This window comes from Mauremys mutica, chromosome 11 (genome assembly GCF_020497125.1).
Source record: "Mauremys mutica isolate MM-2020 ecotype Southern chromosome 11, ASM2049712v1, whole genome shotgun sequence".
Taxonomy (NCBI): Eukaryota; Metazoa; Chordata; order Testudines; family Geoemydidae; genus Mauremys; species Mauremys mutica.
Genome location: NC_059082.1, coordinates 18,894,009 through 19,003,095, shown reverse-complemented (window position 1 = coordinate 19,003,095; position 109,087 = coordinate 18,894,009). Strand labels below are relative to the sequence as shown.

At 40.9% G+C, this 109,087-nt stretch overlaps 1 protein-coding gene across 1 annotated transcript; it reads left to right on the top strand.

Annotated features, from left to right (window-relative positions):
• Positions 1 to 1,590: 1,590 nt before the first annotated feature.
• Positions 1,591 to 108,247, top strand: TRPM7 (transient receptor potential cation channel subfamily M member 7). The gene is made up of 40 exons (XM_044979877.1): positions 1,591 to 1,862; positions 33,947 to 34,026; positions 42,950 to 42,988; positions 51,057 to 51,255; positions 52,333 to 52,546; positions 53,054 to 53,178; positions 54,496 to 54,667; positions 57,271 to 57,445; positions 58,558 to 58,681; positions 59,366 to 59,438; positions 59,798 to 59,898; positions 60,662 to 60,796; positions 62,351 to 62,404; positions 64,945 to 65,085; positions 65,486 to 65,620; positions 66,234 to 66,514; positions 67,816 to 68,044; positions 69,322 to 69,477; positions 69,562 to 69,705; positions 70,684 to 70,812; positions 71,502 to 71,786; positions 73,390 to 73,564; positions 74,141 to 74,267; positions 79,538 to 79,722; positions 80,611 to 80,743; positions 81,811 to 82,943; positions 84,621 to 84,697; positions 86,352 to 86,411; positions 89,539 to 89,635; positions 90,293 to 90,363; positions 91,335 to 91,372; positions 92,623 to 92,648; positions 93,217 to 93,267; positions 93,362 to 93,427; positions 94,114 to 94,397; positions 94,725 to 94,807; positions 95,140 to 95,345; positions 95,972 to 96,023; positions 96,119 to 96,225; positions 106,740 to 108,247. Exons 1-40 carry the CDS (start codon positions 1,860 to 1,862, stop codon positions 106,868 to 106,870), a joined length of 6,096 nt encoding a protein of 2,031 aa, XP_044835812.1. The 5' UTR covers positions 1,591 to 1,859; the 3' UTR covers positions 106,871 to 108,247.
• Positions 108,248 to 109,087: the final 840 nt, after the last annotated feature.

The following is a 109,087-nucleotide window of genomic DNA, read 5'->3' as shown; positions in this document are numbered from 1 at the left end:
AGTGACCGGTTTTTATGGAGGCACCTGTATCAACACTGAGAAACACAGCAGTTAGGGCATGATTCTTTTGATGTACTGACCACTTCCTTGAGGTGCTAAACACCCTCATTTCCCAGCAACTTCAATAGAGTTGAGAACAGCTACTTTCTGCATGCCACTGATGCCTCAAGGGATCAGCCCTAAAACTTCTCACCCATTCCCCAAAGCCAGTACTGTTTTTGCATGAAAAATCTTAAAAAATGAGAGGCATTGTAGGCCCCCAGCAGGAACGGAGTTAAGCGACTTGCCTTTGAATAATATGGTTCCAGTTAAACTGGTTTCTAACAAACTTTGAAAGGGGCCTACTGTTGTCATGTTGAAGAACTGGCAAATCCCTGTGCTAGCTTTAAAAGCTTCTTTTTAGTTTTAAAATGCTTCTTTGAGACCCAGCTATGCTGTATTGGGTAAGTTAAGTTGCTAAGGCTGATGCAAGACATTTCCTCACTCCAGCAGTTGAAAGCAGTTGAGAGCTAGTTCTTGCTCCTGGGGAAACATGGGATCTGACATCTGATCTTTCCAGGAGCAGAGTAAGATACAAGCCTGCTGGACTGTCCCTGTAGGCTTTTTTCCCCCAATGAGAGAGCTCACTACAGCTGGCTTTAGGCACCTGCACTAACCAGGGGCACTTCTGAGTGTTGCAGGCCAAGCAATGTCAATTCTGTGGGATGGAACAGCTGATCTGTTAAATCTCTCATTCTGTTGAAGCAGCAAAGAATCCTGTGGCACCTTATAGACTAACAGACGTTTTGGAGCATGAGCTTTCGTGGGTGAATACCCACTTCGTTGGACAGAAGCTCATGCTCCAAAACATCTGTTAGTCTATAAGGTGCCACAGGATTCTTATTCTGTTATTCCTCATCCCATACACAGCAGCAAATAACTGTGCACGACACACTCAGATCAACATGCCACAATCAGATGCTGGGATCTGTCCTCTCTGCTGGAAAACCCCTCTTGGTAGTGAAGATAAGAGGTGGGCTACGATCCTCCACTTTATGCCAATTCGCTGTGACCCAAGGGCCACCGCAGCCCTTGAGTTGGGCAGAGGCGGCTGCCTGGGGACATCTCCAGCTGTCTCCGCGGCGCGCACAGAATAACCTTTTCCGTCTTGGAGCCGGGGCGCGTCTTTCAAATGACCCCCAGTCTAGTCCCACAGCCCGCGGTGCCCAGCGGAAATTAGCGACGTCGGCTGCGAGCGCCAGGGGAGTGAGTCACGCGGCAGGGCAGCCGCCCAGCGGCGCAGATTTGCTGCGGCAGCGTTTCCCTCATGGTGGGTCTTTGCCCCTCAGGTGACCCTGGCCCGAGCCGACCGTAGCCCTGCGGCCCGGGCACGGGGTGCAGTGCGGAGAGGAAGGGGCGAGCGCAGGGGCCGGGCAGGGGCGTAGGGGGCCGCGAAGAGACCCGCGGGTGGGGGGGGACCAGCGGCAGCTCTGGCGCAGAGAGGGAGGGAAGCCGGCGTCTCCCCCCCGCTCCGTGCGTCTCCCTCCCCCCGGGGGCGGTGCGCGCTGACGCGGCAGCGCTGCTGCCCTCGGCCTAGGGGAGTCGCACAATTATGAGAAGGAGCCGCCGGGCCAAGACCGCCACCGCCGCCGCCGCCAGCGTTGGGTCCCGGAGCAGAGCCGAGCTCGAGCCGCCCCGCTCTCCTCCTCGTCCCTGGAGCGCTGTCCTCTCCCGGCCCCTCCCTGCCCAGCGCCCCGCAGCCGCCGAGCTCAGCCCCGATAGATGGAGACAGGCCCCGCCACCGCCGAAGCACGAGCAGGAGCAGCCCGGCCCCAGGAGAGCCAGAGCCGGGGCCGAGACCCAGCCCGACCCTGAGGAGAATGGTGAGGGGCGGGGGGCTGGGCTTGTCCCGACTCGGCCCCGGGAACCGCGGCGGGCCCGCCGGCTTGGGGCGAACAGGTCCCCGCCGGCTTGGGGCGAACCGGTCCTAGCCGGCTGCTCCGAGCCCGAGCCGGCCAGGGCCGCTCCCGCCCGCCCCCTTGGCGGAGCGGGGCACGGGGCTAGCCCATGGCGCCCCCCCCCCCCCGCATGCTCCCGGGGCTGTTCAGCATGGGGGGAGGGGTAGTGACGCCTCACAACGCGCTGTCAGATGCGCGCTAGTGACACGGGGGGCGGGGAGCGGGCTCAGGTGTTTCCGCCGTGATGCGCCCGGGTGTCAGCTCGCCCCGCGGGGCGCACAGCTCTCCGAGAGGTGCCTGCACCTTCCCTGGAGCGGATGGTGTCTCCCTTAACCCTGCGCCCTCCAACAGAGCGAGTTTGGTGTCAGAATAACCCTCGGCTGGTTTTCAGTATTTGTGTTGTCTCGTTAGCCTCTCTCGGGACTAAGTAATCCAGGTGGCGTCATACTTTAGAGAGGCAAGAGCTTTGCCATTGCACAGTATTTTTCGGCATTTATCGTATGTAGGCTTGGAAGGCTTTTTGATTCTTACCAGTAAGCGTCAATTTCACCATACCCCCCCACAAACCAGTGAAACACATTTTCATCAATAGTAATCGAAAGAAAAATGCTGCTTGAGATCATCTTAGAGTTTGATTTGTATATTTTAACATGGGATGTTGACAGTTCGTGTTTGTAAAGGTTCTAAAGCTTTAACTTCTTAAATCTTAACATCTACTGTCAGTAAATAATTATTTTCTGCCTCCCCCCCGTTTGTTGCAACTGTGAAAACTTAAATAGCTATAAATTGAAAAAAATGCTTAAAACCCATCCATAATTTTGCAAATTTGAAACTTTTAATAAAAAATCTTAAACATAAACATTGATAATGTCTGGTAATTATAAAAAATGATTTCTGCCAAGCCTAATCACGTGTTCCTCTTGATATAAGCCAACATTGTATTATTGCTGCATACCATACTAAGAATATGAATCTTGGGTCTATCAATTCAACCCCCTTTCTCTTTTGCTTAAACTGCTTATTTTGGATCTTGTTTCTATTCAAGAATATTACTTCATTGTGACACACGATCTTTAATAATGTACCCCTTTAATCATTTGCCTAGTTAATCAGAATTATTTTGTACACAGCTATATCTTTCTGAGACTTAACCATTCTTCCATTTTAATTTTTCCTCCCTATTTAATTCTTACATGTCATAACTTTATGTAAATAATAAAAAATACAGGGCTCTATATTAGGACCTGCACTCTAGTAAGATATTGCTACTTACAGCTTTCTGGAAAGACTACACAATTTTAATTTTAAACTTTTGTTTTTAATTACTAATCGGTTAATTGCATAGCTGATACTTAGTTGATACAGTAATCCATCATGTGGAACTATTTCAAAAGCATTCCGAAAATCCAAATAGAGTATTAAATCTGTTGTTTACCACTATCTAGACCAATGTTTTTAATTTTAAAAAATGTTTTATGACATGACTTATTGTCTGAAACCATGTTGATTCTCACCTAGTATATTGTACATTTCTATACACAAATGTTATGCCTCTCTTCCTAGTACTTAGAAATTCTAGGACAGATGCTGAAAATTAGACTTTCTCCTTTTTAAATATTGGGACCTAGATTTGATGAGTTGAGAGATTGCATGACAAAGTTTCATCCTGTATTTGTTATTCCTGTTACATACTGTGACTGTACTGCAAATTGATCCTTAACTGTCACAGGTTTCTGGGTTGAATTAGCATTAGCTGACTTATTTATTTTGTGGCAGTGTAGTAGCTACATTATAGTATCTTGTACCTTCTGCTTTCGTTGGAGTTTGTCAAATCTTTCATTATATTCAGAAAAAATCATTTTACAAGTTAATTTGCACAGAATGTTTTATTAAAAAAATTATTTTGTGCTAAATTCAAGATGTTCTTAAACAGCCAAATCCTTTATAGAATATTTTAAATTTCTCAAGCGTTAATACTAGAAAAACTTAGTATGTATTTAGGCCCTGATCGTGAAAACACTTAAATCAGTGAGTAAGTTAGAAATCAATATGATTACTCTATGACGACAGTTATTCAATTGCTTAAATGTTTTCAGTTAAATTTGTTTCAGTTTGGGACACTTTCTAATCTGTTGTTTGGGGGGGGGAAGCTATTTTGTTGTATTAGTAGGCTTCGGGTTGGATGTTCATCTGCTCCTTTTATCTTCTGCTGTTCTTGTTTTCATAATTCTCATTAAACTGGAAACGTCTGAAGGCATTTTAAAATGTGACTTCTCATTCAGCAGGGAGATATGACAAAGTAGTGTAAGTGAAAATGTTTATTTTAAAATCTGACCATGTAATTCTCCTCCCTCTATGGATCTCTCCACTGGCTCTGTCTAGTCCAGCGGTCCCGAACGCGGTGCCAGTGGGCGCATCTAAATACGCCTGCATCTTGGCCAGCGGTCGAGCATCCGCCGAAAGAGGATGAGAGGCATCGCCGCCGAAATGCCGCTGAAATTCGGCGGCATTTCGGCGGATGCTCGACCGCCGCCATGGTCCTTTGTCTGGCGCCCACCAGGCGAAAAGGTTGGGGACCGCTGGTCTAGTCTATCACATTTCAGTTTAAGCTTCTTGTCCTGGTCTTTGAGGCTCTGCATAATTCCCTCTGTCTGCTTATCCAACTTTGTTTCTTATCATGTTGGCCCTGACTTCTCTGCTCCACTAATGATAACAAACCTGGATGCCCCATTCATCTGCTTCTCCCACAATCATCTCTACTGTTTTTTCTATGCCTTCCCTTCCTTAAACTGATGCAGTAGGCCCAAATCCGCATCCCTCTTCTCCTTCAGTGTCCTTCTTAAACCCACCTATATTGTAATGCTAACACAATTTGGCTTCTTGTGCTCCTCTAGTAGAGAGACTAGACACATAGATATAAAGAGAGAGGTGTTGAATCTTGTTATTTTCGTAGGCTACAGCTACACTAGAGCGCTTACAGCAGCACTGTTGTAAGCTCTCTAATGTAGCTGCTCTAAGCTGCTGGGAGGGAGCTTTTCTGTTGGCTTAGCTACTCCAGCCCCTCTGAGTGGCGGTAGCTGTCAATGTAAATTACGTCGCTGTGGGGGGTAGTTTATTCACACCGCTAAGTGACATACATTATGCTGACATAAGCTGCAGTGTAGACATAGCCTCAGTTAACAGACCTGGTCCTTTGGCTTGAGGAGTAGAGGTTTGTTTTTGGGTTACAACTAGCCTGTGGGTATTGAACCTGGGAGCTAACAGTATAAGGAGTTCATACGTACCCTTTTGTTGAGTAATTATGTACTCTTGTTGCTGTGTTTACTTTCTCTCTTTCCCCAGTCTCCTGTTTTGTGTTCCCTTCATTGTGTTGTCACTTTAGATTGTAAACTTTTTGTGGCAAAGACAGAGGATGCATCTTTCTTTGTGCTCAGTAAATAAACTAACACGGAATAATCCAATTCCACATTATTTAAAACGAATGTCCCACACCTATTTGTTTCACAGGGTAAGATTATTAATGGTTGTTTTATTTTAATAAAAACAAAAAACCATCAGCTTGATGACCATATTTGTTTGAAAACGTTGTACCTCTGTTGCAAATTGCACCTGTGGCTTGCTAAGAAGTGTGGTTTTTAAAAAAAACAAACCCTCTGTATATTCAGTTTGTTTACAATTTATAGGCAATTTGTGACAGCACTTTATATACAGTAGAACCTCAGAGTTACTTACACCTCGGGAATGGTGGTTGTTTGTAACTGAACAAAACATTATGGTTGTTCTTTCAAAAGTTTACACCTGAACATTGACTTAATATAGCTTTGAAACTCTATTATGCAGAGAAAAATGCTGCTTTCCCTTTATTTTTTTAGTACTTACATTTAACACAGTACTGTACTGTTTTTTGTCTCTGCTGCCTTATTGCGTATTTCTGGTTCCAAATGAGGTGTGTGGTCGACTTGTCAGTTTGAAACTCTGTTGCTCATAACTCTGAGGTTCTACTGTAGTTAGTTTTGTTTCTTTCTCCCTGATGGAAAGATATATATAGAAATAAAAAAATCAGTGGGAAGGAAGAACACTTAGACTCTGACTGTGTCCCTTTAAGCAATATTTGAATATAGTTTAGATTGTGACTACAAGATGCTGATACTAAATTTGAAAATTCAGTATTTAACAGAGAGGTTTGGTATTTGTGAATTCTGCTTTAAAATTTGAAAGCGGAAGGCAAGGAAATGATCCTTTAGTATATTTTACCCAAAAAAGGACATATTTTACTGATGGATTTATTTATTTTGAAATTTCTTCTTTGCTTCAGTGGTGTCTACTTTTATTATAGTATTTGCATGCTGTATTGATCTGGTGAAACATTAACTTTTTTTTTTTTTTTGGGCAAGTCTGAAGTAGAGTTAGTAATGCAAGTTGGCAGTAAAATAGTGTATGTTGTCCAGAATAACTTATTGTCTTTGAGATAATGTATCAAATTTCCAGTTTAAATAATTCTCTTCTAAGGGAGAGTTGAGCAGTGGAGTAGATATCTGCTTAAAATTACAAGAAAAGGTGTAGCTAATGCTACTTAGGAAAGCTGTCCTATTTTCTGGTCGACAGCAAGAAAACTAAACAAGACGCAATGCCGGAATATGTTTTTGCCAATCTTGCAGTGACCAGTGTTTGAAATAATTAAAAAAAAAACTTTCACTGTACACCATCTTTTTTTTTTTTTGGGTGGGGGCTTTGATTCGGCTTTTATATTTGTACCTCTCATGTATTAAAATAATTTGAAACATTATTGAATATTTAGTGTATTTAGAATAACGTGAATATTAAGTAATTTTGCAACTCTTTGCTTAGTAACATATTTCAGGATGGCACACATTTAAGTAGTTTGGGTATCTAGGTAGATGCTGAAGTATGTTAAAAATACTTATTTGCCTTAGGACTGCTGGTTCAAATTTAGGCAGCCAACTTTTGAGTAGATAAATTGAATATCAGGCAGCAAACTACATCTGTGCGTCTTGTTCCTTTACCACTGTAGACTTTTTCTCTGGCTTGGATGCCTGCAACTTTGCCTCCCCACAAGTCCATTCAAAATGTAACTGCTAAAATAATCTTCTTGGCTTGTTGCTGTGATGCTCCTCCTCTCAAGTCCTTTCATTGGCTACCCTCCTCCACTGTACCAAACATAAACTTCTCCTTTCTATCCAGCCTGTTGTGTTATGGCAAGGTTGACTCATAGTTTTGCTCTGCTAAAGATGCCAGCCTTGACCACCTATTTTTCTGACAAGCACTTATGCACTTAGTCTTAGCGTGCGCCTCATGAGCAGGGAAAATCTCCCAGTCAAAATCCAAGAACCTGCCACCTTAATCTGCTTCAGCTCCCTTCTAAAATTCACCTCTGCTGCAATACTACAGAAATTCAAATGAGGTAGCAACTGGGCAGATGGAAAGTTGTGATCACTGCTGCTGAATGGCTGAGAATTATGCACATCCTGTTGTATTTTTTACCTTGTCTCCATTGCGCCCCAGCTCAGCCCACTTGTTTGTCTCTTAGGGCTTGTCTACCCTAGCCCTCTAAATTGGAGATTTAGTGGGTCTGGTGAAGACGAGAGAAGTCATTAGAAGAATCCTCTTCTGTCAACTTCAGTACTCTACCTCCCTGAGAGGTGGAAGCTAAGTTGGCAGGAGAGCATCTCCCATCTACACAGCATGGTGTAGACACTGCGCTAGGTCAATGTAAGCTACATCGCTCCCCCCCTCCCCCCCGAGCGACACATTATTTTGATTTATAATTAGTTTGTGAAGTAAAAAGTTCTATATCGGGGTTCTCAAACTTCATTGCACTGCAACCCCTTTCTGACAACAAAAATTAATACACGACCCCAGGAGGGGGGACCAAAGCCTGACCCCCACTGTCTTTGGGGGTGGGAGGGGTAAAGCCAGTCTGGAAAGGGGATGAGGGGCAAAGCTGAAGTCCAAGGGTTTCAGCCCCAGGCAGAGGGCCTGTAACCTGAGCTCTGCCACCCAGGGCTGAAGCCCTTGAGCAGTGGGGCTCAGGCTTCAGCCCTGGGCTGTAACAAGTCTAAGCCAGCAAGTCTAAGTTCAAGTCCCGACCCACAGTTTGAGAACCGCTGTTCTATATAAATTAACAACGGTTTGGGTCTTTGTGTACGCTAGCCTTGCATTTATTTATTTGGAAGAGTGAATTTAGGCATAAACTGACAAGAAACTGATTATTTCCTGCTTATCAGTGTCTGTGCTTAATTCCTCCATCCCCCCAAATACAAACTGTTTTAAATAATGTTAAGGTAATAAATTGAAAAATCAAGGAATTTCTAAATATGACTCATGATTTTTGACTAACATCACTATGCAAAAATGTAAACCATAGGCATGGGTCTTACTGGTTTGTCACAGGAGCTTGGCATTATTATGTAGCTTTTATTTTAATCCCCTACCCCAGACTCTCGCATGAGGCTATAAAACGTGCATTATATACCAGATGGACCAGAATAGATGTTTCTCTCTTGACTAAATCTGTAATTGTGGTTGGAGAATCATACTTTATAGCTCAGATAAAACAAAGGGTTCACTTGGATTAGTTCCAGCATCCTGTGCACTTTAATTAGGTCACGTGCTACAATAGGTACAGTGTATATTCAAGGTGATTTTGCTATGGTTTATTCTCTCCCATCTTTTTAATGTTTAAACTGAATGTTTTTAAAACAGGTGTACAAAAAGGCCTCTACAATCTTAAAATGGCAGAACTGATTCTGTTGCCTACTCATTAGGAAAAAGCGGGTACTGGGTTTGGATATCAACAGAAATATACACACAAAATCGCTAGTTGATTTACTTTCTGGTTAACTTTGAAAAATACAGATGTTTATGAAGGTGCTGACATACTTCTAGTAGTGTGAATAGCACCTTTGTAGAACTAGTAGCATGCCTTCTTTGTTTAGGGGGTTGAATTCACTGCATGATCAGAGGGGTTTACACAGTTTTAAAGTGTGTGTTTGTAGATCTATTTCTATAGATCTACAGGAAAGCTTAACTTACTCAGGATCTTGGCATCCATGCTGAGCAGCCAGGTTCCATTATAAAATCCTATTTTATCCCCAAGACTGGTATGGCCTGTAAACTGCCAGTTTTACTCTGACAATGTTTCTGCAAAGTTTGACTTGTTTCAAGTCACTTAAAAAAATCCCTAATTTGAAAATGACTGACCTTTGTTTTAAAAAAGCTTACTACCCTTTCAAACTTTTTGCATACTCAAATGTTGTCAACTTGCACACTGTATATATGTGAAAAAAATAGGTTGTAGTTGTGGATAGTTTTGAGTCCAGTCCTGCTTCCATTGACTTAAATATGAGGTTTTCTTGTTTTATTTGATGTTGATTTCAGAAGGAAAAGGATTGGGCACAGTTTGTGAGCATGGTGCCCTCTGCTGATTGGCAACAGCATGAAAAAAGTATGGGTGCCAACATGGCTGATAGGTCTGTTAACTGTCTCAAGTAATGGAGGCCTATATTTATTGGAACTAGTGGTCCAGGGTTCCAGTTCCAGCTCTGAAAACTAGAATGCTTTCTTAAAATTTTGAGAATACTCTATTTACATTAATAATAATGTACTGAGATTAAAACACTTTTTAAAATATTTTTTAAATTATATTTGTCTACCTCTGTCTTCCCAGTGAAATCGCATTAAACTGTGACCTTTTATTCTAGGTAGCTTTTTCTGGTTTTTGCTGTTTTTATATACAAAAATATTAAAATTATTTAAGACACCGATACTATGTCAAAACTAGACAAGGTTTTCTGTGAATGAAACCAGTGGAGGAAAAAGTGTGTGTGTGTGTGCGCGCGCGTGCGCGTGTAACTTTTCTCATGTGAGTAAGTTTTCTCAGGGTGTAGGACCTAACATACATAAACTGCTGTAGTAGCAGTAACAGTTGCCTCTTGCATGTTACTGAAACTAAGTGTCAAATTATGAATTAGGTCTGGAAAAATTATACATTACTTGCGTGTTAATTTTATTTAGGGAATAATATCATTGAAATATGTACCAATATAATTTCAAAAGTTTTCCCTTAAAGACTAGATCATTTATAAGTCCTAAATCAGTGGTTCTCAAACTTTTGTACTGGTGACTCCTTTCACATAGCAAGCCTCTGAGTGTGACCCCCCACCCCTATAAATTAAAAACACTTTTTAATATATTTAACACTATTATAAATGCTAGAGGCAAAGCAGGGTTTGGGGTGGAGGCTGATAGCTTGCGACCCCCCCCCATATAATAACCTTGTGACCCCCTATGGGGTCCTGACCCCCAGTCTGAGAACCACTGTCCTAAATAAAGGACAAACTGATACCACTTGCTGCAATTTTAAAGTAGCCTGCCTTCTTTCTCTTTCGTTCTCTCTTTCTTTTCTAAGGGTAACATAACATCACATTCTTGGGATTTGTGACACAAGCAGGAATTTATTCATGTAAATTTCTTTTCAATTATAGCTATAGGTAGGATAACTGCGGTAATGCCTTTCTCCATGAACACTGCACAGTCGTGGTTTAATATGGTAAATATGCACTTTTTCACAGTAGAAAAGATATGTTCACCTAACTCAGTCAAAATGGCAAGTGTGATAGCTTGAATTTTATATCATGCAGTAGTTCTTCTTACCTTTCCCTGCCCAAATGGTTGGTTGTTTCCTCGGCTTCTAGATTTTCTTCAGTCACTCCTGTAATACTTCCATCTTGTTTGGTATTAATGCCAAAATACATCTAGAGGTGATGGAGGAACTTGCTGCTGCTCTCATTGTATAGTCTGCTTGTATGTGCTTGATGAATTTTTAAGATTTCTTGTATGCTTGACAGCTGAAATCCAAGATCTGCTTTTTTCTTCCTTTAAAAACAAATCATTGTGCAAAGACTACAAGGAGAGAATCGCTTCTTGTCAAATCTGCACTTCTTGAAAAACACAGGAATTTAAAACTGGAATTCTTGCCCTTATAAACAATAATCTCTGTAGCTGTCCTAATAGGAAACTTGTCCTTAGCTAGCTCTTGCTGTCTACAAAATGTCCAGACTTTGGACAAAAATATTTACACAACCTTTATAGATACAGCTATCATATATAAAATATGAATTCTTTATCCTTATTGACACTTTATCCTTAGTGTATAAAATTGGGTTTTGAACTGGAATTTGGCCATACAGCTACTCTGTTCAGCATTGGGAGCATTACTCTAATGTGGAGAGGATCTCCTGTTGCACAGATGCTCCTACTCCTCCCAAATGCTTCAGGCTTGGAGGGTGTGGCTAGAGGCAAGTGGGCATTGCAGAAGTGCATTGCATTAAACCCCAGTGCAGTTTTCAACTCTGTTAGGTCACCAGAGCAGCCCTTATTGTGCCAGAAGCAGTTTCACTCTCTCTAGCATAGCTAGTGCCTCCCTCACATAGAAAAGACATGATGAACTCTTTACCCTCTTATTCCCCTCTGATGTTCTATAATCAGCTTGTTTGGCTGGTCTACCTTTGTTGTTCTCGCTTCTCTTCCATTCCTCCTTAATATGCTTGGTGCCACCCTGTTTAATTTTTGACCTGACTATATTACATCTAATGGTGCCAGATGACCTGAATAGATCTCATGACTAAAAATTGTAGTGTGAATGGGACTAACTGTATTCCTGTATCCAACTCTGCGTGGGGGTGGGAGGGGAGTGGCAGCAGGGTGTATGTGTGTGGGGAGCTTTGATCCAAACTCTGTTCTGTTGACATACATCTCTCTAGAAAAATGTAGCTCTGGTAACTTTACAGTTCCTCTAAGTTTAAAAACCATACTCTATGTATATATTATGAAATGTCCAGGATGAATCTGTCAGTTTTTAAGTAAACATTCATAAAGTTTTTCAGTTGTAGATATCAAAACAGTCTGTTTTGTTCTGTGGAAGTCTTGTTTTTATATTTGTTCATTAAATCTCATTTGCTGCTGCCTTAGGAAACACACAGGTAAGTGAACATATACATAATACTCCATTGCATGCCTTTCTGAGAAGAGGATGGTAATAACATTAGTAATTTTAAAAGTGTGAAAGGGCTGTTGTTCTTATGACTATTCTTCTATGTCCTTTTCTTTAACAGATTGTCTAACTAATAAAGGCAGTAAGCTGATATTTTATGTCACATGAACTTCTTTTGAACAAGTACATAATGTGATATAATCAATGGGCCTATTAAATACATACACCTCTACCCCGATATATCCAAATTCGTGTTATATCAGGTCGCATTATAACGCAGTAAAGCAGTGCTCTGGGGAGGCAGGGCTGTGCACTCCGGTGGATCAAAGCAAGTTCGATATAACGCGGTTTCACCTATAAGGCGGTAAGATTTTTTTGGCTTCCGAGGACAGCGTTATATCAAGGTAGAGGTGTAGTGTGCAAGTTTGAAAACTACTTGGAAGAAGTACTTTTATGATACGGAGTTTTGTAAGATTTTTTTTTTTTCTCCCTTACTTGGTTACTCTCACTTTCTCCAATATTACTCCTGGGAGGATTCTGCATGACTGCGCACCTGTAGAAAATGCCCCCCCTGCAGAATTCCTGTGCTTCCCTGCAGAAAACAGCAGGGAAGCAAAGGGAAGCTGTGCGGGGGGCAGGGCCTGCTCCAGGCACAAGCATCCCAAGCTAGGTGCTTGGGGCAGCAATCTGCAAGGGGCAGCAGTCCGTGTGTTTTGTGCCCTCAAGCAGCGTGCCCAATTGCCACCGTGGACAGCGAGGGCAGTCCGTGTGCCGTTAGGGCAGCTCACGTGTTCCCGTGGTGGCAGCAATTCGGCGGCAGGTTCTATGTTCAGCTGTCCGCGGCGGCACAGCTTCTGTCTCCTGGCTGAAGACATAAGCTGCTGCCAAATTGCCGAAGCCGCGGAAACGCGCGTGCCGCCCTAACGGCACACGGACTGCCCCCGCCGTCAGGGGCAGCAATTTGGCGCGCTTCTTGGGGCGGCGAAAACAGTAGAGCCGGCCCTGGCTGGGGGATGACTATGGGTGCAGTTTGGAGGGAGGCAACCCTCCCCCCCACAAAACACAGGTGAGAGGGCACACAGGGTTACGTGCCACTGCCCCTCTCTCTGCCCCCCTCCCCCCCCCAATTTCTGCAAGTGCAGAGCTGCCCAGCTGAAGGAGCCTGCCTCTTGGCTCCACTGACTGCAGCTGAATGCCGCCTCCTTGGTCCCAGTGCTAGTTGTGCTCTCCTTCTGTGTGCTGGGAGCCTTCCTGTTTTCTGTGCAACAGTAAGTGCCTAGGGTGAGGCTGGGTAAGGGTGGGGAGGAAATGAGGGAAGTGGGGGTGAGAGGGTGGGGAAAAGGAAGAGAGTAGAATAGGGCAGGGGGGAGGGGAATGTGGGAGTGAGGGGAGGAGGATAGGGGATTCGCGTGGGAAAGGGGGGGAGCCCAGCATGCAGCATCCCATCGGCAGCAGCTGGGGGTCCCCAATTAACCAGGCCCGTCAAACTCTCACTCTGACGAGCCCCCCTCCTCTGACGAGCCCCCCCACAGCCCCACTCCATTGATCCCCAACCAGCTGTACCTGGACCCCCACCCCATCAAGCCCCAGCACCTGAACCTCCCCACTGAGCCCCTGCACACCCAGACCCCTCCTGCTCAGCCCCAACCACCTTCACCTGGATCCCCTACAGAGTCCCACTGCCCCTGCACCTGGAGCCCCCCAGCGAGCCCCTGTGCATACAGCTCTCCTACTGAGCCATCCATACCCAGGTTGCCCCACACAGAAATCTCTCACCCCACACCTAGATTCCCCCCACACTATGCCCCTCCTCACTTGGATCCTGCTGGGCTGAGCCTTCCCACCCACACCTAGTGCACCTGGCGCAGAGGGGATGGGCCCCAGGGTGTTTCTGGGGCAGGCCCAGCCCTTCCACTGTCAAGGTCAGGTCCAGCCTCACTGCCGAATCCCTGTACCAGGGAGGTGGGGGCTTCATGGTGATCTTCCACTTCAATGCAGTCAGTGGCCTGTGCTCCCCACTGCAATGCTGGAGCCACACTGACCAATAAAATTAGCAGAATTTTGCAGAATTTTAAAATACTGTGCACATAATTTTTTGGCGCAGAATTCCCTCAGGAGTAAATATTGAAGCCAGGTTTAGGGAGGGATGGAGAGGAATGTATTAAAATTAACTACTTAATTTTCAGCCCTTGAAAACTTTACCTGACACCTGTTAGCAAGTAGACTAATCATTAAGTCAAAGTTAAGGTACTTATACCATGTTGAAACTTTGGGCATGTCTGCATTACAAATTTAAGTTGACTTAAGTAACTTTGACATACTGCCACTGCTGTAATTAAATTGCTGGTGCATATCCATGCTACGTTCCTTATGTCTGCAGACTACATCCACATTAGCAACTCTTGCATCGACACAGAGAGCAGTGCACCATGGGTAGCTATTCCACTGTGCAAGGGGCCATCGTCTGCTGTGGTGTTCTGGGAAGGGTTTGCAATGCCTGATGGTGGTAGGCTCAGTGTCCCATGATACATGTCTGCCTGATTCTGCAGTATTGTGTTTTATGAGCTGAGACTTTGATGCTGGTGTCTGCCCTGCTGTGTGCCATGGACAGAAACAATTCAAGATTGCTGCTGGCATTCCTGGAACAGCTGCACATGGTGGACCGTCTGTTCTGGGCTTGAGAAACAAGGACTGAGTGGTGGGGTTGCATCATTATACAGGTATGGGATGACAAGCAGTGGCTGCAGAACTTTTGGACGTGCAAAGCCGCTTTCCTGGAACTGTGTGTGGCGCTCACCCCAGCTCTCTAGCTCAGGAACACTGAAACGAGAGCTGCATTAACAGTGGAGAAGTGAGTGGCGATCTCTGTTTGGAAGCTGGCAACGCCAGACTGCTACCGATCAGTCACAAATCAGTTTGGAGTGGGGAAATCCACCATGGGGGTTGCAGTGATACAAGTGAGCAGGACCATTAATTGCTTCCTGCTACCAAGGACTGTGACTCTGGGCCATGTGTGTGAAATAATGAATGGAGTGGAGCTATAGATGGCATGCCTGTTCCCATTTTGGCCCCAGACTGCCTTGTGATGGAGTATATTAACAGAATGGGCTACTTTTCTATGGCATTGCAAACGCTAGTGGATCACTGGGGTTGGTTCACTGACATCAATGCAGGCTGGTCAGGGAAAGTGCATGCCGCACGCATCTTTAGTATCGCAGGCCTGTACGGAAAGCTTAAAGCAAGGACTTTCTTTCCAGACCAGAGGTTACCATTGTGGATGTGGAAATGTCAATGGTGATCTGGGAAGGCTGGGTCTCCCCTTGTTCCTGTGGTTCCTGAAGCCTTACACCTGCCACCTTGACAGCAGCAAGGAGTGCTTCAACAACAGGCTCAGCAGGTGCAGAATGACTGTTGAATGTGCCCTTGGCTGCTAAAAGGGGCTCTGGCACTGTCTTCTCAGCAGGTTAGACCTCAGTGAGAAAAATATCCTCATGGTTATAGCTGCCTGCTGTGCCCTTCATATATATGAATCAAAGAGGGAGAAGTTTCTCCAGGGGTGGAGGTGGAGTGGCTGTCTGCTGCTTTTGAGCAGCCAGATACCTGGGCTGTAAGAGGGGCTCAACGGGGAGCTATTTGGATCAGGGAGCTTTGAAAGGAGCATTTTAACAATGGACCATAGTAATGTATGTTGTTATGTGTTTAGCCAGGGTTTTGGGTTTTGGTTTCTTTTGCAATATGTAGTAGTATGAACCTTGTAATGGTTTCCTTGTAATGGTTTCTTTGAACGTTTGCAGTAGTCACCATATGTTGGAGCATAATAAAGATTCATTCACTTTCCATAAGTTCATTTTTATTCCACACCCATGCAAACTTATTTATGTATTAGTAACATATTTTCCTGTCTGTATGAAGTTTATCTTTATAGGGGAAGGAACAGGAAATTCACATGCACATTTGCCAATGAGACTCTTAGAGCTGGGTGTATGTCCAGCGGTCATTGTGCGAATTGTCCCATGAGGTGGAGAGCCTGGGGTACTGCTCAGCCCCCTGAGGTACTGCTCAGCCCCCTGAGGAAATGAGGAATGTGGGGTGAGGGGGACTGTGGGAAGGTGCAGGAAGGCAGTTCTGTATTGGCTGCAGGGGGAGGCGGGCATGGATATGTTCACCCTTAGGTTCAATGAGGGACTACATGTCTGCTCCCTGGGCAGCGTTATCATCTGTTCCTGCCCATTTCCTATCCTGACTATCCCTCTGCAATTTCTCACTGATGCCTCCCTCCATGCTCTTTGCTCACAATCTGAAGCACCAGATGACAGCAGCACCTCCTTGAACATGTCTGCCTTACTCCTCCAGTTTCTTTTCCTTGTCCGAGTCAGGTACTCCACTGCTGTGTGGGAGACTATCAAGGGCACTCCTGCAGCTGCTAAAGAAACAAAAGACAGAGGTGTTTTTGTCAGTGCACTTACACTCTTGATCCAAATAAGTAACAAGCGCATCTTTCTCACTTTTCCTTGGCACTCCCATAGTGCAGTGGTAGCCCCTGGGCTGGGGAGGGGGTGAGTAGGGACAAAAGTGGGGGTAGCCATGGGGTATCAGTACCAGCACATAGGCCAGCTGCTGTACTTTTGTATGCTGCCAGGGCAGACAGTTGTCCAATACAGGCATAACTAGGGGCACCCCCAGAAATTTTTTCCATGGCATGCACCCCTGGGTGGGGGAGATGGGACGCCTGGGGTGTGTGTGTGTTGAGACCTGCCCACACGGGTAGGTGGAAGAGAGGACCAAGGGAGTATGGGTTGGATCCTGACCCCTGAGTTGGTTGCAAAGCAAGCCTGCTCCACACTCAGCTGCAGCTCCAGCCCCACATGGCTGTCTGGGCTCCGCTCCCTTCTCTGGGCATTGCAAACTGGCACAAGGGTCACAGCACCACTCAGGTTTGGCCCAGCCACTCCTCCATCATGATATGAAGGTGCTGACTGGGCCAGTTTTGAGTAAGTGGTGCTGCAACCCCATCCACCAGATTGCAATGCCACTCTCATAAATTTGGCCTGGCTGGCTCCCGCATTAGCGGGCCTTGTCAAATCTGAACGTTACTGCAACCCTGGCAATTACAACGCATGGAGCCGGGAGCCAACCCTAGCCAGCCCCGCTGCAGGATCTGCTGCTTCGGGTACCACTGGGAATGGCAGGCAAGATCTGTGGTAATCTGGGGTCCCTGAGTCAGAGTTTGTTCCAGGAGGTGTCAAGTTATTTTGTCTTTTTATTGCTATCTGTTTAGCAAGATGATAGTTTTATTTCTATACAACTGACAAAGAAACAGAGTTGAGAGAGAAATTATAAGTTCTTCAGAACTGCCTGAGCTCTTCACTTGTTTTTCTGTCTTCAGGAAGTGGATAGTCAGTTGGGATATTGGTTTTTAGTTAAACATGACTTCCATAAATATATATATATATATTTAATACGCAAGAATCTCCTTCCTGTGCTGGTCTGTCTTTATTTATGAGATATTTTAACTCTCCTGCCAGCCTAAGTTATTTTTTGTCCATTGGACTCAGCCTTTTAGCTGATCATGGCTCATTTGGTGAGTCAGGTGATCTCTCATTTCAGGAGAGTTACCTTTGAAAAGAGTTTTGTTTTCTCTGAGTGTGAAACTGGATATCCAGCTTGGGGATTTACAGTTCCGTAGCAGCCAGAAATAAAGGAGTGGATAAAAGTAGCACCAACAGGGATTCTCTTATTTTACTATAAATTAGTGCTAGTTGCTCCTAGATTTATATCAGCAGTCAGGAATTAATTCACCTACACTTTGCATTCTACCTGAATGGCAGTGCTATGAGGGGATTATGCATTACTTGAGGGGATTATGCATCACTTCCTATCACAGTACTTGACAGACTGCACAGTCAAAGTAGGGGTGTGCCTAGCAGCCATAGTCTTGGCTTGAGGATCAAATGAATGGCATTGAGCTACATGCAATATGGCATGTATTATATGGGTTTTATTGCTAGGGCTGTAAATTTACTTTTAAGGTAATGTCTGTTTTTAAGAGGAGAAGAGGACAATACAGTGCCTAAGACTTTCAAAATTATTTCTGAATGGGAAAGTTAATTTTAAAAGCAGATTTCAAACAGCTAATTGCAAGTCATGATAGCCATACAAATGCTTGTTTAGATAATCTTGTACCCAATCTCAATTATCCTTATGAGAAATCCAATAAAGAAGAAGAAAAATTGCCAGGGGTTTGTCCCCTTTAGAAACAGATGGTGGGATTTCAAAAGCACTTTAGTGAGTTAGGTGCCCACCTCCAGTTGCAAGCCAAATATTCATTGGCATATCTGTCATGGCCTATAATCAGCTGTTTTAGATGTGCTTTTAACGTTAAATCCTTTAGAATGTGCAGAGGTTTAGTAAATACACTTGAAAGAAAATAAGTGTAGTGTGCCATCTGAAACCGGAAATTAGGACCATGGGGATCTCTGGTAGCGCACTGTAAGCAGAGAACTGTTTAGCAGTTGCTGATATCAACTCTACTGTGAGAAATGTAGAACTTGGGTCATAGCAGATAAGTGGAGGAACTGAATCTAACTTGCAGTAACTTAGACATGAGCATCAGAGGATGAATATTAGGTATTTTACATTTATAGCTTCAGAAGTATTCAAATAGTGCTCTTGTGATAGGCATGCCAAACATTAATGACTTAATGATAACACGTTTCTATTTCCATTCCCTTGTTGACAGTTGTTAATCTGCTCAAGTCAGCAGACACCAAATTCCTCACTGTGGAGATAGAGAAGGCTTTTGTGACTTTTTAAAAAGGAAAGGAAATAAATCTGCAAATGGAACCCGCTGAGTCTAACTAAAGTTGGACTAAGTTAACTCCTACAACTTGCTCTTCTATTACTAGTGTTTCGACAGACCATGTCCATTATTAATTAGCACTGTAGACGTGAATGACATTCTACAAAACAAAAATGGAGTCCCTGTGGTAAAGAGTTTATACATTAAAACCTCAGTTCTACAAAGATTTAAGCATGTCCTTACCTTTGCCACTCACAGTGCGTAATGTGTAAAGTTAAGGACATGCTTAAATCTTTGCTGGATTGGGGCCAAAATTAAGACCAGGACAAGAGTAGACTGCAAGAACAGAGCACTGGGGTTAAGAGAAGATGAGGATGGAAATAGAAGATAATAGCAGTTGGGGTGAGGATGTAGGAAGTGTAGTGCCCATGTCATGAAGGTTACATAATTTTGAGGTTTTAGTTGAAACTTATGACTGAAAGCCTCATTGAACAGGTGGGTTTTGAAAAAGGACTTACGAGTGTAGAAGCATGGCAGACACAAGCAGGAAGGCTACTCAGGGAGTGATACAGTAAATGAAAGAGGGCACAGAGGAGGCAGTAGGAAATTAATATGAAGGGTATAGTCAAACAGATTGGGTTGAGCAAAAAGTACGGGAGTGTAGAGTTGAGAGGTAAGGATTATGGCTAAATAGATGGTAAAGTGTGACTACTGTTTATCAGGCAAAACTTACTTGTTTCATTGTTACATCATCCTCCCCTTTAATCTGTTTAATCAATTTTGTCACAAATGAAGATTGTGAGCTTTTTGGGGCAAGGAATGTGTGTTACTTTGTGTCTTTACAGTGCTTAGCACAATGGGTCTTGATCCCTGATCCTGGGCCTCTAGATATTACTATAATAATAAAGAATAAGACATGGAGAGCCTAGAAGTCATAAATGAGAGGCTTGAATTTGATCCAGGAGCCCTTATAAAATGAGCAAAAGAATTATTGTAAAGTCTGAATTTTTTTAACTTAATACTTTCTATTGGTAATCTGGAGATAAGAAATTGAGTGGTCAAAAACTTAATTTTTCCTTTTTTGCTTCCCCACCACTCCACTTTTACTATTGATGATCAAGGGTCTTGTGTGGCCTACGCTACCAAGTTAGGTCAAGGTAAGCCGCCTTGCATTGACTTAGTTGAGCACGTGTCTACACTTACATTTGTCACCCACCAACATACCGTGACCCGTTACGCCACTTCCCCGAGCTGCGTAACTTAGGTTGACCCTAGCAGTACTCCAACAGCTGTTCCACAATGCCCAACACTGACTGCTCTGGTCACAATTGTGAACTCCTCTGCTCAGAGGTCACAGAGGCCACCTAGCAGTTCTCCATTGTTGTGTGCCCAGGTGACCATGCTGATTACATGCTCCAGATGCTCTCCAGCTTGGAGTAGACAGGAGACATTGGATCTCCTGGACCTGCGGGGAAAAGAGGCTGTGCAAGCACAGCTGCAGACCAGCCATAGAAATGTGGATATCTATGAGTAGATTGCATAGGGGATGCAAGAGAAGGAATATGACAGGGAAACAACAGCAGTGCCGTGTGAAAGTGAAGCAACTGCATCAGGCACTTCAGAAGGCCAGGGAGGCCAACAGTTGATCCAGTGCTGAGGCACAGGCTTGCTGCTTTTATAAAGAGCTCCATTTTGTGGAAACCCCAGTACTACCCTTCAGACCACTGTGGATACCTCCAAGGAGCTTGAGTCACAGGCCCCTGGCATGAAGAGCAAGGATGAGGAGAAGGTGGAGGAGAATGGGGAAACGTGACCTGGGGGGCAGCGCGGGGGATCCTCTAATGCCACAATCTAGGACCTGTTTGAGATTCTGCCGTAGTCCAGTACATTCTGGTATTTGAGCATGGGTGAACCCAATGCAAGGGAAGAAACCTTGGGTAAGTGTGTAATTGTATTTCCCATTACACTGATGTATTGATGGCACCCCCAAGTTAACAGGACACACCCATTGACCTTTCATTTCATTGTTTGCTTTTTGTTCCTGTGTAGAGTTAGGCAAAGGGGGAGGGCATGTGGAGCAGTTTGTTTACATATACAGGAATGTCTCTTGAATCCTCCTGAGAGAGCTCTATGAAACTTTCATGGTGGTACTCTGCAATCTCTCCTGAAAGTTTCTAGGGATGGCAGCCTTATTTCTTCCTCCATGGTTGGATGCTTTCCCATGCCAGTCATTGATACCCTGTGCTCTGCAATGGTGTCTGCAGAAGTTAGCAGCATATGGTTCCAGGCAGCTTCAGGATGCCAGCAGCAGCTGGGCTCTCTTTACCTTTGTTACCTTCATAAGTGAGAGATGGGCTAAAATCCCACTGTCTGCAGAAAATGGTGCCGGTATTCAATGCCATTGCCCTATACTCATAGTTCATGCAACTGAACAGTTCCTTCCTCATTTTTCTCATCCCTGGCAGGCCATATTCACTAGTCCTGTGAGTGACACCATGCACGTGCACTCTGAAGCAGAAATGTCAATAAGCATGTCTTGTTTAAAATGTAGGGGAGCAAGGGAAGGGAGTTGTGAATCTTAACTGTAACTTTCTGTTGTGATTATACTGACAATGGTATCTCTGTGTGTTTTATCTGCTGCTGTTGCAGCCTTGCGAGGTTCAACACGCTAGGAATACCTGAGCCATCATTACTACTTCACAACATAGGCTGCAGAGCGCTTAGCAGTTCAGAAAGCACCCCCTTACTTGTTACTGTACAGTGTGACTCAGCTCATAGGATCAGTGACAAACAGTGTACTAATCATAAATATACAGCAAGCACCACAAAATTAATAGGTGCAGTGACAGTGTTATATTCATAATGTGCATCAAGCACCACACAATTCCTAACAGGTCCCAAAACAGCAGGTCCAGGTCGAGCACAGTACATCACAATGCATTACTGTGGCTCACTGTTTAAGTGGTCTTTTGAAGCCTCCCTGAACTATATAACTCCACGTTGAGCTCTTCTTATAGCATTTGTGTCTGGCTGTTGAAACTCAGCAGATAGCCGATCCACCTCTGCCCTCTGCTCTGGCGGCAACTTTTCCCCCTTTGCTTTACAGATGATATGTGGGACACAGCAGGCAGCTATAACCATTGGATCTCAGAGGGGGGAAAAAAAGCATCCCAATCTTGTGAATAAACGATGACAGCATCCCTTCAGTCTACCAAAAGCACATTCAGCTGTAATTCTGCACCTGCTGAACCAGTAGTTGAATCTTTTCTTGGTGCTGTCGAGGTGGCCAGTGTACAATTTCATGAGCCAGGGGAGCAAGGTTAGGCTAGGTCACTTTTAACAATTTTAACATTGCTGATGGTAATCCGCTGGTTGGGAAAGAGAGTCCCTGCTTGTAGCTTTCTGAACAGTCCTTTGTTCTTAAAGATGCAAGTGTCATGCACCTTCCCAGCCAAAATTGATGTTGGTGAAGTGTTCCAGGTGATCCTCCAACACTTGCATAACCATAGAAAATAACCTTTTCTGTTAATGTACTCTGTGGCAAAGCAGTCTGGTGTCAAAATAGGGATATGTCTGGCATCTATTGCTGCACTGCAATTAAGGAAACCCATTATGGCAAATCAATCTGTTCTGTCCAGCACATTGCTGAGAGTCTCAGTCCCATGTAGCAGGAGATTAACAGCCCTGAATGCTCGCATAATGATAGCCTCCACAGTGGATTTTCCAACTCCAAAATGACTTCCTACTGACTGGTAACAATCCAACGTTGCAACTTTCCACAGTTCAATTGCCACTCGCTTCTCCACTGTTGGTGCAGCTCTAATGATGGTGTCCCTATGCTGGAGGATTGGGGTGAGCTGAGCACACAGATCTAGGAATATGGTCTTTCACGTCTGAAAGTTTTTGCAGCCACCTTCTTGTCATCCCAAGCTTGCATTATGATGCAATCCCACCAGTCAGGGTTCATTTCTGGGACCCAGAAGCAGCACTCCAACATCTGCAGCCGCTCCATGAACACTGCCAACAACCTTGAATTGGTTCCAGCAATGTCCCACAGCAATTTGCTCTCCAAGAAATTGTCATGTTCCACGCTGATTTGTTTCTTCATACAACTCTGCAAATACTGAAGGAATGTGCATCCTGTGCCTGCAGTGCTTGTGATGAGAGTGCAGACCTGAGCAGGCTCCATAATTCTGACAGAAATGAAGGACAGTAAAGAAAGCTGTGTGGGTTTGTGGGATTTCTAAAAGAAGTTGTGAAAATTATGGGATATAGATTACATTAGGGGATGGAGAGTATTGCATGATGGGAATTTGACCCTTTGCTGCTTATCATTCCTGCATGACTTGTTTCTGTTGTACCATTCATTGCCAAAAATTCCCAAAATACAGTGTGTTGGATGGTGGTGGTTGCACTCTGGGATACCTGCACCATGCATTGACACATTCACTGCCGTGTGTATGCATAGTGTCGAAGCAAGGAGCAAAGTATGCATGCGCGCAAGTGATATACCAACTGCAGCTTCTTTATGCCGATTGTAACTTGTGTCGGCAAAAATTCATAGTGTAGACATGCCCTCTGAAATAAAAGGTAAAAACATAGCAAACAAAACTCAGTTTTAGGGAAGTCATTAGCCTTAGAGAAGCAATTCTGTAGCTGCTATCATTTAACTTGCTGAGAAATCTTAAAGGGCTCTTCATTTTTAATGAAGCTGTTAGTTACTATACTTAAGTTTTTGATCATTTAACCTTGACATTTTGGACTTTTTAAAAACAAAACAAAACAAAACACCCCCAAATTAATGGCCATTTTGGAATTTTGCTCATCCAACACTCGTCCTTCTGGAATCATCGAACAACTTACTTTGTGTGACCCCAGAAAGTCTTCACTCATAGTGTGAGCTCAATTATGAAAGCGATCTATAAACCTCTTTTAAAACTTTAGTTCCCTACAACTATTTAACGGGTCGCATACTCATTAAGATTAATATTGGGAGCATGACTCTTCTCACTATGGTGGAGCCATTGCAATGCCATAGTTAAGGTTGCATTCTGTTTTTAACTTCAAGTGGAAGTTCAGTCTCATAAATGAAAAATGCAGTGGATCTACCCCAGATCTGCACACAGTCTAAGTTAAACTTTTAATTTTGAGGAATATAAAAATAATAGCTGGGATAGTTTTAATTCTAGTCCAATTAAAAATTGGATCAAAAATTCACTGAGTCTGATTTTTCCCCCCCCTTCAATCTTAAACTACAAACTGTAAAACTTGTAAATAAAATTAATCACGTCATGTGTCACAACTAAGGCTGTCAAGCGATTAAAAAATTAATCGTGATTAATTGCGCTGTTAAACAATAATTGAATACCATTTATTTAAATATTTTGGATATTTTCTACATTTTCAAATATATTGATTTCTATTACAACACAGAATATAAAGTGAGCACTGTACACTTTGTATTTTTTTATTTACAAATATTTGCACTGTAAAAAAAATACTATTTTTCAATTCACCTAATAGAAGTACTGTAGTGCAATCTCTTTATCAGCAAAGTTGAACTTACAAATGTAGAATTATGTACAAAAAAACTCCTGCATTCAAATGTAAAACCTCAGGGCTTACAAGTCCAATCAGTCCTACTTGTTGTTCAGCCAATTGCTCATACAAACAAGTTTGTTTACATTTGCAAAAGATAATGTTGCCTGCTTCTTGTTTATAGTGTCATCTGAAAGTGAGAGCAAATCTTTGTAGCCAGCGTCACAAGATATTTAAATGCCAGATATGCTAAAGCTTCATATGTCCCTTCATGCTTCAACCACCATTCCAGGGCACATTGGTCCATGCTAATGATGGGTTCTGTTCGATCACAGTCCAAAGCAGGGCAGATCGAAGCATGTTAATTTTCATTATGTGAGTCAGGTGCCAACAGCAGAAGGTTGATTTTCTTTTTTGGTGGTTTGGGTTCTGCAGTTTCCGCATCGGAGTGTTGCTCTTTTCAGACTTCTGAAAACATGCGCTGTAGCTCATCCCTCTCAGATTTTGGAAGGCACTTCAGATTCTTAAACCTTGGGTCAAGTGCTATAGCTATCTTTAGAAATATCACATTGGTACCTTCTTTGCGTTTTTTCAGAGCTGCAGTGAAAGCGTTCTTAAAATGAACAACATGTGCTGGGTCATCATCCGAGACTGCTATAACATGAAATATATGGCAGAATGCAGGTAAAACAGAGCAGGGAACATACAATTCTCCCCCAAGTAGTTCAGTAACAAATTTAATAAACGCATTATTTTTTAATGAGTGCCATCATCATGGAAGCATGTCCTCGCATGTCCTTTGGAATGGTGGCCAAAGCATGAAAGGGCATACGAATGTGTAGCATATCTGGCACGTAAATATCTTGCAATACCCAGGGTTGTGAGTTCAATCCTTGAGGGATTCCATTTAGGGAACTGGGGTAAAAATCTATCTGGAGATTGGTCCTGCTTTGAGCAGGGGGTTGGACTAGGTGACCTCCTGAGGTCCCTTCCAACCCTGATATTCTATGAAATACCGGCTACAAAAGTGTGAAGCAAATGCCTATTCTCACTTTCAGGTGACATTGTAAACAAGAAGAGGGCAGCATTCTTTCCTGTAAATGCAAACAAACTTGTGTGTCTGAGCGATTGGCTGAGCAAGAAGTAGGACTGAGTGGACTTGTAGGCTCTGAAGTTTTACACTGTTTTTGAGTGCAGTTATGTAAGAAAAAAAATGTACATTTGTAAATTTCACTTTCATGATAGAGCTTGCACTACAGTACTTGTATGAGGTGAATTGAAAAATACTATTTCTCCATTTTTACAGTGCGAATATTTATATTTACTTGGGTTTCAATTACAACATAGAATACAATATACACCTCTACCCTGATTATAATGCCACCCAATATAACATGAATTTGGATATAACGCGGTAAAGCAGTGCTCCGGGGGGTGGGGCTGCGCGCTGTGGCGGATCAAATCAAGTTCAATATAACGTGGCTTCATCTATAACGCGGTAAGATTTTTTTGGCTCCCGAGGACAGCATTACCTCGAGGTAGAGGTGTATGTAAAAATGTAGAAAAACATCCAAAATATTTAATAAATTTCAGTTGGTATTCTATTTAACAGTGTGATTAAAACTGCGATTAATTGTGATTCATTTTTATCACAATTCTTTTAGTTAATCGCATGAGTTGACTGCGATTAATCGACAGCCCTAGTCACAACTGAATTTTATGCACTGTGATTAACTGGAGAATACTTTCCACAACAGCTACTTCAGCTCACTAATGTAGTAGCAGAAGATTTTTAAAATGGTTTAGGAGATGAATATAAAACTGCCTTCTGATGTATATTTCTTAAAGTCAAGTGGCTCTTGGGTATTTCATCAGAGAAAATGTTTGACAAAATAATGGTTACTTTTGTCAAAGGCCAGGATCTCTGTGAAACTGTTCATCACCAAATCTCCTGAACCGGCCTTAACAGTTTTCTGAAGAACAGGTTTGTCAACAAACCATTCACTGTTGCTTTGACAAAGATTCTTTTCTGTGTTTAAAGGAGCTGTTGTGATGTTGAAGATCCTGGTCTTGGTTAAATTGTTGATTTGGAGTGAGCTCTGCCTATGAATCAGTTGAACAGTAGAACAGGTTGAATATTTTCTTTTCTTTTTTTTCTTTCTTAAAATGACTTTTTAATGACAACACTGAAAAAAACCTAATTGTGAAAATTCTGTTTCAGGAGCAAGGCCGTTTTTTGATGGAAAATATTTTTTTTTGTGAAAAAACAGCTGCACTGGTCTGCTGATTCATGAGCAGAGGTCTTAAGCCAATTGTGTACAGTTTAATGAAGAACGGAGTCTTCAACATAGCAATAGCTTCTCTCATGCAGGACAGAATCTTCATTTGCTCCTGAACCAGTTGGGTTCTTGGATAAAAGTCTTGTCTAAACACGAAAGTGGCACCGGTTTAACTTAAAATGTGACACTTTTAAAAAAAAATGATTAAGTTTTAACGTAAAACTGGTACAATTTTCTTGTGTAGATGAGGCCAATGGTTCTGTTCTGTATAAAAGAAATAACTAGTAAAGAGTTGGGAAATTAAAAAAAAAAAAAAGCACATCACATCCTCATACAAAGCTAAAAAGCAAGGAAATTAAAAGTTAGGGCTGTCAACTTCAGTTTGATTTATTCCCTTCCACAGAGAGAGACACCTTAACACCAGCATAATCACCATACACTGCAGACCACAAACATAGCTCTACCCAAGTAGTGTTGGTAGGCTTCCAGCACCCCATTGCCAAACTTGCAAAACCTTGTAAACTTGTGCATGTTTGGATGGGACAGTGAGGGTGGAGGGGGAAGGAGTCTGGTCTGGTTTGTGGTAGAGGTGGGTGGACTTATTTTGGGTTAGGGGGCACTGGAAGGCTGGCATCCCTACTAGGGCAAAGTTCAGATTGTGGTATGTGATGGATGTGTGCTAGTAATGAGGTGTGTGCCTTTGGCAGAGGAAATGTACTGTTGGAAACCTTAACTTCATTTAAAGAACAAAGTATAAAGTGTAGAGCAAATTTAACTGACACATAACCCTGTGTGTGCGTACATACTCATTAAATGAAATTCACTGGTGCTGGAAATAACACAAATCAGTCATACTTCATGTGATCTTTCACCAGATATTGACTACAACCCATATTTTCAATATGGTCTAACAATTGTTTGAGTATGACTGTGAAAGATCCAGAGTTGCAGTATTCTGCTATTATCTCTATTCTTCACTTATTTCTGCCAATGTGCCTTCCTTCAAAATGTGATGCCCTTTGCTTCATTTCTATTATGAAATAAAACATAGGATCAGTTAACTGATTTTTATTTATTTTAACTGAATGATTTATGTACATGCATGGAGATTTTTCTATATTCTATCTATACGTGAATTATTTGTACTCTTTGCTGCTGACAGGTATATGTTTGTTCATCTGCATAGTACTTGTCTTCAGAATAAGGAAAAAGTGTTTAAAAGGTTGAGCCTTGATCAATGAAACAGTCAAATGAACCACATCTCTTAAAATAGAGACTTGAGCCAGTAGTGCTGAGTGTATATTACACATTTGTTTTTAGGTGAGTTAGTGAGGTATTTGTTATCTAATCATGCATAGTTGATATTTATTCAGGCAGTGAACCCCACCACTCTCTGGAAACGAAGTATAATGGTTTTACAGTATGGTTACACTGAAGCACTGTGTATAAATACAGTATCATATAATGATGGTGTCACTGGTTAACAGCTTTTTCTAGTATTAGACACATCCATTTGAATTGTAGGTATTTATAACAAGGTTTTGTCTGGTTTAATGACACTTTGAAAACTAATTTTTTTGGTGGGGCTTCTTGGACACTTGTGCTGTCCTTCAGCAGTAAATTTGGGGAGAGATTTTAAATATATCTTGTAAAGTAGCTGACTGACTTTTTGTCCTGTCTAAAAGCTGGTAGTTATAGAGGTATGCAGTTTAAAATTGCAATGAAAGCAAGTGAATTAAATGTCTGGTGGGGTTTGCTGGAGCCAAGACTTTTGAACAACTTTAGAAAATATATAGTATCAAACCTTCCTACCTTCCCTTTCTTCCTTCTAGCTACTTCCCTCCTCCACAGCTAAACAAACAAAACAAAACTCTAACTTTCTAACTCTTATAACATGACTAATGTGAAATAATGTTTTCCTTTTGGGATGGGTGGTGGTCCACAGTGTGAGATTTCTTTTCTTTTTTTTTTTTTTTTTTTAATAAAACGTAAAAGGTTTGAATTGTCCCTGGGAAGTAAAACTATCCTCCTAACAAACCAAATAAGTTGTCCCGTAATATAAAACTTTTTTGTTTAAAAATGGTTTCTCTTGTATTGTGACAGCCACATTGAACACTTTGTGGTTAACTTGGACTAAGGATGAGTTAGGCTACTTCTGCCAGACAACAGGATTTTTACTACCTTGTCCTTGGTACCTAAGTACTTAGAATACTGTTAAAGTTTTGTCTGGAATTTGCTGACAGTGTATGAAGTGTTTTCTTTTCTTTTTCTTTTCGTGAATAGAGGAGAGAAATACAATGTAAGACTAATAAGATGCTTTGTATGTCTGAACTGGCTGTTCATTTTTGTAATGAGGTTCATTGGATATAAATGGTGATGGGGAGATAGAGATTTATTCGGAATTTCTGCCTTTCGGCTATTGCTCCAGGAGTCTGGTGTACATGATGTGTTACAGTCAACTGGGCAGGGATCACGGTTTAGTCCCGTGATATAGCACATGTTTGGCTAATGAAAACTGCTTTCTTAGATCAGACAACATCTCGTAAATAGTGGAAATACGTGAGTATAGATAAAGTAGTAACTTGTGAACTGTAGTTATGGAGAGCCAAGCTACTGGATACTTTTAAAAAACACTCTGTACAGAACAGATACAGATCAGCTTGCAAATTCTTGGCCCCTGACCTGTCCATGACTTGACCTATATACTCACAGTTAATTCACACGATTAATTCAAAACAATTGCGATTAAAAAAATTAATCGTGATTAATCGCACTGATTAATTTCAATTGGTATTCTATTGTTTAATGTTTTTGGATGTTTTTCTACATGTTCAGATATATAAATTTCAATTACAACACAATACAAAGTGTACAGTGCTTACTTTATATTTTTGATTATCATTTTTACAGTGCAAATATTTGCAATCAAAAGAAATAGTATTTTTTCAATTCACCTCATACAAGTACTGTAGTGTAATCTCTTTATCATGAAAGTGCAACTTACGAATGTAGTTTGTTACATAACTGCACTCAAAAACAAAAAGTAAAACTTGAGAGCCTACAAGTCCACTCAATCCTACTTCTTGTTCAGCTAATCGCTGAGAGAAACAAGTGAGTTTACATTTGCAGGAGATAATGCTGCCTGCTTCTTGTTTACAATGTCACCTGAAAGTGAGAACAGGTGTTCGCATGGCACTATTGTAGCTGGCTTTGCAAGATATGTACATGCCAGATGCGCTAAAGATTCATGTGCCTCTTCATGCTTCAGCCATTGTTCCAGAGGAGAAACTTCCATGCTGGATAATGCTCGTTTGGAGAAAAAAAAAAATGTGTTGTTTAAATTTGTGACTGAACTCCTTGGGGGAGAATTGTATGTCTCCTGCTCTGTTTTACCCACATTCTGCATATATTTCATGTTATAGCAGTCTCGGATGATGACCCAGCACATGTTCGTTTTAAGAACACTTTCACTGCAAATTTGACAAAATTTAAAGAAGATGCCAATGTGAAATTTCTAAAGATAGCTACACCACTCGACCTAAGATTTAAGAATCTGAAGTGCCTTCCAAAATCTGAGAGGGACGAGGTACAGCGCATGTTTTCAGAAGTCTGAGAAGAGCAACACACTGATATGGAAACTATAGAACCCAAACCACCAAAAAAGAAAATCAGCCTTCTGCTGTTGGCATCTGACTCACATAATGAAAATGAACATGCTTCAGTCCACACTGCTTTGGATTCAAAGCCCTGAGGTTTTACATTGTTTTATTTTTGAATGCAGGGTTTTTTTGGTACATAATTCTACATTTGTAAGTTCAACTTCGCTGATAAAGAGATTGCACTACAGTACTTGTATTAGGTGAATTGGTGTTTATTTTTTTACAGTGCAAATATTTGTAATAAAAAAATACAAAGTGTACAGTACTCACTTTATATTCTGTGTTGTAAACGAAATCAATATATTTAAAAATGTAGAAAACATCCAAAAATATTTAAATGGTCTCCTATTATTGTTTAACAGAACGATTTATATATTTTTTTAATTGCTTGGTAGCCCTACTATATACCCCTGACTAAATCTTGGGCCGGGGGTGTGTGCTCAGGGGACGGCCCAGATGTTTGGGGAAGGGGAGGGTGGTCCAGGATCTCTGCTTGTGCTGGTTGGGGGCGGGGGTTTGCTGGGGCTGGCAGGCTCCCTATCCAGCAGCTCTGTGTGGCTCCTGCGGCTCCTAGGTGGAGGCCTGGTCAGATTGCTGCTTCTGCCCCGAGAGCTAGCTCCACAGCTCCCATTTGCCAGGAACCGTGGCCAATGGGAGCTGTGGGGGCAGTGCCTGTGGGCGGAGGCAGTATGCAGAGCCACCTGACCACACCTCTGTGTAGGAGCCGAGGGATGTTGCTGCTTCCAGGGAGCCCCCCAAGGTAAGCGCCGCCCTGAGCGCTCTCCCACACTCAAACCTCCTGCTGCTGCTGGGGGAGTGGGGCGCAGTGGCCTGGGACTGCCCCACCAGCGGCAAGTGTGGCTGGCCAAGAGGCTGCATGAGTTAGGCAGCCCCTGGGCCAGCTACACCATCCGCTGCAAAAGTCACAGAGGTCCCAGAAAGTCACGGAATCTGTGACTTCCAGGACCTCTGTGACAAACTGGCAGCCTTACTCGATAATAGTTTGTTAATGCAATTAGGTCTAGTCGTCTTTGAAACAGGACTAGATCAAAGAGCACTAATGAACTGTCAGTGTGTATCAAGGCACATGCAGAGTGCGGCAGGAGGGGGTGATGGCTCCATCTGGGGGAGTGGGCTCTGGGGTGGGGTTCGGGGGTTCAAGGTGTTGGAGGTGGCTGCGGGTTGAGGCAGGAGGTTGGGGTGCAGGGGGAGTGAGAGCTCTGTCTGGGGGTGGAGGCTTGGGGTGGGGCTTGGGATGAGGGGTTTGAGGGTACAGGAGGGGACTCCAGGTTTTGGGCAGTGGGTGGGGCGGGGGCTCGGGGTTGGGGTGTGGTCTTACCTCTGGGGGCTCCCGGTCAGCGGTGCAGCAGTGGGGCTAAAACAGGCTTCCTGCCTGTGCCGACTCTGTGTTCCTAGGCAGAGGCACAGCAGGCGGTTCTGCACACTGCTCCCACCCGCAGGCACAGACCCTGCAGCTCCCAATGGCTGCGGTTCCCAATGGGAGTGCGGAAACGGTGCTTGGGTTGGGGTCAGCGTGCAGAGCCCTGTGGCCCCCCCTGCCTAGGAGCCAGACCTGCTGGCCGCTTCCGAGGTGCAGCGCAGAGCCAGGATAGGAAGGGACTAACCTGCTTTGTCTCTGCAGCACCACTGACCGGACTTTGGTGCTGACCAGAGCTGCCAGGGTCCCTTTTCGACTGGGGGTTCTGGTCGAAAACCAGACACTTGTTCACCCTATATATAGTTAATTTATTTATACAGAAAACATATTTATGTTAAATATGTTTTATGTGCTTGACACTGGGAAGCATTTTCTATATTGAAAGTAGTAATTTACATTCATTCCAAAAATACGTAATCTCCAGTTTACTAAAAAATAAATGCACAGACTGCTTAATCCTCTAATGTTCTTGGGGAAGAATCTTTAACAATTTTGTTATAGTTTTATTTAAGAGTTTGAAAGCCTGCAGCAATATGTAACATCATTAGTAAATGAAAGTCAAGCAGAATAAACTGGAATCCAGCTGTGTACTTCAGAAAACTAGTAAACAAATAGCAACAAACAAAATTGTTGGTAGTCTTAAAATATATGGTCATATTAAACATATAATTTGCTGTATTGTGTAAACTTTTTTTATACAGATTACTTATTAATACTAATTTTTGTTAAGGAATCTTGTGGAATAGGAAAGCTTTTATGTGGAAAGTATTCCAGACATTTTGTTCACTAATTCTGAAGAATTCCATGTTGGCATGATGAAATATTGCTTTTTATCAATCAAGCAGGATATAGAGTTTGTCAAAAGTATGTTTTTTTTTCTCTCTGTTATAGTGTGGTAAATAAGAGTATTTATAGGTTCCATGCCCCAAACCCAGTAGGGACAGTCTCCTTTCAAATGTCCCCGCCTCCCACAGGTGTAACAAGCCCTGCACTCTGCCCAGGGCCTCCCCTCACGCTCTCAATGACTCTTCTTGAACTCCCCTCTCAGGAGTCTTATCAGGGCCAGTTGCTCCCTTGCCATCTGCCCTACCTCCTTTTGGAGGTCTCACTGCACCTCCCATAGTCCCTCTTGGGTTTCCCGGAGCCTGATTGGCTCCTCAGGGCAGCCCTTTCCCAGAGCTGGGTTTAACCCCTTCCAAAATGGAGTGGGGTGACCGCCCCACTACACACCTGTTTTTAAAAAAAACCACTTTTTTGCACTGACACTTTATAATAGAATAGATAAAACATTAGTGAAACAGGTGATATAAATTTCCAGATAGCTTCATGAAATAAATAGTGAATATTTTGTAACTTCAAAATACCACATAGCAACTATTTTGGTCACACTTTAGTGAACTATTTCAGAACGTTTGCTTGCATTTTCTTGCATCTCAATTTGCATATTTTGTGTGTGTGTGTGTGTGAGAGATTTAAAATGCATGCTATTGTTAAGTGCAAAGTACTCATGCCATCCGGAATATACAGTAAAGAGTTTCATGAAAATTCTGTGTAAGTGCACTTATCTGATTTTTCAAAAGTATAACCTATTCATTTTATGTAACCATTAAAATATAACAGTTTATAATCTTTTGTCTTTCTTTTGATGTTTCGTTAATGCAGTTTGATAGAGCTTTTAGCAACAGACAATAATTTAGGCCAAATTACCTGTAGTTGCAATCTGTTTTTCACTAGTGGATATTTCTTCTTTTGTTACATCATTTTATTTTTTTCATCATAAGTACCTGACTGTTGCAAAACTAACTTCAGAATGTAGTTAATCAAAACATTTAGACTTTTAAAAAGTGACTACTCTTTAAGGTGCCACTGGACTCCTTGTTGTTTTTGTGTATACAGACTAACACAGCTACCCCAATACATAAAAAGTGACTAGTGATTCTGGTTGCTTCAAATTTTAGGTGCGCAACATGAGGCACTTTAAAGAGCCTGATTTTCAGAGAGAAAGCTCTTATTTAAAATCAAACCTCTTCACATGGGCATTCAAAATAATTCTTGCTTTTGAATATCTTGGCCTTACAGTTTGTCCTTGCCAATACTGCAGATATATGCTTTCATCAATGAAAAATAGAAATATATTTAAATGGGGAATTATATTTCTTTAATGCCTACTTTTGGCTATTGTATCATACTGTTCTTTTTTGTTTTTTTTAAAGAATATTGACAGCGATTTATATGATAATTTTACAATATGATGATAATTCTTGTATAACTCTTGTTTTTACAGTCCCAGAAATCCTGGATAGAAAACACTTTCACCAAGAGGGAATGTGTGTATATTATACCAAGTTCAAAGGACCCTCACAGGTAACTAGAAATTTTATGCATGGCTTTCTTAGTACTTCTTAATTAAATTGGTATAAAATAGATTGGTACAGCAACTGCTGTTCTTAAAACATTCATGTAAACTTAATTTTTTTATCTATATAAAATGAAACTTTCTGCCTTTAGTTCACTCCTTAGTGCCTAAGCATCGCAACTGTGTCTGTAAGGCTTCTCTGACTTTATTGAAAGTCTCTAAACATACCACAGATGCCTATTCATTTGAGTATGTTGCCTCTTAATTTTTCTATTAGTCCCTGTAGTGGGCATAACTATCTACAGTGCTTCTTGTTGCACGTTTCTTTAGATCAGAAAGCAGTGTAAAGATGCACATCATACAGAGACTGGTAGAGGAAGGAAGACTGCGAGCCTGCAAGAAATACATTCCCTTTCATGCTGAAGAGTTGACATTAAGGAGATAGGGAGAAATAGATGTGAGAATGTGATGCAGAAAGAGATGAAGAATTCAATGGAAAGAGAAAAGAGAGAAAACCAAGAGAGCCAAAATTGGCAATGGCCATACAGACTCAAAGGTGGAGGAAAGTTGTGTTTTCAGAAAACTCGATTCTGATATCAGGATGTGGCATGTGATACTTCCTCTTCCCCCCCCCCGTCCACTCCATCCTCATCATTCAAAACCTTTGGGGGGAAAAAACCTCAATGAAAAAAGATGAGGAAAGGTCAGAAAAGGCATTGAAAATGGTTACAACTATGGAGGGCATTAAGTATGATGAAAATCTGCAAATATTAGTATTTTGCTTAGTAAGCATTGAGTAAGAAGAGACCTGACTTTAGGCATATGAAACAATACAGGGTGTAATAAAACTGATTAAATACTGCTTTTAACTTAGTCTTTCACAATACCCGAACAAGATGATGTGAAATTAAAATGTGCAGTCAACTTAGAAATATGACCTCTCAAGCATCTAGTTAGTTTGTGGATTTCACTGGTTCTAGAAGTCATTCAGATATAAATTAGCAGGATTCTACATGTTGTAGCATCTTGCTGATATATCTATATATTAAAAACCCACCTCCAATCACAAAAGAGATTAAATCTATTGTTACTTCGTTACATGGCAATTAAAAAAATTGCTAAAATTAGAAATACTAGTTGCAATTTAACTGCCTCTACAGCCCCAAGTAAGTGTTACACAGGTTCACATGACTTTTAGAATTAAGCTTCTGCTTTTCAGATCCATAAAGCTGCTAGTTCAAGTCCTGCACATAGAACACTTGTATAACTTTGCTAAATTCAGACTAATATTAGTTTCTTTTGAGAATTTGTTTCAGGCAGAATAAAGATCTGGTCTGAGCTCTGGTCTGTGAAATGTATCACAAATGATTCATTAAATTCCTTGAAACCATAGGACCCTGAGAAGGTTTTAGAATTTACTGCCACGATCCAATTGAAACACATGGAAAACTTGCAAATGCAAGCAGAGTAATTAGGAAGCTGTTAAAATTTCCAGAGCATTTCCCAGGGAACAAAGTAGTCTTTCAACACTTGTCTTTTTAAGTTTAATCCATTTGTAGCCTACAAATGAAGTTTCACATTTGGCCAATCCATTCCTTAGATTTTATCTTACTGTAGTTCCTCAAATATGCATGAAGGAATCAAATACAGAAGAGAAAAAAACATTTTTAGATGTTTTGCAGAATAATTTTGCTTAGTATAAGTTGTGATCTATAGTTAAAAACCTAATTTGGCAATTATCGAAATCTAGTTTCATATTAAATATCTAGAAGATTTATAACTTAATGTAGCTTCAAAAAAGGCTAAAATAACAACAATTTAAAGAGCTTGCTATGTGCTTTAATTTATTTTCAGCATAATTATAAAATGTGAATATGCAATATAATTTTATTGTAGATAATATATTTTTGTACAATTATACCAAAAATTATTATGGATTTGAATAATACAGATCAGTTAATTGTTTATGATGCAAGTTACAGAAAACTGTGATGCAATACAGAAGGGGAAAGTAAGAGGCAAAGACAAAGAGGAAAAGATGTGTAAAATGAGATTTGGAAGGAGATGGAATTAGAATTTTTGCATCTTTTCACAATGAATTATTTGCATTAATAGAACATCGTATAAGTTCATTAGGACTCAGCTTAGCCTTATGCACATGCAGGGCAAAATAACCTTCACCCCAAAGCAAAAAATCCTAACAAGACACAGGAATGAGAAGGATCAACTCTGAGGGGGAGATGGCACAGTATTTAAACTATGGAGTCAAAGAAAAAGACAGCATATTACCCCCTCTCCCCCACAAGAGTTGAAGAAAAATATAAAAGCTTCATACTGTCTAGTTTAAGACCCCAGTTTGCCAAGCATTTAAGCATGGATTTAACCTGAAACAGTGTGAATAATCCCATTGAAGTTAATGGTGATTAAAGACCATTATTTAACTTCAGTAGGACTATGCATGTGCTTAAGTACTTTGATGAATCAGGGAATAAAAATAATAATTTAGGCCATGTCTACACTACAGAGTTAAGTCGACTTAAGTTACATCAGTGATCATAAACCGGCGTAATTACATTGCTTGTGCATTTTCGCACAATGCTCCTTGTGTCGGTAGAACTTGTCCACAGGAGATGCTCTAGCACTGACAAAGAGAGTACACCTCTACCCCGATATAACGCTGTCCTCGGGAGCCAAAAAAATCTTACCGTGTTATAGGTGAAACCGCGTTATATCAAACTTGCTTTGATCCGCCAGAGTGCGCAGCCACCCCCCGCCCCCCGAGCACTGCTTTACCGCGTTATATTTGAATTTGTGTTATATCGGGTCGCGTTATATTGGGGTAGATGTGTATGTACCACTGGTAGCTATCCCCCCGTGCAAATCGCTTCCACCTCCCATTAGGAGTTCTAGGAATGTATCTCAGTGCATCATGGGGGCGAAATCACCGCCTCTCTGATGCAGTTTTCTCTATCCCATAATTCCAAGGACTTCTGACTGAATTTTTCACTGTTTTCAACTGGCCCTGTAAACCTTGTGCCCACCCTCTCTGCCTGAAAGCATGGATCTTGCACTGCTCACCAGTCTTTGATAAGTATTATGAACACAATGCAGCTGACCTTCAGTATTTCATAAATTGCTAATCTGAACAGGAATCTATGCTGTCTTAATCTTTCCCATATGAGGAAAGATTAAAGAGGCTAGGACTCTTCAGTTTGGAAAAGAGAAGACTAAGGGGGGACATGATAGAGGTATATAAAATCATGAGTGATGTTGAGAAAGTGGATAGGGAAAAGTTATTTACTTATTCCCATAATACAAGAACCAAATGAAATTAATAGGCAGCAGGTTTAAAACAAATAAAAGGAAGTTCTTCTTCACGCAGCGCACAGTCAACTTGTGGAACTCCTTACCTGAGGAGGTTGTGAAGGCTAGGACTATAACAATGTTTAAAAGGGGACTGGATAAATTCATGGTGGCTAAGTCCATAAATGGCTATTAGCCAGGATGGGTAAGAATGGTGTCCCTAGCCTCTGTTCGTCAGAGGATGGAGATGGATGGCAGGAGAGAGATCACTTGATCATTGCCTGTTAGATTCACTCCCTCAGGGGCACCTGGCATTGGCCACTGTCGGTAGACAGATACTGGGCTAGATGGACCTTTGGTCTGATCCGGTACAGCCTTTCTTATGTTCTTATGCTGCCTGCACTACTGTGTGCCATGGAAAGAAACAATTCAAGATTGATTTGGCATTTACAGAGCAGCAGCACAAGGTGAACCGTCCCTATTGGGCTAGGGAAATAAGCACTGAGTGGTGGGATCAGATTGTGATGCAGGTATGGGATGATGAGCAGTGGCTGCAGAACGTCCGTATGTGCAAAGCCACCTTCTTTGAACTGTATGTGGAGCTCACCCCTGCCCTCTGGTGCCAGATGGTGGAAAATGTGGTAGTGATTGCTGTGTGGAAGCGGGCAACTCCAGACTGCTACCGGTCAGTCATGAATCAGTTTGGAGTTGGGAAGTCCACCGCGGGTTGCAGTTATGCAAGTATGCAGGGCCATGAATCGCCTTCTGCTATGAAAGACTGTGACTCTGGGCAATGTGCAGGAAATAGTGAATGCTGTTGTGGCAATGGGATTCCCTAACTGCGGCAGGGCTATAGATGGCGCGCACATCCCAATTTTGGCCCCAAACCATCTTGCGACAGAGTTCATCAACAGAAAGGGCTACTTCTCTATGCTACTGCAGGCGCTGGTGCATCACCAGGGTCATGTCACTGACATCAACACAAGGTGGTCGGGGAAGTTGCGTGACACATGCATCTTCACGAACCCTGGCCTGTACAGAAAGCCGCAAGTAAGGACTTTCCAATAGAGGATGTGGAAATGTCCGTAGTGATCCTGGGAGACCCAACCTACCCCTTACTCCTGTGGTTCAAGAATCCATACACCCGAAACCTTGACAGCAACCAGGAGCACTTCGATAACAGGCTCAGCAGGTACAGAATGACCGTAGAATGTGCCTTTGGCAGATTAAAGGATTGCTGGCACTGCCTTTTTGGCAGGTTAGACCTCAGTGCACTGCATAACATTTATGAAGCCAGGAGAGAGAAGTTTCCCCAGGGGTGGAGTGATGAGGTGGATTGCCAGGTTCCTGATTTTGAGCAGCCAGACAGCAGGGTTACTAGAGGGACTCGATGGGGGCCTATTTGAATCAGGGAGGCTTTGAAGCAGCATTTTGACAATGAGCCCCAGTAATGTCTTTCTGTAATGAATTAAGCCAGGCATTGTTTACTTGCCACCTTGAATGACCCCTGTAATGATTTCTGCCTGAGCATTAATTGTAGTCTGCAAATGTGGCAGTTCCCACTGTCTGAATTTCTGTTGCAACCATCCTGTGTAAGTCACAAAGAAAGAATCACTGTATTTGTAAGACTCAATTTTTATTAAAGTTAATACACAGATTAATATTTCTTACAAGAGACCTGACAGTGAACAGCACTCACATGTAGCTGCTAGAGCCTCACTTCAGAAAGGCTAGCTGTCATTATGGAAAATGTCACTTGCAGTGGAGTGCAAGGGGTACTGCTATGGATCAGGAATGTGGGAGGAATGTGTGTGGAAAGTTTGGGGAGGGCAAGGAATACAGTTCTGTACGGGCTGCAGGAGGATATTCCTGGGGGAATTCTGCACCTAAAAATTCTGTGCACGATATTTTAAAAATCTGCAAAATTCCATGTTTTATTTGTCAAACTAATCCAATATAATCATGCTGGTTTCAGTTATTTTGGTGATTTATTTAAACTACAATACAATGGATGGAGAATGGAAGTGGGAAGCACTGGAGGAAATCCCCAACCCGCCTTGCCTTATAGTAATGTAGCTAGGTTTCACCCCTTATTTCTAATGATTAGTCAACAAATATATGCAGTCATATGCTCAGTGTTACATCATAGGCAAGTGAAGCTGGGGAATGAAACCCATAATTTATATTGGCTACTGACCATCTCCAGAAAGGTCAGTAGCAAACAGTTCATGGAGCATATTTTGATAGGAAATTTTTTCAGTCAAAAAATTTAGATCAGTTCTAATCACTAAAGTAATCTTAGCATTTATAAGGCCACATGTCCTTTTACATTGCCAGAGTTGTGTAAGGAGCCTTAAAAGTTTTACACCTGTTTTACTCTCCTGGAGGAATTCACTAAGACAATCGGAACAATTACTAAGCAGGCAAGCTGGTACATTTTGCTCTGAGGGGACAGAGGCTGCCCCAACTCTACCTCTTCAGAAACACCCCAAAGCCCTGCCCCTCCATGCCAAGCGTGCTGCAATAGTGAGCAAGAGGGACAGAGCTTCTCTCTCTCTCTCTCACACATGCATGACTGCCCATCACCATCTCATTTACGTCTCTTCCAGCTGCTCCAGGCGCCCGAACCAACCTGCCTGTGCTGTCAGGGAGGCGTACATGACCGCTCTTGTGCATTCCTTTTGCTTCCCATTAGAAGTAGTTTTTCTGCGGGGAAGCAAAGAAATCTGCGGGGGACATTAATTCTGTGCACGCTTAGTGATGCAGAATTCCCTCAGGAGTAAGTGGGAGTTGAGCACTCATATGTTCTGCCTGCAGAGCAATCAGGGACCTCAGGATCTCTGTTTGGTCCTCCATGAACTTTGTTACCCACTCTTGACTCTGTCTCCTCTCCTCTAGTTTCTCATTTGTCTATCTCCATGTTCTGTGCTTGCTATTGGTCTGATCTGATGATTGCAGCAATTCCCGAAACATGTCCTCCTTACTTTTCCTCATTTACCTCCTTATCTGATGGAGGTGCTCAGCTGGTTTGTAGGAGCTGGCCCTCAAGGGCACATCTGCAGAAGCAAAAGAAGCAATACGCAGAGTAATTATTGTATGTGCACTCAGTCTTAAATCATAAAAGTTACGTATACCTCTTTCTCACTTTCCCTTATTAAGCACGCAGCACGGTCAGAGCACTAAACATGGTGAGTTTGGCTTGGAGGATGTGCGGGGGAAGAAGGTGCAAGACAGGACAAAGGATCTGGGTGGTTTCAGAAGGGGATCAATACAAGTGTCCTGAGACATTATTCTGAATACTAGCACCGTTTTCCACGGGTGGGGGGCAATCGAAGCTGAAATCATACCATTGAGGGTAACTTAAGACGCAAGGGTACATCTCCTACATATGTGTCACTTCAGATCGGTACCATATGCTGCTCGCCTGAGTGATGCTTTGATTCCTCCAGAAGTAATTGCCGATTGGTGTGCGCCAAAATTTCCTACAACGGAGGAAGAAACAAAGCAGCTCTGCCAAGGCACCTTTGGCAGAGGATTGCTGAGTAGCTGCAGGAAAGTTTCCTAGAGCTCTCTATGGAGGATTCTTAGGAGATCTCGGTGTGCATTAACAAACTTTTCCACAGTGCCCCTATTATGTAGCTGCACAGGGAAATGCGAAGCAGAAGCAAATAGTACCTAGTGGTGTTAATTTTGATCCCTTCTCCCACATGCACCATGTAACAAAATAAGACACCTCTACCTCATGTAACCATGCATTATCAAAGAAAAATGAGTACTTACTGGAGCTCCCCTCTCCTGCTTCAGGCACGCCTTTGCCGGACTGCTTCTGGGACTGGCTAGACCCCTCTGGAGTCAGAAAGAGGTCCTGGCTTGCTACACCACCAAACGAGCCTGTTGCACATCCTCCAACAATTCACCCCCCTCATCCACCACTTTGTTCTCAGGGTTGACTCTGCTGGGCACTGCCTTCAGTCCCCCCTAAGTATCCACAGGGCTCTTGTCAGTGGAGGTGGGGGTCACCACTGAGGATAGCATATAGCTCCTTGTAGCAGTGGCATATTTTTGGTGCTACACCAGAGTGACGGTTGGCCTCCTTTGCCTTCTGGTAGCCTGTCTCAGCTCCGTTACCTTAGCACAGCACTGCAGCATGTCCCTTTTGTGCCCCTTCTCATCCATGCCATGAGCAATCTGCTTGTAGGTGTCAAAGTTTCTACAAGCCGCAACTGCACAGCCTCCTCTCCCCACAGATCCAGCAACTCTGGCGTACGCCACGTGGGAGCCCGTTTGCTGTGGAAAGCTGGCACGGTCAGCTGGGAAGATGTGATGTGAGCTGTCCAAGCTGAGTAAACAGGAAATGGAATTTCAAAAATTCCTAGGGCTTTAAAGGGAGAGGGGTGCATGCCTGTGTACCTGTCTACAGGGCAGCAGAATAGAAACTGCTTAGCAGAGCAGTCATGATGGGCATTTTAGAACACCTCCTAGAGGCCACTTAAGGAAACATAAGCAAGTGCAGCTTCTACACCAGGGGTGGGCAAACTTTTTGGCCCGAGGGCCACATCTGGGTGGAGAAATTGTATGCAGGGCATATGAATGCAAGACTGGGGCAAGGGGTTGGGGTATGGCAGGGGGTTGGGGTGCAGGAGGGGTGTGGCAGAGGGCTCAAGGCAGGGGATTAGGGGGCTCAGGGCAGAGGGTTGGGGTGCAGACTCTGGCCCTGCACTGCTTACCTCGAGCGGCTCCAGGGTGGCAGTGGAGTGCAGAGGGGCTAAGGCAAGCTCCCTGCCGGCCCCGGCCCCGGCCCCGGCCCCGTGCTGCTCCTGGAAGTGGCCAGCTGGTCCAGCAGTGGCACCTGGGGGTGGGGTGGGGCAGGAGGCTCCGCCGCCCTCACCTGTGGATACCACTCCCAAAGCTCCCATTGGCCACAGTTCCCTGTTCCGAGGCAATGGGAGCTGCAGGGGGCGATGCCTGCAGGCAAGGGCAGCGCACGGACCTCTCTGCCGCCTTCCATCCCCCAGGGGCTGCAGGGATGTGGTGCCAGCCGCTTTTGGGAGCGGTGCAGGCCCCAGGCAGGCAGGGAGCCTGCCTTAGTCCCGCTGCGCCACAGGGCTGGCAATCCCGTGGGCCGGATTGAAAGTTTTGCCCTCCCCTGGTCTACACCGACACTGTGTTGCTCTAACTTTGTTGCAAAAAGCTTTATGCGGCTTATCAAGGTGGTTTTATTATGTCAGCGTAGCAGGAGAGTTAAATCAGCAGAGGAGCATTGTTGTGTGTACACCTCGTCTGTTTTGTCAACGAAACTGTATAATGTAGACAAGGTCTCAGTTTGTTTATAATTGTTTCAATGAGTGCAGATAGAAACTTTTTGAATAGAAGTTGACCTTTGTAGCTTAACAAATAGATGTGGAGCATATATTTTTTTTGTGCTAACCATCCATGTGTTGCCATGCTTTCTATATTAATGTTAATCGGAGAAATAAATGAAGAAAAGTTTGAAACGTATATATTTGGTGAAAGGTTAAGTACACATTTTCTGTATCATTATAGATCTATTTTTTTGTTCAATAATCTTTGTTCTGTATACATATGAAGTGTACAAAAAATGTTAAACTTGTGTTTACTTCTTCATAGATGCCTTCCAGGATGTCAGATTTGTCAACAACTTGTCAGGTAAGCAACTCTTTATTTTTAGTGATAATTATTATGACTTTGGCTTGTTAAATATTTATTCAGAGCCTTATTGTAACATTTTAAAAAAGAATTTTAATATTACAAAATGACCAGCCAGCAAAAGACTAGAAATAGAAGATTGTGTAAAATATACAGAATTCTATGGAAGCTGTATGCAGTATGGATAGGGCCCTACCAAATTCGCGGCCATGAAAAATGCATCACGAACTGTGAAATCTGGCCTCCCTCCCGAAGTCTGGCGTTCTGTGTGCTTTTACCCTATACTACACAGATTTAACGGGGGAGACTAGCATTTCTTAAACTGGGGATCCTGACCCAATTTAAGGTCAGGTCGCAAGGTTATTTTAGGGGGGGGGGCGGAGTATTGCCACCCTTACTTCTGCATTGCTGCCATCAGAGGGGGGTGGCCGGAGAGTGACAGCTGCTGACTGAGGGCCCAGCTCTGAAGGCAGCAGTGCAGAAGTAAGGGTGGCAATGCCATACTATGTCATCTTTACTTTTATGCTGCTGCTGGTGGCGGCTCTGCCTTCTGAACTGGGCTCCCAGCCAGCAGCTGCCACTCTCCAGCTGCCCAGCTCTGAAAGCAGCGCCAACTCAGCAACAGTGCAGAAGTAAGGGTAGCAGTACTGCAGCCCCTCGTACCTTGTGAACCCCCTACAACTCCTTTTTGGGTCAGGACCCTTACAAATACAACACCATGAAATTTCAATTTTAAATAGCTGAAATCATGAAATTTAGTATTTTTAAAATCCTATGACCATGAAATTGACCAAAATGTAGCATGAATTTGGTAGGGCCCTCATTTTATTGTATAAAATTTCATTAAAAACATTATTAAGGTTGGAAAGTCAAACCCTCAATGGTTAGGGAATACCAGAATTAAAGCCACTGTATGCATATGCATTATGATGCAGTCTTTAATTACATGATCATATTTATTTATTTTTTCCCTTTCTCATTCAGTGTACACAATGGATTGTGCTCACTTTAGGAGCAGCTATTTGATATTTTGTTCAATCTTTGTTGCACAACATGTGGCCTCAACCCTCTTTACTACTGTATGTTGTTATATTGGAATTGGAAAAGGTTCAGAAAAGGGCAACAAAAATGATTAATGATATGAAACTGTTGCCATGTGAGTAGAGATTAATAAAACTGCGACTTTTCAGCTTGGAAAAGAGACAATTAAGGGGGGATATGATAGAGGTCTATAAAATCATGACTGGTGAGGAGAAAGTAAATAAGGAAGTGTTATTTACTCCTTCTCATAACACAAGAACTAGGGATCACCAAATGAAATTAATAGGCAGCAGGTTTAAAACAAACAAAAGGAAGTATTTTTTCATACACTGTACAGTCAACCTGTGGAACTCCTTGCCAGAGGATGTTGTGAAGGCCAAGACTATAACAGGGTTCAAAAAAGAACTAGATAAGTTCATGGAGGATAGGTCCATCAATGGCTATTAGCCAAGATGGACAGGAATGGTGTCCCTAGCCTCTGTTTTTCAAAAGCTGGGAATGGGCGACAGGGGATGGATCACTTGATGATTACCTGTTCTGTCATTCCCTGTTGGGCACCTGGCATTGGCCATTGTCGGAAGACAGGATACTGCGCTAGATGGATCTTTCGTCTGACTGAGTATGACTGTTCTTATGTTACAACATGCTATTCAAACCCTTCTCTGAAAACAGAATTATTAATTTCCTCATGGGCTCTTCTATGGTGCTCATCACTACAGTGTCTGAGTGCTTCAAGGGTGTTAATTTCTTTTTGCCACCCGCCTGTGAGGTCAGGTGGTGGTATTTCCATTTTCAGTGGGGACCTGAAGCACAGAGAACAAGGTGAAAAGCTTTCACTAATTCTTGGTGACAAAGTTGAGATGACTAGGACCTGAATTTTTTTTGTTTTGTTTTGTTCAGAGTACTTACCATTACATAGCATTGTACGTTGAAAGCAAAAATCCCTTTGGCTTCAGTTGCAGCTGTGAGTGTTCAGCACTTCCGCAGATTAGACCAGAGGGTATCAAATCAGGTACCCAGAAAATGAGGAACACACCATTAGTTGCCACCCATGAAAAGTTTTGTTCAAGCGACTTGAATAGCATCACATAAGAACACTGTGGAAGAGACAGGGATAGAATCTAGTTTGCCAGGGCAGCATTCAATTGCCTTAACCTTGAGGCCATCCTCTGTCTTCTTGCCATCTCCTGCCTCATTCAACTTCTGCCACAAATAAGGTAAGGGTCCTAAAGACAACAGTCTCTTTCATTACACAATCTGGTTCATTCCCAGAGCAGGTCTATCCTGTGCACTGAATGAGGCAGGGGTCGTGTGGGGAAAAAAAATAGTATGTGATTACATAATTAAAGACTCTATCGTAATGCATACATACAAGCAGAGCTGTCCCTTGGGTAGGCGAATCGGGGCAACTGCTCCAGGCCACGCGCTTTGGGAGGCCCTGCGGGCCGGTGTGATTGGCCAGCGTGGTTGGTCCCAGAGGAGACACATCTGTCACTTCTGCCCTGGACATCCCTAGGGATGGCCCTGCACACAAGGCAACCTTTATTTCTGGCATTTTCTAACTGTTGAATGCTTGACTTTGCAACCTTAACAATGTTCTTTTCACGTAGTTTTTTGTGTGTAATTGCATGGGTTTTGATAAAAATGAATTTAAAAAAAAAAAATTCCATGATGTGGTGGTATATTGAGACTGAAGTTTCATCAACAGGTTTGGAGCTTTTGGTTCCACAGCACAGAACTCTGCCATTTGAGTTAACATAGTAACGGAGAGCAGTAGTTGATTGTGGTTCTCTGCGGACGAGCACTAGAGGGGGATGAGACACACACTTTGCCATTGGGTTTCACAGATATTTCCTGACGGCAGAGGAATGCTGAGACTTAGGAGTTTGGGGTTCCGTTATTGGAAATGGCTGAGTCTTTTGGCTGAATCTTTCAGCTGGCATGTAAAATTTCAGTCCAAATGATTAATGTGGCAAAGATATAGGCAACTGGAAACAGGGTCTTATAATGGAAAGTGTTGGGCAACCTTAATAATGGGCAGCGCTACCAGCCCTACCTATAATACTTAGGTTTGATTATTTAAGTTACTTTTTCCTTTCTGGACACTGCTAGTCTGCTGGCTACTCTTAATGTGTTTTAGCTTCCAGTTCACTGCACTCTTTAGCTTTGAATAAGAGCCATCAGTATTTGACATAATTATGAATCATCTGTATAACTTTGCTCTGAATGTTATGGGAACTTTTGTCTTTGGAAAGCTAAAGAAAATAGGTGGGGAATTAGTACTAAGTGCCAAAATCTCTTGCCAGGTTTGATTACTTCAGCCTGACAGTCTTTTGATAGGAGTTACTCATCCAAAGGTTTTCCTATACTTTATCATTCTGCACTACAGACCTTAGAGTGGCACAGCTGTACCGCTGCAGCTGTGCCACTGTAAGGTCTCTAGTGTAGTGGCTCTATGCTGGCGAGAGAGAGCTCTCCTGCCAGCATAATTAAACCACCCCAAACGGTACCTATGTCAGGCCTGGTCTACACTAGGCGTTTAAATCGGTTTTAGGAGCCTAAAACCGATTTAACGCCACAACCGTCCACACTAGGAGGCACCTTATATCGATTTTAATGGCTCTTTAAATCGGTTTCTGTACTCCTGCCCGACGAGAGGAGTAGCGCTAATATCGGTATTAACATATCGGAATAGGGTTAGTGTGGCCGCAATCGACGGTATTGGCCTCCGGGAGCTAACCCACAGTGCACCACTGACCGCTCTGGACAGCATTCTCAACTCGGATGCACTGGCCAGGTAGACAGGAAAAGCCCCGCGAACTTTTGAAATTCATTTCCTGCTTCCCCAGCGTGGAGATCTCATCTCATCAGCACAGGTGACCACGCACAGCTCATCAGCACAGTTAACAATGCAGTCTCCTGAGAATCGAAAAAGAGCCCCAGCATGGACCGCTCGGGAGGTAATGGATCTGATCGCTATATGGGGAGATGATTCAGTGCTAACAGAACTGCGTTCCAAAAGACGAAATGAAAAAGTATTTGAAAGAATTTCTAAGGCTATGACGGATAAAGGCCACAGCAGGGACTCCGTGCAGTGCAGAGTGAAAGTTAAGGAGCTCAGACAAGCCTACCAGAAAACCAAAGAAGCAAACGGAAGGTCCGGGGCAGGTCGAAAAACATGCCGCTTCTATGCTGAGCTGCATGCAATTTTAGGGGGCTGCGCCACAAGTACCCCACCCCTGACCGTGGATTCCGAGGTGGGGGTTGTAATCTCTGCCATGTCTGAGGATTATGCAGACGGGGAAGATGAAGAGGAAGAAGAAGAGGAAGACCTCGCAGAGAGCACACAGCACTCCGTGAACCCCAGCAGCCAGGAGCTTTTTATCACCCTGACGGAATTACCCTGCTCCCAGCCCTCACAAGCAACTATTCCAGAGAATGACGCCCTGGAAGGGAGCTCTGGTGAGTGTACCTTTGCAAATAGCAAACAGTGTTTTTTAAGCAAGCCTTTTTTAATGATTGATTTGCTCAGAGGACTTGGGATGCATTCGCAGACAGTATAGTTACTTAGAAAAGTTTGTTAACATGTCCGGGGATTGAGAGGAAATCCTCCAGGGACATCTCGATGAAGCGCTCCTGTAGGTACTCCAGAAGCCTTTGCAGAAGGTTTCTGGGCAAGGCATCCTTGTTCCGCCCACCATGGTAGGACACTTTACCATGCCATGCATGTAGCAAGTAATCAGGTATCATTGCGTGGCAAAGCATCGCAGCGTATGGTCCCGGTGACTGCTGGCATTCAAGAAGCATCCGCTCTTTATCTTGTTCTGTTATCCTCAGCAAAGTGATATCGTTCAGGATAACCTGGTTAAAAATCAGGAATTTAAGTAAGGGGGGTGGCCATTTTTCTACTGGGTTCATGGAATGCAGCAGCTTAAAAAAAACACTTTCCTGCACGTAGCGAAGCGGGGGGAGGGGAGGAGTGAAATGCCAATGATCTTTTCTGTTTGGTCACCGGCGAGGCGATCTTCCCCAAGCTACCGGACAAGCAGTGGGTGGGGGGGAGGGGGAAGGTTGTTGATTAGCAGGGAGCTAGCGTGGTATTAGCCATGCGTTGGGGGGGGAGGGGTAAATCACTGAGACAGTGGCTTACCATGGCCGCATGCAAGCTGAATCCTGATGCCTGGACCTGTGTCTGAGATCTGTAACCCCAGAGATGCAAGCAGTCACTATGAAGATGAAAAATGCGACCTTGTAGGGAAATCACATGTGCTATGTAAGGTGAATAGTGCTTTTCACTGTGAAAGAGTATAACCATTGTTCTGTAAAATGTATCTTTCTAAATATTTATCTCCCTCATGCAGCTGCAAATTTTTCACGCGTCCCTCCTCCATCCCAAAGGCTAGCACAGATAAGGCGGAGGAAAAAGAAGACGCGAGATGAGATGTTCTCGGATATTATGGAAGTTACACGCAATGAAAGAGCTCATCTGAATGAGTGGAAGGACGTGGTTTCAAATTACAGGAAAGAGGCCAGTGAACGTGAGGACAGGAGGGACAACCGAGATGAGAGGTGGCGGCAGGAAGATCAGCGGTGGCGGGATGCAACTCTGGGGCTGCTGCGTGATCAAACTGACATGCTCCGGCGTCTTGTGGAGCTTCAGGAACGGCAGCAGGATCACAGAGTGCCGCTGCAGCCCCTGTATAACCACCCTCCCCCCTCACCATGTTCCTTAGCCTCCTCACCCAGACGTGTAAGAACGCGTGGGGGGAGGCTCCGTGCACCCGCCCACTCCACCCCCGTGGACAGCCCAACCAGAAGGATGCCGTTACTCTGAATTATTTTTTAATGGCCTTCTCCATCCCTCCTTTCCTCCTCCCAAAGCACACCCTTACTTCTCTCCCTCTTTTTATAATGAATCAATAAAGAATTCATGCTTTTTAAATGAGAGTGACTTTATTTGCATAAGTAAGCTGTACTCGAAGGGGGAGGGGGAGTTGCTTACAGGGACTGAGTCAATCAAGGGGGTTGGGTGTTCATCAACAAACACAGCAGTCACACTGTACCCTGGCCATTGATGAAGCTCGTTTTCAAAGCTTCTCTGATGCGCACCGCTTCCTGGTGTGCTCTTCTAATCTCCCTGGTGTCTGGCTGCGCGTAATCAGCGGCCAGGTGATTTGCCTCAGCCTCCCACCCCGCCATAAAGGTCTCCCCCTTACTCTCACAGAGATTGTGGAGAATACAGCAAGCAGCAATAACATAGGGGACATTGGTTTGGCTGAGGTCTGAGCGAGTCAGTAATGTGCGCCAGCGCGCCTTTAAACGGCCAAATGCACATTCCACCACCATTCTGCACTTGCTCAGCCTGTAATTGAACAGATCCTGACCACTGTCCAGGCTGCCTGTGTATGGCTTCATGAGCCATGGCATCAAGGGGTAGGCTGGGTCCCCCAGGATAACGACAGGCATTTCAACATCCCCAACTGTTATTTTCTGGTCTGGGAAGTAAGTCCCTTGCTGCAGCCGTTTAAACAGAGTAGTGCTTCTGAATACGCGAGCGTCATGAACCCTCCCTGGCCATCCCGCGTGGATGTTTGTGAAACGTCCCTTGTGATCCACCAGTGCTTGCAGCACCATTGAAAAGTACCCCTTCCGGTTTACGTACTGGGTGCCCTGGTGCTGCGGTGCCAAGATAGGGATATGGGTTCCATCTATCGCCCCCCCACAGTTAGGGAATCCCATTGCAGCAAAGCCATCCACTATGGCCTGCACGTTTCCCAGAGTCACAACCTTTCGTAGCAGCAGCTTAGTGATTGCTTTGGCTACTTGCATCACAGCAGCCCCCACAGTAGATTTTCCAACTCCAAATTGATTCCCGACTGACCGGTAGCTGTCTGGCGTTGCAAGCTTCCACAGGGCTATCGCCACTCGCTTCTCTACTGTGAGGGCTGCTCTCATCTTGGTATTATGGCGTTTCAGGGCAGGGGCAAGCAAGTCACAAAGTTCCATGAAAGTGCCCTTACGCATGCGAAAGTTTCGCAGCCACTGGGAATCGTCCCACACCTGCAACACAATGCGGTCCCACCAGTCAGTGCTTGTTTCCCGGGCCCAAAATCGGCGTTCAATGGATAGAATCTGCCCCATTACCATCAGGATCTCCAAAGCGCCGGGGCCCGCGGTTTGAGAGAATTCTGTGTCCACGTCCTCATCACTGTCATCGCCGCGCTGCCGTATCCGCCTCTTACTCGCCTCGGTTCGAAGGTCCTGGTTCAGCATATACTGCACGAGAGTGCGCGAGGTGTTTAAAACATCCACGATTGCGGTATGGAGCTGAGCAGGGTCCATGCTTGCTGTGCTATGGCGTCTGCACGGTTCACCAAGCAAAAAAGGCGCGAAACGGTTGTCTGCCGCTGTCAGGGAGGGAGGGAGGGGTGAGGCTGTACCCAGAACCACACGCGAAAATGATTTTTGCCCCATCAGGCACTGGGATCTCAACCCGGAAATGCCAAGGGGCGGGGGAGGCTGCGGGAACTATGGGATAGCTACGGGATAGCTACCCACAGTGCAACGCTCCAGAAATCGACGCTAGCCTCGGACCATGGACGCACACCACCGATTTAATGTGTTTAGTGTGGCCGCGCGCACTCGATTTTATAAAATCTGTTTTACAAAACCGGTTTATGCAAATTCGGAATAGTCCCGTAGTGTAGACGTACCTTCAGTGCTGTCCCACCGACATAGCGCTGTTCACAATGGCACTTATGTCGATGAAATGTTTGTTGGTTGGGAGGTGCTTTTTTCACACTCCGATCAACAAAAGTTTTACTGACAAACATGCTAATGTAGACATAACCCTAGAAAGGTGTAACTGAGGTTCAGATAGTTCATTTATAGGCGTGGACATTCTAACTTTTTCCCGCTAACTCTGCTGTAAAAAGATTTGTCCCCTTTAATTACTCCATGCCTCCAAGTACAATGAGATTAATGACTACAAATGTAAAAATAAAATGTAATATATAATCGTAAACAGGTGCTGCTGTGGTCGCTTGGTCAGGCAACATGCTTGCTTTACTGCAAGTCTTGCCATGAAATATACAGATGTCAAACTGGGTGAAAATTTTAATCAAGAAATAGAAGAATGGTCAGTGGAAAAACACACAGAACAGAGTTCAACTGATGCTTATGGTGTCATTAACTTTCAAGGTGGCTCTCATTCGTGCAGAGCAAAGGTATGTACAAAAGACTTTTTCCCCTTCCCTTGACCCATTGGCAAAGATGTTTGGATACTCCATTTAAATCTTGAAATGAAAGATTTGGCAAGAAGATGAAATGCCTATTCCTGTGTTGTGAGATAGTAGCCTCCCTACTATCAATAGGAGTCCTATTATCCCAAATTTTGACTTCTCTTCAGTCCAGTGGTGTTTTGCTAAATTTCTTCTGTTAATGCTTGTGCTGGATTGAAAGTCCATGGAGACTGAAGTACTCCATTTACCCACAGAAACAGCTACAGCGTGGATAACAGCACTGCAAGTTTCCCTCTCCCTGGCTTGCAATGTATCTCAACCCTGTCCTGGAGGAACCACTTCTAGGAGTGTAAAAAATAGTTCAGTCTCCATGTCCTTTTGTTATTTGGCACCTCTGCTGAGACTGCCAACTAATTAGTACCAATTGTGGTGATGGTGGTGTTAGTGTGGACCCCTGCCATCTGGGAACTAGTCTGAGTAAGGTTTCACTTCTGCCCATTTGCCCCCTCTTCCCTGTATGGCCTATGTTAGGGACATAGCATCATTCTTAACTCCATTACCCCCACCTCCTCTTTGGAGGACGTGGGCGTAATGGGTGGAGGGTGAGGGGGGAGAGAATGGTTGTATTTTTTTTTTTCACAGTTGGAATATCTTTTTACGTGGGATATACAGACAGAAAATACACTCAGCCTCAGCAATTGAACTGGTCATATTTTGGCAATATTATAGATTTTCATTAATATCCTCAAATTTAGAAATGCTCGTGAAATTGTCACAAAAGTTTTGTAGAACACAGTGTTATTGTGATGGGCCTACATATAACCTACCTATAGCTTTTGTAAATGCTTCAAAATCTTATTGCCATTGTCTACTTGAATTTTTTGAGAACCTGCAAATACTTGTACTGGGTCTTATAATCCATTGTTCATTAAGTATGACAGATTCATATTTTTCAGTATTCAGTAGTATTTCTTCTCATGGATCTTCCTTATCAATTATGTAATGGTTTATTATAGGAACTTACTAACCCTCACAACTTTTTTTTTTTTTTTTTGGTCTTAGTATGTGCGATTGTCATATGACACTAAGCCTGAAGCCATTCTACAACTTCTTCTTAAAGAATGGCAAATGGAGCTGCCCAGACTTGTTATCTCTGTACATGGGGGGATGCAGAAATTTGAACTTCATCCACGCATTAAACAATTGCTTGGCAAAGGTCTTATTAAAGCTGCAGTAACAACAGGTGCCTGGATTATAACTGGAGGAGTGAACACAGGTAAATAAATAAAGTATAAATTTTATATAATATAAATCTTCAAATAACAGTACAGACTCGTGCACAGTTTACCCACATTCTAGTTCTTAAATAAAGGTAAGCAGATTCCAGAATGACTGTCTAGTCGGAGGAACAAAACATTTGTATCTCTAAAATACTGTCTGAAGTTTGACTGACTTTCCAGTTAAACAAATGAATGTTTATGAATTTTATCTTGTGATATTATGTAATAATATAGAACATGTAAATTGTGCAAAAAGTGTATGTTGCTTCAAAATATGCAGTATTATAGTGCGACTTGTCAGTGTAGAAGACTGGCTGGCATATATGTTGTAAAGTTACTAGAAATTCTCAGTACTCTGTTACTGTTAATGTATGTTTTGTGCACAGTAGGTCTTCCTTTATGCTGTCAACTAAAGGAGTTCTCTAATCTTCACAGTAATTGGGGAGGTTAATGCTAATAAGGTGTATTTTCAATATACAGAATGTTTTCTTGTGTATGAACAGGTGTTGCAAAACATGTTGGTGATGCCCTGAGAGAACATGCTTCCAGATCATCTCGAAAGATTTGCACTATTGGGATAGCTCCATGGGGAGTGATTGAAAACAGAAATGACCTTGTTGGAAGAGATGTAAGAATGGGTTTATCCAGTTGAAATAACTTTTAACTGCATGATCTTTTGTATTTGTGTTTTCATAATCTGCTCAGGTTTGCGGTCTCGCTGTCTTTTATGATACTGGGATACTTTTATCTTTGCTCTGGGAGATATAGGGACATCTGTTGTGATTTACAGAGAAGTACTGCTGTAAGAAATTACAAAATGCTAATTCAATAGATTAGACTGTTGTACACTTGTATGGCCCCAAAGAGCAGGTTAGAGTAGCCACAGAATTTCCAGAAAACTTACGCTGTGATCTGAGAACAAGCATAAGAAATTATAATTCCATGGAAAAGTTTCCAAAAAGTTACAAAACCTGACAATACCATAGTGGGGAGATCTTCAAAAGTAGCAAAGAGAGATAAGAGCACAAGTCCCATGGAAAGTAAATGAAACGTGTCTTCCTAAACTCTTTAGGGGTTTTTTCAAGTATCTAGGGATTTAGGGTTGGACTCTCCATTCTTTTAATTAGGGAGCAAAGTGGACTTAAAGCAGTGGGAAGTGGCCATCCCTATCCATGTGGGGGAACTCTCTACCGGCAGAGGTGGCTCTTCTGCCTCTCGTGCTAGCTGCCCACCTCACACTTGGTACAGGATTCGGGGAGCAAGGTGGGGAATGGACACAGCAAAGCAGAGCACCCTTTTGCCTGATCCTCTCCCTGACATAGACTAGTTCCTTGCAGCTCTAGCTTGGACCAGGACCATGCAGCTCAGGATTCAGAGAGGGAGCCACTCCCTGATTAGAGCTCTCCACCCCCTCCCTTGCCTGAGTAGAGTTTTGGCAGGATGGAAAATGAGTTACGCAGAATGAAAGTTCTTTCTCCCCCTTCATAACTGCATAATCACCCTGCACTATTGTAACTTTAAGTGGAAAGTCAGACAATGTGTAAACTACTTTTTAAAATTGTCCTCCTACATCTTGAGACTCAACTCTAAAAATGATATTTCAATTTGTCTGCAGCTATAACACAGAGAGCTTGGTAGATGTCTTCATGGATTCAGGCATATACTTTTTGCTGTCTGTTTTGTTCTTTTCTGCAGTCAGGGTTTTAATTTGCTAGAGGCCTCCTCTCTATAGCACTTTAGAGAAGAATTATTGTGTTGTACAGTAACCCACTTTCCTGCAAGAATGCAGCCTATAGGCAGAGCTTCTGGGTGAAGACATGTGTGCTGGCAGGTATCTGCTGGCTTTCAGTGGTGTCCCTTTTACTTTTAACCAGACCAAATAGCTAAAATTGTGGTGATCAGTCTGGCACTTGGCAAATAATGCCTGTTGTATGTTGTTTTTTAGGTTGTTGCTCCATATCAAACTCTGTTAAACCCTCTAAGTAAACTAAATGTCCTAAATAATCTCCATTCCCATTTCATACTGGTGGATGATGGAACAGTTGGAAAGTATGGAGCAGAAGTTAACTTGCGAAGAGAACTGGAAAAAACTATCAATTTGCAGCGGATCCATGCAAGTAAGTGATCATAATGTCCTGGCAATGACTAACGTAGCTCTGTTCTATTAAAAAATATTGCATGCACACAAACTGTGGTTTAAAAAAACCCTCACATTTATTAAGGTTGTGAAGTGAAGCTCTCACAAGTTAGGAAATGTCAGAATCCAGGTTGCCTTACTACTGTAATGTCTCTTTCCTGCGGATTTTTTCCTGACCGCTCCGCTTTAAACTAAACCAACATAAAGTAGAACCTCAGTTACAAATACCTTGTGAATGGAGATTATTCATAACTCTGAAATGTTCATAACTCTGAACAAAACATTCTTTCAAAAGTTTACAACTGAACATTGACTTAATACAGCTTTGACACTTAACTATCCAGAAGAAAAATGCTGCTTTCCCTTTATTTTTAGTAGTTTACCTTTAACACAATACTGTACTGCATTTGCTTTTGCTTTTTCTCTGCTGCTGCCTGATTGTGTGCTTCTGGTTCCAAATGAGGTGTGTGGTTGACTGGTCAGTTTGAAACTCTGGTGTTCATAACTCTGAGGTTCTACTGTATTCATATAGTAAACATCCCAATAGCTAGGTCAACATACAATATTCATAAATCAAAATATTTCCAAATCTGTAACAAACTGCTAATTTTTGGTGTCTGGTTTGAGGCATTTAGGACTTGATTTTTTGGAATACATAACACAATCCCCACTGATTTCACTTGTAATTGTGAGTGCCCTGCCTCTGCAAATCAGACTGCAGAATCTCAAGTCATGCATCCAGAAAATTAGAAACACACCGTCACACACAAAGCCCATCTGTGCAAGAAAAGGCTGTTAGAAATGGCTGAAATACCCTCTTCTCTTCCCACCACCCTCATCATCATTCTGAGGTGAACACCTGACAGAGAACATTTTAGCCCGAACAGTTGAAGTTAGGCAAAGGTATAAGCAACTGCAAAAAAGGTTGCCCAACAATTCCCATTATAAGCCCCCAATAGGTGGTGCTGCTGCCAGTTCCATGTATAATGAAACACCTGAGGCTAAGCTCCCCTCTTTAACTTTTTCCTAAAAATGTATCCTACTTCACAGCCATTACTGTGTCTGATAAATTGATCTAACTGAACCAAAGTGGACACAAGATCCTCTCGAAGGAAACTTAAAGGTGCAAGCAAAACCGATATAACCAGTTTTAAACTATGCCCCCACACAGGAAAAGGCACCAGTTTAACAAAACTGTTTTTTAAACTGATATGAGTTAAACCTGTGTGTGTGTGTGTGTGTGTGTGTGTGTGTGTGTGTGTGTGTGTGTAAAATCAAGCCCTGAATTTAAGCCACTTTCCAGGAACCCAGTTGCCCATGCAAAATCCATGTCTTGGCCTTTCCGGACATCGCTTCAGCTGCTGCCTTGAACCCTGGGCACTGCTTATGGATTCTTATTGACCCTGCTGCAGCTAGGAGGCTTCTTTCATGGCCCTCTGGGGCTGGCACTAGCCACCCGCCAGTTCTAGAATTGGCAGTGTAGCATCACTAGATCAAGCCAGGATGTATCACTTCAGGCTTTGGAGTGACTAGGTCGTATGTCTTGCCCCACAAGTACTGGTAGCCCTCACTCATCTGATTATCCATCTCCTTTGAAGTTGATCATTTGTAGTTTCATGGTAGGCGATGACTGGAAAATTTGAATTAAGGGTCACTGCCATTTGGGGGAAGGAAGCCCAGGCATTTTGCACTGATCTGCACTCTCCTGTATTAGATTAACATAACGGTATCTGTCCTTTAAGAATATTTCTGTAGTTAGTGCCTCATAATTAAGGCTAAGATTTAGTTATGGGTATTTTTAGTAAAAGTCATGGACAGGTCATGGGCAATAAACAAAAATTCATGGCCCCTGACCTATCCATGACTTGTACTATAAATACTCCTGACTAAATCTTAGGTGCAGAAGTTATGGAGGTCTCGGAAAGTCATGTCATCTGTGACTTCCGTGACAGACTTGCAGCCCTACTCATAATCCTTCGTCACATGAAGACTGATCTGCACCATTGATGATGAAACCATTACTGATAAGAACGTACTTGAAGGCCCTGAAAATGTTGTTCTGGTTTTTGACATCTTTCCCTCTCTGAAGAATTCTAGACAGTTTTTACATCATGCCATATTCCTTATATATAATATAATGACAAAACAGCCCGTACTTTATTAAAAACATAGTGCCTGTATTCATGTTACTAATCTTTTAAAAATTAGCTTGTTACAAAATATGCAATGTGCTTTTGTGATGCAGAAAAGGATTATGCTTCATCTTCTAATCTTATTGTTTTAACAAGTGGTGTAAAATACTGTGAGGCAAGACTGTGGGCATTAATATGATGTGTTCATACACCGTGTAATTTGTTGGCTGTATATTCACATACAAATATCATAATGACCTCAACTGCTGTAGCAAAGCAATTTTATGTGAGATGTAGTAACTTTTTCATGTTACTTGTTGACCTGAAGTAAACTTGGAAAAGCTTGCATCACAGCATATTGGTAACGCTTAGATCAAAGAACATGAAATATTTTTTTAAAAGGAAGATTAATTTTGGCTTCAATACTTATTTGTTTTTTACCTTTTTGTAGGAATTGGCCAGGGTGTCCCTGTGGTAGCACTGATATTTGAAGGTGGTCCCAATGTTATCCTCACAGTTTTGGAATACCTTCAAGAAAGTCCTCCTGTGCCAGTAGTAGTATGTGAGGGAACTGGGAGAGCAGCAGACATACTGGCATATGTTCATAAGCAAACAGAAGAGGGAGGGTAAGCCTACATCTGATTAACACTTTGACTAATAGTGCTAGACTTGTTTGAGAGCACTTTCCATTAAAAAACTTGTGTAGGAGCCTCGTGTTCATGAAAGTCAGAGGTTACAAGCAATAACTTCAATCATGCATTCTGTCCAAACTTCCCACACAGCTGTACCAGTAAACCTCAATTCTGAGCTGCCATGCTGTTCCAATTTTGTAAATTGTGTGGTTCTTTTGTAATGCTTCCAAGGGGACAGTAGGATGAAGTGCCCAAACTCATTTTTGCTTGTGACTGAAATCAGAACTGACCCAGAATTCTCAGACACAAGACTAATGTAGTCCCACTATGTTACCAAGCTACCTGAAAATACCACTTGAAAGTATTTTAGCTGTCAGACCGTTTCATTTAACGAGCTGTATGTATAGTAAGAGCTTGACTGAAGAGAGAGAGGAAATGATTCTGTATAAACTGTTTGTTTTGAAAACAAATACCACCTTAAAAGTATTCTGATGGTGTGGGATGTGGCTGCCTACTTGTGAAGTGATGTTCCATACAGGAAACACAATGCATTTGTGTTCCATGAGCCTCACTGGCTTCCGGTTAGTTTTCAGGTATACATAAATGGGACCCTGCATATTTAATGCTTTTGTCAGAGACCGCCTTTCCTATTGTGATTCTGAGGCAGTAGAGATGAGCTGAGGTGCTAAAGCTAAGAGCCTGCTAGTTTTAATTGTGAAGAAGATAGGAGGCAGGACATACTCAGAGAGAGGGAGTTCGATTTTTGAGTTCACTTTGGTCCTGTTGATCTGCCAAAGCCCAGATTTTATCATCCGGCCATGCTACGCAGCCTAGCTGTTCTCTTAGGATTTTACTGGAGGTTATTGGGTGGTGGAGGTGCTCAGCTGGTTTCAGAGATTGTGGGGAAAGTCTTAGTTTGTATGGCCCTTAGGAAGAAGGGGGACTTACTTTAGTTTTGGACAATTGTTATAATTGTATTGGTAAAGCTCCTACCTGTACCCAGAGCTTTTGGATAGGAATGTTTTAGACCATTTGAAATATATTTATTGACTTGCTTACAGTTTATGTATAACAATATGGGCTTTTGGTTGTTTTTGTAATCTTAGAAATATTCCTGATGGAGCAGAACCTGAAATCATTTCAACCATCAAAAAAACATTTAACTTCGGTCAGAGTGAAGCAGTTCATCTGTTTCAGACGTTGTTGGAATGCATGAAAAAAAAAGAACTTGTAAGTAGATTTCAGCAAAGGAAGCCTTTTATTTTCAAGCATGTGCACTTGTAAGATCTAATTTTAGATTCTTCTCAGATTGTTTGTATCAATCAGGGTTTATCTTTATGGGATGGAATCTGAACAGCTAGGGAAGATAGAATGGTCCCAAATAAAAATCAAACTCCAATTTTCTTGTTCATTTTTCTTACCTTTGGTCAAGTGATTCTGCTTACTGTGATTACAGCTGATTATGTTATTTGGTCAGTGTTACGGTAAAATGTTTAGTCTTAGTGACCATGATTCAGGAAAGTATTCCCTAATCAGAAGGATAATTCAGCACATTCTTAATTTTAAGCACAAACATAAAGTCCCATTGAAGTCAATGGGATTTAGGCATTTTGCTTATGGGGTGGTGTTTTGAAAACTGCTTAACTTTTTTACTGAATAGGATGGGTTTAAGTACATATTTAAGTATTTTTCTGAATCAGGGCAAGTAGTAGCATCCCAGACTCTAATCCCAATCTTGTGTCAGTATTTAAACACATGAGCTAACAAAGTTCTCAAACTGATTTTAGATTTTTATATTCTTTATGGTGAAAGGCTTATCCCTTGAGCTACAAAATATAGAGGAGATACTGTTTTTAAAAGTGAAATTGAATACTTATTTCAGTATTATGCTGGTTTTTTTTTTAAATAAAACAGATTACCGTATTCCATATTGGGTCAGATGAACATCAAGATATTGATGTTGCAATACTTACAGCACTGCTAAAAGGTGAGGTTTTAAATTTAAGGGCATTTAATAACCCCAAAATGGCACGTTAGTGATATGAGGGAAAATGTAACAGTTTATATAGTACAGTGATATTAATGTATTTTTTGTTTAATTTTTTTCTAAAGTGAGTAATAGTTTTGTTACAGCTACTTACTTATGACATGGATATATGGTGTTAAATAATAAAAAATATATTATATATTTGTGTGTTTTCTTTGGGGTAAAAATATTTGTTTCAAACAATTTAGGGTGTCTTAATGTGTAATATCCCACCTTAAATTTTGAAAACTTCTGAAATAAGGATTCATTTTATGAGCAACTTAAAGTATAAATGAACATTCTTTGTTTGTTTGATTTAGGTACAAATGTTTCTGCATTTGACCAGCTTGTCCTTACACTGGCATGGGACCGAGTTGATATTGCCAAAAATCATGTTTTTGTTTATGGACAACAGTGGCTGGTATGTAAATATTCTAGATTAAACTTAGTGGTATTTTACAGGACAGAAGCTAAATTATTGCGAAGAATGAACTTTTTGATTGTGTAGAAATAGTAGAATACTGACATTTTTAGGAGAGCAATTTCTGGACATTTAGCTGCTATGTTAGCTACTTCGTTTTTTTACTTAAAAAAATAAATCCAATAATTTTAGATATGTGCTAAATGTTCCAAGTACCAGGGAAAAAAATTCAGTACAAAAGATTAAAACTTAACTCTCTTATTTATCAGGAGCTGTAACATCTAAAGATACCGCAACTCATTGGCTTCTTCTGCTTTCATATTACATGATCTTATAAAGCTCTTTAAAAAGAAGCCAGTGGAACAGATTCTTGTTGCTGTCAGTTGGAAGAAACATACATTGGGTATTAAACAGCAGCATTTTTCTTTTCTTGTCTGTGGCTTGTAAATTGGCTTGGGTACTAAGGTTCAGATTTTGGTTTTCCTTTTTCCATTAATAAAATAACTTTACAGTACTTTTCAGTGAAAGCACAGGGACATTGTTGGAACTAATGGCAGTTCTGACCTTGTTTGTTTTCGAAGCAACTTGCTAAAAGTTGTTAAATACCCTCTCACTATTTCCTTACTTTATTGCTGTATATAAATGAGGCTGTGTTTTAATTTAGTTCTGCTTGATAAGTAGAGGTACATTTATCTCAGTAATAGTCTTTGAATAAGTAATTGGTTTACCACCTTCTCCTCCCCTCCCCCCCCCCCCCCTTCAGGTTGGATCCCTGGAACAGGCTATGTTAGATGCCCTTGTGATGGATCGAGTTGCATTTGTGAAACTTCTTATTGAAAATGGAGTAAGCATGCACAAGTTCCTTACAATTCCCAGGCTGGAAGAGCTTTACAACACAGTAAGTTAAGGACAATTGTAGATAATGTTATATACTGTATTCAGTTTATAAAGTCACAGCTGTAAACTTGTCATAATTAGAAAAAATTGTAAAAATAGCTGGTAGAAAACTCCTGGTTTGTATACGTACTTATTTTTAAAGATTACCTAGAAACATTATTTTCATGGGCATTTATTCCAGTGGGTCTCAAACTTTTTTACTGGCAACCCCTTTCACACAGCAAGCCTCTGAGTGCAACCCCCTAATAAATTAAACACACACTTTAAGTTTGGGGTTTGGGGTGGAGGTTGACAGCTCACAACCCTCCATGTAATAATCTCGTGACCCCCTGAGGGGTCCCGACCCCCAGTTTGAGAACCCCTGATTTATTCCGTATTTTTAACTACTTCACTAGGAGATCATACAGAACAGTAGGTGCAACATATAAGCAAAGTTTTATGCTTTTTTGCAGTTAATGTGCTTTACATCTTCAGAGTGTTTTTACAAACAGTATGGTAACTATATGACAGTTACTTTTGGATCTTTCAAGGGAAATTAGAGGGTATAAATAATTTGAATTTTGTTTTAGAAAGCACAGAAATAATCTTTTTCTGTAAGTGAGAGGTGTGGTCTAGTGATTAAACCAAAAGATTAGGAACTAGGAGGCCAGGTTCTACACCCCATTCTGTAAATAATTTTGTTTTATTTTTTGGACAGATCAATTAATCTGTCTGTCTGTCCCCAGTTTCCTCATCTGTAAAATGTGAAAAATATTTATCTTTAGAAAGCACTCTCAAAGTAAAAGATACTATATAAAGGCAATATACTATGGCAAAATAAATGGTTAACGATTAATATTTTTTAAGTGTTTAAATATTTAATATATAGCATTTCACACTTTTAAGTGAATTGTATAGAGATGATTTCATACACTGCTGACATACAGCCGCTTCTGGGATGGAGCATGGCAAATGTTTTAACAGCAACGCTACACGGCTGTTTAGAAAATGAAGATTATTTTATCAAAGTAAAAACTACTTTTACTTAGTAACTTACCACATGACACATTCTTTACTCAGTTGTTTTCATTTTTAAATTCTGCAAACATGAATGGAATTGATTTCTGTGGTTTAAAAGAACTAAAAAGTAAAATGATACATAAAATTTAATGTGGTGTTCCATTCTGTTTGTGTGAGACGAGCTACAGTACATTGACCTGATGATACATACGCGCACACACACACTCACTCTCTCGCGCGCGCGCTCTCTCTCTCTCTCTCTCTCTCTCTCTCTCTCTCTCTCTCTCTCACGTCTGATCTCAGGGTTACAAGATCAGAAAGGAAAACCAGAAACAAAGGGGAAATGCTTAGCACGTAGTATTGCTAGATGGTGGAATATTTGTATCTGATGGTTGCTCACAGTTTAGAGAGAGAACGTCTTTCATTAAGGTCAATATGCAAATATCAAGTTTTTGCTTTTGCTTCCATGTTCTCATGTCAGTCTTGTGTATTTAAGATCACTTATAATTTAACTGTCCAAAATTCTGTGTTTTCTTTTCTTTGTGTGTGTGTAAAGAAACAAGGCCCAACTAACCCAACACTCTTTCACCTTGTTCGGGATGTCAAACAGGTATGCTTTAAATTTGTATCAAACAACTGTGAAATAAGATGTTTTGCTAGCAATTTAAGTCTTAGACTTTTAGGTTTATTTTAATATCAACAACAGTTAGCCAGTCCTAATTTTATTAATTAATATGAGTTTCTTAAACCCAGATTTTGAAAGAGCACCTCATACAGTTAGAGAATTGATTCTGAGAAGTAGATGATATTACTGTGGCCATACTAAAAGCATTTTCACAACAATTTTGGAAGGATGATCTGTGGTGATAAGTTAGTAGGTGTGTACCTATAATTTAAAGATCAAGGGTAAAATTTTCAAAATCACTTAAAGTAAAAATCAGTGGGATAATAAAATTTTAGTCCAAGCAAAACTCCAGATCCACAGGCCTTATGCCATGTGGTCATTGTAGTAAGACTTAAGACTCGCCTGCTGTTACAGCAGCAGTAGTGGCTGAAATGGTATCCTAGAGCTATATTCAAAGGAAAATGGATGAGGATCATACTAGTCAGCTACCTTCTTCAGCCATCTCCTTGTTTAAAAGAGTTTTGAGCCTGATGAAAGAGGAAACTGAAATAGGATTAGTTTTTTGTTCTGTAAGATTCTGTCCCAAAAGAGAAGATACTAGTACTACAAACTGTTAGTCAGCTTCCATTTGAAGTTAGCACCATCTTCAGAGAGTTTGGGGCAAAATAAGACTGACTGTTCCTTGTCTGTTACCCTTGGTATGTAGTACTTTTTAGTGTCCAATTTTTCTTCCCTCAGAGATTGAATTACACCAGTAGTTAAATAGGGCCCAGTCTTGTAAAATGTTTGGGAAGAACTCCATTGACCTCAGTAAGAGTTCTGCATGCAGAGTCACTGTGTATTGGACCAGTAGTAAAGCTAGTATCCAAGGAGCATGTTCTATTAGGCAGAGCTCCCATTCTTCTTGTCAGATGTGGAGCTTGCCACCGTCATTTGCAGCAGCCTCATCAGTGGAGTGCACTCCCTCAGACCACCATCAAATCTGGTCAGAGGGCAGTCATCAGTGATGTGTGACATTGTCTGTCTTTGGCCACAGCTGCATGTGGGATCTTCTTGTTGGCCCCAGGTATGAAGTCTGGCTGCACATTGACCCAGGTCTTTTGAAATCAGTACAGAAGAGTCCATGAGCAGCATGGAGATGAGTGTCTGATGTCAGCTGCAGTCCACTGGTTGGATCATTAGTTTCACAGAGAAATCTGGACAGGGTAGATGGGCCCACACTGGTGCCTGAACAACAAGTGTACTCTTGGATGGTCAAAGAAATCAAGTTTGCCCTCATCTTCTCAACCATTCTGGCCATAGTATCCTCATGACGAATATGTGGCGGAGTGACGTTGCTTAACACAGGGAGCCATGGTACTGGTGTGGGTCAAATCGTCCCAGTTACAATGCATATGGTTGAGTGTAATTGTGTGTCAGACAACTTGATGTGAGACGGATCAATCCAGACCAGAGCATTGTATTCTGCTACAGAGTAACAGAAGGCTAAAACAGATAATTGAAGCATTTGAGCATTTGCTCCCAGTGAAGTGCCAGCCAATCTGTTTGGAAGGTTGTTATGCTACCTCACCTTAGTCATAGTTGTGCTCAGATGGTTAGGATATGTGAGAGATCTATGTAGGGTTACTCCGAGGTAGACCGGATGGGATTTGTGTTTCAAGTGGCGTCCGTTGAGAAAGATATTCGGTTCTGGGACTGCTCTGGTGTTGTAAAGATGAAACATACTGAAAAGTGTCTTGGTCACACATGGAGGATAGGTCAATCAATGGCATCCCTAGCCTCTGTTTGCCAGAAGCTGGGATGGGCGATAGGATGGATCACTTGATTATTACTATTCTGTTCATTCCCTCTGAAGCACCTGGCTTTGGCCACTGTCTGAAGACAGGATACTGGGATAGATTGACCGTTGGTCTGACCCAGCATGACTGTTCTTATGTCCATGGTTGTAAATGCCAACCACTACAGTGTTTGGCCATCTTAATCAAGTCAGTGTTTAGGGCGTGTTCAAGTTCTGGCAACAACTTGGACACCTAAGGCAAATGCCATCTGGTATGTGAACTTGCAGGACTGGGTAAACAGAAGGTTGGTTGTGTACAGGTTGAAAAGTGTCGGGGCCATGTCATGTCATGTCTCATAGTCAGACAGCTTGAATTGTTGTGTGAAAGCAGCTGCTTGATTCTAAAAACGATCTTTCTAAAAAGAGTATTTTCTGTTTTGTCCTCCACAAAACCTTAGGTTTTCAGTTTTAAATTATTTTGGCTGTTTAAATGAAAAGAGGTTAATAGCACTTGAGTTACAAAACCAAAAAAACACATACAACCTCCAGATGGAAAATTACTGTACCTGACAAAGTAGAATCTACTCTGCTTTGAAATAGTTTAATATATTAAACCTCAAACAGTCTTTTAGAATAGAAGGCTTAACTCACTCGTTATCTAGAATTGACATACATGTGAAAGTGCTGTAAATAAGTTTAACTATGTTGTAATATATCTGCAAAGCTAAGAGCAGTTTTCTATTTCTAGGGAAACCTTCCTCCAGGATATAAAATCAACCTGATTGATGTAGGGCTTGTTATTGAATATTTGATGGGAGGAACCTACAGATGCACCTATACGCGAAAACGCTTTCGAGTCATATACAACAGTCTCAGTGGAAACAGTCGGGTATGTAGAGTTTGATAACGAGAAATTGCTTAAAATGCTTTACATTTAGGAAAACATGTTTTTAAAATGTCTAAACACAAACAACACTTGACTGCTTTGTGAAAATTATAGCCCAGTCTTGTAAATCTTTGTTACAGGACCAAATCCATTAAGGGAAATGGGACTAGCTGTGTGATTAAGAATTACTCATGTGAAAAATATTTTACTATTTAAGGCTTTTAGCTACCATGTGGAGATCAAATTTATAATCAATGATAAACCATTTCAGTTACATAATTTTTCTGTTAAATAGTCATGCATTCGGCTTTTTATAGCTGTCTCATATAGTGTTTTTATCCAAATGTTTTAAGAAACTTAAAAACATTTAGCATCTTTTTTTTTTTTTTCCCCAAACTTCCAGCGGTCTGGGCGTAATCCTTCAAATAATACTCCTCAACTGCGTAAAAGCCATGAGCCTTTTGGGAACAGGGCAGATAAAAAAGAGAAAATGCGACATAATCATTTCATCAAAACTGCACAGCCTTACAAACCAAAGGTATGTTTGTGTCATAAGATTTCACCATTTTTTGATTGTAAATTCTTCAAAGTAAGAACATGGGGTGAAATCCTGGCCCCAGTGAAATTAGTGGCAAAATATAGTCAATAGATCCGCTGACTTCATACTTTTATGTAAAACGCTTAGCACATTGCAAGGGGTATATAAATAATGCATTTATTTTATTTTAAATATCATTTATAAGCAGTGGTATTTAAGGGCGAAAAACTCATCCTTGGTGTAACATCACTGAACTCAGTTACAACAGAGATGAATATGACCCATTGAAACTACCTGCATTAGTAAAGTGAGCAGGATTTGACTCTAGGTTAGTAAAAAACTGTTATCAATGAGTTTCTTTATCCTACTTAGGAATCTTTTTGTTCATTGCTTCTTTGTCCAATAATTTGCAAAACATTTGGGCAATGTATCCCAGGTGTAAGCATGAATTAGCAAGATTTAACTTGAGTTTTAAAAGGAAATTCCAGCTGACTTACAAATATATTATGCAGCTAGAAATGGTGATTGGTGCTCTATCATTGTCAACAATACTTTAAATCTAAATTTGTTCTGATAAAATGTAATTTTCTAACCTTTCTTTTGTGTTTTTAAGATTGATACAAGTGCAGAAGAAGGAAAAAAGAAAAGAACCAAAGATGAAGTCGTGGACATTGATGATCCTGAAACTAGACGCTTTCCTTATCCTCTTAATGAACTCTTACTTTGGGCAGTGTTAATGAAAAGACAGAAAATGGCCCTTTTCTTCTGGCAGCATGGTGAAGAGTCCATGGCTAAAGCCTTAGTTGCCTGCAAGGTGTATCGTTCAATGGCACATGAGGCAAAACAAAGTGACCTTGTTGATGATACCTCAGAAGAACTGAAACAGTACTCCAAGTAATCTACTTTTTATCTTTGTTAAATTTTTTTTATAATCCTTCTTTTAACATTAGCAAAGTAGACATGAATAGAAAACATCTTTCCCCTTTCTGCTACTTGATTACTTAGCATGCTTGAAGAAAAGGGATCTTCTCAAAGTGATTAAATGTATATTATAATACAAGATGCATGTCATCACGTTTCTTATATTGCTATTGGCAAACCTGGTGTTTATATTAAAAGAACTTTGAGCACCTTGACAGATGTTTTAACCTAAACTCATTGTATTACATATGGAGTCTTCACACATTTTAAGGAAAGCCATATATACTGTGTGAATTCGTGTGCATTAGATAATGTAAGCACACCTATCAGCTGACAGGGCAGATTGAAATTCAAACAATGCCCAGTATAGCCCATCAAATTCATGTGAGCGCAAGAGGATCATATGGGATATAATCACTTGATCCAGGGATAACCATGACACTGGGTGCTCTATTCACCACTATGGGCTCCTCCTTGTGGCCCCAAATCAAGATTAGCTCCACTCACTCTAACTCCCCCTTCTGTATGCCCTGCCATCTGTCTCACTCACTGTGATTCAGGGTACTCAGGTTTTAATGACCTAGCTGGAAAGCCAAGCCACAAAGTCTTCCCCTTCTGGGATATCTAAGACTTTCCATACCGGTGTTCTAAGACAATCTTCTTGTGCATTGCCCTGATGGTACCACTTCCCCTGGTGGCTGATAGGGGAACCTAGGCCCTTCCACTAGTCTGGGTTCCAGTCCCGGGACCCTATACCTGGCTACTGTGGTCTGCTTTTCCTCAGACCCTACTGTCTTTCCCTCGACTCCTTACTACAGCTTCTTGCTCCTCCTCCTCCTCCTCTCTAGATGTCCCAGTTCAAACTTCCTCTTCCCAGGGAGTAACTGCAGACTACTGAACTCAGTAGCCTTGACTACACCTCCCTGCTCCCAAGGAGTGACTGCAGACTATCTTGCTGCACCCCCTTTTCTGCTGCCAACTTCTTATCTTTATTGTACCCCTGCTTGTTTCTTCTCAGCTGGGTACTATCATTCAGGGAATTATTTAGGCCACATCTGAGGGGAATTAGATGGTCTAACTGGTTAATTGGCCTCTTAACCTCATTAACCACTTCCAGGATGGTGTGAATTGAATACCCCATCACATATCCCAGTTGTTGCAGTGGAAGCAGGGAACTCCCCTCAAAATCCCTGATATTGTGTATGAAAGAAGAAATTCTCCAGAACCTAAAATTGGTAAGCCCATATTTTTTGTGTTTTTTCCCCTTTTTCTAGTGAGTTTGGACAACTCGCAGTTGAACTACTAGAACAGTCCTTCCGACAAGATGAAACCATGGCTATGAAGTTATTAACGTATGAGCTGAAGAACTGGAGTAATTCAACCTGTCTTAAGCTAGCAGTGTCTTCAAGACTCCGCCCATTCGTAGCTCATACGTGTACACAGATGTTGTTGTCTGATATGTGGATGGGAAGACTAAACATGAGGAAGAATTCATGGTACAAGGTAAACATCCTTACAATTCACCATTAGTGTTAATTCTGCTGGCATTCTTATTTATTGTGTTTATGCTGAAGTGGAAGAAAAGCATGTTGTATACAAAGTACTATTCCTATAAAACTTGTATCACTGTAACCCTTATTTACCTTAATAAATGTAGTGAAACTGTTCTACTGTAACTTTTTTAACTTAATCAAGTCTGGACATGTTATTATAAACTCTTCTTTTGATGCTCTATTATCTTTTTAAATAAGGTACAGAAATGTAGAAGGCAGAAAACAGGCAAGTAGCCCTTAATCAGAGGCATATGTAGATTACTGTGAATACTAATCCACTACTAAAAATATAGTGGTGAAAAAAATTAACAACAGAAAATCCACTGTAAGAATACAATTTCATATTCTTCTGCCTTCTACAGGCAGTAAGTAAAACTTGATGTAGAAATAAGCTTTTGCTTTCATTATGGAAGCCCAAGATGAACAAATGGAGGGCATACAGTGGAACACTGGCGCACAAATCTGCAGGATCAGTTGGTGTAAGTTTTCAGAACAGTGCACTAAAATAAGTCCTGCAGCTCTAATTAACAATTGCAAGAGTGCATATCTATTATGGACATGACACTGAAAATTTATTCCATTATTTGGAGTAACAAAGGGAAAATCACCCAAAAAGTGCAACTTTCATACAAAACCTCTGCAAGCATCATCATCTATGTGACCTACTAAAATCTTACATGCCAACTTATCTGTTGACCTCTCTTGCCTTGTAATGGACTAACTTCAATAAACAGTTATTTTATCTAGTACTTTTTATACATGTTTCAGACTTCATTATTTTTCTACCATGACTAGAAAAACTGACGCATGTATAGTTAAACATGCCTTGTCTCTAAGACCATAGCCATGTTCTTGCCAAAATTAGGGGGAAAAGAAATGACCTATGAATTCAGTTAAGCTGTTGCTCTCTGTTATTTAATCTTGGAATATTTAATCTTGTCCAGTGATGTTTAGTTTTGGAACCCACTGATTTATTTTTTTTCCCAAGAATTTCATGAAACATTCTTTATATGCTCACTCCTGGCCTGTAAGTTACATATATAAATAACAAAAAATCTTCTCTCTCCACCCCCATTTTTTTCCTACTAACTACCTGACAAGGACAATTTGGATTATAAAATTATATTTTTACAGGGGATAGTCTGGGTACCAGTATGTATGACACTTTAATATGCTAATGTTAAGTGGAAATACACTTTTAAAATTGCTCATCTTCAATTCTTGTAGGTGATACTGAGCATCTTACTACCCCCTGCCATACTAATGCTGGAATATAAAACCAAGGCAGAAATGTCCCATATTCCACAATCTCAAGATGCACACCAGATGACAATGGAAGACAGTGAAAACAACTTCCGGAATACAGCAGAAGAGATACCCATGGTAACATAAAACAAACAAACAAAACCTCAAAGAACAAAGAAGTATTTCTATACTTAAATTCATAACCTATCCTTTTTATGTTAGGAAGTATTTAAAGAAGTAAGGGTCTTGGATAGTACTGAAGGAAAACATGACATGGAGATGCCAACAAAACCTAAGCGACTTCCAATTACACGAAAGTTTTATGCATTCTATCATGCGCCAATTGTGAAGTTCTGGTTCAATACGGTGAGTTTTTGAAGAAAAGCTGTGTAAAATGACATGCTCAAGAACTCTTTTAAAAAATAGTCCATATTTTATGGCTGGTTCTTTGGCCAGCATACAGTTGTTACAAATAACACCAGAGTTGAACTGCTCTTGTCCTTCTAAAACTATCTTCCTAAGAAATGAGAATCACTGGAGTCTTAGGGCAGGTCTACACTAAGAATGGGGGTCGAACTAGGGTACGCAAATTCAGCTACGTGAATAGCGTAGCTGAATTCGAAGTACCCTAGTTCGAACTACGTACCCGTCCAGACGCCGCGGAACCGAACTCCGCGGCTCCAAGGTCGACTCTGCTAACTCCAGCTGCCGAGGTGGAGTACCGGAGTCGACCGCGGCGCTTCCGGAGTTCGAACTATCGCGTCTAGATCAGACGCGATAGTTCGAACTCCGAGAAGTCGAACTCACCGCGTCGACCCGCGCGGTAAGTGTAGACTAGGGCTTAGAATCTGGCTAGTGCATGCACAGTGTGCAAAATATATCATACTTGCACTACGGCCTGTTTGTCCTGATATGTCATTCTCCTGCAAGGTAACTCGGGATGGATACTTAGCACTCAGATTTCTTTTATTTTGATGTATTATTTTGCCTCATCCAGTTTAGCAGACCTTACATAATTGTTCATTAGTCTAACATATTTAGACGAAGTTATGTGTAATTCATTTTAGATAATTTACACAAATTTGTATTTGACATCCTAAATTATTCTACATTATTGTTACTTTTTTCTTTCGCTCTTGAGGGATGTATAAAGCCAATATACAATATTTTCCCCATTTATTGGCATTTACTACCCTTGTTCCTGTAAGCAAGTACAGTTATCCTACTTACTGTTTTGGTGCACACTGTATCCGATCAGATTATCAAAAATAATCTACACACACTTGAAAATAACTTTATATAGTTACACATCTTAACTTTTTTGCTTACTTGCTTTTTTTTTAGTTGGCATACTTAGGATTTCTGATGCTTTACACATTTGTAGTCCTTGTAAAAATGGAAGAAATACCATCAGTTCAAGAATGGATTGTTATAGCTTATATTTTTACGTCAGCTATTGAGAAGATTCGTGAGGTATGTTTGCAATCTCAGTTGTGTTCTAAATTACTTCACTAATGTCAAGTAGAGCGATATGCTTTAAATGATCTTTATCAAAAGATAATGTAAGTGATACAGATTGAAAGTATTGTAGTGCACTTATTATCTGCATTTCAAGCTATTTTATCCTATTAAAGGCATTATGAATATCTCCTTTTTATATAACAAATAATTTACTACAATAATCAAATCCCCTGTCACTCAAAAAAGGCTAATGGATTTGGATTTGGATGTGGTATATTTTAAGCAGTCATACTGAAGTACCATTAAAAATATGAAAATTAATGGTCTTTCAGCATTGGTCCTGAAACACATTTGTTCTGCAAGTGGTAACCTCAGAGCAGAGCTGAGATTTTAAAAAATGTGCATGGTATTGTGCATAGACTCTCAATAAAAGTACACACAAATGACCAGTTAGTCATCAAACTGATACATTTTAATGTGGAATTGTGTTTGTACATGCAGTTGTGGTAATCACATGTGTAAATCTAAAAATCTGGTCCTTAAATATTTGTATAGTGGAGTGTATCAATTTAACATGGAAGCATGCTCAAACATGCTGATAAAAAATTTTGTTTACTGATAAAATGTTCAAATGGTTCAATGGTCTTGATATGAGATAAATTTGCAGATACCTGTTTTCTTTTTTCTTTTTCTTAATGTAGATCTTTATGTCAGAGGCTGGGAAAATTAATCAGAAGATTAAAGTGTGGTTCAGTGATTACTTCAATATCAGTGATACAATTGCCATTGTTACTTTCTTCATTGGGTTTGCACTAAGATTTGGAGCAATAGGGAACTTTGGTGACAAAACTTACACAGAAAATTATGTTTTTGTTGCTGGAAGAATAACATACTGTCTAAATATTATATTTTGGTATGTGAGATTACTGGATATTCTAGCTGTAAATCAACAGGCTGGCCCTTATGTCATGATGATTGGCAAAATGGTAAGTTTTGTTTTATTGAAAACATACCTCTTTCTTTCACTGCATCCATTTTATAATTTTTTAAGAATCTATTTAGAAAAAGGCTACATTATACTGAGGTAATTTTCCACAAATCAAAATGTGCAAATGGGTTAATTAAGATATAATATCTGTTTACGGCTCCTCGGAACAATGGGGGATGAGAGTGGCTTCCCAAACATTTGGTTATAGTCTGTGATATCTGCCCTTCTGATATAGAAAATCCATTTTGTTGAATATGTGCCATTATTGCTCTTCTTTTACAAACATCTCTCAGAACTGAAGAAAAGGCAGCAGTCCTTCCATCTTGCAGCTTGATAAAGATAAATATACAATGTTCATAATCTCAAATATAAGTCATAAACTGTGCATAGGCAGATTCCCCAAATAATCACGTCTCAAAGCAGATTTCCTTCCTCCTGATCAGACAGCATAAACTGAATTTTTCAATACATTCCCTCTTCTATAGAATCTGGAACTTGCACAGAGTGTTAGGAGTTATGAAGGTCATCTAAATAACTCTGCTATAGTGAATAATGGAAGTAAAAACATCTCACTGTGAGATATATGAACTGCTGGATGATAAAATCAGAACTAGGGGAGTAAGATGTATGCCCTGGTTCTATTTCTGTGTCATACTCATTTTCAGAGCTTGGGAAAACTGTACCTACACTGTGCTTAGCCTCACAGAGAGTGTAGGAGGGAGGAGGAGTATATCAAGTTCCTAAAGAAAGGTGGGTACAGTAAATTGCGTTCCAAGCTGTAAGAGCATACAATAGTTTGGTGGGAGGAAAAACCGAAGATGAAGGTTTGTGGTCTTGTGCTGAATTTTAGCTGGCTGAATCCTCTAACACAGGGGTCTGCAACCTTTCAGAAGTGATGTGCCGAGTCTTCATTTATTCACTCTAATTTAAGGTTTCACGTGCCAGTAATACATTTTAATGTTTTTAGAAGGTCTCTTTCTCTAAGTCTATAACTAAACTATTGTATATAAGGTAAAGAAGGTTTTTAAAATGTTTAAGAAGCTTCAGTTAAAATTAAATTAAAATGTAGACACCCCGCCCCCGGACCAGAGGCCAGGACCCAGGCATGAGAGTGCCACTGAAAATCAGCTCGCGTGCCACAGGTTGCCTACCCCTGCTCTAACCCCATTATAAATTCCTCAAAAACTGCTTAAAATTGCAAAATGCACAAAATTCCTTAAGCTTGCACTAGAAATTGCTGCTATAACTGTATAAAAGCTTGCTTTAATCATATGGAAGCTGAGTATACTTCAGTGCTGGTTAATACAGTACTTTAAAAATAAAAAGAATTAAAATAGCATGTCAGACTGCTGCAAAACTTAGTTGTATGGTTTATTCCTTTTAGTTTAAGGAGTAAGTATGGTAAATCCTTATCCTCAGTTTGCTAACCCCCAAATCTGTTTGTTTTTTTATATATATATATAGATCTAGATAGACACAAAGTTAAATATTGATACATTTTGGAGATCGAGTAATTACACAAGTGTTTTGAAACCATAATTGCCAAAGCTTTTATTTGGTAAACTTTTTGAGTTTTCTTAACTTGAACTTTTTTTAAACAGGTGGCCAACATGTTCTACATTGTAGTGATTATGGCACTCGTACTGCTTAGTTTTGGTGTTCCCAGGAAGGCAATACTCTATCCTAATGAAGCACCATCCTGGACTCTTGCTAGAGATATTGTGTTTCATCCATACTGGATGATTTTTGGTGAAGTTTATGCATATGAAATTGATGGTAAGATGATGCAATTTTAGAACAATTTATGGAAACTCTCAAGGATTAATGATATTTTTTTCCAGATTCTGATAGGCTGAGGTGTATTGGTGAAACATGAATTTAGTTAGTAGTATTGGATTACCTTTTCTTCTTGAGGTATGCCCATTAAGTCCTAGATGTCCAAATGTAGGGAACCCTTTGTCTTGCTTATGCTGAAAAAAGCTTAAACATGACCTAGAATGAAAACTTTTGTTCCTGTTTTGGCCAAAAGGGGAAGCATCTTCCAATTGGGCTAATCCTAGAGCTGTATTTATCGCATATGCAACCATCATGCCAAGATTTTGTTTCTGTGAGCTGAAAAAGCATTTTACTTAACTGATAAAGACCATTCAGTAACTACAGGATGCCTCTCTCTCCTGTAACTTTTTAAAAACTGTTCCTAGTGGTATTTTTTTAAAAGAACAAATTACAGGATAGATGTATAAAGCTAGTTATTGCACAATCTTTGAGTGATTCTTTCAGCATTTCTATCTGCTATAAGTATTAAAAGTCCTCTCTAAAAGAAAATATGGTCTCTGTGTTTTCTCACCAAAGCATGTGCAAATGATTCAGTAGTTCGCTATCTCTGTGGACCTGGAACATGGCTGACCCCATTTCTTCAAGCTGTCTACCTCTTTGTACAGTACATTATTATGGTTAATCTCCTTATTGCATTTTTCAAGTAAGTATATTGTTACTTTCAGATAATTGTTAATCTGGTCATAAGTACATATCTAACTTGAATAAACTAATTAAAAATAGTTTGGTGGCCTGATGGCAGTGGAAGGCACTGCTGTTTGTTGGCTGTGTTTTCTTCAGGTGCTAATCTTGATCCATTACTCTTCAGCACTGTAGGGACAGTCTGCCCAGCTCCTAGGGCAGAGGGATTGTGATACACCCTGCTCGTGATGCTATGCTTTCTGAAGGCACTATATCTAGCCCAAAATTGCAGAGAGGCTAAATGCAACAGAGGGAGAGGAGAATTTGCAGCCCTGCCCCCCTCCTCTCCTTTCAAAAATAAAAAAGAACAAAATTGGTTCTTGGGTTTATTGCTCCACTGGCATAACTTCATATCGAGAATGTTATTCCAAAGTGCAAATGTAATTTTTTTGTTTTTTTGTTTTTTTTAAATAAAGATCTTGCCTAGGGATAGCTATAGAGAAGTTTAAAATCAAATTTTGCTTATCTTTCTACTCCATTAAAAAACTATTTTGAAAAAGCATTTGTAATAGTACACAGCTCATTAAAACTGAAGACTTGCTTAATCCATGATTGGTGGGCCTGCTTCCAATTTTCAAGAAAAGCAGCAAAGAATCCTGTGGCACCTTATAGACTAACAGACGTTTTGCAGCATGAGCTTTCGTGGGTGAATGCCCACTTCGTTGGATGCAAGAGTGGAAATATCCAGGGGCAGGTAAATATAAGCAAGCAAGAAGCAAGCTAGAGATAACGACGTTAGATCAATCAGGGAGGATGAGGCCCTGTTCTAGCAGTTGAGGTGTGAAAACCAAGGGGGGAGAAACTGGTTCTGTAGTTGGCAAGCCATTCACAGTCTTTGTTTAATCCTAAACTGATGGTGTCAAATTTGCAAATGAACTGAAGCTCGGCAGTTTCTCTTAGAAGTCTGGTCCTAAAGTTTTTTTGCTGGAGGATGGCCACCTTAAGATCCCAGAAGCCTCCTACTGCAAGACAAACCCAAGAAAGAAACCAACAGGACTCCACTGGCCATCACATACAGTCCCCAGCTAAAGCCCCTCCAACGCATCATCAGGGATCTACAACCCATCCTGGACAATGATCCCACACTTTCACAGGCCTTGGGTGGCAGGCCAGTCCTCGCCCACAGACAACCTGCCAACCTGAAGCATATTCTCACCAGTAACTGCACACCGCACCATAGTAACTCTAGCTCAGGAACCAATCCATGCAACAAACCTCAATGCCAACTCTGCCCACATATCTACACCAGCAACACCATCACAGGACCTAACCAGATCAGCCACACCATCACCGGTTCATTCACTTGCACATCCACCAATGTAATATATGCCATCATATGCCAGCAATGCCCTTCTGCTATGTACATCGGCCAAACTGGACAGTCTCTAAGGAAAAGGATAAATGGACACAAATCAGATATTAGGAATGGCAATATACAAAAACCTGTAGGAGAACACTTCAACCTCCCTGGCCACACAATAGCAGATCTTAAGGTGGCCATCCTCCAGCAAAAAAACTTTAGGACCAGACTTCTAAGAGAAACTGCTGAGCTTCAGTTCATTTGCAAATTTGACACCATCAGTTTAGGATTAAACAAAGACTGTGAATGGCTTGCCAACTACAGAACCAGTTTCTCCTCCCTTGGTTTTCACACCTCAACTGCTAGAACAGGGCCTCATCCTCCCTGATTGATCTAACGTCGTTATCTCTAGCTTGCTTCTTGCTTGCTTATATTTACCTGCCCCTGGATATTTCAACTCTTGCATCCGACGAAGTGGGCATTCACCCACGAAAGCTCCAAAACGTCTGTTAGTCTATAAGGTGCCACAGGATTCTTTGCTGCTTTTACAGAACCAGACTAACACGGCTACCTCTCTGATACTTTCCAATTTTCAGTAATCAGGGGGGTTAGTATACCAGACCACATTAAATTCAGCCAGTCATTTTAATTTGAAAAAATGAAGTTTGACCTAAGTGAACTTCCTTCTGATGGAAGGGACCAAGCGGAATAGGAGAAATTATTTCCCCTGTCCCCCTTAACTACAAACCAGGCAATACACAACAGTGCAATATCTCCACAATCCCGGTTTCACTGTTAGGCCTGGAACCAGCTAGCTTTACGCAGAAAGTATATAGGTCTGGTGAGGGAGATGGGCTGATTCAGTGCATCTTTTCTGGGATCCTCCACTGGCGGGAGTCTTGTGGAATCCTGGCTGAAGTTTAAAAGCTGCTCTTCTCTGACAGAATGCCAGGAGGTACAACATTCTGTCCTGCCTACAGGTGAAAATTGCTGGCACAGCTGCCTTGCAGGCACAGGGGTGTACAATTTGCACTAACTCTATCTGGAGGCATGAAGCAAATCTATATTACTAATAACTTGAATAACATGTTACAGGGAAATTGTAATTCTTTCACTAAATTGACATATCTGAAGGCACAGTGAACTACAAACATAATGGAAGTGCCTTAGAGTTACATTGATGTTTTAATGTAGTCTTTTGTATTTTTGTTTTTACCTGGTGGCAGGGCAGGGTGCCCTGTGTAGTACTTTAAGAAATATAATCTATACTAAATAAAAGGTAAATTTAAAACAAAAAATCCTACTTATAAATTTCTTACTTTAACACTGACCAGGGAACCTGTTGCAAATTAATGCAGTTTTAATTAGCAATCAAAACTAATAAAAATCAAAGATGGTAAATTGTAATGTCATTAAATTTAACTTTATAAGCTTAGTACAATTTTACTCTTCATTAGTTTTCCAAATATACTAAGTTTACTAATATACAATGACGTCTCAGCAAAGATTTAATAGCATTGTTTCGTGTTCCTGTGTTACTAAAAGTGCAAAAAGAGTGCTATTTTTGTGTAAGTGTAACATGTATGGCTTAATAACGTCCTGCTGTACTCTTGCAGAAACACTTGCCTGTAACAGGTCATTATTGCTAGTTTATACCTACACATGAAACAAATCTCTACAAGTTTTACATTTCTGACTTTACATCTGAATCTGCATACCTAACATTACAAAAAAAGTTTGTTAGATTTTCAAACTTATTTGACTTTAGGCTTTTTGAATCTATCTTAGTTCAAGAACAGAATGCAGACCTTTATTGACTGAGAAAATGCCAGTTTTCAGTATAAGTGTTCCGACGGTATTTTTAATCATAAAAATAGAGCTTTATTTATACTTGTTAAGAAACTGCATGCTGCAAATTTAAGAAATAAGATTAGATGTTTTATTTCTTTCTTTTTTTTAAATAAAGGGCTTTAGGTGGTTCAGATTGTAGTAAGAGCACAGTAACTACTACAAGCAATGATTACGTTTATGGGGCCAGACTTGCACAAATTACAGAGATATTGTATGTGTGTGCACGCCGTGAACTGCACTTGTGCATGCAGACAGGATGATTACATGTGCAACTGGCTAGTTAAACATTTAACTGATTGTGTGTTTAATCTAGTTTGCACATACAGTCACAACAAATATGCATGCCAACATATGTGCATTTTTGCCTTGCAGTTACAAAACTGTTGCAGCTAGTTCTTTAATGCCTCAAATAACTGGTGAATAATTATTGTAACTATGACTAGATAGCTATTCCTTTCCCAATGATCACCAGTTATGTTATGATACTTAAATTTGTACAGTAGAGTTATTCTTAGTGCATTACAGAAGGGATCCCAGAGATGAGAGGGTAAATATATGCCCCCTGCTGTGTTCTCTCCACCGCTTCAGACCTTAGCATTTATGAGACTGCTAACATAGTTGCGAATTTTGGTGGTTAGAGTTGTCCATAAGGAACAGAATGAAAACAACCATAGGGCCATGAAGTCAGATCCTGATGACTTCATCACTCCAGCTCAGTCTACACAAACAAATAACCAATAGGCAAAATCATGTGATTATTAATATCCTGAGCACCATTCCCAAATACAGGAAAAGCTGTGTTATCCAGCACTTTACCAACTGTAAAGCTCTATTAACTGGTATTTCTGATCTTCATTGAAAGTCCAGGTTATAGTCCGGTCTGTGTGGGTCCCCGGAAGTGGTGACATGTCCCTGCTGCTCCTAGGTGGAGGAACAGCTGCAAGGAGTGTGGGGCTGGGGCGTGGGCGGGGGTGCAGGACATGGGCTCTGGGAGGGAGTTTGGGCATGGGAGGGGGCTCGGAGCAGGGAGTTGGGGGCATGGGAGGGGTTCTGGAGTGCCGGATCTGGGTGTCGCTCACTTCAGGCAGCTCACCGCAAGTGGCAATATGTCCCAGCAGCTCCTAGGCGGAGGTGCAGCTAGACGGTTCTGCACGCCGCCCCTTTCCCGAGCGTGGGCTCCGCGGCTCCCGTTGGCCAGGAACCGTGGCCAGTGGGAGCTGCGGGGGCGGCACCTGTGGGTGGAGGCAGCACACAGAGCTGCCTAGAACAGCTGGGACATGTCGCTGCTTGTGGGGAGCTGCCTGAGATGAGCACCACACCGATCCGGCACCCTGACCCCCTCCCATGGCCCAAACTCCTTCCGAGAGCCCGCACCCCCTCCAACACCCAAACTCCCTCCCTTTTAGTAACTGGAATTTTTACCGGCAGCCACCATTCCCCCAACATGCCAGGTATAAAAGCTTTTACTGTAATATTCTATAAGCTGAAAGAACAACTCTACCATCAGGATGTAAGATAATAGGTTAAAAATAGGTCTTCTAAAATGATGATAAAATTGCAATCTAGTTGCAATGTAACAAAAAGGACACATTTATCCCTAGCAATATATCAAGAAATCGTAGTCTCTGGTCTAACAGTTCATCTGCTTTGGAGAGGATCCCTGTTGCTTTTCCAAAGTTTTAGTATTAAAACCAATACACGCACAAAGGTTTTATTTAAAAAAAAAAAAAAAAAACCTTTAAGAGAGAGAAGAAATCTCTCATTTATAGGGCCAACTTTCCTGTCTTTTTAATCTGAAATTACTACAGAGTTAATGTTATGGTTTATCACAAATGAACCTGAGTGTGTGAGGAGTATAATTCTTTCTTGCCATATTGATATAGCCTTCCCTTGATGCACTTCTAACTCTCATTTAAAAATTTGAGTTACTTCTTCAGTAAAGTGTACATAACTGTATTTTCAATCTATGCCTTTCTCTACATTTATGCCTTTGTAAAATTCAAAAGGCAGTAAAATTGCTTCGGATAGTAACTAACCTCTAAAATATTTGTTAAAACATTTTTATGTTTCTCCCCCTTCAGCAATGTGTATTTACAAGTAAAGGCAATTTCAAACATCGTATGGAAGTATCAGCGCTATCATTTCATTATGGCCTACCATGAAAAACCTGTCCTGCCTCCACCTCTTATTATTCTTAGTCATATGGCTTCCTTATGTTGTTGTATATGTAAAAGAAGAAAGAAAGACAAGACTTCAGATGGACCAAGTAAGAACAAATTTTATCCAAGCAATTATTAGTTTTTCTTGTTTTTCTGTTATTAAAGTAAGTTATCAAGAAAGTGGTAATAACTGTTTGGTTACTACTCTTCATTATAATGCACAGAGAGCACAATATAATGTTTAATTCATTAATAATGAAGCAGGCAACTTGTGTATATTTTATTATCATTTTCCAAACTTGGTACGCCGCTTGTGTAGGGAAAGCCACTGGCAGGCCGTGCCAGTTGGTTTACCTGCCGCGTCCGCAGGTCCGGCCAATCGCGGCTCCCACTGGCCGCGGTTCGCTGCTCCAGGCCAATGGGAGCTGCTGGAAGCGGTGTGGGCCAAGGGACATACTGGCCGCTGCTTCCAGCAGCTCCCATTGACCTGGAGCAGCGAACTGCAGCCAGTGGGAGCCGCGATCGGCCGGACCTGCGGATGCGGCAGGTAAACAAACTGGCCCGGCCCGCCAGGGGCTTTCCCTACACAAGTGGCGTCCCAAGTTTGGGAAACACCGATTTAACTAATTTAAAGTGGTTGAGCTCTCTGATAAAACAAATACCTTAAAAGAACTTAGTTCGTAAGTCTTGTTTTATGGGACTGAACCACAACTATTCTATCTGGCAATTTCTACTGCTATGTTACCAGTAACATTCTGCGCCAAGCCTCAGATTTCAGTTCTGTCCTATATCAATTAAAATAATCCTTCTGTTATAGCATTTGGAGTCAAAATTGGTAAATTGAGCACTAGAGTCCCATTTTTCAACCAGCTCTACAGAGCTAGGTAGCATCCTCATTTACCCCATATCATTGATCCATGTGGCTACTTATTTCAAGCATTTGTGATGTAGCATAGCCTACTGATCTCCTGAATTGTTGCTTTCTCTTTCATTAGAACTCTTCCTAACAGAAGAAGACCAAAAGAAACTTCATGACTTTGAAGAGTTGTGTGTTGAGATGTATTTCAATGAAAAAGATGATAAATTCCACTCTGGAAGTGAAGAGAGAATTCGAGTCACATTTGAACGGTAGAAAATTTATGTAGAAACTTAACAGATTTTAATAAGTCAAAGTTTTTATTTAAATTTTTATCAGGAAAAGGTACAGTGCATGTAGTTGCTTGTACAAAATATTCATGACAATGTTGTATGACACTTTCTTAGTTACATAGAAATTATTACAGACTGTTTTATGCCGTCTGTATTTCTGAGTTGTAGAAGAGCTCCTGACACTTACTAGTGCATAGCAGACAGAGACTTATAGTCTCTTTCTTTAAAGAGGTCTTCTCAAATGGGGTACAGGAGTACAGGAGTCTGGTAGAGGGCAAATATACTGGTCACTGGGTGAGTAGTTTTCTGTTCCCTGAGTGACCAGAGCAGGGGCTGCACTAGAGTAATCAGGAACCTGCTAGAACCAATTAAGGCAGCCAGGCTGATTAGAACACCTGCAGCCAATCAAGGCAGGTTAATCAGGGCACCTGGGTTTAAAAAGGAGCTCACTCCAGTCAGGGAGTGGGGAGCCAGAGGAGAGGAAGTGCGTGTGAGGAGCTGGGAGCAAGAGGCGCAAGGAGCTGAGAGTGAGAGGGTGAGCTGCTGGAGGACTAAGGAGTAAAAGCGTTATCAGACACCAGGAGGAAGGTCCTGTGGTGAGGATAAAGAAGGTGTTTGGAGGAGGCCATGGGGAAGTAGCCCAGGGAGTTGTAGCTGTCATGCAGCTGTTACAGGAGGCACTATAGACAGCTGCAATCCACAGGGCCCTGGTCTGGAACCCGGAGTAGAGGGTGGGCCTGGGTTCCCCCCAAACCTCCCAACTCCTGATCAGACACAGGAGAAGTTGACCCAGACTGTGGGGAAGATCACTGAGGTGAGCAAATCTGCCAAATAAGCGCAGGACCCACCAAGGTAGAGGAGGAACTTTGTCACAATCCCTTTTTCTACAACAATCCACTGAAATCAATTAAGTCACCCTAAGGCTTTAAAATTACAAATAATACATTTTCCTTTCTCAAACTGGCAAAAAGAAGTATAGCAAAAGTGTTTCTTCTTTACAGTTTTTGAGAACAAAAAGCTTACTTTTTCATTATTTTTTTTTTTAGGGTTGAACAAATGTGCATTCAGATAAAAGAAGTTGGTGATCGAGTCAACTACATCAAACGGTCATTGAACTCTTTAGATTCTCAGATTGGCCACCTACAGGATCTCTCTGCTCTCACTGTGGATACTCTAAAAACACTAACTGCACAAAAAGCTTCAGAAGCCAGCAAAGTCCATAATGAAATTACCCGGGAGTTAAGCATTTCAAAACATTTGGCACAAAACCTTATTGATGATGGTTCTCTGAGATCTTCAGTATGGAAAAAACACAACATTGGAAATGTGTTTGGTTCTTCTTTTCCACAAGGAGACCTCGAGAGTAGTAATGCTTTATTATGTAACATTTCTATGCACAGTGAAAGAGATATTCAACATAAGACAATTGGTCAGGATTTAGCTCCAGTTTCCAGGGGGGAAGAACTAAACTTTCAAGAGGCAGGTTCCTCAGGCAGTGCCTTTTTTCCAAGTGCTGTTTCTCCTCCAGAACTTCGACAAAGATTACAGGGTTCAGAGATCTCAAAATCCATTAATAAAAATAAAAAATTAGGCAATTCATCGAACAGCATGCCACGTCTAACATCCCCAACAGCTAAATTATTTGTTAGCACTCCATCTCAGCCGAGTTGCAGAAGTCAGTTGGAATCTACAGCAAACAATGAAGCAGCAATTTTATCTAAGGCTACAGAAGGAGATAGTAACGTAGAATTTGGTGCATTTGTGGGTAAGTATAACAAAGTAGATTGTGAAGTCATTAGTAGCTGCTCTTATCCTCTTGCTTCTGGCTCTGCTTGCCTTGCTTTCACCCAACCTTGTGTTGAAAGTGGTGGATACGTTAATTGTGGTTTTATTCATGATGAAGATGACACTAATGATTACAACTGCAGAAGCAGAGTTGATACATATGATGAGCAGTCCTCTGAGAACAGTATCCAAAAGAAGCTACCTCTGTCATCCAGCAACCAAGCATCAACAGTAAACTGTGACCCAAGTGTTGGTTCACATGAAAAATTGAATGTTAAAGATGAAGTTTCTAAAAGCCAGCATGTTCAAGCAATGGAACCACCAAATAGAGATTTAAGTTCTAACATCATTACAGGACTACGTCAAAAACTGTGGACCAAATCGAAACCACAAGGTTTGATTTACCAAGAATTGTATGGTATTTTGGGTTTATTCTGGTTGCAGGTGACTTTATTCTACCATTGTGCTTTGCTATTTTGCTTTAAACCTTTCTATTTTCTCTAAACGGCATGGATGTTTTTTAACTTTAAAATTATCATTTCTTGATAATTCTGTCACATAGACAATATTTTTCAGACAAACATTGGACAGCTATTGACAAATAAGTTGCTTAATGTTAGCAGTTCTACGGCTCAGGTGAACTCTAGGAGGACTAATTTTAAGGTCCTACTTTTTGCCCATGTAAAAAATATTGTCTATTTTTTGAGAAATTGCAGAAAACTTGTTTTGGCTAATGGAATAATGAATAAATATCTTTGTGGTATCTGTGTCAAGCTCAGGGATCCTTACTATGCTATCCTCCTCAACACTTCTGTGACCAGGATCTACCACTGTTACCTACAGTAATACTGTAGTAGTGCAGTAATATTTTTAAAAACTTTCCAAAGTCCTTTTTTAATCCAATGTTACATGCTTCTTCAACTTTTACATAACAGTAAAAAGGTGCATGTTTTTATTAGATTCTTTAGACACTCTTTGATTAATAAAACAGTGGCAGATTCGCTTTGAAAGTAGGTGTTGGTTTACTAACTAAATACCGTAAATTAGAGACCAAATACTTTAAATTAGACCCAAATACAAGTGGAGGATCACAGTCTTAATCTGTCAGGCACTGGTGCAAGTGTTATCTTGCAAAAGCAATTGTGTAGGGGATCCCAAAACATATTTTCCAAGTGATATTTACTATTTAAAGTTAAGTTTAAATTTAGACAAGAGTTTTGTTCTGATGCCATGATGCTTAGGTGCTCGAAAAGTAATATGTTTTTGACTTGTAGGGGTTTGGCAAGCTATTTAATTGTGTAATCATTAACAGGGCTCATTATCATACAGAAAAACCTTTATACTTTATTAGTTTTTTTTTTAAAGCAGAAAACACAAAACATTTGAAATCTGACTGCATAGCTCAGTCAGGTCTTTAATTAACCACAGCACTAATAAGGTTAAGTATTAAGTATACTTATTTTACTTGAGCCGTACCTTCATTATATGGTCCTTTTTCTTCTGGAATTTAGAATATACTCTTCATCCATAATATATATGTTTTATAGAAATTCAGATGTGGTGCAGCTATATGTTGTCAATCAATTATGTTTGTTTTCATTATAAAACCATGCACATTGGTGGAATTCTGAAAATATTTCCTGTAACTATTAGGATGAAGTGTATATTTTAAAAACCTACCACAGGAAACTCTGCTTTTTCTATACTTTTCACATTTATGTAAAAATAGTGAGACTCAGAATATCAAATAAAATGGTATATCGACGTTACTTCTGAAACTAATCTAATTTATTTTCTTGAAGGAGTAATATTTTTAAATTGTATGAATTTTATTGTGGTGGTGTTCTACTTGTTTTATGTAGGAAAAGCAACAGTTCCTTATCTTTACTAACCTATCATTTATATCCATTTACTTCAGAGTTCTTCATTATAAGTCTTTCTCAATGAAAACACTGGCAGCGTTTATTAAAGTTTGTCCCCATCATAACAACAATATCTGGCATGTTCCAAATTTTTTCAGTGTTATCTTTGATACTGAATATTTTATATTTTTCAATTTACTGGGTCAAAGGTCACAGAGACAGCATGGAGTTACCACAATTTAAGGAGTCAGCGATTAAAATTAAAGAAAAAAATGCTAATATTGAGGTAAGACTGAAATTTTTATTTTTAGATTGCAAATCAGTAGTTTAATGTGGACATAGACATCTTTTTCATGTATAGTTTACCAAAGATTTTTGAAAATGTAAGAATAGATTTTTGCAAAACTAATATGAAAAGAAATTTACTAACAATCAGTAACAATGCAACCTTAACTATAGAGGAACTACTGTTGCTGCAAAATATGAAACTAGTAAGTATTTAACAGGATTTGATAGTATGTAACCTCACAGAGGCCAACATTAGTCTAGCCATTAAAGTAAATTAAAAATGATAACTTGACTTTAATTAGAATAATAATTTAGATTCCAAGGGCAGAAGGGTCTGCTGTGATCATCTGTTCTTACCCCTGTATAATACAGGTCATACACTCTAGGGTTTGTTTTGGGGAAGTTACATCTTTTAGAAAAACATCTAATCTTGATTTATTACGTTATCAACATTGCTTTTAAATTATGAATTTCAAATTGGTAATGTTTCATTTTATAGCAAATTGCAGTATTTAAGATTGAAGATTTGTCTTCGTGTCTTACAACTTATAAAATAAGACGACATAGTGTAATTCACTTCCTCTGGCAGACAGTTTCTTTTAAAATTGTTCACACCTAATTCCAAGGAGAAAATCTTACTTCTGAATTAACTTCAAGATTAGATGGTTATCTGTGACCAACCCTGTGATGGACTCTTGCTGTTAGAGCGTGAATAGGTGATGTACTTTGCACTGAGCTAGCCAAGAGTATTACTAAAAGATTGCACTGAATGCTGATACAAAGTATGCATCTGTTTATGGTACTGGAAATGTCCACTTTAAATAATCAAGACTCAAGACATACTGTATATACTTGTTCATTAGCCCATTCGTTTATAAGCTGACCCCCCCCCCCAGATGGTTAGGTAAAAATAGCAAAAACAGTACAACCCTTTCATAAGTCGACCCTATATTTCAGGGGTTGAGAAACTTTGGCTCCCGGCCCATCAGGGTAAGCCGCTAGCGGGCCTGGATGTTTTGTTTACCTGGAGCATTCACAGGCATGGAGCCCATCAGCTCCCAGTGGCCATGGTTTGCCGTTCCCAACGCCACTTCCCGCAGCTCCCATTGGCTGGGAACGGCAAACCGCGGCCACAAGGAGCTGAAGGGCTCCATGCCTGCAGATGCTCCAGGTAAACAAAACGACAATGTATTAGATATTCAATGATTCCATAGAGTTTTTAAAATCATCAAATTTTGGTGTAGACCCATTTATAAGCTTACCCCTGCTCTTTGATGCGTCACCTTTTTACCAAAAATATTCGGCTTATGAATGTGTATATATGGTAACTTGAATTTCCACTGAAAGTAAGAGGTGGATATGAGAGGGATATCTTATAGTAGCTGTAGATTAATGTGGAAGATCCAGCTTGCTCATTGTAGCAGAGAGAGACTAGGGTACCACTTGCAGTTATGTCAACGGATTCTCAAATAGATGAGGTGAGGCTTTAGATATATAGTTGTGAGAATTCCAGTTTAGTGTATATTCATAACACTTCGAGAAAACTGGAGTTCTGAAAGAGTTTTTTTCTGAAGTGCTCAGTTAATACAATATGTGACCTTGAAGACTTTTGATTTGTGTAACTCAATCCATTATTTCACTTTCTTTCACAGGAGCAACAAGAGGACTTTAAGAAAGCTATTCTGGAGGGCATGGAGTTAACCAAACATCAGGTATATGGGAAGCATTTGATTTTGTTACAGTTGAGGAACTATTGCATCTCGCTCGGTGCTCTCATTCATGCAGACGTTCTAAAATGAAGTATGAGAGAACCTCAAGAATCCCTTGTGTGAAGAGGAAAACTTTGGAGATAGTGGAGGTTACACCAAAGAGCAGAAACACATTGATACTTATCTGAGTGAATCACTTTTTTGATTTGCATGTCCATAGACCCACTCCCTGCAATTGCTAGTAGCAGTTGCACTATAGTTAAGGTTGAATTTCTTTCCATTATAACTCCATTCTGAACACTCCCACTTCCTTTCCCCTTTCCTCCCCCCTAAAAAAACCCAAATCCTTACACCCCTTCAGATAGGGGTCTGATCTATGACCAACCGAGAATTTCCCCACCAAATTTGAAGTTAATCTGACAAACTGTTCATAAATTGTTATGCTCTTTAAGCTTTTTTTTTTTTTAAATCAAAATTAGCAAATTCTTCTAATTATTGTTTGCCATATACAAGCAAAAAATCTGAAAGGATATAAAATTAATATCAAATTTTACTGACCAGGGCCAAATCTCAGGCCAGCTAATTAAAAGTTAATGTTTAATTGCAAGTAGGATGTTAGGTACCTGACACTCCTGACCCTTAGATAGGATTCCCTCCTGAAAACATTCTCTTGAAGGCTTTACTTTTGTTGAGAGCATTGGAGAATTTTAGCTGGCCCAGCAATCTAGCAAGTTTTGTAAAGCTGGGAGCTAGCAGGTCCTCTGCAGTACTAGAGATACTTAAGCACCACAGGTGATTGGATGTTGTACAACTTCTACTTTCTGTGCCTGCAGTTGCGGGCATATTGAATAACAGAGGCTGCCTGGAAATAGACAACAGATTCTGTATAAGTGCATAAAGCAGATTCATCTGTGTGCAAATGCTGCCTCTTCACCTTTGAAGGCGCCAAAGTCAGCTCAGCATATCTGGCTGGAACACTCTAGCTGCAAGTCTCTAGGGACCAATGTTCCCTCTAATTTTTCCCATGCATGTGTGGAATGAGTTTTATGTGCATCAATATGGAGGTGATGTGTGGCGCGGGTGGGGCCAAGGGATTCAAAGTGTGGAAGGGGGCTCAGATTTGTGGTGCGGGGGGGATGAGGGCTCCGGGCTGGTGGTGCGGCCTTGGGGGTGGAGCCGAGGATTAGGGGTTCAAGGTGTGGGAGGGGCTCGAGGGTGGGGCCGAGGGTTGGAGTGCAAGGAGGGAGGGCTCCAGCTGGGGGTGCGGGCTCTGGGCTGGGGCCGGGGATGAGGAGCTCCTGGACTTGGGGAGAGGTGAGCACCTGTGTGGCCCTTGAATTTTTAGCTAGGGACACCTGTTTTCTGGAATCAAACACCACTGAACAACCTCTTGACATTGACAGCTCTGAGCGTTTCCAATATCAGTAGAGTCAGGACATGTACTATGACTGCCTTTTTAAGCATACCAGCATTTTCAGGACACTTAAAATAGTTAGCCTTTGCTTGACTGGGAGGTGGGTTCCTACTTGTAATGTAAGCACTGCAAAGCCATGGCTGCAAGACATCAAATGATATGATGATGATAGTAATTGAAGCCTAGATACCGCAATGAGACTGGAGCTATGGATGACACTCACTTCCCTCTCTGAGTGCATACATAAAATTTTCTGTTTAGGAATATGAAAGAAATCATCTTTGTCAAGCCAACCTTAGCTGTAGAACTGGTTTTAAAAAGCCTTACAACTTCCCAACAGTCATAGGCCTGAAAAATCACAGTCTTTCAACTTCTGTGCCTCTGCTCTTTAGAATCATGGATCTGTGGATTTTATTCAAGTAATCTTTGGCTTTCAGGTGGCTGGTAGTGTGCTCTAGATCTGAAATGCATGAATATATATGAGTATATTCTGTGATTAGGTTGTATCTCTAATTTTTGCTAGAAAAACAAAACTTTAAGTTGAGTATTGTTTTGAGGGCTGGCTGTGGCTCTACATGTGTTCAGAAAGTATTTAATTATCTGTAAAACCTACCACCTGCACAAACTGAGGATGAACTTACTCCCTGCGTAGGCCATGATGCTGCAAAGATGTAATGTGAATAGTGGGACTGCTCACATCCTTAAGATGAAGCACAAGACTTTAGTAGTCTTTGCTAGAGAAGGTATTTAAACAGTTGGACTGATCAATGCCAAGCTATCTAGTAATCAACCCAAATAAATGTCTCCACTTTGGACTACTAAGAGCCAGTGTGGGTATTCTTTTTCATTCCATTTTGGCTTTTTTTTAAGCCTGTAGACATTAACCCTCTCTTTGCTTGTTACTGGGCAATCAAATGTGTTGAACATAGGCAGCCTCTATATTGTCATATTAGAGGTAGAGAAGTAGTGTTAAGATTTTCTAGCTTTCCAGAAAAGATGACTTAGAATATTTAAATGACTTATTGATGTCTTTGAAAATTAGCTTCAATTTGTAACACTGAATTATACAATGGGAGCTAGTAATTCACTTTTCACATATGGCTACAGTATATTTACAACAGTGAAATATCAGTGTCAATTTACTTTTCTTTAGTAGTAAATATTCAGAATCTGGGGTAATAAATCCTAAATTCATATTTCCTTTCAAAATTTAACCTGGTTTAATTTTACAGATCTTCAGAGTTAGAATTTGAAAAACACAATGCTAATTAACTTATAAATTGTACCATAATTAAATTATACTTGAATAGTCTATTAATATTACCATATATGTACAGATATGAGTAGCAGAACGTAGTGTTTCTAGAGGTGTGAGATGTTTAATACATTGTTCAGTTATCTTTGTTTACTGTAGCTCTTTTTATTTCTCCTCAAACATATATCTAGTTTTTATTACTTACTCTAAAATTATTAGAATCAAGATAGCTGTAAGTAGGTGTTCATCTTTAAAATTTGTACTGAATTAATGAGAAAGTATTTGTGAATTTAGCAAGCTGTAAAGGTACCCTTAAAATGTATTTATGCTGTAAATTTGAAAGATAGTACTAGAGAGAGAGATAAGTTATATGCTGAACACTGAGCAGATTGCCAAGCTGCAAGAGGGGAAAAGTACTTCAGGAATGATGACTCATAACAATCTATGTGTTTATAATACAGACTGGTCTTCAAGCTGATGGCATCCTAAGACAGGTTAACTCTTGTGATGGATTTACAGAATATCACAAAAACTCTTTGGCAGTTCATTCAGAACAATGTAAGTGTGCTAATTTTTCTGGTAGTCCAATGTTATCTCTGAATTTTATAAATTATGCATAATCATCATTATTTCAAAGGGTGCTTCAACATAAAAATCAAACTTGTCTCTGAATATACATTTAACCTGCTATTACCTGAAACACCAGAGTACTCTTAACTGAGAATAGGGAAGAATCTTCTGTATATTCTAAAGGTTTTTAACTTTGTGCATTTGTTTAGTCAGTTGTACTGTTTTTTCCAAGATAGTTCCCCTGTTTGTGTGCTTTTTCACATAGTTACACAAAGGAGAGAATCAAATTTCTTATAAAAAATGGAAAATGTTACTTTAAAATGACAAAAATTACAGGAGATATAGATGTTACTACTTGAAACTAATTCATCTATTTACAAATGACTAGATTTAAACGTGAGGGTGTTTCCTTTTAAACTTACTTTATATATACGTTTCAAACCTTCTTTTTTTTTTTTTTGTCCTTTTGGAAGACATGCCAAGTAACACACAGAAAATTTTTGTGTGTTTAAATTCTTTTATTAGGGTTTAGATTAAATAGCTCAGTTGCTCATTTTGTTAGGAAAGATTTAAGGCATCCTCTATTTTGGTAAACACATACTTGTCTGATTCTCTTGTAAGATTGTCAATTCATTTCTTTTCTAGTTCACAACAAAAGTAGAAGAGCATCAGCTGAAGATACTCAGCAAGTAGACTCTAAGGCTGCATTGCTTACGGTTTGTATACTCCAGTTGACAGTTTTATCAAATTTCTCAAAGAATTTCTATAAAATTATAACTAAAATAAAACATTTTATTAAGATACAGTTTAATACTTACTTCATATTTAAACCAATTGACATCCAGTTGTGGTATTCACTGTGAACTTGCTTGCCTAGTTAAAATAAGGAAATGTACTTCTATGAAACTGGATCTGTCTGTCTTCTGAGGAAATTATGCTCAGTAAGAGTTTCAGTGAAGGATTTCAAAGAGGGCTTTTGATAGACAGCGAAAGGAAAGGAATCCAGATCTGACTGTGTCCATCATTGCCCCAATCTCTTGACACATGCTCCCTGCAGAACTAGAATCCCCACTGATACTCAACCGTGGGTCAGAAATTATCATGGGGATGCTGGGAACATATGACTGTTAGGGAATCAGTATGAAGCTGAAACAAGGTGATGTACAGAGAGAGAAAAATAGATGGGCTACATAGAAAGAGTAAAGCTCAGTTTGGGGTGTTCTCCAGTAGGTTCAGGAGGAAACAGCAGAGGTCCTGTTTTGAGTGGGAGGAAGGATAAGGAGTTGAAGATTAGTGTATTTGTTTTCAGTACAGTTCTGTGAGGATAAGCATTAACTTGTGTTGCTTTACTGTTTTTATAAATAATGTTCTCACTTAGGAGTAAAAGGGTTTAAATAATCCACTAAATAATCATAATGGATATAATCACCTTTTCTATTGTGTTAATCAGTTATTTGTTCTTGTATATCTTAATATATTATCCTTGCAGTATGTTATGATATCCTTCCACTATATTTGAATCTTTCACTTCAACTACTTTATCAATACAGTCCTGAGAAATACTGCTAGTAGTACCTTTTATTTTCATCTCTTAACATAGACTATACAGAGAGGTTAAGTAAACTCATTCTGCTTTCAGTATTGGGGAAAAATACTTGTGATTTTTTTCTTTCTTTTTGATTTAAAGGATTGGTTACAAGGTAGACCTTCAAGTAGCAATCAAATGTAAGTAAGTTTTCTAATCAGTAATGGTAGAATTGTCCAAATATTTTCTGATGCACTGTTATCTTTCTTTAGGGCTTTGGTTTTTAATTTTGGCATTTAAGTTATGGCAGTGGTTCTGAAACATTCTAGTTGACTTAAAAATGAATATGAGAGCATGAATCTCTGAAGTGAATCTCTAAAAACTAGAAAATGGTAGGCATTTTAAAAATCAAAGAGAGTACTGAAACACCATATTGTAAACAGTCAACTATTTTGCAGTGGATCAAGTCTTACAATAGTCTTGCATTAATGCCTTTTTAATTTTTTATGCCACTGGAGAGCAGCTCCTTTCAACTCAATGAGCAATAATTAAACAAAATAAAGTGAAAAAGCGAGTAAATTATGTTTTCATTAAATGTTTACAAGCATGATTTGTTTTATTTGAATGACTGGTATCCATGTAAGTTAAATAAAAGATCTGGCCTGTGGCCTTTTTTCCTAATAAATGACTAATTTTATTCGTTGAAATGCATTGACAAGTTCCATTTAAGTTAATGGAGCCACACATGCACATCTGAGGGTAGAATGTGCACCTAAATGAAATGGTCTAATTTAGAGAGACAGGGTGTGTGGTAACATCTTTTATTGGACCAACTTCTATTGGTGAGAGAGACAAGCTTTCGAGTCACATCTCTGTGTCTCTCTAATATCCTGGGACTGAAAGGTCTACAACTACACTGCATATATGGTCTAATTTGACACTAGTTAGTGAATGTGTTTTTTAACTATATATTTTTAGCTTCCTGGATCCTTAACCTACCTTTCATTGTGAATCCTCCCCTTAAACTACCAGTTATTACATTCATTAATAATTGATCCCATTTAGTTAACTGTCTAATAAAGCCATAGATTTAATTATCTGATAATTGAAATAGAAACTGAACAGGTAGTTTTCAATTCAACACCTCTGTGGGATTTAGCTCTTGAAATGAAAAGTTGATATGCTGTCAGACATGAGGAGTTTATAGAAAGGCTTTGGCAACATACAAATACCGTGTGTGTGTGTGTGTGTGTGTGTGTGTGTGTTAATAATTAAGAAACTTTCTACTGTCCTTGAAAAGTAGAGTAAAGTAATAAAACAATAATGCGAGCTCCACAAAGTGACTCTAAGCTGCTGTATCAAAATCATAAAGAACTAAAAAAAAATGGCTATCTTACAAGTGACATCTAATACTTTTGTGTGTCACACTCTCTTTTTCTCTCTTTTACAGGCCTTCTGAAGAAGATACCTTGAATGGTAAGCAAACAACCAGAGGAACATTTTCAACAAACACATGTACCGCATATTCTAATATGAGAAATATTTAACATTTGGTAGCAGAAAGGAATTACAAGATGATAGGCTATGGAAATGAATGAAGGTGAAAACCAAACAGAAAGTGACTTTTATTTTAGTGTTAGGAAAAAAAGTAGGTTATGGATTTTGAAAGCAGTAATTAATGAGAGAACTATTTCTTTGTTTTCTGCATGTGGAATGTGTGCTCTTTTTTGTATTTTTGAAAGTGTAAAAGTGAGTGTTAAATAGTTATCCTCAGTCGTAGACATAAGTGACTAACACAGTCCATAACTGTCATAAGGTTTAAAAAATCATTCATATTGCACATACAGGCTTCATAATTTATCAGATATTCAAGAACTAAATGTAATATCTGAGATTTGCAAAGCAAACTTTTTTTTTAGCTCAGTATTCGCTTTGAGAACATAGGAAGCAAAAAGGAGAAGAAATGCACTCTTTGCATGTATAAAGATTTAACACACATGCTCATGCAGTATACAGTATCTCTTATCTTTCTTGGCATTTGTAGGTATTGCTTCTCCTTTCAAGCCGATCATGGACACCACTTACTACTACTCAGGTCAGTATCATAAAACGAATAGTTTAAGTTTAAAAATTCATATTTCTTTTTATTAGGTCTGAGAGTTCATGATTTCTATAACTTTCCCCTACAGCTGTGGAAAGGAATAACTTGATGAGATTATCACAGAGCATTCCATTCACTCCTGTGCCTCCAAGAGGTAAGAAGCTTAATCTTTTTAACTGGAGCCAGGTGGAAGAGAGGTCAGAATGAGGGTTTAATGTTGGTTCATTAAGAACTCTGGCAAACTTTAAAAAATTGCTCAGTTATTTTTAATACAGAATGGGCAGACCAAACTTGATCAACCATTTTGGCAGCATTTCAAAAATAGATTACAGGACAATAAATAGAAGTCTAGTATCAGTATCTTACAAGACACTCACAAAATGCAGACTTCAATTATCATAGAATATTATGATGTCACATCTTTACTAATGCAGCTTGTTTGTGTAAAGGAAACTATGACTTAATTCTTCAGAGTTATAAAACTTTTCTGAAAAGCATTATGTAAATTGTGTGGAAAAGCTCTTCAAACTGACACTTTTTTTTCTGCCTTGTTATGCTTATTTTATAAGGTTTCCATCATTGTGGTAACTAGGCATGCTTTGCTTGATTTAAACTGAGTGATTAATAATTCCAATAAGAGAAGCAAAAACATCATGGTTCCCTGCTGGTTTAAGAAAGAGATTAGAGAGGGTTCTTCCAATCTGTTACAAGCTCCAAATTACATTAGCAATTTAACATCTAGATTTATCCATGTCTAAACACATTTAAATATTTGCAGCCTTGTTAGTATTTCTTTTCAGAGTTTATTACAATTAACATTTCTGTACTGTGATGTTACAGGTGAGCCAGTCACTGTGTATCGCCTTGAAGAAAGTTCTCCCAACATCTTGAACAACAGCATGTCTTCCTGGTCACAGCTAGGACTCTGTGCTAAAATTGAATTTTTAAGTAAAGAGGAGATGGGAGGTGGATTACGTCGAGCTGTTAAAGTAGCATGCACGTGGTCAGAATATGATATCCTGAAATCAGGACATCTTTATATCATCAAATCTTTTCTTCCTGAAGTTGTGAATACTTGGTCAAGCATTTACAAAGATGAGACAGTGTTGCACCTCTGTTTGAGAGTAAGTTTTATTCTTGACAATTATTAGACATTGACAGGCAAAAATATTAAATACATTTTCAGTAACTTGTATACAACAAAGTTTTGATGCTTCTAATGTTCTACATAAATCAAAGGCCAATTGAAATATTTCTTGTTCAATAGATTTTTATTTTGTGTCAAATAGTTCAGTCTCTTGACACAGAAGGAATTAAAACAGTTGTATAGTTGTACACAACTTCTGACAGGGAGTAAAAGGATAGACATTAACCTTCTTGCTGATATTTTATTCCCCAAATTTTCCCTACATTATTTAATACAGTACTGAAGTATGGGCTTTCAATTGTAGGAAATTCAACAGCAGAGGGCAGCACAGAAGCTCACGTTTGCTTTCAATCAAATGAAGCCTAAATCCATTCCATACTCCCCAAGGTAAGGATGTTAAATTATTCATGACACTGCACACTTTCTACTAGCCAAGTATACTTTTATGCGTATTACTATTTGAAAAAAATGTGTCCTCGGATTCAGTACACTTTGCAAAAACACTATTTAAGAAGTGTCAACATGCAAACCTTCAGCCACTGCCTTCAAGAAGAATATTTCCTGTTGGTACTTAACAAGGACTAGACTGAACTTGTATTTTATAACCTAGCCAAATTTAAAAATAAGTTTGTCAAACCAAAAGATTTATCAGGCAGCAACTGCATAATTGCCTTATCTTATTGGTTTTGGTAATATTTATTAAATATATTCTTTATAAGGTTCCTGGAAGTTTTCCTGTTATATTGCCACTCAGCTGGACAGTGGTTTGCAGTTGAGGAGTGCATGACTGGAGAATTTAGAAAATACAACAATAACAACGGTGATGAAATAATTCCAACTAACATGCTAGAAGAGGTCATGCTAGCATTCAGCCACTGGACTTATGAATATACAAGAGGAGAGTTGCTGGTACTTGACCTGCAAGGTAATATACTTATTTTGAAATAGGGATTAAGGGCAGTTCTCTTTACATTCTCTTTACCATAGCACCTTAATGAATGATTGTGAATAGTGTTCATAACATTACATAATATTTTTGGTCCACTTTACTTGAATGAGCAATGGGTTTAGTTCATATGCCATTACAATGCTATAGGAAAAACTTAGGACAAAAGTTGAATTCTTATTTTCTTTCTTAAGGTGTGCACAATGAAAAATGCTAACATTTATGTGTTGGCATCTTCAGTCCATATCTGTAGTATCTTAATTTATCCATCAGACATGGAAACACTCACAGCTAAGATGTAGGAATCTTATTCTCTCTGGGAAAAATTCACCGGGAAAAATTCACCTTGAGTAGTGGGCTTGCAATGCTGTTCAGGAACCACCTAAGCTTTCAAAATAGGGCTTGAATGGGATTTAAGTGGTGCATAGAGCTTGGGTGGGAGCCATCTGTACAGGAGTGTATATCATCCCATAAATTTTGACTTTCTATCTTGATTTATGTTCTTGATGTCAAATTTGGAAATCCTTACTGCTGAGGGATTCTGGTTTACAGTGTTAATCTATTCATATACTGTATCCAATTTAACTCTTATATTTTGTGTGAAGGTGTGGGTGAAAATTTGACAGATCCCTCTGTGATAAAAGCTGGAGAAAAAAGGTAAGATTAATGGGTTTTGTTATGAAAAATTAACTTGTATTTAATGTTTGACTTGGACAAATACATACCGTGCTTATGTATGCTTTATTTTAAAGGTCATATGATATGGTGTTTGGTCCTGCCAACTTAGGAGAAGATGCAATCAAAAACTTCAGAGCTAAGCACCATTGCAATTCTTGCTGCAGGAAACTTAAACTTCCTGGTACGTGGGGATTTTTTGTGGGGTTTTTTTGTTTGTTTTGGTTTTTTTACCCTTACTATTCATTAAATTGTGTGTAGCTATGTCACAAGTTGAAAATTTAAAGAATTGAAGAATATGGAATGAAGAATATGGAAAATAGTAACATTAATTCTAGCATTTCACCATAGTAATCTTGTCATGTAGGTTTGTGTGTGTGTTATTTCGTAGGTTTAAAAAAAAAAAAATTCTTCAAGCATGTGCCAGTGCATGGATCCCAATGTAGGTGTGAATGCACCTCATGAGCACAAGAGTGAATTTTATTGAATAGCAGTGTCTAGGGCTCCTTATGCTCCCATTCAAGGGCATAAAGGCTCAGGCAGCTTGGACTGTCCCTCAGTTATCTCTTGCCACCCATGGCAGAGAGGTGGAACACAGCAAATGTCCACCCCACTCTCTCCAGAGACCCTAAACCGGTTCTTTTTCAAGCTATTTGATGATGATCAGGGATCCTAGAAATCCTTTTGCCATGGAAAAATGCAGAAAAATACAGAATTTGCATTTTTACAGAGAATCTTTAGTTTTTACATTTTTTGAAAAAATAAAAACACATTAACTATTAAGAAGGCGAAGATTTTGTCCCAGATATTTTTAGTAAAAGTCACGGACAGGTCACAGGCAAAAAAGAAAAAATTCACAGAAGCTGTGACCTGTCCGTGACTTTTACTAACGATATTCCTGACAAAATCGGGATCTGTGGGTCCCCATACCGCCTGCAGCTCTGGGGGTCCCCCATTGCCTGTGGGGGCTGGAAGCTGCATGGTACCCCTGCCACCCCCAGCTCTGGGGGCTCTCAGTGGTCAGGAGCTCAGGGGTTCCGTCACCTGTGGCAGTTGGGCAGTTGAGAGCTCAGGGGGTTCCCCCGACGTCCACAGAGGCTTGGGGGTTCCTCTGGTGGCTGAGGGCTATGGGGTTTCCCGCCACCAGTGGCAGACGGTAGGTCTCAGGGTTCCCACAGTGGCCAGGAGCTGTGGGGTACCCCAGCACCCACGGCGGCCAGGAGCTGCGGCTGCAAAAAATAAAATCCCTGCAAGCTGCATGGAAACTTCTTAAAGACACCATAATAGAGGCTCAACTTGCATACTCAAAATTTAAAAACGTAGTAAAAGAACCAAAAAAGTGCCACTGTGGCTAAACAACAAAGCACTGAGAGGCAGAAAAGCATCCTTTAAAAAGTGGATGTTAAATCCTAGTGAGGAAACTAGAAAGGAGCATAAACTCTGGCAAATGAAGTGTAAAAATATTATTAGGAAGGCCAAGAAAAAATTTGAACAACAACTAGCCAAAGACTCAACAAATTTTTTGCTATTGCTTTTTAAGTATGTCAGAAGCAGGAAGCCTGCTAAACAACCAGTGGGGCCACTGGATGATTGAGATGCTAAAGGAGCACTCGAGGACAATAATTGTTTGCATCAGTCTTCATGGCTGAGGATGTGAGGGAGATTCCCAAACCTGAGCCATTCTTTTTAGGTGACAAATCTGAGGAACTGTCCTAGATTGAGGTGTCGTTAGAGGAGGTTTTGGAATAAATTGATAAACTAAATAGTAATAAGTCACCAGGACCAGATGGTATTCACTCAAGAGTTCTGAAGGAACTCAAATGTGAACTGGCAGAACTACTAACTGTAGTCCATAACCTTTCTTTTAAATCAGCTTCTATACCAAATGACTGGAGGATAGCTAATGAGACCCAATTTTCAAAAAGGGCTCCAGAGATGATCCCGGCAATTGCAGGCCAATAAGCCTGACTTCAGTACCAGGCAAACTGGTTGAAACTATAGTAAAGAACAAAACTGTCAGACATATAGATGAACATAATTTGTTGAGGAAGAGTCAATATGTTTTTTGTAAAGGGAAATCATGCCTTGCCAATCTACTAGAATTCTTTGAGGGGGTCAACAAGCACGTGGACAAGGGGGATCCAGTGGGTATAGTGTACTTAGATTTTTCAGAAAGCCTTTGAAAAGTTTCCTCACCAAAGGCTCTTAAGCAAGGTAAGCTGTCATGAGATAACAGGGAAGATCCTCTTACGGGTTGGTAACTGGTTAAAATATAGGAAACAAAGGGTAGGAATAAATGGTCAGTTTTCAGAATGGAGAGTGGTAAATAGTTGTCCCCCAGGGGTCTGTACTAGGCCAAGTCCTAGTCAACATATTCATAAATTATCTGGAAAAAGGGGTAAACAGTAAGGTGGCAAAATTTGCAGATGATACAAAACTGCTCAAGCTTCCAGGCAGATGCGAAGAGCTACAAAAGGATCTCTCAAAACTGGGCAATAAAATGGCAAATGAAATTCAGTGTTGATAAATGCAAAGTAATTCACATTGGAAAACATATTCCCAACTATACGTATAAAATGGCGGGATCTAAATTAGCTGTTACCACTCAAGACAGAGATCTTGGAGTCGTGGACTCAATGTGCAGCGGCAATCAAAAAAGCGAACAGAATATTGGGAATCATTAAGAAAGGGGTAGATAATAAGACAAAACCTGTCATATAGGCTCTATATAAATCCATGGTACGCCCACATCTTGAATACTGCTTGCAGATGTGGTCGCTCCATCTCAAAAAAGATATATTGGAATTAGAAAAGGTTCAGAAAAGGGCAACAAAAATGATTAGTGGTATGGAACAGCTTCCATATGAGGAGAGATTACTAAGACTGGGACTTTTCAGCTTGGGAAAGAGATGACTAAGGGCAGATATGTTCAAGGTTTATAAAATCATGACTGATGTTGAGAGAGTAAATAAGGACGTGTTATTTACTCCTCATAACACAAGAACTAGGAGTGAAATTAATAGGCAGCAGATTTAAAACAAACAAAAGGAAGTATTTTTTCACACAACACACAGTCACCCTGTGGAATTCCTTGCCAGAGGGTGTTATGAAAGCCAAGACTATAACAGGGTTCAATAAAGAACTAGATAAATTCATGGAGCAAAGGTCCATCAATGGCTATTAGCCAGGATGGACAGGGATGGTGTCCCTAGCCTCTGTTTGCCAGAAGCTGGGAATGAGTGACGGGGATGGATCACTTGATGATTACCTGTTCTGTTCATTCCCTCTGGGGTACCTGCCATTGGTCACTGTTGGAAGACAGGATACTGGGCTCGATGGATCTTTGGTCTGACCCAGTATGCCGTTCTTATGTACTCCGCAGCTCCCTGCCCACACAGGTGGCAGGGGACCCTTCAACTCCCAATCACTGGAGGCTGAAGTCACAGTGGTCTCTGGAAGTCACAGATTCTGTGACATCCACGACTTCCGTGATCAAATATTAGCCTTAACTAGATTTTAGTGAAAGTACCAGTGTTACTTATTCAGTGTGTGCAACCTTCTCCTCTTGTGGTTTATTTTTGAATGTGCTTTAAATTTACATAGCCAAACATACTTCAATCAGCTGTTTCCAGTGTATAGAGCAGAGGTGGGCAAACTACGGTGGCCCGTGGAACTGTCTTGCCTGGCCCTTGAGCTCCCTGACTGGGAGGATAACCCAGCCCCTTCCCTGCTGTGTGGCCCCCCACCCGCAGCCTCAGCTCGCTGTGTGGGGCTGCGAACTCCTGCCAGGCAGCATGGCTGCGAGAGCCATAGGAAGTGGGAGGGAGGGTTGTGTGTTAAATTGCTCCCCGTAGGAATGTGCTACTTACGAAGCACCAGCACTGGCAGCTGTAAGTAGTACACTGTAAGTAGCATGTTCCTATGGGGAGCAACTTAATACACTACACCCGGGTAGGGAAGGCTTTGCCTTCTGGGACCCCATACCCTTTATCCTCTCCCTGCCCCCTTACCATGCCACTCAGAGCACCAGGACTGGCAGCCATAAGTAGCACATTCCTACAGGGAGCAATTTAGGACACTACAGGCCCTCCATACAGTTTCGGAACCCCAATGTGGCCCTCAGGCTAAAAAGTTTGCCCACCCCTGGTATAGAGGTTACTCAATGGTGTATAGGGGTTTGTGTTTTAATGAATCTCAAATTTCACTTCCGCCTCTAGACGTGAGTAATTAAAGTTACAAAAAGATGCTGAAAACTTTAAAAATCACCTCTAAAGACCATGTTGCTGAGCTTGGCAAGGACAAATTTCACATTGATGGTAATGTGCTGTTTTGTACTGTATGCAGCAAGGCTGTAGATTACGTTTGAAGGCATTCAATAGTAGAACACATTAAAAGCACTTAAACATAAACTGAATAAAAAGATGAAAACAAGAGGCTGAAACAGCATGGCCATTGACAACAGTAAAAAAGTGCACTGTGACTTGATCAGTCTATTAATTTTATTTTATTATGATTGTCATTGGCAGGCTTTGAACTTTAAAAATTGTAAATATATCAATAAAACATTGTGTTCAACTGATAGCTGTATGTATTATGGCTGGGGAAACTCAAGTTCAGCGTTTCATTTTAATCACGGAAAAATAAGGATTTTTATGTTTCCTTTTTTAATCAGAGAATTTCAGTTTTTTTAATCACAGAAAACTACGATCCCTGGTGAGGAAATCTTATCTGCACAGTTCACATATAAGGATCATTCTAAAAATAAGAAAATAGATTGCAAGAGGGTTGTCAAACTTCCTCCTGCCCCTCCACCCCCGATATAGTGAGGTGAGGTGCTTTGTGCCAACCACCACACTGCATGGCAGTCCAAACTCTGAGTTCAAATCCTGCCCATCCTGCAGTGGACTGATCCCCATAAAGGATGGGCACAACCAATGCTTCTCCTATCTAGGAGGGGGCCATATCCTGGATAAGTGCTTTGTGTTTAAGTTTTTCTCTGCCAGTACGCACAAGTTCAGGTATGTTAGGCTCAAAGTACATCTACTGTAGTGATCCATGTGGATCACTTCAGACCCAAAGGTGATAGTTATGACTAGAGCAAGACCAGATAAATGAGTATTGACCAGTAATCCCTCAAGTTCCAGAATCAGGCAGTGGAAAGAAGGTGATGAGTACGTGAGCGGAGTCAGCACCATCAATGCTGACCACCTTAACATCAGCAAAGTCACCAGTGCACAAGATCTTGGTGCTAGTAATCTCGGCACCAGCCCCTTCAATGTCAGCAGTCCAGCACTGATTACCTTGGCACTATAGACCTGATGCAGATAACTCCAGCTCCTGTACAGACTCACCCACCCACAGACAATAAAGCCAGCACCTGCACCACCCCATAAAGGGGACACCAATTTATATAGTCAGTCCAAACATAAGCATAGGTCCAAGACTGCAGGTAGCTCCTGGAGGACAGACTTGAGACATCACTCCTCAAAACACAAAGCCCCTTGGCATTTGGGCAGAACAGTAGACTCATATCTGAGTTTCTTGCTCAGCTCAGTCAGTAATGTTGTAGAAGCATCCATATCACCCCTAGCAACATTGCCATTACCAAAAAGGTGGATTGATATCAGCCCTTCCACAAGGAGATACTTTGCTCCTCACTATCACTAAAATACTACTTGTTGCCAGCGTTGAGTATCAGTGTGGGAGTGTCACTGGGCTGGCCAGCCTCAACCAGGTGAATACACATATGGCATGCTACTATGGCCATATTGACCTTACTGGGAACCATCCTCTCATCTGTTGAGTAGCAGATCATCCTCCCACATGTCTAGAAAAAAATTGTGCAGCTTCACTGGGAAGACCACTTGCACTGGAACTGGATGTGGGCCAACAGGGACGGGAGTCAATAGAGGGACAACTCCAGTCTCTTCCCAGGGAATCCTCCTTATCACTGGAGGAGACTGAACAAATATATATATTTCCTCAGATTCAGGATGGTAATGCTTGCCTCCATCATCCTCAATCTGCAAGCTCAAGATTGGCTTGTGGCTCTCAAGATTCATATTTCATATTTCCACACAGCCATCCATCTGGCCCACAGGGAGTACCTAGGATTCATAGTGGGACCCAGCTATTGCCAGTACAAGATACTGACATCTGGACTTTCCATGGCACAAAGAATCTTCACAAAATGCCTAGAGTTGGTAGCAGAATACTTTTTTATTTTATTTTATTTTTTAAGGCATTCATTTTTATCATTACCTGGACAATTGGTTCATCATGGCAGATCCCAGCAGGAGGCTGCAAATTTCACCCTTTCCCTGTTCACCCAATTAGGCTTCCTAGTGAACTACAAAAAATAGTGTCTCATCCCATCACAGATGATAGAGTTCAGAGCCCTGATTGACTCCCATTCAGCAAGTGTGTTCTTCCCAAAGACAGGTTCCTGTTGATGCAGTTGCTAGTGTGTGAGAGAGACTCGAGCCTGACTATGACGGTATGGATGTGTCTGGAGCTGCAAGGCCATATGTTGGTGTGCACATACGTGACACTTCTTGCCAGATTTTACCTGCAACCGTTCCAATTCAGTTTGTTCTCCAACAAGAAAGTGGTGGTCCCACTTCATGTCACAGTACTGAGCTGGTGAACGAAACCTGGAAATGTGTGTGGAGGGGTACTGTTCTCTAGCCCCTCCATAACAAAGACCTTAATAACAGACACATCAGGAACAGGCTGGGGAGTCCACCTGGATCACCTACAAATGGAAGAGATTTAGGCCCCAGAGGATATGGGGCTTCACATCTAAGCCCTGGAACTCAGAGCCATCAGTCTAGCCTGTGTGGCCTTCCTACCAGTTCTTCAAAACTCTTCAGTGCAGATCCTGACAAACACCTCCACAATGCACTACATGAACAGGCAAGGAAGTGCACGCGCATCTACCCTCTGCCTAGAAGCCATCAAACTAATGGACATTGTGCCATGAACATGGGATAACCCTGATTGTCCTTCACCTCCCGAATGTCATCAACAACCTTAACAGATTTCCTGAGCAAACAGTCACCACTTATGAGGGGTCGTTGCAGAAATCCATCATAAAACAAATATTCCTACATTGGAGGATATTGGTAATAGATCTGTTGATCACCAATATCAGTACCAAGTGCAAGAGCTTTTGATCCAGAGCAGTTCTGAATCTAGGTTGTTACTGGTGCCTGCCTTCTTCCAGTGGGCTCAAGGCCTTCTATGTACCTTTTCACAGATTCCTAAGGGTGATTTCCACAATCAAAGGAGACAGAATCATGATCATTCTTGTAGCTGTGTATTGGTTGAGACAGTTTTGGTTGACAGACCTACTACAAATGTGCACCCAGCCTCCAACCCAACTCCCAGACTACCCAGACTTGATCTCACAATACCATACTCAGATACTCTATCCAGACATGAAGTTGCTGCACCTATGTGGCTATTTGGGTGGCTGAGTAACATGGACATAGCTTGCTCCCTGCAGGTCCAGGAAATCTTAGTACAGAGCAAGAAGACATCTTCCAGAAGAATGTATTAATCTAAATGCAAGCGGTTCTTGAAAAGGGTATCCCAACATGGTCTGGATCTGGTCCAGGCCTAGATACCACAGATTCTCAACTGCCTATTTCAGCTCTCTTAAGGTCTGCCTCACAACAGTCTCAGCTTGCCATCTGCCAGTACAGTCATGTTCAGTCTTTTTGCTCCCCACAATATCAGTTTCTCAAAGGACTATTGCATGTTTACCCGCCAGTCAGAGAACCTACTGCTGCCTGGGACCTCAGTCTGGTCCTCCTGAAACTAATGGAACCTCCATTCAAACTTGTCTTGGACTGTTCCCAGCATCACTTACACTGAAGACAGGCTTTCTAGTGACTATTACTTCAGCCAAGAGAGTGAGTTTCAGGCACCTATGGCTGAGCCTCCCTATATTACATTCAGTAGGAACATGGTGGACCTCACCTATAGTTCATTTGGAAGATAGTGTCAGAATTTCATCTAAACCAAGTGGATTAGCTTGCCTGTCTTCATGAAGTCACACTCTGGACTGGAGAAAAGAAATTACACACTAGATGTATCCAAGACTTAGAATGATTTGGTGCTATCAATGTAATAAAGCAGACTGTTTCCCTGTCTATTTTATAGCCATGGCTGGGCATTCCTAAAGGTGAAGCCATCTCTCAGAAGACATTGAAATGGATAATGCAATATATCTTGTTGTGTTAATAATTGGCAAGGCTCACTCCACTAGAGCTCAAGAAACATCCTCTGCCTCCCTCAGAAATGTGTCACATTCTTGAGATCTGCAAGGTGGTGTTATTGTGGAGTAACCAACTGACCTTTGTCAAGCATTATTCATTAGATTTAGCTGCCAGATCTGATGCTAAATTTGAGATATTAGTCCTACAGTCATCATTCAGCTGATGCAGCTGAAACTTCTCATTCCCACCATTCTGAAGAGATGCTGCTTGTTGGTCTCCTACACTGACACATGCTCAAAGAATCAGCATGGATTCCATGACCTGCCCTTCATCTATGCTTTTTGCAGTCCCCTGCTACCCCAGGCTTTGAATTATGAGAGAACTGAGGCAGGGTCATGGCTGACCCATCCTTTTTGCCCTTGTATAGGAGCATGAGAAGACATGGGGCACACATGGCCCACTAGCACACTGCTATTCAAAAAACAATCTTGTACACAAGAAGTGCATGCAGACCTACAGGGAGATCCATATTGGCTGCAATATCTCAAAGAAACACATTTATTGTAGGGTAAGTAACCATTGTCTCCATGTGGCATCATATTGACACCCATGTGGTGGTTCAGCAGGATTGGAAACTTTAGATCCACTGCATAGACCTCTTTCACTGGAAGTAATTGAATAACTGATCGCAATAGCAGGTTGTCATCTTCTATGTGGATGAGCAGTAGGAGGATGAGACACACCGTGTGCCAGTGGGTTTCACAGATATTTGCTAATGGCAGAGGAATGGTGAGACTCAGGAATCTTGGGTTCCTTTTCAGGCTCTGGAGATGAATGTGTTTCTGTGGGCACTGACTCTCTTCTTCCCCTTCCCGCTGCAGCTTGGGTCTTTGTAAAAGGAAGTGTCTTGCAACCTAATAGCTAATTTCATGGCTATGATTTCATCACTGTGAAACAATTTTTTTATTCCAACAAGATAAGTCTGCTAAGAACACAAGTAAATTTGAATCTGTCTAAGTTGTCTGTCAGTCTCAAACAATGTTAAATTCCTTAACTGTCTTGAAATTGTGTTAACACTCTTTGCAACTTTCCAAGGGGGAAAAAAAAAGGGAATTCTCAATTATAAAGTGGATTGAAAAAAATATAAAGAATTTTCACAGTGGCCAAGGGCTTGAAAATTCGAGGGCAATCTAAAAAATAGAAAACTAGAGAACTAAACTGGAGAATTGAGGCAAAACCGTTTCACACAAAAGGAAATAAACATAGGCTGCATCTACACTACAGCACTTACAGTGGCACAGTTGCACTGATGCAGCTGTGCCACTATAGAGCTTTGTGGTGGAGACGCTTTAAGCCGATGGGAGAGAGCTCTTAAACCCCTGCCTCTGCAAAAGCCAGTAGCTGTGTTGGCAATAAGCTCTCCCGCTGACATAGCACTGTCTAACTAGGGCTTAAAGTCAGTATAACTTACATCGCTCAGGCATGCGGATTATTCAAATCCCTGAGTGACATAAATTATAGTGAAGTAACCTGTACATACACCAGGTCATACAAAAACAAATTATTGGGAAAGGTTGTGGGAAGATATAAAGTCAGGAAAAGTAGCATAAAATCAGCACACAAACTTATGGCATCTTAAACCAGGTGGTGGAGTTATTTTAGTTCGTAAGTATTCTAATTCTACAAAGATTCAGGTTGGGGTAAGAATAGTGTAATGGAGTCTTTCATGTCTCATTTGCCAGTTCAAATCCAGTCTAAGTTTGTAGTGACTGAAAGCTACCACTGCCTAATAGCAGTTTGATGACTTACGTAAAATGAGTTGGTGTTCCTTATCTAGTTTGTACTGAAGTGGTGACCATATCCCAAAAAATCCCACAGCCATAAATGGAACTAATTTATTCCTTTTATCAACTATCACAATAGACAGGTCTTGGATTAAATGGATATAGAATCTAAACTGTCCTCAATCCTAGACATGGTCCTTCCATGTTAGGGTTGGTAAAGCAATGAAGGGAAGATTGCACTACTGCTGCCTATATTGTATGTCTTTTACAGGTAATTAGAAAACTTTAGCAACCGATAAATCTCAGTTCTGCCTTCTAGGCTTGTCCTGAAACTTTTAATATCATATACTGTAATTGGCAAGGAAAGGAGTCAATTTCCATAGTAGAATGGCTGCTCCAGGCCAATGGGAGCTGCTGGAAGCGGCGCGGGCCAAGGGACTTACTGGCCGCCACTTCCAGCAGCTCCCATTGGCCTGGAGCAGTGATCGGCCGGACCTGTGGACGCAGCAAGTAAACAAACCGGCCCGGCCCACCAGAGGCTTTCCCTAAACAAGCGACGTCCCAAGTTTGGGAAACACTGGCATACTTAGATCTTTAAATGTGTTTTTAAAGATTTTAACGGCCCTTTCATTTTACCAAACCAAGAAATATTAACATTTATTTTGTTGTTGTCTTTTCTTTTGTTGATGTAGATCTGAAGAGAAATGATTATACGCCTGACAAAATTATATTTCCTCAGGATGATTCTCCAGAATTGACAATTCAGCCTGGAAGCTGCACCAAAGAATCAGAATCAACTAGTTCTATTCACTTGATGCTGTAATGACATGAGCAAACACTGGCATTACACAGTGTCACTAAGTTGTAGATTATCTGTCTTCCACTAAAATCAGATGAAAGAGAGATGAAAACAAAGAACCAAGTGTTATAAGTGGAATTTTGATGTCTGGTCCGTAATCTAAGGACCTAACAACTTGTGGTAACCATCTACAGAGATGAGCTGGCAGCTGATTATTTTAAGGGTTGAATGACAAGAATTTATGAAATGTTTTTAAAGTGTCTTTTTCGGAGAAGGTTATTTTTAGTTTTGCTTTTGTCCAGTGGAGGTTCGTCTAATCCTCTAATCCTGTGGTGCAATAGGCTGTTGACTAAAAGGACTTCTTTATGGATGTTTTAAAGCAAAGTGTCTGGCAGCTGATTTACTGTCAGCCAGCTAGAGAAATGGGAGACTGCATCCTTCTTCATTGTCAGAGGTTTCCCTGAGCATTGTCAGAAGTGTCCCATCTCATTAGATGCCATGTAGTTTCATCTGGCCTTTGGAAGGGAACAGATCCAAAGGATTTGTGTATATCGTGCCAGTATGCTGAGGTTGAAGTCAGAAATGGATCTATTCCAATAAAGAGTTTGTCTCCTGAATCAGGATTCAGCTTCATAGGTGTGAAGCCAGTTTTTATGGAATAGAGCCTTAATTGTGTAATGAAATTTCTTATTTTTATACATTTCAGTTTTATCAAGTCACTGTCAAATAGTAACAAATAAAGCCAGGATAGACTGGTATAATTACATCATATAGTAGAACAGAATACATACTGGTCCAAACAAGAAGTTGCCTTGTTGAAAAAAAAAACCAACGAAGTCGGGGAAGTGCTTTTTCTTGTAATGACTGCTTCTGAAGTTATGCCTTCCAAAAATCTCATAAAACCAGTATATCAAAGCGGAATGTACACATGAACTTTTAAATGTATTTAAAATTGTATAGAAACATCTTTTAATGTTATGTTGTTTGTGGTACTTATTTAAAAAAAGACTAGGGTTGGATTAGCATTATGTAAAGTACGGGAGATTGCAATGCAACTTTATGCCAATAAAATGTAATTTAACTGTCCCAAGTCTTGTTGAGTATTCAACAAGAAAAACCTGTTGTCCAACTGAAGTTTCATGCTGCGATTTTTATTTTGTTTGTTACATAGGTACTAATTTGTAATTTTTAATTGAAGGGCAATATAAAGCTCTATGAACAAATTTTTTATTCAGTAGTGTATCTTATAGATACAGACCTAAGGCACGAACACAATAGCTGTTTAAATCGTGTTTTATGTTGATGGGGGGAAAGGTAAAGTGTATTAAAGATATAATACTGTATACATTTTGTATATCATTAAATCTTTAAATCTAAAATAAATTTATTCTTGTTTACAGACTTCTGCTGTCCTTATCTGACAGGGATGTCTTAAGATTTCTTGGGGCGAATATGAGTTTATGCAGGAGCATAGAAATTGCCATATTAGATCAGGCGAGTGATCCATCTAGTCAGGTATCCTTGTTCAAAGGTGGCTAATGCCAGAAGCTTGAAGAAAGTGTAAAAAGCTCCCCTATTGGACAACTATGTAATAACTTGTGTAATGAATAAACATGAGTATAACATTTTAAAGCTAATTAAAATGTTTATTTAGAATTAGGAACACATTCCTTAATTAGAGTTATATGAATATAAAATTATGGGGTAGCTTGAGCAGTAGGTATGATTGTAAATCTAGTCTTTCGTTATATTCTTAGCCAAACAAAACTAACATTTTAATGGACCAGATAAGGACGTTTTCAGAGTTCAGAGGGAGTGTCTACCACAGACAGTTCCTCAGGGATACGATCAAGGGCCTGGAAGGACATATGATAGAAGCAAGATTATAAAAACATTTCAGTTACTACGGGGGGGGAAAATGTAATAGAACTCTGAGCGAGTGTGGGTATGTGTGTCCATATGTGTGTACACAAAATTTGCAGGCTAGGAGAGTTAGACACAAACATTTGACAATATGGAGTTTTTATTCTTACCAACTTAACTAGTGTTTTGCCTGTGAATTTATTTTTTGAAATCCATTTTTGAACTTTTGAAACCTTGATGTCTGACAGTAGATAGCCACTCCACTATGGAGCAGAGAAAGCATTAGGACAGGACCCCACAGAGCTTGCAGCTTATGTGCAGGACTTGAAATTCCCTGCAAGAGTTTGAGTGCTGAGCTGTGGGTGAGTCTAACCCCAC

Bases quoted from the DNA above. Each gene is read 5' to 3' on its own strand.
- TRPM7 (XM_044979877.1), top strand. The intron at 34,027-42,949 runs GTAACTAGAAAT...ACTTCTTCATAG, and splicing joins AGTTCAAAGGACCCTCACAG to ATGCCTTCCAGGATGTCAGA. The intron at 54,668-57,270 runs GTAAGTGATCAT...ACCTTTTTGTAG, and splicing joins TTTGCAGCGGATCCATGCAA to GAATTGGCCAGGGTGTCCCT.